Here is a 144,179-nt window from a genome sequence, read left to right on the forward strand (position 1 = left end):
TTGGCAGGCGTCCATCTGATAACAACATCCCCAACTAAATAATCAAGAATGTTTCTAACTTACACCTTAGCTGCTGCACTATTGACCACACTTCCTCATCACTGCAATTTAAGCCAACAACACTTGTTTTCCCAAAGTTAACCTTTAAGCTTAAGCCAACTTCACAGCATTTTAGCAAAGTAGCAATATTGGTAACCTGAGAAATCTGAGCTTCACAAAGCAGCAAAGTATCATCAGCATACTGCAAATGGGAGATACAAGGTCCCCCCCCCCCCCCCCATTAGGCATTTGGAAACCCGAGAAGTGCCCATTCCTTGCCATATTTGTCAATATCAAACTAAAACACTCTGCATAAAATGGTAAAGAGAAAATGAGAGAGGGGGTCCCCTTGACGAAGACCCCGTGTAGCCTTAAAAAACCCAATCGAACTCTCTTTGTACAAAATGGAAAAGTGGGCTGAAGATAAGCAACCAAAGATCCACTGTCTCCATTTATCATTGAAACCCATATTTTTCATAATTTCTAACAGAATTTTCCACTCCACCCTTTCATAAGCCTTCTCCATGCCAAGTTTGATAACCACACCAGGACTCCCATCAAGGATTTGAGAATGGATGAACTCTTGTGCAATCATAACACTATCAGAAATTAGCTTATCCTTAATGAAAGCAGATTGAGGATCAGAAATAATAAAAGGTAGCTAGAAGCTTAGCCACAATTTTGTAGAGACTCGTAAGAACGCTGATATGTCTAATATCCCCCAAGGTAGCAATCACAAACTTTTTACGAATCAAAGTAATGAACGTAGAGTTTACTCCTCTAAATAGATTTCCTCTCGTTAAAAAACCCCTGGTCATTTCCAATAGTTCACTACTAACCAAATTCCAGTACTTATGGAAAAAGATTAATGGGAAGCCATCTAGACCAAGTGCCTTATCACCCGGGAGAGCAAATACAACCTTTTTTAGTTCATCCATAGAGACATCCCTATCCAAGTTAGGAATGAGATTAGGCGGGAGAACTCTAGAACCCACACGACTGAGTCTAAGAGTGAATTTTACTTCAGAAGTAAAAGGCACACTGGAAGTGATTAATAATTGCTTGGACCATACCGTCACTATCTTCTAAGGGGGATTCTAGAAGAACATTCTTCTAGCCATCTCATAAAATTAAAATCCCCCAATACAGATTGAAAAATCAAACTGAGAAATAACTTCAGACATATCCAAAATAAAGCTCTCTTTCTGGGCAGCAGAATGGGGATTATAGACTTTTATAAGACCCCATTGAAAATCAGCTACGGGACCCACAAAACCCACTAGCAAAAAGAAGTCTTTTTTAAAGACACAAAAAGAGAGCAGGACAGAAGGGTCCCACAAAATCCAGATAGGGTGTATTAATTTTGACAAAAGATCTCGCACTCCCAATACACTATCCATCTATTCCCTAAAGCAAATCATACACTAGGAATATCTTTTAAATCTCGAAACTTGCAAATGTGATCTCTATTAGAACCTGACAACCAACTTCAAAGAAAAAAAAAAAGAAAAAACCTCTCACTCTCTATATACCTAAAAAAATTTAGCATCCTAAAAGTGTACATATAACCACCTAATTTTTAAGAGAATGATTTATATATTTAAGAACTTAAAATCAAAATTTCTTTCGTTGCATCTATTAATAATTAGTTGAATTCCAAAATCTCCAAAAAAAAAAAAAAAAATACAATGAAAAGGAAAAGGTGTTTTTTCCGAGTGACTAGATGTATATTATGCTTCCTAAGGGGCATACTATACGCGCTCTGAACTTTTGCGTTGTAATATGGGCATTTTTGCCGTTTTCTTCCCAAATTAATTCAAAGGGACCTGAGTAAAAATTGAGCGGATAAAGCCTCTTGGCCACTGCATCTCTTCTCTGCGACCATGGAAGCTTTTTCCATGGCTACACTTGGTTCCTGCCATTTCTCTGCATCATCGCTTTCTTCCTCTTTAAAACTACTTACCCCATTTTCTCTGTCTACAAACCCCAATGGAAGCTTTTGTTCTCCGAGAAACCCTGAAAGACCAATCGCCTCATCATTTCTCTCATCTCTCTCGCTTGGGTCTTCATCAAGGAACACATTCACAGTAAGTTACAGTCTTCTTAGACTCATTTTTGCAGAATTTATGGTTTATTTGTTTATTTTTGCAGTTTGATTGACACCCAATTTGAGGATTTTGGATTCATTGCTTCTTGTACATGATTATGCTTACTTTCTTCCAATTTACGTTTTTGGTTCCTCGGGGTCTTTTCTAGAGAGAGATATGGGGCTGGGTTTATAGCAAAATCTCAATTGTTAAGAAGGAAAGGCGTTTGATTGTGAGAGCAGAGATGTTTGGCCAGTTGACGAGCAGTCTAGAAGCTGCCTGGACAAAACTCAGAAAGGAAGGTTAGATATTCACGATTTAAACGTATTTATTCGTTTATTTATCAGTTTAAACGTGTAGGATTTAGATGGGTTCCAGTTTTTGTTTTCCAATTTAGTTATTCAAGACAATTATGAGAAAAGAAATATAGCCTTGAGATCATAATATAACTTACGATGAAAGCCACTCGGACCCAGCTAAATTACTCAGCCTCACCCAAGTAACCCCTGTGCGACAACTCTGGGTATTTAAAAAAGGGAAAATATCTCCATATCCTCTTTTTTTTATTTCTTGATCAGCCCAAGATTTCAAAAGATATCTCTCTCACTTTAAACCTATTTTAAACCTATTTTTTAGCCTAAACAAATGCAAAAAAAACATGCTCTTTCTAACTAATCCTTTCTCTTTTCACTTATATACCACAAACTTCTCTTTTTCTCTCTCTACCTGTATCTCTTACTCTCTCTCTCCTCCCGTGTTTCTCCAACTACCTCTCTCTCTTCCCGATAACCTCTTACCTCTATGAAATCCAACTCAATCCTTTCTCTCTCTTCACTTATGTACCCCAAACTTCTTTTTTTCTCTCTCTACATCTCTTACTCCCTCTGAAAACGTGAAGAGAGAGAGTGGGAGGAGACAGAGTGAGGGGAGAGACAAAAGGGGTGTGGGAGAGAGAAATTTGGGAGAATGGCTTTTTAGAAAAGGCATGTTTTTTTAAATTTGTTTGACCTAAATAAATATGTTTAAATTAGCTTAGGGGGTTGGAAGAAATAAAATCTACTACTTTTATGCCTTAATGCCTTAAGATATCTTTTAAAACCTTGGGTCTCTTGTTTAATGAAACCTAAAAATAAAGGGTATAGAGATATTTTTTCTTTAAAAATTTTTCAAAAACAAAAGGGAAAAATTGTAAAAAATCGAGTTCTTACATGATTTAGATCTATTTGGCAAATATTTGGTGAGTGTTTTTTTGCGTAATCACATTTTTATGTTTTTCGTTTTTTGGATTTTTAAAATTATGCCAAATCGTAAATTGGATTTTTTGAAATCCATGTTTTCTCTACTTTTTTAACCTTGTTTTGTGTTTTAGGTTTGAATTTACTTTTAATACATGATTTTTATTTTTCAGAATTTTCTTAATTTTTTTATGACCTTTTGCCCTGTGTTGGACTCTGCCGAGTCCTCAAGCCTCAGCCAAGTAACGGGCCTCGGCCAGGGGGCAAGTTCCCTTGCCAAGGCGAGTGCCTGTACAATGATGATGAATATCTTAAATTCATTTGGACAGCCTGCTACTATAAAGCACTTTATGCCTTTCATTAGTTTCATTTTTCTTTTTTTCTTTTTAATTTTATTTTCTAACCCACAAGAAATAGAAAATTATGTTTTATTTCATCTCATTTTGGACTTCTTTCTTCATATAATTGTCTATGAAACAGACTTTTGCATTTTTGATTCAGCCAGTTTCATGGCAATTAGATGTTCAGCTTTGATTACTAAATTGATCTTTCAGAGAATTTTTTGTTTCCTTCTCTAAACTTCCTCAAGAACATTCAATCCCGCAAGTTACTGGCCTTGTGCCATTTGATTGCCAAGGTGGCTAGAGTGAAAATTTCATGTGATTGATTATGAGATGGATAAACCAAAAAAGTTTTTGTGGTTAGAGTTAAATAAAATCACCATCCCAACATTCAAGGCTCGGAGCACTTTAGATGCTCAACTGTAGGGTTTTGATCCTTATAATGGCTAATCTCAGTCCTCACATTTTCCTACCTATGTACATGAGGTTACGTGTAAATTCCAAGAAAATGGTTTCGTTTTGAACATGATTTTTTCCCTTTAATGGTTGGACTTGTAATTTGTGTATCATTCAAGGAATAGCTTTTAGAAATTGTTTTTTAGAAATTGTAAGTTACAAAGTACTTATTTTTTATGACTTTCATGGATAGATTTGGCTATTCTGTTTCTTTTAATATCTTGGTATATATCCATGTCTAGAGTATTATGTGGTTTTTTGCATCTTTTCTTTTTGACATTCAGATCAACATTTCATTATATGTAACATTTCATGTTGTAATCCAGATGTTTTGACCAAGGACAACTTTGTTGAGCCTATGCGAGAGATTAGGAGAGCTCTTTTGGAGGCGGATGTAAGCTTTTGTTCTCTTTATTAATAATATCTAAAGCAAAAAAAAAAAAAGAAGGAAAAGTTTACATAAGGTTGTAACCTTAAACTGTAGAATTAAGGTGCACCTCAAAAATCCAATGGACAAGGCTATTTTGATGTTGAAAAACCCTATAATTGATCATCTTGACATTGAGATGTAAGGATATTAAAAAAAGAAGAAGAAGAAGAAGATTTCAGTCCCAAAATAGTGCATCTTGGAACACATTATTTGGACCGTCCATATTCAAGATTTTTGCATGTTTATAAATCTAATTGATCTGAACTAATTTTAGAATTTAAAATTTTATAGTTAGAGATGAATATATATTTTCATGCCATCCTAAGAATTTCCAATGAAGAACTTACATCTTAAGACAAAATATAGAGGTGCGCCTTACTTTGATTGTTTAAGGTCACAACTTTATACAAACCACACCCCCCCCAAAAAAAAAGGAAAAAACTTATAACTACACGAAAAGATTTGGTTTTTCTATTCGTTTCGTTTATAATGGGTTCAGGTAAGCCTTCCAGTTGTGAGGAGATTTGTTCAGTCTGTCAGTGATCAGGCAGTTGGTGTTGGTTTGATTCGAGGAGTGAGACCTGATCAACAATTAGTGAAGGTAATTGTGGTAACATTGTAATTTTTCTCATAAAATTGTGACCCTCCTTGTTCATATCCTATGCAAATGGTGTATGGCACATGGTACCCTGGGACCTTCCACCATCTATTCCTGTTGATGGATAGTGGAGATTAACTCACGTGAGCTTCACTGAGAACCACAGTTGATTTCCATCTTTGCTGGAAATACAATATACTAGTTTTATGTATACTTTGCTAAAATATTATAAAATCACATGGCTAAAAGTGCCTTCTTGGTTGTTGCTTCATTGTAGATTGTGCATGATGAATTAGTAAAACTAATGGGTGGAGAAGTATCTGAGCTCGTTTTTGCAAAGTCGGGTCCTACAGTTATACTGTTGGCAGGTTTACAAGGTGTTGGGAAGACTACTGTTTGTGCTAAGTTGGCCTTGTATCTCAAGAAACAGGTGAGATTTTCTTCAATTGTTCTCTCTAGATGAGCGTGGTATTAATCATGTGGTTTGAAGTATAGGGAAGGAGTTGCATGATGGTTGCTGCTGATGTGTATAGACCTGCAGCCATTGATCAACTTTCTATTTTAGGTGAACAGGTATGATGAAGTTCTCAGCAATACTCTTTAGCCATAGTTATAGTTTCATTTCACAACATTGAATATTTTGCACATTTCAACTGATTATCATATAAAAAAAAATAAAGATCGAGTTGTGTGTGTGAGTGTGTGTGTTTGTGTGTGAGTGTGTGTGTGTGTGTGTGTGTGTGTGAGAGAGAGAGAGAGAGAGAGAGAGAGAGAGAGAGAGAGAGAGAGGTCATATGGACAAGTTGAATTTGATTGCATACCTCACGTCTTGTGGAAAACTCCGAGATCACGTATGATACTATGACACCTTATGATGAGTTTGGTGTGGGCCTGTTGTGTGTGCGAGAGAGAGAGAGAGAGAGAGAGAGAGAGAGAGAGAGAGAGAGAGAGATCATATGGATAAGTTGAACTTGATTCATTCCTCGCATCTTTTGGAAAACTTTGACTTCACATTTGTCATCTTATCAGTGGAGGTGGTTTATTTTATTTTATTTTGAGAGAGAGATCACTTGGACAAGTTGAATCTGACTTGATGTCTCGCATCTTTTAGAAATTGATGCCACACCACACAGCTTATAAGAACTGTAGTTTTACTTGAAAATGCTTGATTTAATTTGATTTTCTCCATATTTAGTGAAGATACCTTCATTGATTATAAACATTGTACGCCATGGTTCTTATGATGCTAGCTTGGCCCTCATGGCCAATAGAGGTCACTATTTGTATTAATGACTTCACCATAGACGAAGTAGGCTGTTTGATCTCTTGGGTGTTGGTATTACTCAATTGTACGACAATATTGTAACTTGTACTGAGTAAATTTATTTTGTAGGCAAAGTTGAATTCCTTAAAAAATCTTTTGTTCCTCTGCACTTCTTCCATTTAGTAAAGACAAACAAATCATACATCCTAGAAAACTGCAACGTAAGAGACATTTAGTTTTTCTTTGGTCTTTATTTGGACAGTAAAGACCAAATGCTATGTTTCCTCCATTCTCAATCAGATTACACTGTAATTCCCATGTTTGATTGGAAAAACTGTAATTCCCATGTTTGATTGAAAGTGGTGCCCACCAAAACAAGACAGGTCCAGAATGGATTCCAACTCGCTCTCCATCATTGTTTATTGTTTCTACGGTGATGACCTCAATGAAATATGGTCTTTCCATGCTCTATTGGATTATATTATACTTTCTCATCAAATATTCATGCAGCTCTACTTCAGTTTGGTCCTTTTGTTTTTCTTCATTCACTAGGCTTGAAATATTCTGGCATAAGAGGAGATCCCTTTCAGCTCATATTCATTTATGAGCTTGTGACAGGTGGATGTGCCTGTTTATACAGCAGGAACAGCAATAAAGCCATCAGAAATAGCTCGACAAGGTCTCAAGGAGGCCAAGCAGAAGAATATTGATGTTGTGATTGTGGATACAGCTGGAAGACTGCAAGTGAGATTTTTTTTTCTTTGATTTTGATTATACTGATTTCAATGGCTTTATTTTGTTTATTGCAATATTACATAAAACTTAGCCCAGTATTAGGGGACTTGCTCCCCTCCCTCGTCCTAAATGTACTTATGTTGTCCTCCACAACATCACTAATCTGTTTATATGCCATCGGATGCATATTTCTTTATTACTTTCAAAAAAAAAAAAACAACAAGAAGATAATAAGTAGGCGGCTATACTATAATAGAGTAGAGCTTAAGATATAAGTAGGCCGGTCGAGAGCTTGGTAAGCAAGCTACCTTCTCTTCCATCTCTGCCCAAGCTACCTTCTCTTCCATCTCTGCCCCGCTTCCATGTGGGCAGAGACCCCTGTAGAGAATGAAGAGGGGCCAACGATCTTCCTCTCAATAGTGCTTTTTGGGGCTCCACTCTCTCCCCAAATTGATTTCTTAACAAAAAAATGATTCTTTTATCTTATCTCCTACCATGTGAAGTTTGAAGCGACCTCTAGTTTGTTTTGACGTTCTATGGTATACTTTTATTTATTTATTATTATTTTATTTTTAAGTTCTATGGCTAGTTTCTCTTTAATTTTTTGAGATGATCTATGTTGATTACTTCCGTTATTTATGATTAGATAGACAAGGCCATGATGGATGAGTTGAAGGAGGTGAAACAGACATTGGATCCCACTGAAGTTTTGCTTGTGGTAGATGCAATGACTGGTCAAGAAGCTGCAGGTAGCTTGAAATACAAACTTTCTGTTGTGAGACCATGTGCACTTTTTAATGTATACATCACATATATATGCTATGTTTCTTTTTTATATGTATTTGTTCATACTTTAGTTCTCATTCACAAAGTCTCTTATTTTCTTTTCTTTTGGTTAAGGGCTAATATTGTTTTGTCATTCTATAGCTTTTTGTAAACCTAAATGTATTTTTTGTAATTTATTTCTATTCTAGTTTATTTCCTATCTAATCATCATCATCATCATAATCATTTTAGCCTTTTGCCAATTAATTGGGGTCAGCTGTCTTTCCTATCTAGTGATGATCATTATTCTTGAGCATCAATTTGGAGGGAAATATTTGTTCGCCTCATAGTTAAGGGAACCTTGTGGGTATGCTGACGATCCCGCTCCAGAAACTCGATCCCACGGTTCCTGCAAGGGAACTTATAGGGACCCCATTTTTTCGATTTTGAAATCTCGCTCCCAAAAAAAGGGGACCACATTCCATCCATCAGTGGTATCCGGTTCGATTTCGAAATAGGTCCCCGCTCCTATCAACCATGGTCCAAGGTTTTGGTACATAATCTTGGGTTCCATGTTTGTGGATTCTACTTTCATCAACGGATGATACCAAGTTAGAGATTGACATTGTCCGACGTTCCCATTATTTAGGAGTCAGAAGTTCCATGTTGTTAAAATCCAGTCCCTTTTTCGCATAGTACGAAGTTTAATTATTTTAGATTCTTAATTTGAAATAGGCATAATCTAGAGTGACCCATTTTTTTATTAAGTCCTATTGTGTAAGCCATCCCTCCTAGTTGTGAGAATATATATTATTTAAAATCTTATATTTATGGTCCTATTGTTTTAGAGTCGTAAATCTGATAATAGTTGTGAATGAGAATATATGCTTTCATTTCAAACTTTAAAAAGCTTCGTTTACGTCAGTCAAAGAGAGAGAGAGAGAGAGAGAGAGAGAGAGAGAGAGAGAGAGTTCATTTTGTCCTCTTGTCCTTTCGGAGAGCTAGACTTTGAGAAACAGTGGAAGCAGAGGAGACAACATTCGAAGAAGATGACTCTTGAGTGGTAGGATTCTGGATTGCCAGGGACTTATAGGGAATGGTGCATGCCAAACTTGTGCCATGACCTGAAGATATAGTGGTCATAAGAAAGACTGACTTATAAAGCTACATAATTAATCCATTGTTATTCACGCAAACATAAATAAATCCATTTTCAAGGGCAGGGACACTTGATAAGGGATTCCTGATAAATGGCAATTGCGGACCTCGGGGCCAATCAGTTGAGGACCTTGATTCCTATACTTTAAGAATCTCGATATTAGAACAGGATGAATCCCATTATATGACATACTTAAACCTCTATTTCTTAACCAAAGGAACTCATACTAGCTACTTACAACCTCATTTTTGTGTATAGTGGAGCTTAGATTCCTGCTAGTCAAAACATCGAACCCCATTGACATTGGATCTCGCTCCCATAAACCTAATGATCTCGCTCCTTGTCTTGTTCCTTGTACGAACGCTGATCCTAACCCCAGGGAGCTTCCACTATAAGGTGGTTCGGCGAATCCCGAACTGATCCTGCTCCCGCCTCCAACAACTATGGTCTGCCTTGTATTGATTTTAGTTTTGTTTAAAAATTGAGAAATCATATAAGAGGACCATTGCAGTAATAATGCTATGTTGAAGATGGGGCAACCCAAGCATGCAAGCTTAATCTGAAAATCTGATTTATTCCTCCTTATTATCAATTTCATTAGCTAGTCCACACACAAAAGAAGATTCTCAGGAACTAGTGATATCAAGAATTTCCATTGTAACATCCATGTCCTCTGTGGAGCATGGGAAGCCCTGCTAGCCCATCTTATCTCATTCAGTTCCTTTTTCTATTAACTCTTAGAGAATGATGCTACACAGATTCTATGCCCACTATTCAACTTTTATTCGTTTGAATTGCTTCTTCTATGTGTCTTCATTTATCTGTTATTTCTTTTAGCAATTCAGCTTTCATGAGTTTGAACTCTGAATCTGGTTCTCAATTATTCATATTGAGAATAAAAGAAGAAAGACTTTCTATAGTGGTTGAACTTTCTCCTTATGCAAAGCTTATTTAATTTTTTTTTGAATATCTTAACTCTATTAACTATAAAGATAAGTACAAAGGGATAAACATAAGGAAGGGGCTGGCCACCCACAAACGGGTTCTGACTTGAAAAATAGACTACCCACAGATGGGTGCCATATATAAAATTCGCAGTTAGCCAAAAAAATGCTTTATAGTGACATTTTAACAACAAAAAAGGGTAAGAACCAATATTGAAGGAGGGAGCGCGTGCTCAAAAAGGTGCTCAAACGGTTCCCTGCGTGATAAGCAGATTGGCTTGAGAAAGTGAGGCGGCTGCATTAGCGAGGGTGTTGGCTTCACCATTAGCTTCTCTTCAAACGTCTCTAAGAGATATGAGAGATCCTATTGAGCTGTGTAATTTCTTCAAAAATATTATTGAGTCTCTAAGGCCAGGAAGCTGAGCCTGAGGCCCAGGAGATAACACAGAAAGAGTCACCTTCGATAATGAGGGATTGGCCCCAAGAAGGATTGAAAATTCCTTAGTCCTTCCCGAAGGGCTAATGTTTCCGTGATGATAGAATCTGAGTGCACAATCGGGAGAGAGAAGGAGAATAGAGTAGTGATGTCTTTGTTGTGAAATAAGCGTCTTATACCTACTGAGCTAGGGTTGCTGAGAGAGCATCCATCAAAATTTAATTTGATTTGGCCCTCTTTAAGTGGTCTCCAAAGGGATGAACGAGGTATTTTGTGGGTGTAAAGGTCAGAATGGTAGGCCAGCTGTGGAGAAAGTCAGAGTGTGAAAGTTTTTGAAAAGGTTGTTGTGGGTGGTGCAGAAGATGTTTGAGGATATAATCCTGTCTGTCAAAACTTCTATGGTAGAATGCCGTTGCATAAAATTCTGGTGTTTCTTTCATTCCAAATGACCCAAAAGTTGGCAGCCACTGAGGCCCTCCACAACAGTCTACTAGCCTTCGACCAAAGGGGGGAATAAGGCTATGCGAGAGAGTTGGGGAAGGTTAGGTGGAGTTACCCACTGCCAATGGAAGAGTTGGAGGTCGGCCCAAAGGGAAGAGGTCAACTTGCAATGGATAAAATGGTAGGCGTTGCTTTCCTCTTCTTCGAGACACATGATGCACTGTCGGAGATTTGGAGTCCCCTCCTTTGCAGTAGATCCACTGTGAGGGCTCTCTCAGAAGCAACAATCCAGCTGGAAAACTGGTTTTTGGGTTGAACCAGGGGAGCCCAGGCTTTGGTCACAATGGGAATGGCCAAGGGTTTGGGGGTGGGCTAATGCTGAGTAGAAGGAAGCCACCGAGAAGCTCTAAGAGTGGTTGGGGGTCCAAATGAGATTATCTCAGCCTTGAAAAGGGAGGAAGGTTGAGTTTAGGGTGGCAAAGAGGCTTAAGAAGAGCTGCACTTCAGAATCAGTTGATGGCCTTTTAACGTTGGGGCTCCACACCCTCCTGTTGCCCATAGTCTCAAACTGAGATTCCATCGTAGCATTGGGTTCTCAGGCCAGCAGGAAAAGGTTGTGCTGTTGTTCCTTCAGAGGAATATGGTCCAACCAAGGGTCGAGCCAAAACAGAGTTTTATCACCATGCCGAGGCCTGTATCTAATCTCGGACCGAAAGTGGTTGTAGGAGCGCAATAGGGATTTCCATATTCCAGGGGAGTTACTATGGCCTCTTTGGTAGGGCACCCAAGAAATGTCTGAATTACCATATTTAGAATAGATCATTTCCTGTCAGAGGTGGTTACTTTGGGTGGCAAGGCGCCATCACCATTTTCCAAGAAGAGCCTGGTTGTTGTCTTTGAGTTTGCGAATGCCCAGGTCCCCTAGAGACTTGGTTTGTAGACTTTTGGCCATGAAATAAGATAGATTTTCTTGCCCCATCGCTCGACCACGGGAAGTTCCTCATGACTTGCTCAAGGCGGAGGGCCACCGAGGACGGCATATGGAATAGGGACATCTGAAAACTTGGGATGCTAGAGAGGGTGGCTTTGATGAGGATAAGATGACCCGTCGATGATAGGAATCTACCTTTCCAACCCGCCACCTTTGTCGAATTTATCTATAATGTGGCTCCAAAGGTTTGAGTCTAGGTTTGCCTAGGCATAATGGTAGGCCCAAGTAAAAGGAGGGCAACCCATGGGAAGAGCAGCCCCATCGAGAGGCTAGAGTTGTAACTAGAGGAGGGTCCACTGCCACACCGAGCATCTTTGATTTGGCCATATTCACCCCAAGGCCCGTGGCCACCTCGAACAGTTTGAGGAAGAGGTGGAGGGACTCCAGCTGTTCGGAGGAGGCCTCACAAAACAACAAGGTGTCATTAGAATATTGGAGGTGGGAAATCTGTGGACTCGAAGGGCTAATTTTGAAACATTTGAGCAAGCCAGCTTAGTACATTCTCGAGATCAATCTGCTGAAGATTTCAGCGACAATTGTGAACAAGAATGGGGAGAGGGGGTCTCCTTGGCAGAAACCCCTAGAGGAGGGGAAGAAGCCTTCGGGAGAACCGTTGATTAGAATGGAAAAGAAAGGGCCTGAAACATAGCCTCTAATACAGGTCCTCCATAGGGCCCCAAAGCCCATACAAAGAAAAGTTTCGTCTAGGATGGACCAGTCTATGTGGTTGTAGGCTTTCTCCCAGTCGAACTTGATGATCAGTCCAGGGTATTTGGCGAGATACCTAGAATGGATGGCCTTATGAGCTATGAAGGCCCCATTGATGATTTGTCTATCTTTAACGAAAGCTCCATGGGTGGGAGAGATCACCTAGTCTAGAACCTCTCGCAGCATTGAAGCGAGAACTTTAGAGAGTATTTTGCATGAGCTGTTGGTGAGACTAATCGGCCTGAAGTCTTTGAGTTCTTCTGCCCCTTCGACCTTAGGGATTGGAGCGTTGAAACTGGAATTCATTGCTCGATGGATAATCCCTCTGGCATAGAATTCTTGGAAGAAGGCGAGGAAATACCCCCTAAAAGAGTCCCAAAAGGTTTTAAATATGACTATTAGGATTTCGTCAGGTTTCAGGGCTCTATCTTGGCCAAGGCCGGAGATGACCTTGAGGGTCTCGGCCTCCTCGAAGTTGCGTTCTAGCCAGGCCACCAAGTAGGGGGGCATGGTTTGAAAGGTCAGGTCTTCCATGGTGGGTCTCGGGCCCCCTAGAAACCTCAAAAGGTTATGGAAGTAGTCAATGACATTCTCAACCTCAGGTACTTGGTCGAGCACTACTTCCCCACCTTTAATATGGGTGATTGTGTTGTCCCTCCTCCTGCAGTTGGCTATTATGGGGAGAAAGGCGGTGTTGAGATCACCGTGTTTGAGCCATTTAGCTTTGGAATGCTGTGACCAATATATTTCCTCGTTCATAAGTAAGTGTTAGAACTCTAACTTTGCTTGAGATCGAGTCATTCTCTCTCATTAGCTGAGAGCAGGTGATACTCCTCAGTGGAATCCCATTGGTGAATATCGTGGAGGAGGGATTTTTTTTGGGTATGAAAATTGCTGAAAGCTGAGCACTCCAGGCTTTAAGGGATCCCTTGAGTCGTTGAAGATCTCTTTGGAGGCGGTATCTTCCTTGGATTTGGTTTGAGAAAGAGGTCCACCAGAAGTGAATGAGGTTGGGAAGATTATGTTCCTCTAACCAAACCAACTCACACTTGAAAGGCTTGGAGGTGCGAGGGGAAGGGGAGGTGTCCAAGAGGATTGGGCAGTGGTTGGATATGGGTTTGGGGAGGGCGAGTGAATGGGTTGTTGGGAAGGCAGCATCCCAGTCCAAGGAAATGAGGTACCTATCCAACTTAGAGAAAGTGGGGTTGGCAGAATGGTCCGACCAAGTAAAAGAGGCCCCTTGAAGTGGGAGGTCGAATAATTCTATCCGCAACATGAGATCAGAAAAGTCCGTCATCAATTGGGAGATGGAGGAATTGGAGTTCCACTTGAATGACCATCGGGTGATGTTCAAATCCCCGCTAATGCACCAACAGTGGGGGGAGGCCCGAGCCTCCCTATTCAATTTCTCCTTGAAACTGGGTCTGAGAGAGGAAGCATTGGTACCACATACAACTGTAAATTTCCAATTGAAGGCATCGACCAATCTCACAAGGGAGATGGAGACCGCGAAGGCATATATGGTTGAAGAAGTGATATTGTGGAGGGTTGTCCCAAATAACCCAGATACCCCCAGAGGCCCCTTAGTCATTCAATGACACCCATTGACAAGGTCTTGACCCCAGATTTGGTGAACAAGAGGGAGGGATGGGGCGGGGCGTTTAGTTTCTATTAGAGCCAGGATGGCAGGGGAGTGTAAGGAAATTGAGGATGTTTCTGCATTTTCTACAGTTCGCCCAAACCTCTAATGTTTCCATGTCAAAATCTTCATGATGGATGCCCGCGGGGGGGGGGGGGGAGGGGGGGGCATGTCTGGAGGATTGTCGGGTTGACTGAGGATGTCCCCTAATCTAGGTCTGTAGCATAGCCATAGTTAATCTAAATGCCAGGTTTACTAGCTCTCTTTTTCCTTTAGAAGAAATCTTGGGTTGACGGTCGACCTCTGGGAATATCAAATCTTCGAGTCCTTGGGGCCACTGTAGCGAAGTCTCATAATTTTCATAACTTAATTGAAATCCTCTTGGGCATTATCCAGTGCCTCGACGAAACTAGATCCCACAGAAGTGGGAGACGTCTGAGATGTATAACTGTCTGTAGAGGGGCTGGGGCGTGAGGATTAGGGTGCACTGACTGTGGCACGGGGTTCATCTTGGGGGGAGGAAAGCCCCAAGGTTTGGAGAGTGGGTTGAGGAGTGGGCGAGGGGAGGGCTGTTGGTGGTGGAAGAGGGGGACTGGGGTGGGACTGAAAGAGGGGTGCATAGCAAAGGGTTTAAAGAGGGCATACTCATAGCTGTGGGGGTAGGGTGAGGCTGAAATGGATAGTAAAGCCTACTATGGAGGGCTGAGGGGCTCTAAAGGGGATAGAGGGATAAACTAGGTGAAGGGAGGGGGGGGGGGGGGGGGGGGGGGGGGGGAGGCCACTGGAGGAGATGGAGCCAGGAAAACGGTGAGAAAAGGAGAGGTGCGTCATAAAAGAAGTCTGTGGTAGAGAGGGGGGTTTGGGTAAGCACTGGTCTCAATGGTGGGGGGCTAGGGAGTAGAAGGGGGGGTGGGGGGGACTCCATGTTTAGGGGTGGAGATGGAAATGGAAGGGGGAATGGAGGATAATGGAGGGCAAGGGGGGGGAGGAAGAGTTGAGGACCTTGAGATCAATGAGAGGTGGAAGGGTAGATGAAAGCTCTAGAGGAGGGGGTATCTCCTTTGGCTGGTTGTCAAGCAACGTTGGGGTAACCTGGGGAGCCTCGACGTATAGAGGAGATTTGTCAAGCCGTAAGGCCACTGCCACAAGAGGCACAAGGGTGAGCAACGATTGAAGGGAAGCGACTTCCAAAGGTGTGATAGCGGACGCAGGGGACGAGGGAGGGGGGGGGTGTGTGGAGCGGGGTGAGGCCGAGGCAATCTGCTTGCTGTTCGAGTCGTGGGTGGATGGGGGAGGCAAGAAAGGGGGGTGGAAGTGGAAACTGAGGGGAAGGAGAGGGAGTAGGTGAGAATGTATGTTGGAGGGAGGAGCGAAGTCTTTGGCTGGGAGTGTTACACTTGGAGGAAGAGAGGGGAAGGATAGGGGAGGAGAGAGAGAAGGGGGCGGTGGCACAAGGAGCGATGGGGTTCAGGATGGACGATCGAGATTAGAGTTGATGGGCACGTGGAGAGACTAGGATTGGCAGGGTGGGAGGAGACCGGTGCATTGTAGGATGATGAGATGATGGGGAGGGACGAATGGGAGAGGGTGACAGTAGGCTAAGGCCAGGGTTGTGAAGGGGGCACTTGAGAGGGTGACTTTTATTGGCCCACCAGAACGAGGGGAGAGGCTGGTGACATGTGGATGGAGGGGCTCGAGGAAGGGACGACTGAGCAGGCCAGAAGCAGAGCATGGTGGGCGGGAGGCAGAGAAGGCGTGTTAACCAAGGCTTCCACATACCTTCCAGGGTTGCGATGGGCTCTTTTCCTTCGCCTTCGGGGTACAGTAGTCCACCCCTCTGGATCAGCCAACTTACTATGGTCAGGTTTGCGGCTCTTGTGTGGCCCACGATGGTGGTCCTGGAAATTGCAAATTGCAGATGGTGAGGCTGGTTACTAGGTTAGGGTGATGCGAAAGAAGGGGCCTTCAATAACGAGCCAGAGGAAAGAGGGAATAAAGTTGAGGTCCACAGTATCGATGAGGATCTGGATGGATCTTAGGGGCAAGAATTCTAGGGATTTCCGCTGGATAAAAATGAAGTTCCCACAAATGTCACCAATAATCAAGTCGATTGATGCCAGCCTTGCAAAGGGATGTGAGCGACCCGAAGCCACATCCTTTGGGGACGAGTAGCTCCATGCTTAGTGGTCTACCGGGAGAGCAAAAGAGAAGCTCCTTTTAAAGAGGGGTTTTTCCATTGTGGGGCTCTGTCTGAGCTAGCTTTGGAAGGGAAGAAGAATAGAAGATCGCCGCTCGAGAGAAGGTGGAAGCCAAGGTTAGGCTCATCCCAGAGTTTATGTGTCCACCTTTCTATACTTCTGAAGTCATCTTTGTAAAGGGGGGGGGGGGGGGGGGGGGTGAATCTCCCTGTCATGCAAGATTGTGGGGACTGGGTTTGAGCTGAGATGTGTGGTCCACTGATGCGGAGGAGGTTGGGGGTGGTAGAACAGCCAGGGTAGGATTGGGGGGGATAGGGGAGCATCTAATGGAATCAGAGGTAGGTAGAGAGGGGATAGTAACAGGTTGAGAGGGCAGCAAGGTAGGAGGGGGAGGGATGGAGACTTGCCTGTGGTTAATGGGGAGAGAAAGGGGAGGGGCTTTGGAGTGGATGAGATGGGAATAATTGTGGTACAGCGGAGGGAGTCCCAGACAGGGATACGCCCTGGCTGGGTTCGGCATCAAAGCGTCTCTCTAAAGGAACTTCAACCCAGGAAAAGTTGCTAATCAAGGACTTCAATCCAACACAATGGAAAGTTCTTAACTCCTTAAAGTTGGGTCAGCATGAGATATCATAATCCCAACCTTTTATGAAATGGTAAGTGAAGATAAATTGAGAAATTCCATAGTGCTCTGCACAACTTACCTTTATGCAAACGGTAGAAGTCACCATTTTTGTTTGATTTCATTGATTATGTAGCAAACTTGACTTCCATCTCTATGCACTCTGATGTTTACAAGCTTTAGATGGTGGATCAGAGCAATGGAAATATTATTTTTATGTCATGTTATACAAATTTGCAGATCACATTTGTATTTGAGATTTTTTTCTTTTGCTTGTGTAGCATTAGTCACAACATTCAACATTGAAATTGGAATTACCGGGACCATTCTAACAAAACTGGATGGAGACTCTCGAGGTGGAGCAGCTTTGAGTGTCAAAGAGGTTTGGATTCTCATTATTATAAGTTTACTTTTGTGAATATTACAGCTTCCATAAAAATCCACTGTTGTTGTTGCTTTTTTTTTTGTGTTACCTTTTCCATTGCGTAAGGCATTCAAAGCCTTAAAACAAGGGCTGAGAAGAATAGCTCAGTGCTAGTATATATTGCCAAACCTGAAAAAAAAAAAAAAAAAAAATGGGACAAAAAAGAAGAGAGAATTAGTTATTTAGTAGCACTTGTCCTTTAGAGAAAGAAAAAATGGCAGCACTATAGGTATAGAGTGAAGATCCTCTGCCCAACTATAGGTATAGCTCTAAAGCCACTGGATTAATTTTTCACGCCATTTGAATCCCATGTGCATCTCAATAAGCAGCGAAGAAAGTATATCTTAGTTATAATTGATTTGTTATTCTTAGGTCGCTGCCCTTTTCTTATATGACCATGAAATTAAAATTGCAATTGGGTAAATTGAGCCAGACTTTTCCACCAAATGAAAATCTTGAAAAGGAGAACTGTCTTGATTACTTACCACAAGAAGAAGAAAGTACCATAAAAAGAAAGGAAGGTGGTGGGAACAAATTTCCAATATTATGAGAGAATCTAATTGGTTGAATTGTCTTTTTTAATAATTATTTTAACAAGGCATGGCTGGATTTTTGGAGTAACATGCAAACACTGGAAATTGGAAACCAGTATGTGATATGTAGAATATAAATTAACCGTGGCATCTCAAAGGGCATCCACTATAAATATGAATATTGTTGGAAATTTTGGCCTTTAAATGCCTTGAGATCGTGTGAATAAATATTCTACTATGGATATTCACTTTCTATTGGGATTGTTGGTTGATTGACCTTGATGTTGGGCAGTCTATGGGCCAAGGCCATTCCAAAACCCTCAACCATGGGCATAGGCACTACTGTTGAGGGTTTTAGTAGGTCATCTCTTGTTGAGGTAGGAGAGATGCCCAAGGATGATAAAGAGAGCTGGAAAGGGATTTTTGTGTGGTTGTGGGCATATGAGGCAAAGGGCCAAATCCTCAACAACCACCGCAGGACATGTATGCATGATAACCACATTCTGAGAAGTAGTCCTATAGAGAGGGGATTGTGGTACATGTTGATAAGAGAGTGTACCCCTTGCACTTTAGTAATATGTGTCCATTTGCATTCTTATTGATATGACTTACTCTTGGTGGGGGAACCTGTAATCCAGGCACTAGGTTGTTGGTGTTGCTATTTATTGTCTAGCATGAGCCCCTGCGATTGACTGTGGGTCATGGGTTCTGTTGCTTGGTTTGAGAAGGTTGTTGTGGATCATGAATTCTAGCATAGGTGGAGTGCCTCTGAAATGTCACTTATTCTTGACCCAATGGTACCAATCCACTTCTAGTTTTGTATTAATTGTATTTCAAATTTTTGAAATGTCAAAAATATAAATTTGTAACCTTATTTATGAATCTGTGATTTTTAAGAATTTTCAGAATTTTAAGAAATTTATTTTATGCACAAAACCCCTAAAAGGGTCATTCTAAGATTATAAAATTGTGTGGGCCGTTTTGGGACCCACGTGGGGGCCAAGGGCCCAACCCCACACTTTGGGGCCTCACATGGGGAGGATGTGGGCCTCACTTGGTCCACATGTCCAACCTTAGTGTAGAGATGCCCCATGGTATTATGTCTTTGTTAAGGACTATAAACTTAAAGAAAATCTTAATATGAGATTTATAGTTATGAGAATATTTGATTTTGAAAATTAGTTGGAATTTTACCTTTTACTTTGACTTTGAATTTGTAATGAAATTAGTTTATGATAGAAACAGTTCTAATTATGTGGGACTATTGAAGACCTAATTCTAGTCTAAGAAGAAGTAGATATGGGTCAAGGATCTGAGGGACAATGGTTCTAGGATTCCTCTTTGACCATGATGAGCGTTTTAAGGAATGGATGGTTCAGATTTAATTCTTTCATCCTAGAACTCCTCAGTCAAATTTGAGTCCCATTAGAAGTTGGCATACCCTAGGCCATAAGGCCTATTATAAAGGAGGGACCCCCCTCTGTTCTCATCATTTATTCTTGCAGAGACCTCTCTCTCTCTCTCTCTCTCTCTCTCTCTCTCTCTCTCTCTCCTCTTTCTCTTCTCCACGCCATACTGTCTCTGTCTCTCTCTCTTACTCTAGCCACTTCTATCTTAGGATAGGTGACACCCCACCTAGTAAGGCAGGGCCACAAGAGGGTGGCATGCCTCCCTGGCTAGCCTGAGAGGAGGCATGCCCAGCCCAGTTTTTTGTGGTGGTTCAGTTCTAAGGGTTGAAAAGAAACCCTAGTTTGTTCATGCGCTCAGCTACGTTGTTGTGAGAGTGTATTGACATAGGTGCTCAGATATGGAGGACTTCAAGCAAGGCCAAGGATTGCACCATCAGTCTGGTATTCGGGTGTGAGTTGTGCTACATTCTGCGGGGTGACTAGGGAAAGTTTAGATAAGTCTTCCCAGCTTTTTCTTATTCATTTTCATTTAATTCTCACTTTATTGTTCTTGATATCTATTGGTATTCAGATTTCTATTTGAATTAGACTTGTACTTGTAATTAAATTTAATTTGAGTATTTTGTTTTTCTTTGTTAAGGCAGTAAGAGTCAAGATCCATATTTAGATTTTATTTTCAGCTTCCGCTGTATATTTTGGCATTGTAAGTAGAATTACCCTAATGTTAATAAAAGAAAAAGAATAATTTTGAATTTACACCCTGGATTACCCTAAAACAAAATTGCACCCCGGAAATCCTACATAGCAACTACTTTCAAATGCCTCATCAATTTACATTTATTATTCACTGTTCATCAATTTTGGATGCCACTAACCATGCTCCATGGGTTTCTTATGAAGAAAATGTGCAACTTCTCTTTTGGTAATCATCGTTCAGAAGTTTTCTTTGATCGATCAAGGGAATCATGAAAATTCTTTGATCTTCTTATGCGGTGATTATCGCTTGTAGGTTTCAGGAAAGCCAATAAAGCTTGTAGGGCGTGGTGAGCGTATGGAAGACCTCGAGCCTTTCTACCCTGATCGGATGGCTGGGCGTATATTAGGAATGGGAGATGTTCTGTCATTCGTAGAAAAAGCACAAGAAGTTGTCAGTTACTCTTTCATTTTCGTTTTTTTTTCCTTGTCTTTTTGGGTAGTTAGCAGTAGCATTTGAACTTGGGATCAGTGTTGCAATCACCAATCTCTTAACTTATAAGCCAAAACTAAATCCTTATTTTAAATTTTTGTCTTTTCAAAAGGAGTAATGATTTTGAATTATGTTTGTAGATGAGACAAGAAGATGCTGAGGAATTGCAGAAGAAGATAATGAGTGCAAAATTTGATTTTAATGACTTCTTAAAGCAAACTCGTGCTGTTGCCCAAATGGGTTCGATGACCCGTGTCATTGGAATGATTCCAGGCATGGCAAAGGTATCATAATATGAAGATTTTGAGGTTCAATTTAATACCTAATGTGAGATTATTTGTTCTATTGAATTGTTTAGTATGTCCCTTTCTTGACCAAGATATTAGCTCTCTCTTTCTCTCTCATATCTTCTGTTAGATAAGTAATTCTTGACATTCTTGTAATGGGAACAGGTAACCCCTGCACAAATTCGTGAGGCAGAGAAAAGCTTAAAAATAATGGAGGCCATGATTAATGCCATGACACCTGGTTTGTTTCACATCAGTATCATACTACAGTATCTTGTGTTTACTTAGTATTGCTCAATGCCTGCTCTGGTTTTGACATAATTTTCTAGAAGACTAATTTTCTAAAAGACTTTGTAAGATTGCATTGCATTGCATGACACTCATACTGTCCAATCATTCGTAAACATGCCAGTCCAATCATTCGTAAAAATGCAATATAATGCATGCGTGCTGCCATTTAGGCGTTACCTGTTGAAGTTTCCAACCAAATGCAAGGTTTCAAGGTTTCTTTTTTTTGAGTATGGTAGCCATTGCCAGTTTGGGATCTTAGTGAATTGGCCCACGATGCCCCCCCGCCCCCCCCCCCCCCCCCCCCGCACCCCTCCCCTGCCCTGCAAGTCAGTTTGTCAATTTTTTCAATTGTTAAACTTCAGGGCATTCAATTTGATCTGTTTTTTGTGCATGTGATTGCATTTGTTCCATTTGACCATTTAATTGTTTCCTTTTCATACCAAACTTGCAGAGGAAAGAGAGAAACCTGAATTGCTGGCAGAATCCCCTGCTAGGAGAAAGAGAGTTGCGATGGATTCTGGGAAGACTGAACAGCAGGCATGTGCCCTGTCAATTGCTTCTGTTTTTTTATTTTTTGTTTCTACAAGCGAAGTGAGAAAGAGCTAAGCTTGAGGTTTAACCAAGACAAGGTAATTAAATGTTTGATTTGTGTGATGGTAACAGGTAAGCCAACTTGTTGCTCAACTCTTCCAAATGCGTGTACGCATGAAAAACTTGCTTGGAGCCGTGGAGGGGGGGTCTATTCCTGCACTAAGCAATCTTGAGGAATCACTCAAAGCAGAACGAAAGGTTCCTCTCTCTCTCTCCCTAGTAACAGCTGTATGCATACATATGTACATGCATGTAATCATGGCCACATGTGTACATGTTTGTGTATGCATATAGACAAAAAAAACATACATCCGACAATTTCATGCACGTGGTATATGCATGCACAAGCTTGCAATAATACATACATACATGTATGTGTACATACACGTTTGTAGGTGTGTATGCATGTCTGTAAATCACACAAATGCATAGGAACATGCACATAAATTCGTGAATATTAGGAAATGTGCCTACACAGATATGTCATATGTGCGCCTTGAAGCACGCACATGCATGTAATACATGATAACACATTCATGCATTCATGTATACACCCATGTGCAAATATGCTTGATTTCCATAGTACAAATAGAGTACAATATGAATGTAAAGATGCTTGCTGTTCTTATTGTCAAATGTTGGTTTGATGAACTTATAATTCTTTTATTTTATTACTTATTAAATTGGTTAGGTGCCTCCTGGCACTGCACGAAGGAGAAGGAACAAATCAGAAACAAGGAGACAATTTGCCGATTCAGCTTCAGTGAGACCTGGCCCTAGGGGATTTGGTTCAAAAACTTGATGTTTTCTTTTCCCTTTTCTTTTTTTCCTGCTTAAACGTGAGCTTTTATTTGAGTAATTTCTTGATTTTATAACTTTTTAAGTTTCAATGACTTTCTCAAAGTCTTGTTTTGATTCAAAATTTAGACTCTTGTAGTTGTAAATTATCATACCTAACTCTCTGTCTCAACATGTAACTAGGACACATCCAATGGTTCTTGTTGCATTGACATGCGGAAGATAAGACATGCTTATCTGAGATTTAGAAAAACATGTTCTTGATGTTTTCTTCGTGGAATGCAACCACTAAAAAAGGTATTTGAAAGTTGCTTAATTTCTTCTCGCCCTCTTACATGTTCCCTTTGGGGGATTTTACTAAGACATCGACTATATTGCGTAGAACCCCAATTCTGTTGATTTTATGCTGATATGCGTCTTGGGATTATTAAAAAATGGGTGGGGTTTGTTTAAGGCTGAGGCTCTAAACAATCAAAGTAAAGCACACCTTTAAATAGTATCGAAAGATGTTATTTCAGTGCTGGAAATTTTTGTGATGGTTTGAAAATTTATTTATGTAAAGCTTAAAAAATAGTGTAGATTGAGCAAATTTATAAACACTTGATAATATTGAAAATTGATGGCTCCACAAAATACATTAGAAGCTGTACTATCTTCAATACTTGAAATTCATATTATTTATATAGAAAAAGATTTCTTAAGCTACTAGCTCTCAGCCTTCATATCTTCATCGAGTGGTTCAAAATTCAGATTAAGATGAAATTTTGGGTGTATATACTTAACACTATTGCACACCATATGAAAATATAGAACAATTATTTTCAATTATTGAAAGTGATCAAATTACCTTGTTATTTTTCACGGGTATTTTGGTTATTTTATATTTTAAAAAATATTTGTGTTATATTTTTTATTGCGCATTCTATTTTTTGAGTATACACGTCCAAAAGTTCATTACGATTTGATTTCTAAAAAAAAGATTAAAAGTAAGATGGTAATATGAATTTTAAACCTCTCAATGAAGATTTGACGGTTGGGAGTTAGTAGTATATATATACTTAAATATATTGGTATATAGTTCACAGTTGTCTATCTTTATTGGGTCGTTCAAAATTCATATTACTATCTAAATTTTAATTTTAATTTTTTTAAAAATCAGATTGTAATGAAATTTTGGATGTATATTAAAAAATAAAGCACAATAAAAAATATAAAAAATATTTTTTAAAATATAAAATGATCGAAATACTTTTAAAATGATAGGGGTAATTTGGTCATTTCAAATTATTGAAAGTAATTGTTTTACATTTTTATGTGGTGTGCAATTGTGTTAGGTATAAATACTCAAAATTTTATCTTAATCTGATTTACAAAAAAAAGATTAAAATAAAAATAGTGAAATAAATTTTGAATCATGCAATGAAGATTTGACAGTAGGGAGTTAGTAGTTTATATTATTCATTATAACTAGTAATTTAGAAAATCAATTTTCATATATATATAAAAAAGATTGGAAACGCCTTGTCGCATATGGGTAAGGGGGACGCCATATGTATCAATTTTGAATCCCATAACCACGGCTGGTATGCTGAGGAAGGGGAGAGAGATGTACGCAGGGTGGGAGAGGAAGCAAGGACGAGTTTGGAGAAACCCATTTTAAAATGGGAAAGAGAGAGATGAGGGAGAGATGCACGGAGTGTTCTGGCTCCTCTGCAAAGTGTCGGAGTAAATTAATTTGCAAACCGGAGAGAGAGCCAAGAGAAAAGTAACACAGGCCGTGGGATATGGGATTGAAAATCGAGGCCGTTGGCATTCCTCTTAGCTCATACGCAAGAGGGCGTTTTCAATTTTTTTCCATATATATATATATATATATATATATATATATAAATAAATAAAAGGTATGCGTTTGGTGCCGTAAAGCCTTGCATTAATATGAAAATCTATAAGTTTTCTCAATTATGAAATTTAAAGTTCAAAAAATGATGACGATCGAGCAGAGCTATAAGCACTTGAAATTCTTGAAAACAGACGGTTTAGATCAAAATAATAACCCTGCTTGAAATAATCAAAATAAAAGAAAGGACTTGATCTACGTAGTTTTAGAATCAATAGTTGCCGATCATGACCTAAGAAATTGGTGGGTCGACTCAGCCTCCATTCGACATGTCTCGAGGGCCAAGAACGGATTTACAAAGTTGAAGAAGATTGCAGCCGGTAACCAACGGATTTATATGGGAAATGACACCTACTGTGATGTACAAGGTGTTGGTACTTTCAAGCTATCTTTACCAGGAGGAACAAATCTCTTATTAACTGATACATTGAATGCGTCCAAGGTGATGCGCAATTTGATTTCTGTCCTTAAGCTAGACGACAAGGATCATGTAAGGTTCAGGTCTGGTTGGGTCACCATTGGGAAGCATTCTAGAGCATTAGTGTGCGGTATTAAAGTTGACAATTTATACCGATTGAATATTAATGAAAGTTCATCTCTTTCTGGTTATTCTGATTCCTCTTTTGATTCTTTTGGGTGTGTGGATGATTCATATTTATGATACTTAAAATTAGGATATATAAAAAAAAGATAAAATGAATCACATGGTTAAAAGAGGCTTGTTCCCCAATTTAAGAGAAACTATGTTCAAAACATACGAGCCATATATTTCTGACAACTTAACTAAGAAGTCTTTCCCTAAATGGAAAAGGTCTAGTGAACTATTTAGTATTGTTCACTCTGATATATGTGGCCCATTAAATGTAAAAACACATAGAGGTATGCAATATTTCATAACATTTATAGATGATTATTCACGTTATGGATATGTATACCTAATTAGTAAAAAATCATGTGCCTTAGAAACATTTAAAGAATATAAAGCTAAGGTAGAAAATGAGTTAGTTGGACATATTAAAATTCTTCAAACAGATAGAGGAGGTGAATATTGCTCCACCTTATTTATCGAATTTTATAAGGAGCATGGTATAATTCACCAAACAACAATATCATATACCCCACAACAAAATGGTGTAGCCGAAAGAAGAAATAGAACTCTAATGGACATGATTAGGTCTATGATGAGCCATTCAAACCTACCACCTATTTTTTGGAGTGAGGCTCTCAACACTGCAATGTATATTATTAATCGTGTTCCAATAAAATCTATAGACTTGAACCCATATGAATTATGGACAAGTAAGAAACCTGACCTTACTATCTTGAAAGTTTAGGGTTCTTGGGCAAATGTACTTATACCACTACAAAATAAGGATAAATTACAAAGTAAAACTATAAAATGTTCATTCATAGGTTATTCAGAAAATTCTAAGGGTTATAGATTCTATAACCATGAGACTAAATCCTTAGTAAAGAGCCATGATGCCCATTTCTTAAAAAATATAGATAATGGAAATATATTAAGTAAGCCTATTGACTTATACGAAATTGATAAAGATAAGGGTCTCCAAGAACCTATTTATCAGTCTCCTCTACATTTTATGAGAATAATTCAATTGAATCAAATAGGCCTAAAAGAACTAGAGCATCACCTATGACTTTAGAATAATTTTATGTATTTATGAATGAACATAATTATTCTTCAATGAGTGGGGATTCAATAGATGAACCTCAAAACTACAGTGAAGCTACTAGCTCGCATGACTCAGCTAAGTTGACTCAAACCATACATGATATACTTGATTATACTAAAAGAAATCAAGTTTGGGAGTTGGTTGACCTCCCTAAAGATAGAAAATCCATTGGTTGCAAATGGGTCCTAAAGAAAAAGCTTAATGCAAGTGAATCCATTGATAAATATAAAGCTAGGTTGGTAGCAAAAGGATTTACCCAAAGGGAGGGTATAGATTATATAGAGACTTATTCTCCAACAGAAAAATTTTCATCTATTAGGATCATCCTAGCATTAGTCGCATACTATGATTTAGAATTATTTCAGATGGATGTCAAAACAACTTTCTTAAATAGAGAATTAAAATAAGATATATAGATGAAACAACCAGAAGGATATGTAATTAAAGATCAAGAAGACAAAGTATACAAGCCTAAGAAATCTTTATATGATCTAAAACATTCTTCTAGGCAGTGGTACATTACTTTTCATAATGCAATCACTAAAATTGGTTATGTAGCCAATAGGTTAGACCATTGTGTATGTCTGGAATAGTGGGAGCAATTTTGTTATAATGTCACTATATGTAGATGATATTTTGATACCTGTGAATGATATTGGCATGATTAACCATACCAAATCATGGCTAAATTCCTATTTTGATATGAAAGATATGGGAGAAGCCTCATATATATTGGCCATTAAAATAACAAAAGATTGAAGTTCGAGACTTCTATGTTTATCTCAAAAAAATTATTTAAAAAGTATTTTAAAGAGATTTAAGATAGAAAATTGCATGCTCACAGATACACCCATTTGTAAAGGCTAGAAATTATCAAAGAAAATATGTCCATTAAATGATAATGACAAAGCTGAAATGTAAAGAATTCCATATGCTCAAGCGGTAAGATACATAAATTATGCTATGTTGTATACAAGACCTGATTTGAGTCACGCATAAAGTCTTGTAAGTCGATTTTAGAGTAATCCTAGGGTACCTCATTGGCAAGCCATAAAAAAGATACTCAGATATATTCAGAAAACTAAAAATTACAAGTTGTGCTTCCAAGCTGACAACTTAGAGGTTACTGGGTACTCTGATGCAGACTTTGCAGGAGACATAGATGATAGAAAATCAACCTCACGATTTGTATTCCTCTTTGGAGGTGGATGTATTTCTTGGTCTAGCAAGAAACAAAGTTGTATAGCTTGGTATAATATGGAAGACGAGTATATTGCTTGTAGTATTGCTACAACTTATGTCGTCTAGATTAAACGCTTCATAAATTATTTGAAGCAGGATATTGCCGACGAACCTATTAAAATTTTTGTGATAATCAAGCTGTTATCTCATCAATTAGAAATGGATCTCATAGTTTCAAGGGTAAGCATATTGAAATTGATTATCATTATATTTATGATATTATTGAAAAGAATGAAATAACTGTAAGTTATTTGCCATCTTCAAATATGATTGCAGACCCTTTAAAAAAGTGATTAAGTTCAGAAATATTATCAAAGTATGTAGCTTAGATGGGACATGCTTTAATGGGACTTAGAAATATCTAAGTCAGGAACTCTCAAATGGAATATTTTTTACTTGAATTCTTGGTCATGGGAGGAAAAGTCGCATTAGCGTGAAAAACCCTATGAAATGATATTGGATATTTTTGTTATGAGATGTATAACAGCACTAGCATGAGAATCCTCATGACAAAGATATGCTCATAAATGTTAAACCCATTAAGTGGTAAAGACTTTATGATATATTAATATATCTAGCCCTCATGACCAAATGGGAGATGGTATGTGTGGGTGGCCATAGGGCCTTTAAACATGTCATTTTTCTCTCTTATGATTTAATATTTATCACTAAAAATAAGGGCTTCTTAGAGAGAGAAGATGTCGTCATCTAACGGGTAGATGATAACTACTCACCTCCCAGGAATTGTGGGTCACGTTTTCTCAAAGATTCCAGGAGGAAGCCGAATGTTGGAGAACGACATCCTCTATCCCCCTCTATAACTAGGTATTTCATGGCCATGGAGAGGCATGCACAAAGAAGTTATCTTTTGAGTTTTCATTATTCAGAAAAATCCTAACATCTGCGATCCACAGTCTCACGACATTGACCTCAACTCTTGGGAACTTGGTGGGTCCATCTCTTCCTTCAAGATTTCAATAGGCCAGATGGTTTCCGTTGTTTTTTCTTTTCGTAAGTTTTGAAACTTGCTTAATGATGAATTGTTGCAAATGGTTAATGAGTTTCTTGATAGTGGTATTCTTAATAAGGATACTAGCTTCACCTTTGTTGCTTTAATTCCAAAAAAAACCACCATTGCTGGAATTAATGATATTCGGGCTATTAGCTTGCTAACAAGGTTATGTAAGGTTAAGGTGCAGAAATACCCCCTAAAAGTCACTTTTAACCTTAAGGACCCAAAAGTGATATTGATGTTCTGGAGTTAAGTGTGCTTGGATAAGACTATTGATTTTGAAAGTATAGAATGAGATCATTTATCTTTGGTACAAGGTGGTCACATTAATCTTGACTTTGGATTTGAAATTGGGTTGTTACAATTATTCCATTGATCAAGCTCAAACTTCAAAAGAAATTTTCTCAAACTTTGTGATACATCCAATATATCAAATTTCACATCGGATGGTAGTAAGTAATTGTGACCATTTTGTATCAAAGGTAAATAATCTTATGCAATTCCACTGCTACCGAAGTTATTGAGCTCGATGTGTACCAGGTGGGGAAGTCATTTTATAGTAACCTTGCTTATCCCTATCCTTCAGCTTTTATAGTAAAGGGAAACAGATACGTTAATCATCCTTGCTTTAGCTGTAATACTAAAGGAAAAAGTTCTACTACGGTGGTTGCCCTTTGAAGTTTTTTTATTTTTGGTAAGAATACTGAGTATTCTTCATAAAACATAGGAGCTAATACAAATTTAAAACTAAAATAAAGAGGAAGAAATACACAATGAATATAGATACACTCCTTTTTTAGCCGAGTCATTTGCAATTGGATTTGCTTATCTGTAAACATGGTTGAAAGTCATATTACCCCTCAAGACAAATCCAACACTTTAAGCTAGAAAGATCGAAGATGCCATGGCGATTTTATGATATCGTTACACTCAGTGTTTCAAAAAACGCTAGGTGGGTCTTAGGTGGATTGGGGGGTCCAAGTCGCCCAGCGCCTAAGTCGGCGCCTAGAACCTGGGCGGTCTAGTTGAATCCAAATAAGGATTCTGCAGTTATTTGAGTATCAGACTATCAGTTATATTCAAATTATGCTACATATTAGCATTTAGCACACATTCCATAAGTTGGTTCATACACCATAATCCATATCCAATTAAAACTTAAAATATTCCAACCAACCAAATTATAAAACTATGAAAGTAAAACTTGAAGACTCAAAAGAATATTCAATAGTTCAAATATTCAATACATTATACTTCAATCAAAGTTCAAACTTCAAAGTAACAAGGTTTAATAATTATTCAACAATCAACATTCATTCATCATCAGAAAATCTTGGGTCAGTTGCATGAGCATCATATTCATTGGAGTCGATGGAGTCATCACCCTCATCGACATATTGCGACTCGTCTTCCTCCGTCTTTGTGAATCTGCCTCTTCTTCCTCCTCTTTCTCCACCTTTGTTCTTTGTGCAGAAGCTCTAGTGGCCCTAGGAGGGTCAGCTGAAGCCCTTGAAGCATCCATGACCATGTCCCATGTCAATCTTTCACGCCCCTCGACCTCATCATCATCAACTAACCACTCCATAGCATTATCTATATTTTTTTTTTCTGATGGGGTCTCTATTATCTCTCGTAGAAAAATTGTCTTTCAAGAATCGATTGTACTTGACATAGACAAGGTTATTGAGCTTCTTTGATTCAAGCATGTTCATTTCTTTTGTATGAACCTAACAAAATAAAATGAAAGTGAACTAGTTAAAATCTAATATATAGTTCATGTATATATATATAGTTAAAATCTAATATATAGTTCATGTATTATTTATAAAATTATACAAATTACCCTTATGGTCTTACCCCTTCAAAAGTACTCTAATTGTGCTCACAACCGGATGAAGTAGTTAGGTTTAAGATCCGAATGGCCAACTTTTGTAATTTGGAGAACTACGCCCAAGTTGGCTCCACCAATGGCCTGCAAAAAAACAAAAAAAAAATAAAAAATAAATAATAGAAATACTTGATTACTTGAACAGTTGAACTTGATGAAGATTAACTTAAGAATATTATTAATATAATAGTATTTAATACCTAGATTAATTTTGGTCCTTTACCTTATCGCTATTGGACTCCCAAAAGACTTTAATGAGCACTTGTAATTTATCAACTCATCAGCGCGTATAGTATCTTGCATTTCAAGTTCAAGGACTAGCACCTCTACACGCTCATTAAATCCATCCATAATTGTGTCATTTGTTTGTATATCCTTGTTAAAATAAAACAAAGCTGGGTTAAAAAAATAACCAGTTGCATGCAATGGCCGATGTAACTGCTTATCCTACTTCTCATCAATAATCTTCCAAACAGGCTTGTAGCAGGTTTCTCCATCATTGAAATTTTGGGCTATCTCTCTTTTGTAATTTTCCATAGCATCATATATGTAGCCCATAGAAGGCTTGTCACTATCAACCATGCGAAGAACTTTGATAATAGGAAAAAATACCTTAAGAGCACCCTTCACTCCTCGCCTAAAAGCCTTAGAAAGTATAATATCTCTCATATTCTTCCCAACCTGAGCCTTAGACCACTTATATGCTATCTACTCATCCGAGGTAAACATTTACCTCAACTGCACTCTCCTCGAATGTATGCTATCTAGGAACAAGTATCAGGTCACAAATCTCGTGACCTCAGGCCTCACAATCTCTTTCTTCATTGTAAAGGTACGCATCTTGCTGAGGGTGATATGGTGGTTATAAATGAAATTCGTAATATACTTGGCCTTCTTCACTGTAAATATTTAATAGGCATCATGGATACGATCAGAGGCATCAATAGACTTCAAAAAAACAGTCCCTACTGGACAATTCACAAGAAAATTTATTTGACTTCTTCTATTCCTATCACTCCAAGCATCTTTCTTAAGTTCTACAACTTCCTTCGTGGCACTTACTGCCTTTTTTTAAAAAGGCTCTGAAAGCTCATATGAGGTTCAAGGTTTCATCCCATGGCCAAATTGGCCAATTTCCTCTATTGCAGCATAAAAGCTGCTCAAGCGAGCAGTATCGAAAGGAATGTCTGCCTCATAAAACCATGTTGCCAAATAATACATAGCTCTATCTCTCTCTTCCTTCTTGATTCTACTTTCAATGGTTGTTTACGTTTTTGTTTTCTCTCTTGCAATCTCAGGGTCAAGCCGAGGTAATAAATTATTCATAGGGCCTCTAACCTGAGGCTTCTTAGTCCCAGAACCAGAAGCAATTACAACTCCCTTCCCTTTTCCCCTAATAATGGATTGCTCAACCTCTTGACATCCCTCCCCAATCCTTTCTTCATCACTGACATCATCATCATCAAAATTGACTCGAACCCTAGAACTAATCTCTGCTATAGAGGCAAATCTCTCATCGTTTTTTATTTTCACCAAGTTCATAAAATTCTTGTTTCATTTTCACCATCTTCATTTTGTTTTGTCAGGTTGAATGACATGTTCTAAGATGAAATTTTATATCATATGGGTTTTGGGAGTAATTGGAAGAAATGAATTTCTGGACATCTCTCATTTACTCACTTTTTTATTCTCGTTAATGGATGTCTCAAACGTTTTTTAAAGTAACTAGGAGGTTTAGACAAGGAGACCTTTTGTCCTTTTTTTATTCACCGTAGTGAGGGAAGTGGTTAGTCTAATAATTAACGATGTGTTTCAGAGACGATGCTTTACAAGTTTCCAAGTAAGCAGGTCAGGACCTATTATTTTTTATCTTCAATATGCAGATGACAGATTACTTTTTTGTGGGGCAGATGTTGATAAATTCTCAATATTAGAAGATTTCTTAAATGTTATCAATTTTCTTTAAGACTCAAAGTCAGTTTCAAGAAAACCTCTGCTATTAGGGTATGTTGTCAAGATGTAGTGGTTGATTATTTTGGTGAGATTTTGCATAGCAAAGTTGAATCTTTTCCAATTAATATCTTGGACTTCTTTTATCAGATGTTAGATCGCCTAAGGCTGTTTGGGATCCAGTCGTGAAATATACAAATCTGAAGCTCAATATTTGGAGGGTAAAACATCTTTCTTTAGGGGGGAGAGTTATGCTGATTAAATCATAGTTATCAAATCTTATGACTTACCAATTGTCTTTAATATTTATGTGAGCAGATATTGTTAAGCATTTGGAGAAATTGATGTTGAATTTTTTATAGAAATTAGATAAAGGGGTGAAGAAATTTCATTCGGTCAATTGGGAGAAAGTATATACGTCAAAGGCCGAAGGAGGTTTGCGGATTAGACAATTGAAATTTATTAACCAAGCTTTAATTGTTAAATGATGGTGAAGGGCTATGGATAAGGAAAATGGGCTTTGGAAGGAAGCATTGGAGTCAAAGTATGGTTTTGATCCATTCTTTAATATTATTGCGAGGGGGTAAACTAATCGTCAGTCATTTGTTTGGAAAGCTATTGCTTCTATGAGATCTTTTGTTCTTGGTAGCTCCCAATGGTCCATTGGAATGCCGTTAAAATTAAGCTTTCCGGATCGTTTTTTGCGAAGTGCTCAATCCTTGGCAAAAGTTAATGAAACGGGATTTTTAGATGGGGTGTTTATGGTTTGGAATATTAACTGCATTTACAATTGATTACCTAACATTGCCATGGATCAGTATGTGAATCTTTTAAAATTGTTGGGTGGAGTTCATATTTCAAATAATTCTAAAGACATAACAGTTTGGGAGCTTGAGACAGATGGGGTGTTTCCGGTCAAATCTGCTTATTAGCTGTTCAATGATCGCGTTTGTTAGAATCGACCATTAATTAGAGAGATATGGAATTGGAAAGTCACCCATAAGGTGTAGGTTTTTATTTAGATGTTGACCCAAAACAAAATTTTAACAATTGATGATCTGCGAAAAAGAGGAAAGCTCATTGTTAATTTTTTATGTTTGTCTATTTTGTAAAGTGATGAAGAAAATTTTAATCAATTGTTTTTGCATTGTCCCTTTACTCAGTTAATATGGTCTTGGGCGAGGCAAAAGGTTGGAGTGTACTACCCTTTAGCTGCTTCGATATTTCTTATGGTACCACAGTTGAAGCTATGTGGGGTTCAAAGATTGAAGGAATGTTGTGGGATATCTTCAGAGGTGCAATTTTGTGGGAGTTATGGATAGAAAAAAAACCGTAGGACGTTTGATGGGGTATCAGGGACTTGGTAAAATTAAAAAATAAAATCATGGGCACTGGTTTCGTAATACTAAGGAGGGCTAGGGTGTATCTAGGAGTGATGTTGAGTGTAAGATGGCATATCTGGTGGCGTTGAAATATATTAAAGTTAGAACTCAAAAGTGTTTGGATTCCACCTCCTTTGATTAATTTTGATGGGTCATCTTCGGGTAATCTAGGGAAGGCACGGTCGGTGGTATATCCAAGGATAGTGAAGGTAATGTCATATTTTGCTATGTTGCACTGTGTGGGGAGGCCACAACAAATAAGGCAGAAATGCTTGCATTGTCACAAGGTTTATTGATTTGGATGGAGATAAAGTTGGAGAGATTTTTTACTATTGAAGGAGATTCTATTAATGTTATTAACTTGTGTAACCAATGATTCAAAAAGCGGACTGCCCAGCACCTCAGCGGCCAATCTAGGTGGTCAATCCCTGGGCGGCCGCCTAGGCAGTATGGAACCCGCCTAGGTGGCCGACTAGCGCCGAGCCCCGGGCGGCCGCCCATGGCCTGTGCCCCGCATGGGGGCGGAAAACAATTCGTGAAGGAATTTTATGTCATTTTTTTTTTTTTTTTAAGGCCCAAAAACTAGGGTTATAGTTCATTTGAAACTTAAACTTTGTTTGAGCTAAATTTAGAGAGAGAAAACCACCAAAATACTAGATTGTGGTGCATTTTTTTAAATCGAAGGGTTACTCAAAGTTACATAAATTGATAAAAAAATCACCCATTGGTATTATATTTACTTTTTGATGTTTTGTAAAATTACTAGGGGGTGTTTTAAAATATTTTGAGTATTTAGAAACATCTTTGAGGTGAAAGTTTGAAGATTGAACAATCAAACTCAAAGTAAGTGATTTTTTTTATTAATTTAGTAATTTACATTATTTTTTAGATGTCTTCTCCAGGATCTAATAGAAGTGGCGATCCCAGTTGAAAATATGGCTATAACCCAGATCCTAATGATAAAAATCTTTGAAAAAGATACAAAAGGGAGCATCAACAGGTTGAAAAAATATCTTGACAGCATCAAAGGGAATGTTGCCTCATGTAAAAAGACTCTTGATGCTGTTAAAGAAGAAATAAAGAATTTTATGAACTTGGTGAAAATGAAAAAAGATGAGATATTTGCCTCTATAGAAGAGATTAGGTCTAGGGTTCGAGTCAATTTTGATGATGATGATGCCAGTGATGAAGAAACGATTGGGGAGGGATGTCAAGAGCTTGAGCAATCCATTATTAGGGAAAAAGAGAAGGGAGTTGTAATTGCTTCTGGTTCTGGGACTAAGAAGCCACGGGTTAGAGGCCTTATGGATAATTTATTACTTCGGCTTGATCCTGAGATTGCAGGAGAGAAAACAAAAAAGCAAACCACCATTGAAAATAGAATCAAGAAGAAAGAGAGAGATAGAGTTGTGTATTATTTGGCTACATGGTTTTATGAAGCGGGCATTCCTTTCAATACTGCTCGCTTGAGCAGCTTTTATGCTGCAGTAGAAGAAATTGGCCAATTTGGCCATGGGGTGAAACCTCCAACCTCATATGAGCTTTCAGAGCTTTTTTAAAAAAGGCAGTAAGTGCCACGAAGGAAGCTGTAGAACTTAAGAAAGATGCATGGGCTCAGTATGGGCTTTCTCTTATGACTAATGCTTGGAGTGATAGGAAGAGAAGAAGTCAAATGAATTTTCTTGTGAATTGTCCAGTAAGGACTATTTTTTTGAAGTTTATTGATGCCTTTGATCCTATCCATGATGCCTATTACATATTTCAAGTGATAGAGAAGGAAATCAAGAACGTCGGAGAGCATCTTGTTGTACAGGTTATCACAGACAATGTTGCTCATAATATTGCGCATATAGCTTATCCTAGAATCGTTTAAACACCATGTGCAGCACATTGTATAGACTTCATACTTGATGCTCTTGGCGGTTTAACCGAGATACTAAGTGCAGTGAAGAAGGCCAAGTATGTTACGAATTTCATTTATAACCACCATATCACCCTCAGCATGATGCGTACCCTTACAAAAAAGAAAGAGATTGTGAGGCCCGGGGTCACAAGATTTGTGACCTGATACTTGTTCCTAGATAGCATACATTCGAGGAGAGTGCAGTTGAGGCAAATGTTTACCTCGGATGAGTAGATAGCATGCAAGTGGTCTAAGGCTCAGGTTGGGAAGAATATGAGAGATATTATACTTTCTAAGGCTTTTTGGCGAGGGGTGAGGTTGCTCTTAAGGTATTTTTTCCTATTATCAAAGTTCTTCGCATGGTTAATAGTGACAAGCCTTCTATGGGCTACATATATGATGTTATGGAAAACTACAAAAGAGAGATAGTCCAAAATTTCAATGATGAAGAAACCTGCTACAAGAAGTAGGATAAGCAACTACATCGGCCATTGCATGCAGCAGGTTATTTTTTTATCCCAGCTTTGATTTATTTTGACAATGATATACAAACAAATGACATAATTATGGATGGATTTAATGAGTGTGTAGAGGTGCTAGTCCTTGAACTTGAAATGCAAGATACTATATACGCTGATGAGGTGATAAATTACGAGTGCTCATTAAAGTCTTTTGGGAGTCCAATAACGATAAGGCAAAGGACCAAAATTAATCTAGGTATTAAATATTATTATATTACTAATAGTCTTAAGTTAATCTTCATCAAGTTCAACTGTTCAAGTAATCAAGTATTACTATTATTTATTTATGATTTTTTTTTTGTAGGCCATTGGTGGAGCCAACATGGGCGTAGTTCTTCAAATTTACAAACGTTGGCCCTTCGGATCTTAAACCCAACCACTTCTTCATCCGATTGTGAGTACAATTAGAGTACTTTTGAAGGGGTAAGGCCATAAGGGTAATTTGTATAATTTTATAAATGATACATGAACTATAGATATTACATTTTAATTAGTTCACTTTCATTTTATTTTGTTATGTTCATACAAAAGAAATGAACATGCTTGAATTAAAGAAGCTCAATAACCTTGTCTATGTCAAGTACAATCGATTCTTGAAGGACAAATTTGCTAAGAGAGATAATAGATACCCCATCAGATCAAAAAATATAGACAATGCTATGGAGTGGTTAGTTGATGATGATGAGGTCAAGGGACGTGAAGGATTGACATGGGACATGGTCATGGATGCTTCAAGGGCATCAGCTGACCCTCCTAGGGCCACTAGGGCTTCTGCACAGAGAACAAGGGTAGAGGAAGAGGAGGAAGAAGAGGCAGATTCACAAGAGACAGAGGAAGACGAGTCGCAATATATCGATGAGGGTGATGACTCCATCGACTCCAATGAATATGATGCCGTTGCAACTGACCCAAGATTTTCTGATGATGAATGAATGTTGATTGTTTAAAAATTATTAAACCTTGTTACTTTGAAGTTTGAACTTTGATTGAAATATAGTGTATTGAATATTTGAACTATTGAATATTCTTTTGAGTCTTCAAGTTTTACTTTCGTAGTTTTATAATTTGGTTGGTTGGAATATTTTAAGTCTTAATTGGATATGGATTATGGAGTATGAACCAACTTATGGATTATGGTTATGCTTATGGAATGTGTGCTAAATGGTAATATGTAGCATAATTTGATCATAACTGATAGTCTGATACATAAATAACTGTAGAATCTTTATTTGGATTCAACCAAACCGCCCAGGTTCTAGGCGTTGGGCGGCCTGGACCCCTCAATCGACCTAGGACCCACCTAGCGCTTTTTGGAACACTGGGTGTAACGATATTATAAAATCACCATGGCATCTTCGATCTTTCTGGCTGAAAGTGTTGGATCTGCCTTGAGGGGTAATATGACTTTCAACCATGTTTACAGATAAGCAAATCTAATTGCAAATGACTCGGCTAAAAAAGGAGTGTATCTATATTCATTGTGTATTTCTTCCTCTTTATTTTAGTTTTAAATTTATATTAGCTCCTATGTTTTATGAAGAATACTCAGTATTCTTACCAAAAATTAAAAAACTTCCAAGGGCAACCACCGTAGTAGAACTTTTTCCTTTAGTATTACAGCTAAAGCAAGGATGATTAACGTATATGTTTCCCTTTACTATAAAGCTGAAGGATAGGGATAAACAAGGTTACTATACAATGACTTCCCCACCTGGTACACATCGAGCTCAATAACTTCGGTAGCAGTGGAATTGCATAAGATTATTTACCTTTGATACAAAATGGTTACAATTACTTACTACCATCCGATGTGAAATTTGATATATTGGATGTATCACAAAGTTTGAGAAAATTTCTTTTGAAGTTTGAGCTTGATCAATGGAATAATTGCAACAACCCAATTTCAAATCCAAAGTCAAGATTAATGTGACCACCTTGTACCAAAGATAAATGACCTCATTTTATACTTTCAAAGTCAATAGTCTTACCCAAGCACACTTAACTCCATAACATCAATATCACTTTTGGGTCTTTAAGGTTAAAAGTGACTTCTAAAGGGTATTTCTGCACCTTAACCAGAACAATAATCACAAAAATAACCAAGCACAAGTAAACACTAATTCTTTATAAGAAAATAACTTGGTTGATGGTTTTCCATGTAATTTTGACAAATTTCATTTGGTGTTTTTAATTGATAATTGAACAATTTGACTACAAAAGATTGGATGCTTATTATTCAATTATGGAAAACTTTGGTCTCTCTACTCAGCAAGCTTGTGTGGTTATGATTGTGTGGTTATGATTGTTTGACCTTTTCAACGGTCCACCGGATATGCGAAGAATTTGGGGCCGAGATATTTGTCAAACGAATCATCATCCATCCCAAGGAAGATGGCTCTCTCCCTCCTTGTGAAACCCTGGAATATTAGCTTCTCATGCCTCTCTTATTCTAAAGTGACAAAAAGCAATAAACCTACACAATGATGATCCTGGTGAAACCCTGGAATATTAGCTTCTCATGCCTCTCTGATTCTAAAATGACAAAAAGCAATAAACCTACACAATGATAAGTTGATAACCGACTAAACATTCAGTGTTTGTCCATTGAAAAGATTTCCCTATCATGCTCCCATGACCAATACATAATTCAGCTCGAGTCTCTATTGACACCAGGAGGAACGTTATACATTTAATATTTAGAAACACCACGACCATTTTATTCGTTAGTATCAACCTGCCAAACATACAACAAAATAAACCACATTACAAGGCTTATACAAGGAATGAGCACAACCACAAACTCAATAAAATAATCCAATTTGGACTAGGACCCATCCAAATAAAGCAGCACTATGTTACATGTCGAAACAGCATCCCTTCGTTCACCAATATCTGACTCAATCTGGGGGCGCCCGGGGCGCGGGGTTGCCAAATGAACTGCCCATTCTTCTTGCTACCAGATTCGGAGTACACATTAGGATCCTCTTCCTCTCTGCCTCTTCTCCTCTAGTGCGGCAGCTTCTTTTAACATGTCGGCAGCATCGTTGTGCATATCGAGCTTAGTGAGGGCAGCAGCCTGCATGTAGAAAGCCGTCGGCCATTCGGGATGGACACATTGTGCTTGCATCGCGTCCCTAAGGGCAGCATCAGGCTGGTCACAAAGGAGATGAGAGAGACTACGCCTTGCATAAACAGTGGGGGAGACCATAGTCCCCACATCTATGAACTGCACCGCAAGTATAAGGCATGCTCACAAATCTCATTCTTGGATGTTTTCCGCTAAGTTAATTTCTTGAGTATTTGAAAAATAAAAATAAAAATAATCAACAGATCAATTAAAAAATGATAATAAAAATGATTTTGAGTTCTTGAAGACCTGATCGACTGTCCATGAAATGCAAAATCTTTCACTGCTAGAGGCAGAACTAATTTGGATCATTTTTTAGGTGATTTTCTTTTTCTTTTAATTTGATAGCTAGGATGTGGCCAATTAAATAATCGCCAAAAAAATAGTGAGAAGAATGATAAAGAAAACATAGATAGAAATAAGAAACTACAACAATTGTAAAAACTGACAAAAAAAAACGTCATTATTTTTATACTACTAGCACATAAAGTTTGTAGATTTAAATTTATGGACAAACCTACTTGCAAAACATTCAGGTCCAATATCAAGAAAGATATGTAAGAGATTCTCACAATAATTTTTAAAGATCTTCAAAGAAAGATATGATCATGATGGTATAAACAACAGGTATCTTGCCACAGAGAGCCAAGAATTCCCAACTAAAATACGTCTGTCACAATCATAAGGTGTCTTACCTGCGAATAGCAGTCAATGGCCATTTTAAAATCTTTATCACGGAATGCAATGTCACCACGCTTTCTAGCTTCAAGCATGTCTCTCATTTGCTGGGTCCATTCTTGAAAGGATAGCTGTTAGGGGAAAAATAGTTCACACTTGTCAACATACTAAATCTCATGATCAGAATAAAATCTTACTCATTCTTCGTTTCTTTCTTTTTTGATAGTTGAACGTGAATTCAAACTAAATCAAGAGGCCGAGACAATGACAAAAGTGCATGGACTTAAATTGATTTCACGCAAAATGACGACAACAAAAGATTTGTAGTAATGGCCCTAAACAATTACCTCGTTGGTTCCCTCATCATCCTTATAATGGGTCATCACCAATATCTGATGCATGGCTGTAAGGTCCATTCTTGAACAAGCATCACCTAAGGGTGAAAGAGGACGTTGGGGAGAGGGAGGAGCCTCTTCCTGTTTCTTAATGCCAAGTAGCAAATAAGATGGCACCTGTTCAAAAAAGTAAACCAGAGAAGCCTGAGTTGCCTGTTATCCTCGGTGGCAAAATAACGTTTCAAACAAAGATATATCAATGGAGAGTTCAAGAAATCCAGATTCTGGCAGAATTCACATCTAAGTTAGCAGAACACAGAGATAGATCTAACCTGTAGAATATATTCCCTCTAATATTCATAAAGGAAATGTAGGATGAAGTATACAATAAGACCATAGCTCGAGGCATACAATACCCCATAGCCATTGCACTTTTAACTGCTACGGATTTACCATTTACAGTGTACTTTCAATCCGAAAATTTTCCTTGTTATGTGTGGACAAATGCAGCCCAACCATCCAATTTTACAACTAATGTTTGTGACCTTTGTGCATGAAAGATAACAATCTTATTGTACAGAATCCCTAAAATAAAAATCCAGCTAAAACATTTATCATAATAGGCTGACACAAGTAAATGTCTAACTTACAATGCTATAGAACACAAGCAAAGAACATCAAAATTTTTCCCTAGAGACAAAGATGATAAGAAATAAAAAGGAAAAGTCAACGTTTTAGATGACCCAAGCCCACCTCAGATAGATCAGATCCTAATCACATGATGAAGGCACAGATTGGCCTAACCAATAAATAGTAGAATAAGAGAGATCACATATTAAAATTCGAAACTGTTAACATATGTTTTTTATTTTTTTCGGGGTTTCAGAGGGTACCCCACCCATTGTATTAATATGTAAATAATGTACAAAGGATATGTCCAAGGCAGAGATGCAAGGGACTCTCACGAGCTCACAATATAGAGTGTTCACCCAAATTTATAATCAATGCTCTTAGGTGTGAGGGGTGGCATTCCAATCTCATGTAGACAAGAGACTCACAATCATTCCTTTGGGGAGGTATGTAAGTCTTTAGAATGCAAATTTTTACGGGCCTTCCCCTTGCCCTTTTAGGGCTGTGTAGACCTAATACAACACTAGTTAGGAAGTGCAATTTTCAAGTGGAAGGCTTTAAAAGGGCAAGAAGAAGGCCCAAAAAGACATGCATCGAAGAACTCAGAAAATATATGGTAACTTTTGGTCTTAGTGAGGGCAATCTTTAGTAGGCCTCACCGTCCCGCCCTGGGGCTATATGGCATTGGGTGTGGCAGTAGGCCAAGGCAGGTGACTACTCCCGCACCCAGCCGCCTGGGTAGGCGCCCAGCTCCAACCATCAGGGAACCCGCCCTGGGCTGTTTCAGCGAGACGAAAATAAGCCACACCTCAAGGGCTTTTTTAGTAATTTTCCCCCTTGAAAAGAGGGAAAATAGGTTATAGGGGGTATTTTGCCCCCCCCCCCGCCTCCCTCCCTCCCCCCCTCCCCCCCTCCCCTCCAAAACCCTAGTGCGAGAGATTTTCCTCCCAAAAACACCTTTTTCTCCAAAACCCTAGTGAGAGAGATTTTCCTCCCAAAAACACCATTTTTATCTTGAATCAAAAACAGATTTAAAATCAATTTCGAACTCGAAGTTTTCATTTTCTTGTGAAATCAAAAAGGATTTGACACGGGGCTTTTTGGATGGCAAAAATCTTATCAAAGAGAGGTTTTGGAATCCTAAAGTGAGCAATTGAAGCCTACTTTGATTGGGTTTTGAAAGGTTAGTAGATTTAAATGTTTATGTTTAGGGTTTCATTTTTTTATGAGTATTGTATTATGTTATTTTCTTTAGGTAATTTTCTTGGGTTTATATTTAAACACATGTGATTATAACATGTGTTTAGGTATGTTTGGCTATGTTTCTACTTCATAGTGCAAAATCAAAAAAATTTAATATATTCTAAATGGATATGTTTGGCTTTGTTTCTAGCTTCTAATGCAAGATTAAAAATTTATAAGATACATTTGTCTATATGATGCATATTTATTTACAATATATGTTTTGGTTATGTTTATAATTTCTAAAGAAAAATCGATTATTTGTAATATGTTTGTGTTTTTTGCTTTTGTTTATATAGTATTATATGTTTGCATATTGTTTTGTAATACAAAATTTGACAATATTACTCATATTGAGTAATATGTTTGCCTTTGTTTTTAGTTTACAATTGATCATATTGAGTAATATGTTTGTCTTTGTTTTCAATTTGTAAACTGAAAATTCATATTTCATAGTAAATTATGTTGGCTAAGTTTGACTAAATTGAGCTTTTCTATACTTTCAGGTTATCTTGAGTGTTGACTCTTGAGTTGTCTGTTGTCACATACTCATATTCCAAGAATCTCAATGTCTTCTTCTGGGTAATAAATTGATCTGGGGTGGAATCATGGCACATGCCCAATTCCATCGGACAAACAAAAGATCCAATGCAATTACTTTAAGAGAATCTATTCATGCGGAATTAATAGATTCAAGAAGCATTTGGCGGGGATAAAAGAGTATGTTGTTCCTTGCACTCGTCTCAATAGACGTAAGGAATGAGATGTTGGGCCTTCTAGAAGGGTTCAAGAAGAAGAAAGATATTAGGAACCAAAGAGAAGAGAAAGAGGTGTATGAAAGTAGGGCTAGGCCAATGATAGATGTGACGATTAGGCATAGTAGGCCACATAGTGTTGGGCCTACAGATTCTTACTTTGCCCCCCACCCCCCCAATCCTGTTGTTGCGGCTCGAGGAAAGGGACAAACTAAAATTGATAGCCATCTAAAAAGGATAAAAAAGAAAACGCAGATCAGTATCTAGCTCAGTGGATTTACCAAGCAAGCATCTCTTTCAATGCCACTACTTTGAAGAGCTCAAAAAGCCAAGGTGGAAGCGGTGGGACAATTTGGCTCTACATATATAATTCCTACCCCTATACGAGCTCAAAGGGCCTCTACTTAAAAAAGAGGTAGAACTGACCAATGATTATGTTAAGACTCATAGGGATGTATGGGCTCGGTTTAGGGTAATCATAATGACTAATGATGGTCTGACCAATGGTGTAGGAGTGTAATGAATTTGATGGTAAATTGTCCACTTGGGACAATTGTTTTGCAATCAATTGATGCATCTGATAAAGAACATGATTGTGTATCCAATAATTTGGGAGCGAGGGTTCACATACAATGGATTGTGGACCACCAAGTTTTAGGACCTACAAACTTTCTAAATTCCATGATTCCTACATAGTTTACAATTCACAACTTTACACGCTTTGTGAATCGTGATTTACATCTAGTATCAAAGAAAGGCAACAAAAGAGAGGACAAGGGGAGAAGCAAGAAGATGGAAGGAGATACAAAAGTTAGTCGTATTATGGTTCAATTGAAGAATGTCAATACGCTTAACTTCCTTGAAACCTAAAACCCATTAGAGGGGCAAAATTGTGGGTTCTAGGTTCATTTGAAACCTAAAACCCATTAGAGCCTATTTAAGAGAGAGAAAAATCCCAAAAAACTAGTTTTCGAGTTTCATAGGATCGAAGGGTTTTTCAAAGTTCTGAGAAATTGATAAAAAACATCATTATTGATATTAGATATAATTTTGGATTTTTATAAATCTATTAGAGGGTTTTTTAGAAGATTTTGAGTCTTTAAAAACATCTTAGAGGTGGAAGTTTGAAGTCGAGCAATCAAAGTTAGTGATTTTTTTTTATTGCTTGTTTAAGTTCTATTATTTTGAGTTGTCTTCTTCAGGATCTAATCTAAGTAGTGATCCGGGTTGCAAATATGGCTACAACCCAAATCGTTTGGATAAAAATTGCATAAGATGCAAGTTTTGCGAAAAGGATACAAAAGGGGGCATAAACCGATTCAAGAAACATCTTGTTGGTATTATGGGGGATATTGCCCCATGTAAAAAATCTCCTAATGCTGTTAAAGAAGAAATAAAAAATTTTATGAGTCTTGTAAAAATGAAAAAAGATGAGAGACGTGCCTTTATAGCAGAGATTAGGTCTAGGGTTCAAGTCAGTTATGATGATGATGACAGTGATGAGGACAGGAAGGGATGTCATGAGGTAGAACAATCCATTATTAGGTTGATTTGTGGTTCCACTGGTTTGGTATTTGGTAACTTTGGTAGGTAAATTTTAATTTTTTTTAGGTTTTAACCATATATGGAAGGTGAATTTTGGAGTGTGGACTATCAATCAGACTACGGAATATGGATAATTCATAATTGGATATGGACTTATGGTTCTGGTCTTATGGAGTGTGTGCTCCTACGTGTTGTGCAGTATACTTTTGAATTTTGATGTGCCCTAAATCCATAATTCTTATGTTTTATACAATTATACTTATAATGTTAGAGACTATAGAGAAATTCCTCTTTCTACTGGGCCGCACAGGTTCTGAGCGCCCGCCTAGCCGCTAGGCAGCCTAGACCCCCCGGGCCGCCTAGGACCCACCTAGCGCTTGTTGAAACACTGAGTGGGAGTTGCCCAATCAATTGATTGGTGCCAAAAATGAGGATGTGTGCGTTGTAGCCTTGTAGGGATACCAATGTAGGAAGGTGTGAAATTTTTTTCATGGACCACATGATTAATTTTTTATAGTGCTTCTTGCTTAAGTAATTGTTTTTATCACCCTCCATTCCCGTTGTTAACATGGAATCGAGGACTTAGGTATTACATTACCATGTTGGATTGCCATTATCGCTATGTGTGAGATCATACTCCAATGACAACAAAATGTTACAGAGAACTTCACAAACATGAATTTCGTTTACATTTGATACGGGGTTTGATAATTTGGAAAAAGTTAAACGTATTGTTCAATGGAATTCGCTCCCAAATTACAATATAGACAATAAGTGAATGTCGGTAACCTCGATCCTTATCGTCGGGGAAATCGATCCCATTTAGTAAAGAATTCTCTCCTATGCAAATATGGAACGTGCTCCCTAAAAGTCACAGATCTCGATCCTTTTACCTGACCATGTACAGACCTCATTCCCCCAAACACAGATCTTCAAGCTACCTCGCTCCGCACTCTCGATCCCGATCCATGAGCTCTTTTTACTCCCGTTCCCAGTAACTATGGACAAGATCTGAGCCAGACTGATATGTTAATTTTGTTATGAGGAAGCATATAGGAACTCTGTAGAAGAGCATTTGGAAACAAGAATAGCAACATGATGTTGGACTTGAATGAGTACATGAGTCCAAACAATCATCTAGAGTAGGTGAGTGCTTGCAATAACAAAATTTTGGATATGATAATAAACCCAGGATATCCACCTCAGATCACTTCGTAGAAAATTTTATTCTCTTCGAGACTCAAAATTATTTTTCTTCACCATTCTGCTCCCATTAAGGAGACTCAGAGGAGACTGAAATTGTACACCGAGCAAATGAGACTAACTCATGTTATCCTCAGGCTTTTGTTCTTAACCATTCTGCCTCCCCAGCCACCACTTTAAAGTAATGCACCTAATTTTAAAGAAAACTGCAGGTCCACAATCCACAAAAACGAAACTGGCAAGGGGCAAAATGCAAAAAACATTAAAGAATGTACTTTAACTTTTAACCATTCCCAGACCAGCATTTAGAAGGCATTTTCTCAATGAATAACAGCATCGGCCATTTAGTTCAACTACCCGACAAAGACGGAAAATGGCCACCATGAAAAAGTTGATCACTAAAAGAGATAATTACTGGCTTTTGGGCACCTACAAATCACATACAGGTGACGCACGTACTGTCCAATAGTTTTCCCAGATTATTTTAATTGTTCACAGCAGATAATAGTGAATCATACTTGGATAATTCGATGTGGGGCGCAGAGAGAAATAACTATCTGAACTTTTTGCTTGGTTTCAATCTGATGTGCTTTTCCTACTGAAAATAGCTCAGGCATATAAAAAATATATATTACAATGAATTTCAATGATATGAAAAGGAAACTCACTAACAAAGTCAAGGAAAACATTCACAGTGAATCCAAATAATCAACAACAAATATGAGAAATATAGCTTACATCTCTTTTTGTCTGTAATGGTGTCAATGCTGCAACAAGCTCAGCTGCATTCGGCCTCTCCTTAGGTTCATATTGCAGACAACGAGAAGCAAGGTGGACAACTTCAGTCCCTTCTTCTGGTGAAAATTTCCCCTCCAAGTGTGAGTCCATTAGAAGTAAAGTATTCTTTCCCCTAATAACATCAAGAGCCTGCGTGTAGACTACCATTGTCAAATATAAACAGAAAATAAACACATATGATTATTACTTCAGTATAGAACTCTCACGACAAAAAAAATAGTTCACAAGCATTGGTGTTTTCGGAAGCAGTTGTCAACCTTTTTCATCTGGGTAATTACAAAAGGATCCTATGCAAAACTATGAATCCCACGAAATTTGAATTTCTCTTCAGTAAATGAAACATTAGGGCACTATTCTGACTCCATAAATGATGTCCCTGAAAGAGACTTCACACAGAGGGATAAGGATGCCAAAAACGAGAAGTTACGGGATAAAAATGAATTGGCCACTGATATAAATCGCTATTGTCAATAGAGGAGCTACTCTGGTTAGGCATTTCCTGAAAATTAGAGAGATTCGTTCTCTCAAACTTTGACTCAAACACTTGAGTTATCAGAATTTGAGCCACCAGGTCAATGTGGTGGCTACAAAAGGATCCTATGCAAAACTATGAAGCCCAAAAAATTTGAATTTCTCTTCAGTAAATGAAACATTAGGGCACTATTCTGACTCCAAAAATGATGTCCCTGAAAGAGACTTCACACAGAGGGATAAGGATGCCAAAAACGAGAAGTTACGGGATAAAAATGAATTGGCCACTGATATAAATCGCTATTGTCAATAGAGGAGCTACTCTGGTTAGGCATTTCCTGGAAATTAGAGAGATTCGTTCTCTCAAACTTTGACTCAAACACTTGAGTTATCAGAATTTGAGCCACCAAGTCAATGTGGTGGCTACAAAAGGATCCTATGCAAAACTATGAATCCCACAAAATTTGAATTTCTCTTCAGTAAATGAAACATTAGGGCACTATTCTGACTCCAAATATGATGTCCCTGAAAGAGACTTCACACAGAGGGATAAGGATGCCAAAAACGAGAAGTTACGGGATAAAAATGAATTGGCCACTGATATAAATCGCTATTGTCAATAGAGGAGCTACTCTGGTTAGGCATTTCCTGGAAATTAGAGAGATTCGTTCTCTCAAACTTTGACTCAAACACTTGAGTTATCAGAATTTGAGCCACCAAGTCAATGTGGTGGCTACACTTCGCACACACTGGCACCAGATAGGTATGCTACTGTCTGCAACAATAATCTATGGAAAGCCAATCTCTTATGGCAGAACAGGAGTGGGTAACCTAAATAAAAGGTATACAACTTACCACAAATCCACACCCAAGCAAAACCACATTTAATCAAACCCCAAATTACTTGTGAGGATAAGAGATGAATTTAACAGTACAGTTGTTTCAGGATCTTGTTTTGTTCTTTCTTTTTTTAGCATAGAGTGCAATGACCGGCACTCCAAAACTCAAGACAAACTCTGAACCACAGAAGAAACTCAGACATCCAGAGAACTACTAAAAATATCAAATAAATTTGTCCCACAAAAAGAAAACTATCATAAATGGAAGTTTATCTTCCTAATCTCCGATCAATTGATTCAAATGCTGGTGTACCCGAGTAACAATTTCTCCCTTTCCCTCTTATAAGTGAAGTACGACACGCCAATAACATGCATGACTGCCTTGCTCCCTTCAGTAAGTTTGCATCAGAATGATATAGAATTTTACATTTCTAAAGCATAGTTGCAAATGGAGGCAGGAGGAGCGGAAGCGAAAGCGGGAAGGGGAATCATCGTGGCTAGAAGCTCCCTAGTATGGGAGCACCATGGGAACAGGTACAATCACGTATATGAAATAGACTAAAATTAGAACATTATTTACAATCTACTTATAAATATATTAAATTATATGTGAATGCATATCATAAAAACCTTTGGAAAACATCATATACCGTATCTTCACATTATTAAAAATATATATGGATATTAATATACTCATTAATGCATTTATCTACATAAAAATTTATATTTAAGAAGAAAAACAAAAACGGATTTTATCTTAACTCAGTTTGAATGGTTCAATTTGCAAATTAGGGAGAACGATTGTCCAAATGTAATACCAAAATTTATTACATTCTAGAGCACAAACACCTTTTGGTAGTTTACCTTGAATGAAATCCTTTTCTTAGTGTAACCTACCAACCCATTATGACCCACTTTGCTTACCTTGAGCTTTATTAACTTCTGAAGCCAATGATTTATTTGTAGCCAATGCTTTATTAACTTCTTAAGCTTTATTAACTTCTGAAGCCAATGCTTACCTATCCATTATGACCCACTTTGCTTACCTTAAGCTTACCTTACCTTAAGTTTTATTTCCAAGATTCAAATTTACATTTAATGCCTTCTTAAGGTAACTTACATGTACATGAATCGGGTAACAGACCACTAGCTATAATTAGATATTATTGCTACTTTTTGGGAAGCTTGTCTCCAAAAAATTGAAATTATTGAGGTGTAATCTTTTTAACCAACAAATTAACTATTACCTTGTCGTTTTTCACACAGATCCCCATTAGTGAGAGAAAGGACTAAGGATCATGATCCCATGTCAAACGGGATCGAGATCTTGTGAAAAACGGTTGAGATCTCCCAAGAAGGATTAGCTCTGGGAATGTGGAACTGTGTTCCCACGAGCTTCATTCATAATACTAAAGTCATCATTCATGAAACTGCCCAAATAAAGCCCATTCTCCAAATTCAGTACAGAAGAATTCAATGGGAAAGGGAATCACTTACATGGCTTGGAGGGATATGTTTCCCACTAAGAAGATCCAAGAGAACTGTACCATAACTGTAAATTACACTCTCTTTGGTGACTCTTCCTGCAAGAACTTCACCCTGATTACTGACAAAACAAAATAGGACGTAAAGGTAAAAACTTATCTCAAACCATATAAATAACAACATAACAAGTATTGATGCAAGAGAATTCAAACGAAAGAAAAAAGAAGTGAGAAAAGTATTCATTCAAAGGTGGACTAAAAAGTGAAAACAAGGCAATTCAGATATGATTCTGAAAACTCTGCTCTCCATGGGGGAAAAAGAGACGAAGGCTGAAAGGAAATCGGGAATGTTGATTGGAGCTGTTTCTTCCAGATAATTTGGTGTCAGTTGGCCACCGTAGAATCTTTGGACAAAGGAAGAGAGCCTGACTCCACAATTTGAGAAGCTAAAAATGGTGTAAATGTATATGATATTTTTAGAGGGAATCTTTCATGGGCTTTGAGGAGAAGTCCATGGGATTTCGAGTGGCAGTGGTCATGTGATCGGAGCAGAAATTGGTGGCTGGTACAAAAGCCTGTGAGAAGGTTCTAAATAGATGCCTAATGAATTGAATTGTGTAGCAAATTCTGAAGAGCAAATTAAAAGAATGGTTCCTTTCAGAAGCAATATTATAATAAGAACTTAACCTTACAATAATAAAAAGCATTTTGTTTTGGTACTAAAATGTTAAGATTTCAGCAAGAATTTAGGGAAGCAAAATATATTATAGCACACATGCACATATGTTTTGCATTTTTCTGCTAAATAAGCAAACAATAGAATGAAGTAAATCTCATACACAAAACATGGAAGCATGAATGCAAAAAATGACTACTAGGCCATAATTCCATAAATAAAGAAACAGCCATGTCAAAACAAGACACATGCAGATTTTTTTTTCATTTTTTGTTTTTTTGTTTTTTTGTTTGTTTGTTGGTTTTTTTTTTTTTTAATGGGGTGGGGGGGGGGGGTAACTCTGTACAGAGTCAATAATTCTTTTACCCAAAATGCTCACAAAGAAAGAGTCAAATGATAACCACAAATGGACTCATGCAAATATGCACATTCGAGCCACAAATAATCTAAACCAGCATCCATGTTGAAATAAACACACTGCTTTCAAGAAATGCCTGGAAAATGTCTGTGGAGAGGCCGGAGTAAGCATTCAATGCAAACTAATGCACACCACATCATTTATCTTTATGTTTCTTAATTTATTTCACTACACTACATCATCAGTGGGACTCATTTGTTAGAAAGATTATCTGGCCCCATATTATCAACTCCTTTAAGACAGCCATCTCCCACAACGTTCCAAGTCATAAATCCAATAGATTTCAAACAATGCATTAAGCAATCAGGGTTACTAGCTATTCAGTACACAAGTAGCTTTCAATTCACTCCAATCAAGCAAATATTTTATCAAATATCCATGTTAAAAAGAAGCACTCAAGATTCAGAAACACAATGCAATTTGATAGCATAATAGAATAGCAAAGACCACCAACATAAATCCTACCATGTCTTTGTAAAACCTTGATATCTTTCCCTTGAATCTTAAACCCACCCCCCTTAGCATCACACTCAAATTGCTCCAAGTACGATTTTGTTCCAATAAAGCAACTACCAATTTATTCTATCTAACATCAACTGATCCTAGACAGAAAGCTAACATGAACAAAGGTATATGCTTTCATGGCCTGTCAATCACAAAGTGATGAAATTTCCCAAAGGGGCAGTATTTCTCTTACCTCTAACCTTCCTTGCTTTCAATATCCACCAAAGAAGTTCAACCAACTAAAGTAAAACCAAGTATTTTAAAGGACGTACTGTTAGTCCATGCAGTGATAAGTATCCCCATCCCCAAACTTCCATTCAATCAGTAGTGGACCACTTCCTGTCACCAATTTTGCCCCAAATCCCCAAAGAATATCTGTAACAGAAAAGGAAACTTTGAATAGAGGAGTAGAAGGGGTAGTGAGATGTGAGGTGCACTACCAATCTTTTCCCTGTACTTTAATGAATACTCTCAATGCAACTGTTGGGGTTTGTGGCCTTTAAAGGCTGTGAGAACGTGTAAAAATAATAAATATAGTTAGTTCCGCAATTCAATGGGAGTTTATGTTGGTTGACTAACCTAAGGGGCATTCTTTGGCCCATGTCTAGTACGAAAGCCTTTTCCCTGGGCATGGGCACTACCATTGAGGGTTTCCTAGAGGGACATCCCTTGTTGAAATCAGAGAGATGTCTAGGGACGACGGACGTAGACCACAAGAGCGTCGTGGTCTCCTGTTTGAGATTGTAGACATGTGAAAGCAAATGATAATTTTTTAACAAACTTCTACACGATATGTACATATGATAGCTGCATCCCAGGAAGCAACCGTATAGAGGGCTATATGTACATGCGCATAGAGAAAGTCGCCCTTGCACTATAATGACATGTGATGTGACTTAACACTTAATGGAACCAATAATCCACATACCAGGACTGCGTTTCCACTATTAGCTAGTTTTGATGGGCCAATAATGAGGCCCTGCATATGAATGTGGGTCATGGGTCCTATTGTGTTGGACTGAGAAGATATTTGTGGATCACGATTTCTAACACAAGTGGAGTGCCCTAATAATCACTTTCCCCGACTCATTGATACCAATCCACTTCTAGAGGTATTTCTTATAGTTTTCAACATTATTTATGCTTCTTTGATGTCAAATATTTTTCAGAATTTTAAGAAATAATTTTATGATTTAAAACCTTGTAAAGGGCAATGATGACATCATAAAGATTACTAGGGGCAAGGTGGGACCCACGTAGGGGGGGCTAGGACCCAACTCCCACACATGGGGGGCCCACATGGACCATACGCCCCACATAAGTGGGACACCCAACTAAATCTAAATTATTATAAAGACATTATTATTATTTTGTCAAAGAAAATCTTGAGGGAGTCTTGTGAAAAGATATTGTTGGTTGGAAAATATGCTTTTGACTTTGAATTGGATCTTCATGTTGACTTGGATTTCTAAAATTATTAGAAGTTATTTCTGTATGAGTACGAGTCTAGATTTTATCAGATTTTTGGAAGATCTCGTTCTAGTTCAACTAGAAGAAGATATGGGTAAAAGATTCACGGGAATAATATTTCTAGATTTCTTCCTAAATAATGATGGTTAATTTCAGAAATAGATGACTCTGATTGGATTCTCTCTCACCTCACGGATTACCTAAGAATCCTAAGGTCAAATTGAATCCTAATTCAAGATGGAATACCCTAGGGTCATTAAAACTTCTATAAAGAGGGGTCCTCCCCTCATTCTCTTCACCTTGAATTCAAACTTCTCTCTTTTTTTCTCCCTCATCCACACCACTTCTCACTCTCTCCAGCTCTCTCTCCTCTTTCTAGGGCGGCAGCCCCAACCACAGAGACCAGGGTGGCATGAACCACCTAGGGCATAGAGAGGGGTCACTTCCAGCCCATCTGGGTTAAAGGGGAGGTGCGACATCGTGGCATGCTCCAAAAGTTTAAAGGGTCTAAAACAACCCTAGGTCCAGTTGCCCACGCTCAAATAATGCCATATAGATCAAATAGAGGGTATCCCAAAGTTGCTTCCCAGTTGAGTTGGGGTGTGCTAGGTCCGAAGGGGGTAACCCAAGGCAAAGGTTCAGTAAGTCTTTCCAGTTTTATTTGCCATTTTATTTTTAGTTCTTGATTCATATTTGCTTAAGAGGTCCTAATTGTAATAGAAATCATACTGTAAGTTTGAATTCAATTTGTAAGTTTTCTTTGGCAGTAAGAATTAAAGATCTTAGATTGTAGTAGGTTTATTTTCTATTTCTGTAATGTCTAGTGACAATTGTAAGTAGAATCTCCAGTTATTAGTTAAAAATAAAAAAAGAATCGAATCTATACTTTTGAATCACTCAAGCCCCTAGCAACAAGGCCAAATTTGGGAACCTTTTGTTTTTTAGAATGTGAATTATATTTAGGTACAGGATATACAAAATTTTCACGAGACGTGACTTTCAGGCAACCCATACACGGATTCCTTGTACAAAACAAATGAAAGCAAAAAAAACAAAATGGTCAAAAAAGGTTCGGCAAGCCACACACTGACTGCTAAAAAACCAACAGAGGATCAAAAAACAATGCGTGGCAACCCACTAGCCAGGTGCTCAGCACATCTAGAATAACAGCCTACAAGCCAGGGGCTCACCCAAAGCTAAAAAACTGGTCAGTACCCAGTAGGTGATAGAGAGAAGAAGGGGGATACAAAGAGAACGACGGAATGAGGTGGGAGAAAGACATGACGAGAGATGAAGATAGAGAAAGCAGATGTATAAAGAGAGAAATAGAAAGGGAGTGATAGAAGGAGAGCAGGTTAGAAATAGTTTAGGAGAGACTGCGAAAGGGAGAAGGGGCTGGCGGGGCGGAAAAAGAAAGGTAGTAGGGGAGAAAAAACAAGACAAAACATCCACAAAAAGAAAAGAAAAACAGACGTCCGCATCATAAACACTAAACCAGCACAGCCTCAGATTCACTAAGCTTAGCAATTCTGGCCAAAGGAGAGATGGGACAAATGTTAAGTGCAAACACAACCAAATGCTAATTAGAAATAATACTGAAGACCCACAGAAATGTTGCTATCGCAGTATGGCAAAAATAACAACTCACAGCAATCAGCAAACTCTTTAACCATCATTCTTTCCTAATGTTACATAAATCCACAGAGCAACGTTACCATGGTACTTCATTGCTTCCATGTCACATTTTGACAACAAGCATCAACATGAAGTTTTTAAGAGGCATTTGTACATGTATCCAATTTTATGCATTTGTATGCAGGAAGGAACGTTTTTCTGTAATTGCTTCAATGGACGCTCTAGTCTAGCCTCGTGAGGTTTTTGTGGTCCAAATCAAGCATACTCATTTTACAAAATGCATCTCAAAATAACATTGCATCAGAGTCACATGGGAGATTGAAATCAGCACCCTAAAAAAATATTCAACAAATTTTAGGGAACTCAAAAACCAATTAACATCCTGGTGTAAATCTCAAACCTGACACCCCATGCCTCAAAACAATCCTTGGATCCTATCCATTGCCTTAAAAAGAAAACCTTATTATATATCTAAATCTTGAATTTCGTTTTGACAAGCACTTTTTCAGTGAGCTTTGGCAAACATCTACAACATTTAACTTTCGATTTTTAGAATTGCAAGAAAATACTCCCATTTATAAAGTTCTTGGGCAAGCTTTCTATGCCAATGTTGTTAGACTCGCTTTGGAGCCTGCTTTGGTTTGATCCTAAAAATGAAGCAATTCGGTGCTTCAACTGATTCGGGGGAAGACTTCGGGTTTTTTTTTTAATTTAAAATAAATAAAAATACAATTTATTTTTTAAAAATTAATAATATAGATTTATTCAATAATAGATAAAATAGTTAAAATATTACTTCAACACTACTAATTTTAATTTATTTTTTAATACCTTGGGGTTTGGAGCATAATAGTGAGAAATACTTGAATGGTTCTTTTAAATTTAAAACATATAAAAAATACTTGAATAATTTTTTTAAATTTAAAAAATATTAATCTCGTTTTTTTTACTTTTTGACCCTGTCAAAGTGGGTAGGGTTTGTGTTTCCTTTGTACTTCTCTTTATACATATGATAATAAGTGAGGTGGTAGTTTGGTTTTGTACTTTATCTATACGTCGCAGTCATTGTGAAACACATCTTTCTTATGTAAACTTTAAGATATAAGAGAGTAATTCGCAATTTAGTTCGCTTCGATAGAGAGGCAACACCCGAACACTTCGAGTGCTTCACCCGAAGACTTCGGGTGCTTCGACAGAAGCGAAGCGAAGATAACAACATTGTTCTATGCTTTCCCTAATGCACAAAACTTATATACATCCCCTATCCAGCCATCCATTCCGAATGGACGACTGAGATGGCCCCAATCACGATGTCACGTCTCTACACTATTTTATTTTAAATTTTTTCTACGAAATATTTCGACACCAAATTTTGGGTGTCCACTCCTCTCTTAAACTCACACTTGTAGAAAATATGAAAAAATTATTCGAATAAAATAAAATGAGTAAAATACCTCTGAAAGTTTCAAGGGTTATTTTGGTCATTATATTTTATTGAATAATTCGCTTTAATATTTTTTCAAGGTACGCCCCACTAAGAAGATAACACATACCAAATTTCATATTCATACAATTTGTAGATAAAACTAAAAATAAAATACTCTGAGACGTTGGATTCAACTTCATCTTCCTTTATTTTCAAATGAAACGAGTGTAATTTGCTATAAATTTTAGGGAAAATTACAAACCTATCCGTTATACTTTGTGTTATTACGGATGTACCATATAGTTTCCGTTATTACATGTATGTCCGTTTTTTACCTTTTATAACTCAATTTTTTAAAAAAGACAACTTTACCCATTTTCGGATGTTGAATAACCGAATTGGAGGGTTTTTCGGATGTTCAACATCCGAAAATATTACATTTTCGGATAATCAACATCCGAAAATGTGACTGCATAAGGTTTCAAGAATTTCGAAGTCACATTTTGGGATGTTGAACATCTGAAAATATTTGAAAATGGTTTCGGATGTTGGACCTCAAAAAATGGCATATTTTAGGATGTTCATCATCCGAAAAATGATTGCGAAATTCCAAAGACCTCCAATATTTCGGCCTATTTTCGGATGTTGAACATCCAAAAAACCCTCCAATTCGGTTGTTCAACATCCGAAAAAAGGTAAAGTCGTCTTTTTAAAAAACTTGCGTTTTAAAAGGTAAAAAACAGACATACATGTAATAACGGAAACTATTCGGTACATTCGTAATAACGCAAAGTATAACGGATATTTATGAAATTTTCTCTAAATTTTAAGTAAACAGTTTTTCAAAATTTTCAACTTTCATAAATGCCTATAGATTTCATATAACCTAAGTTCCTCCCATTCTAATTTAAAGAAATGCCTGATTTGACATAAGTATTTTAGATTTAAATTCCTCAACAAACTAAACAAAATAAAAGAAAACTTATATAAGCATTAACCTTGGTACGAAGTTTCAAGGAATGAAAATTTAGGGCTATAATTGGCGCATAAAACCTCCTATATGACATTAACCCCAAGCCAATAACAACAAACAATTGAATTAATCTCCAATATATACATTGGAACTCCTAGAAGAAATAAAATGTGAATTTATCAAACCCTAGAGAGAATTATACCTCAGGACAAAAATTACAACCACCTCAACTGCTCAGAAACTCATATCACCTCTATGAGTCTCATCAGAGACAAAGGTCCCCTTGACTCTATTGAGGCCAACTTGGGAAAACAAATTCTGTTATATACCTCAGCTCAAGAATTAAGCAGCTTGTCATAACCTCAAACACCTGAGAAAAGAAACAAGAGTTACTTTTACTCTCAATTAACCATTGCACCGCGAAAGTATACCTCTAGAAACTCGCCTCATGGAAAGACATCCATTGAGATTCTCCTACATCTGGTAACTCTCTGAAGTGAAGTTTCCACCCTATCCCATCCCTCCCAAGCATTCAATAGGCAATTAAGGAAACATTAATGGGATAACTAGTACGAAAGATATTTTGAGAGTTTTAAAGCTACCTGTTAAAACCACCACTAATAAGTTCCTTGGTCCAGATATATTAAAACACATATCCATAACACATTATTAAAATACATATCCACAATGAAAAACATTGCTGGTAATTGTATTTGTACAAAATGTTAAGATTGGGCACAAAGAGAGGCAATATGCAAAACAACTGATAATTACTTAATATAAAGAAATAGGACTTCACAGTTTACCTACTAAATGTGAAGTCAAGAGTACAGAACACCAGTACCGCAGTTTGAGCATTCATAATTGCAAAGTATTCCAGCAATGGAACACAATCTAAAAGAGAAATGGTTACCAGTTCTCATAAACTCTGGAGGTGTATATGCCAGATTTGTACTGTAACTTTTTCCATCCCTACTATTTTTCATTAGGCCAAAACATGATAGGCGGGGATCACCATCCTACAAATCAAAGAAGCGCAGATCAGGTTCCAAAAATCAATCTTTCCTTTATTTGCTTTGTTCGTAATAGTGCTTATCCAGATCTCCAATGCCAACCAGAAAACATTCATTTATCAAACCATATCAAGCAAAAAAATAATAATAATATTCAACAATGCATATGCTGAAGTTAGTCAACAACAATTATGCATCAAATGACTTTCCAACAATGGAATAACATGTACAATTTTCTGTACATATGAAAATAAATCAAATGTTGTTCATGGAGGCTTAGCCCTTGCCATTTAGTCATATGACTCATCTCCAAATAAAAAAGAGATTGTAGCCTAGGAGGTAGACATGGATGTGACATACTACAGGCCCAGATTTAGCTTTTTGCGAATTCAGGGGTCCATTCATACTACAAGGAGCATCATGCGTACTACATGTTACACCTCCATTTGCGAGTTTTCATCAGTCATCTCCAGTGCTTGAAAATTCAGCTGCATAGCCGTCAAGGTGGTGCAGGCATGCCACCAACAAAAGGCATCTAGGCGCATGCTCTAGGTGGCCACATTCCTAGGCAGCCCATTTTTCCGGGGGAAGGCTCATTGTGGGCACCTTGGCCCGCCTTAGACACTCCACTGGTATACCAAACTTCAGCATGAGAGACCTTTATTTTGCAACGTCCTATCATAAACTTTTGTTTTGGCTAAATGTCAAAAGTTATTATTGTTTCAAAAGCCAATCGATAGGAGAAGAGGATTATGGTAATGCCGGAGAGAGCGAATACAAGAGCACATAGAAATCCAGCACATTCATTGGGTATAAGCATGCATAAAACCTCCTACTGTGGACATGCAAACGTGCACATGCACTACAGATACACATGATTACATTACATGGTATTACACTCAAGGGCTTCACAATTTGTAAAATCCCTTGGTTTGTTTATTTGTTTCTTATAATAAATTTTTTTACTTGTTTTTATAATTTTTATATTTTTTCCATTTTTCTGTAATTTTACCTTGTTTAATATTTCCTAATTCTTCATAATTTATTTTGCAAACTACCACACAAATACGAGCAACGAACCAGTCAAAACCGTCTAGTCCGACCGGACTAGTACCCTTACCAGTTCACATCAGTGTCCTGAAAACACTAGAGAAAATTTCCTCTCTTCAAAGACTAGCATATGAAGGCACGTCAAGGGGATCATTATACCACTACCAATGTGAATCACCCATCCCTCATATAAACAGCTGCACAAAAAATAAGTCCTACTTCTTAGAACTTACAAATTCTAGTTGATGAACTCAACTCATGAGGACTTCAGGAGCCTGGATTGATGGTTTGCATCTTGAAAACTGCAAACATAATATCCAAGGATCCACTCCCACCACTGACCTAACCAAACAAACAAGATTTGTTTCATGCAAATTATTCTATGTTTGAAAATTTGCTTCATACAAATCATTCTCTGTTTGACAAAGTTGTTTAGAGAAACATTCAAATCAGCCGTCTACTGCTAATAATGCACACCATATTGATTGAGGTAACTAAAGCAACACAAAAAAAAAAAAAAATGTTGAGAAGCCGAGAGAGCAACCAAACTTTCTTATTATTTACTCATCTTTCATAAGAACTTTTAGGATTTCTTTTGGGCATTTTAAGTACTAGTTTCAAGGGAGAAAGAGGATTTTCTGGAATCATAACCTCTAGCTAGTATGAGAAATCTGGACGTGGGAACCTTGACACTTGAAGTGTTGGATCACTCCAATCACCTTGTCATGGTAAAACAGCACAGGAGGATTTATCATTTCCTTTGATCCAACTGCTGTACTCCGTTTCCAGCAAAGACTTACAAAGTATTTATGCAATTTAAAACTTAATATTTGTTAAAGGAAGGGGAGGAACGAGAGAGAGAGAGAGAGAGAGAGAGATGGAAAAGGGAGAGGAAGGCAGAGTGACGTGAGAGTCCAAAATTGGTCTCATGCACCTCTCAAATCAATAAAACTAGAGAAGTAAAACTACACATACAAACTAGATATAGGAAATATAGGTCCTATTACCTTAAAATAAAACAGAAATAAGGACCTTTAACACTTCCCCTCAAGCTAGAGCATACATGTCACCCATGCACAACTTGGAGCAAATTGTTTGAAACATAATACAGCTAAGAGCTTTATTGAAGATGTCTGCTAAGTAATCCCTAGATTTCACAGACACTTGCTTACTAGTGGCCTTCTCTTGAACAAAATGACATTCAATATGTTTAGTTCTCTCATGAAGCATTGGACTCCCAGCTATATAAGCAGCTTTATTATCACAACGCATCTTTATAGGCTCAGCAATACTAAACCCAATCTCCTGCATCAGTGTCTGCAACCACATCAATTAACATGTTAGTATGTATCATTGCTCTGTATTTGACCTCTGCACTAGATCTAGCCAGAACATTTTGTTTCTTACTTCCCCATGTAACTAGATTTCCACCAATAAATGTTCAATAACCTGTGGTAGATCATCTGTCAGATGGAGAACCAGTGCAATCAACATTTGAGGAACTCTCAATGACCAAATGATTGTTTGACCTATTAATCAGACATCTACCTAGACCTCTCTTTAGATTCCTCAAAATTCTATGAACAGCATCCCAGTGAGGGATACTTGGGGAGTGAATAAACCAACTCACTACACTTAGGCGTAGTAATGGCCAGATAAACCAGCCTGCTACAAGTCTTCTATACCTTCCTCGATCCTGAAACAATGCCCCTTTATCAACTAATAATTTAATATTTGAATCCATAGGAGCAGGGTTTTAAAAAACGCCGAGTCGAACCAGACTTGCCCGGTTCGACTCGGGAATCGCCACAAAACGAGCCAACTCCTCACATAAAACGGGAACCGCTCGTGTCTAGAGAGAACCGGGCGGTTTTAAACAATAAACCACCCGACGACATCATCAACCGACGGTTTTGAAGTCATCACTCCGACACGGACACGTGTGCACGTGGGCACAGACACATCCGTACGTGCGCACACGCACGCGCACGTGTGAGGCACAGACACATGCGCAGGTGCGGACGCGCATGTGTGAGGTTGCCCCAATATTTCCACGCGTATGACGTAGTTCATATTGCATAGGTATTTATATACCAAAGTGGAATACCCATCTTTCGAAGTGGGATAATTCTCAAACATCATTAAATGAAAAGGAAATGTAAATATATTCTCTTAATCAGCAAGTTATAACCACATGTGGTGAGGTGGCGTGGCGGTTATGTCATGTGCTTCTTCACTTGATGACCCAAGGTCGAATCCCCCCTTGGGTGTTGCATTTGCATTTTTGTGTTGTATAGTAAGTTTTATTGTATATATTGTATAAATATTTTTGTAAATAACATAAAAGGCATAAAAAAATAAAAAATAAAAAAGTTAATTTTTTGTGTAGCAGTTAATTTTTGTTGTATATAGTGGTATAATTATTTTTGTAAATAACATGAAAGGCATAAAAAAATAAAAAATAAAAAGTTTATTCTATTTGAAATCTCCATCTTTCTACTAACAATCTCTTTCACTAAATTTATTGTAGAAACCTAAAAAAATATATTTTTGAAAACTTGAAAAGTTATTTCCAAAATTTGTACGCATTTTATTAATTTTTACATTGTTAACCAAATTTTTTATTTTATTTATTAATTTTTACATTATAAATCATGTAATGTACTATTTGTCTTACAGTTGTCAATAATACATTTTAAATTAGATAATATTATAAAATATTTTAAATTTGTTATTATTTATCTAATAAAATAATTATAAAATGTAAACTAATAATTATAATTTCAGTATATAATATTATAATTAGTTAGGTTGTAATAATTTTGGATTATAGTTAGTTAGGCTATAATAATTTGGGGTTTTTTAGCGGATTAGGGTTTTTCTCCAAAACGTGATTTTAATGACCATTCTTTCATTGATTAGTCTACTCTTTATAATAGTCCATGTATAATTATATATTTTATCCATGATAATTCTATGATTTTTCTTTTATGTGATGCAAATTTAATGGTTAACATAAGTTTATACAGGGAAAGAGCATCTCAATATTCACAAATTGATGAAAAAAATGAAAGTTAATAATGTAGTACCCTCATTTCTCATTGGATTCCTAAAAAATAACATTTATAATGAATTTTAATAATTTTTTCGGATTTTTTTGAAGCTTTAATCATACTGATTCAGCCGATTCCCGATTTGGATCGCCGATTCGCCGATCCGGATCGGTTTTTGAGGTGCCCGATCCGGGTCACCAATCCGCTTTTTAAAACCATTGCATAGGAGTATCAACTGGTTTAGCCCCTAACATTCCAGTATTTATCAACAAATCAATCACGTATTTTCTTTATGGCAAGCTAATGACATGCTTTGATCTAGCTCAATGTTTTAAAATGCGGGATACGGCCCTGATGCAATGGGGGGCCGATGCAGCTCGATGCGGCCCGGATGTGGGTGCATCGCGATGATGCAGTCGATAAATGTAAAAAAATTCTAAAAAAATTTAAAAAATAAGTTAATGCATAAAAAAAAGTATGAAGGTGATATATGTGATAGTAGGTATTTTAGTTTAATGATTAACTTGAACACTATTAGCTGTCGGAGATTCTGTATCCAGTTATCCACCCATATAAGTATTTCCACAGAGCAAGCATATTACACAATTTCTATCTTTAGGATATTTTAATTTAGCATATTTTCAAGCCAGATCCTTATTACTAGAAGATTGGGAAGAAGACATTGCCCCAAAAATATGTATAATAGTAATATTGTACAAGAAGGAAAAATAATTTACCGACTCTGTGAAGTACTACTCGATTTCTTTACGACCTCTGAAACCCCCGATTTCTTATCACAAATTCACCCTAACACCTCCAAATCAACAATCAAAGGCATCCAATGAACATCCAAGTATCAAACAACCGCCAAATCGAAGATTTCGATGAAAAAAAAATTTCCACGAAATTTTTTTTTACCTCGATTTGATGCAAAAAAAGCCACAAAAGTGGCTGAAAATCTTCGTTTAAGGCCCCTAATACCCCCCCAAACAGTTTCCCTAACATTTGGATGGTCAAAAAGAGCAATTTTCCCCTCCCCGAGGGGCAAAACAGAAAAAAAATTCGGTAGACACTGTAGCAGTGGGATGCGGCCTATGCAGGATGCGGCTACGATGCGGCCTGATGCGGCACATATGCGGCCGCATCTGTCAAAAGCGCATATGCGCTTGTTTCTGATGCGGATGCGAGTGCATCCCGCATGATGCGGCCGCATTTTAAAACGCTGATCTAGCTACTCCAGTTCCAAGAAAAATACCTTAGCTGGCCCAAATCCTTTATCCGAACAAATTGTTTTAGGTGGCTCTTCGAATGACTGATTCCTTCATGATCATTGCCTATAATGACAAAATCATCAACATATACAACTAAGAAAATTATCCTGGAGTCCTATGTTCCAATAAACATTGAATGACTGTGTAGAAAAGCATATGCCGCAAGAATTTCACTAAGTTAAGTTTCTCAAACCATGCACATGGGGATTGCTTCAGACCATAAATGGGTTTCTCCAACTTACATACCTTATCCAACCCCCCTGAGCAACAAACCCAAGTGGTTGCTCCATATACACCTCCTCTTCTAAATCACCATGGTGGTAGGCATTCTTCACATCAAAATACCACAGTGGCCAGCCCTTATTTGCTGCTACAGATAGTTAATATTTGAACTGAATTAAGTTTGGCAACAAAGTGCAAAAGTTTCAAAGTAATCAATGACAAAGGCATGGGTGCATCCTTTGGCAACCAACCTGGCTTTTAATCACTATATGGTGCCATCAATCGCATATTTTACTACATAAACCCAACACCCAACAGTTCTTTTTCCAGCTGGTAACTTCATGAGATTTCATGTATCATCCAAGTTGAGTGCATCCGTTTCTTCTTCCATTGCTTTCTCCACCCAGATCAGAAAATGCTTCCCGACTAGATTTAGGGATAGGAATAGATGAAAGAGCTAAAGCAGAACTTTGATAGGATAGGGACGGATTTGCGAAGGTCACAAAATGAGCAATGGGATGCTCATTACAAGACCTTATACCTTTACGGATGGCAGTAGATGCATTATCATCACTATCCAAAGAATACGAGTCAAAAGCAGATAGTGCATCTGTTTGTGAAGATGATAATTGACTGGTTGGCTAAGGCAGTAGAGGGCATCCATCATGCACTTTCCTTCTCAAGTAAACCTCTCCACAGGGTTGCTATTGAGGGCCACTATCATGCGTAGAAGTAATAGATTCGGCTGGTTCAGGCAAATGAGGTGAAGAAGTCTGTGACTATTCTTCTGGAGCAGGGCAAAAGAAATTTGTGTCAAGCATAAGACCCCCTTCTGAAAAATAAGAAGTGTTTTCAAAAAAGGCAACATTTAGAATAAACAAAGTTCTATTGTAAACCAGAATGATAATATCGATAACCTTTCTGAAAGTGAGAATTCTCCAGAAAAACACACTTGACCGCTTGTGGATCTAACTTACCATTAACAACACCCAAACATGAACAAAGCAAACAAACCAAAACACTTGCGGAAGAACAGAAAATAATGATGTATCAGGGAAATGAACAGAGTATGGTGTTTTTCCATTCAAAACCCAGGACGTACCATTAATACAACAGCATGAGGTCAGCAAGGCATCTACCCAGTTAACTTTGGAACATGCATATTAAACAGCACAGTGCAGGTTATTTCAAGTAAATGTCAATGTTTTTTTTTTCTTTCAAACAATGCTAAAGCCTAGAGGCCAAAATGCCTAGGCACCTCTTAGCAGGGCTTCCTAAGCATTTTGCATCTAGGAGCCCGCCTAGGCACCCAAGCTGTTTAAGGCAAGCGCCAAGGAGGAGACTCACTACACCTGTCCAAGAGAAGAAATAGGCCCCCGACCCCAGGAATTTTTGACATTTGAATCAAGGTTTACAATATTTGAATTAGGGTTCAGTATTTTTTTTCTAAATTGTGTTATGATTTGATGTTCCTTTTTTTTGTGATATTTTTACATGCCTGTAGTTGAAATATTTTGTGAATACTAGTTGGGGTTATATTGAATTCATTTTGAAAAGCTTGGCGCATTACAATATTTGAATTACATTTGTTTGCTTTTTTTTTTAATGTAGTGGACTCCAAATAGTTGGGATAAGGCTCAAATGATGATGATGACATTTTTTTGTATAACATGTTATGATTTGATGTTCTTTTATTTTCTGTTTTTCTTTTGTAATACTTTTACGTGTTTGTGGTTAGAACATTTTGTAAATATTACTCGTCTGGGCCTATATAATGTGAATAGTTTGAACTAAATTGATATTTTAAGAATATTTAGATTTTTTTCTGAATATGTTAATATTTAGATTGGAAAACCAAATATCATGTGATTGTTTATATTTCATTTGGTTTCACATGTTATGAAGTTCATTTTTTTATTAGTTTCCAGTTTCCACATATTCTTAACGGTCTTTTCTAGTTTGTTTTGTTTACTTCATAGTTTTCATTTAAACTTCAATTTTATTCTTTGTTTTTTTTCTTAATGTTTTCATTTTGTATACGTTTCATGTTTGTTGATTAGGTGATACTTTGTGTGTTAGTGTAACTCTTTGAACTGTGCTGTAAGCCATGAGTCGCGACAATGTCTTCAACTGAATCAAGTAAGCAAAGCGATCAAGGCTTGGAAGCACAGTTCTTGTCCTTATCCCATTGACAATAATAGGGTGGAGTTCAAGCTTTACAAAAAATCATATAATGCTGGCATTAATAGACTAAAGAAAGTTTTAATCGGCAATAAAGAGGATGTGGACCCATGCAATCAATTACAAATTGAGGTTAGGAGAGATGTTAGGTTACTTAGAGGTTAAAAACAAGAAAGAGGAGATCAGGAGAAGGCATGAAGAAATTGTCAGCAATGTAGATATATTTAGAGTTCGGGAAGAAGAGGATATATATGCCAAGGTTGGATCTTCTAGTAGACAAATGAGGGCCATAAGTAAGAGGCCTCAAAGAAGAGCGTCTATGGATTCTTACTCCATTCCACACACCCCCCACAGTTGGATATATGGCCTTTCAAGGCCTTATATGCAATGACCAACACAGTTAAGAGTCACAATGAGAGTGACCAGTATCATGGTTGCTGCCGGTATCCTTGCGTACTGGGATCCGAACAAGCTAAAATAACTTTGTTTGACTGTGGTGAGGTTCTTGGACCACATTGTGAACCAATACGTTTTAAGGTATTCCTCTAGTCAGGGTCGGAATGATTGAGTTTGCCTTATGTCATGTGAGACACAGCTTGGGGATCAATGGATCCCCGTTTGTTTGAGATGTATTGAGTAATACATTTGTTAGCATAGCTGGGTTGTAAGAGGACATAAGCCCAAATCCCTAACATATGTAGCTTACTCACAATTGGGAAGCTGTTCAGAAAAGGTGAGATCCACCTATCAAAACTGTGCACGGGTGCTAAGAGAGGACCCTCGCACCGCGAGAGTGCATGTCCTTTGGGAGGCACCTGTAATCCACTGTACACCCTGGAATCTGTTCAACCATTGGTTAGCTTTGATACGTCCACTCATGTTCGGACTGAAGTCTGTGATGCATAGGGACCTGTTGAGCTGGTATGAGAAATTGGATTGGGTCTACCCCAGTGGAGTATCATACAGCCCGACCTCTTGTGGATCCGGGTTTTTCCACCCTGGATTTATTAAAAGTGCCAAACCATAATGTTTTGATAAGAAATGATAAAAATTATTTATCATGATTTTAGACGATTTTTGGAAGTTTTATTTCATGGGAAAAATACACTGACAAATTTGTTGGGTAAATTTCAATTAAGGACACCCGCATATGTGGCGTGCGCACACAAATGGTCAATGTGCGCCACACATGCATCCAATGGGATGGCCACATCATTGCGCAATGGGCAGACGTGGAAACCCTAACCCTAGGCATGGAGGCACTTGTTTGGATATATCACATAACCTTGTTCTATAGATATTGTGTTTTATGGCACAATGTGACACACGTGTGGAGACATGTGTGAGTTCACATGTGAGAATGTAGAGATTCCATACTTTCTTAAATTAATTTATCTCCTAATTATTTGATTGAATTAACCTTTAAGTATTTAAAATGAAGAGTTCTTATTGGTGTGAAGGGGATAAGGAGACAAAGCATGATACAAGGTGATGTCATGTCTCCCCCTCTGAAAGTGACCTTTCATTAGGATTAAGAGAGAAGGAAGGTTCACATTTAATGAACCCAATGGGTGGCACGCCACCCTCATTTGAACTTGATAAGCAGATATTTTATTAAGGGTGGAGATTTAATGGTTATAAAATCAATGGTTAAGATGGAATGGTTTGTGAAAATTAGGGTTTAAGGGCACATAAGAAATTATTGAAAAAGTGTGGAGGTGGTATATGGGTATGATGATAAAGGTATGCTCATTAATCACCACCCATGTGATAGCCATCAATGGTGATTAACTAGGCTAGGTCTTTAGCCTCTCTCAACCCTTGGATCATTTTATGGGTGGATGAGATCTAATTTAATCTTTACATCTCACATGAAATGTCTATAAATAGGACCCCCTCTCATTCAATTCACACCTGAATGCTTTTGAATTGAACCACCTACCTCTTCCTCTCCAAACCCTCATGTCCCACTCAATAGGCTTCTCTTCTTTGCTTTCATGTTAGTAGTTCTTCTTACTTGATGCTCCCCTTTCACTCATGTTGAAAGTGTGCCCCTCAAAACTCTTCCACGCCATTTTCATTGATTAGGGGCTCCTTTTATGACTCTTTTAAGCTGCTGGAAACTTTGATGATAACGTGAGGTAAATGCTCCCATGTTCTCTTGAATTGTTTCGGTTAAATGTCGTCTTTAATTCTCCTTCAACCTTGAGCATTTAGTTGGTGCCTCTTCTAAAGTATTTAACGCAAACTGCCATGCCTTTCATGCTGCTGGAAATGCAATGAAATGGTGTACAACAGTGAGCATCAAGTTTGTTTCATACACCTAACTAACTCCCTTTGACCCTACAGTTGTGTGGAACCTTGCACCTAAGTTTTGAACCAAGACTACACCTTTCGGAGCTTGTTTGGAGTCCATTCTTGTACCCTTTTTGGCTTGGTGGTCCCAAGTTCATGTTAACCTTATTTTGATCTCCATTTATGTGAAAGACATTTAATCGTGTGGTGATTTATTTTCTTCCCAAGATTAGATCAAAAGTCCGACCCTTCTTGCACTATCACGAGTGAGTGATAGTCAAGGGTTGTAACTATACCATTGCAGTATTTGCATGGTGATCTCTTGGAAATCGGCTTCACATCGGATACTTTTGGCTCATGCACTTTGTTTCTTTTATCTTTATGTTGTACTTTATTTCATTCAAGTTGTAATAAACAATGCTCAATTTATAAGGGCATTGTTGTTGTTGAAGAATGTTGTAGTTTTTGTTCACATAGTTTGTAGTGAGCAAGGGTTTTCCCAAGGTGATATGAATGTTTGTGTAAGAAGTTTTTAAAGTTTTTAATTTTCATACCTTGTGTGATTCCCTTGATACTACTTCACCCTCTGCCCAACCCCACACCCCCCACCCCCCCCCTGCCCCACAAAAAACCCACCCTGCCCTTCTCCCGGGGGCTATCTTGAGATTTTACCGTGCGAAAGGGCTCAAACAAGCTTAAAAAGCCACTTAAAAAAGAGGATAGAGGTAAGGTATCACAATATATGGCCAGAGGGTTCTACCAGTAGGCATTTCTCTTAATCATGCTAACATAAAAAGTTTTCAGACCATGTATAGGGCCCGAACTTCTTAGGAGCTTAAGGAGCCATTGCATAGAATAGAAGTTGAGCTTAATCATAACTTTTTGAAGACCAACGGGGTCAAACGGGGCATATACAGTTGCACTATTATGATTGATGACTTGAGCGATAAGAGATAGAAGAATTATGAATTTGATGGTGAATTGTCTACTAGGAACAATGTTCTTGAGGTTTATTGATACTTCTGACAAGTACCCTATTGCAACCTTCATTTGTGATTTGGTAGACCAGTGCATAGAGGAGGTGGAGGAGGATAAAGTGGTCAAGGTAGTGACCGACACATACTCAGCCAATATGGTGGCAACAAAGTTATTGATCCCAAAGAGGCTGCATTTTTTTTGGTCACTTTGCGCGGCACACTGAATAGACCTCGTGCTTGAGGTGATTCTTAACAGGTAGTCGATCAGGACAACCATCAAAAAAGCGAAGATCATCACAATCTATATATACAATCACACTAAGGTAAGAACATGAGTTTTATATTATGCTTTGTTGTCACCTGTTTTGATTCTTTTGAATACATACAGGCATGTGACGTCATTGTAAGTTTGTAACTTGGGGAAATTTATGTTGACCAGCTCTTAGCCATGATGAGGAAGTTCACAGAAGGTAAAGACTTGGGGAGAGCTGGGGTAACTAGATATGGCACCTCCTACTTTGTCCTTGCAATCTTTGTATGAGCAAAAGCAAAAGCTTTAGCTAATGTCTGTACTGAGAATTGGACCAAGTCCAAGTGGGCAATCAGAGCAAATGGGAGAGAAGTGATAGAGATTGCCATGGACTCACGATATTGGAATAGGTTCCCTATGCCCTACATGTTTTTGGCCATTAGTTGCACTCCAAATGGTTGACAATAAGAAGGAACCGACAATGGGTCACATTTATAAAGCTATGGAAGATGCTAAGGAAGAAATCAGGATATTTTTTAGGAATAATCAAGCTAGGTATGGAGAATATTTGAAGATTATTGAAGATAAACAGAACTACCAGCCTAAACTTAGTAAGGTGCTACCTTAAACCTACTCACTTTTACACTAATCATGAGATACATAACAAGAAAGTTCATGGATGCAATGAACCAATGCAAATATGCAAAATCAAACTCAACACTGATCATGAAGTCCAAGACAAGCTCTCAATGGATTTAAAAAGGTGTAGGTTCTCAACTTGGTGTCATGGAAAAGAGTTGGCAATAAGAGAGAGGACCGAGATCTCTCCTAGTATGTTCAGAACTTCACTTTGATTTCATGATTTCATATTAAATTTCAACCATACAGTTATCTTATGTACTACATTTACATTTATGTGAAATAGATACACCGTGGACAAAACCATGGGGGACGCGCCCCACATTTGCAGCAGATGGCCATGCGTATATCAAAACTGGCTTGTAGCTCGTCTGAATGTGAACACAACTTAAGCATGTTTGAAACAGTAATATCACTTACTTTACTTGGCAGTTAGTTATTTAGTTTATTAGGTTAACCTATATTATATTTTCCAAAGTTTAATTGTTTATTTGACATTTATCTAATAAGTCCATACAAAGAAGAGGAACGGACTTTAACAGAAGCGATTGAACGACCTTGTTGTTGTTCAACATAATAAAAAACTGCAAGAGTGCCATTAGGAGCTGGAGAGCAATGAAGGGGAGGCTCTTGAAGTTGTTGATATGGATGATACTAGCGACTGGCTAGTTGATGCTAGGGACGATGAGGTATTCCCTAGAGAGGACTTGACAGAGGCCAGGTTCGTGAGGCTGTTGGGACACCATTTAGCCCTATGCGGACCACTCGATCCCAATATCAAAGCCAAAGGACAAGGAAGGGGAAAGCGAAGGAGAATGGGAAGAGGTTGATGAGATTCAGAGAAGAGGATGAAACAGATTCAAATGAGACAAGGGATGAACCTGAATATGTTGAGTAGGGGGATGACTCTAATGATGATCGCATGGCATCATCACCAAATTCTACTCAGAGTGGTCATGAAACCGAATTGCCCATTTGAGTTGTTGAGTAATAGTACATCACATGTGGGCAGTGGACATCATGCTTAGAGTCTTGGACTTTTGATGGTTACTTTATCAATTTATGTCATATGTACTTTAAGGTTTTTTGCCACTTACCAAATGCCAATTCGATTTTTTTTTTTAATGTGAATGTGATGACCGATGATGTCTGTGATTATTTATTTTTTATTTTCAGGGCTTTTGGGTCCATAAAACTGCCCTAATAACTCCATAAGGGGCCTAAACTCCGTAGAGGCCTAAACCCATTAGCGATGGCCAAGCTCGCCCTGATTCCTAGCCGGCCAGGCCCCTAAAACGGCTAGGCAGGCACGTCCGACTTTTTAAATATTGCTTTCAGCAACCCCATTCTGTTTAAGAGTATGCACACAAGAAGTTTGGTGTAAAATACCGTTTTGAGAAAAATAACTTTGAAACGCTCTGGAAAGATATTCTTTAGTGTTATCATAAACACGCATATACTTATCGAATTGAGTTTGGATCTCGTGAAAAAATTTAAAAATGGAGAAAATCTCAAGTCTTTCTTTTATTAAACATAACCATGTCATTCATGAATAATCATCCACAAAAATTACAAAATACATATGATCAGACAAAATTTTTTACTGTAGCAGGTCCCCAGGTATCAGAATGAACAATTACAAACGAAATAGGCCTCCGTTTATCAGTTCTAAGACGAAATGACACCCTATGATGATTGACTAACTAACGAGCTTCACACTCTAAAGCAGACAGAGTATCTAAAGAAGCAACTAACAACTTCAAGTTATTGAGAGAAGGATGGCCTAGCCAACAACGCCATAAGAAGGGAGAAGCAGAAGAGTGAAGTGCAACAACCCCAATCATATTATCATCCAAATAGGATAAGCCACCAAACTCATACCCGCCACCAATCGTCCTCCTCGTGTCCTTAGATCCTGACATACATAAGAGGGGTAAAAAGTTACAGAGCAATGAAAGATCTAGTTAATTTGCTCACAGACACCAAACTAAAAGGGCACTTTGGGACATATAGCACAGAGGACAGAGAAAGGAACGAAGTGGGCATAATTGTACCTTGTCCAGACACACCAGACAGTGATCTATCAGCCAAAGTAATAGAAGAATTAGAAATACACTTACCTAGAGATACAAAACAAATAACTCATTGGTCATGTCCTAGAAGCTCTTGAGTCAATAACCTATGGAGTATGTTTCTAAGATGCAAGAAGCACAGAACTACCCAAGTTAGCAAGGGTGGAAGTAGAATTAGAAGGATGGACAATAGGCTGATGTACTTGTCTAATAAGTTAATTAAATTCTTCTCTTATAATCACAATAGAGTCAGCAGCAGAATTTGACAAACAATGATTGATCACTAGGCCCATTCAGATAAACTCATAAACATCATTGCCCTCAGATGTGAAAGTATCTTGATTTGCCCTACCAGGCAAACCAATCTTATCCTAACACTTTTCAATTGTATGATTTGTATCGCCACAATGTGTATGCTTTCGAGTTCCACAAACCTGCCTCCATCACCTCTACCACGGCCCCTTCCTGAGTCATGACCACATCCCCTACCACGACCTCCATTACCTGTCAGTTCATCACTTAACACTCGAATCAAAAGAAAATGTAGGAGAGGCACATATACATATCACTAAGGGATGGAAGCTCATTGCTTGCCAAACCTGTCCACAAACAGGATCAGACTCAGGATTAAGAACCGATAAAAATTTGTCAACTCTGAAGTATTGATGCTACATACTCTATAATTCTGCTTCACCAAATATTGATTGATATAGATTCAGCTCTTCCTACATACCTTCTCTTCCCACATACCTTTTAAGGGCAGGGCACTATAATACTCAATCGCACTCCTTATTATCTTATTATGATAAACATTTTTTCAAATAGTTCATAGACCCGTGAGATGTTCTTATCTAATGAGTATGTTTCTTTCAAAGTGTCTCAAATTTCTTTAGTGCGTCAAGAAATGTCACATTTGCACTTATTAGAGGTTCCATACCACAACACAACCAAGTCATGATTATGTAATTATCTCTCATCCTCTCTACATATCAACTATCAGACTCACTAGGCTTGTCCTCAGTCAGCTACTTCAATTACCCCCTAGCACCAAGGGATACTTTAACAGATTGAGCATATACAACAATATTGGGCTCATTTAATTTTACTGAAGTAATTTGTATTCTCACATGTCCATGAAAACTGAAGGTTCCATGTTCAACTTCATTACCCATGAGCACATGAAATAAGCGATAAAAGGGGCCAACTAAGGTCAACCTAATACAATCACTCACACCAAGCCTAGTAGAATGCCCGGAACATTTTTTTCTATGAAGCAGAAAAGATAAATAAAAAAATAAAAATAAAAAAAATAAAGAGTGGGAAATACTTATCATTCGAATCTAAGCATAGACAATTCATCACACTTGAACAAACTAGGGCAACACCGCCTTGTCCAAATCTGACCATCTCCACACTACCACTCTTTGAGTAGACTGGGGCAGCACCTATCCATACAACAAAACTAAGGGTTTTTTGAGAGAGAACTGTAGTAAATCATCCACGGTTTCCCACAAACCTCAATCTTTAAAGAGAAATGATGAAACAGCAATATCATCACATCAAATGCAGAACCACATGGGTTTCTGCGAAAAACAAATTTAAACAAAATTAAATAAATAAACTAGGAAACAACCCTAGGAAGTAACACTTTTTTTGTTAAAGTAGAAAAGAAAATCAAGAGGGGAGAAGATTAAAAGGGAAGAAATAGTTAGAACAAAAAAGAAAACCAAGAGGGAAGAAAAGATCGAAGCTTTGATACCATGTTAGAGAAGGGGGTACCATGTTAGAGAAGGGGGGAGGGGGGAGGGGGGAGAGAGGAGCAAGAGAGAGAGAGATGAAAAGAAAAGAAGGGAAAGGAAGGGAGGGTGATATGAGAGACCAAAATTGGCCTTACACACCTCTCAAATTAGTGTTAAATTAATAAAAATAGAGAAAGGGTAAAACTGCCCATACAAATTGAAAATAGGACATATAGGTCCTAATAACATAAAATAAAGAGAAATAGTGTCTTTTAAAAGAAACAAAAGGATCCTTTTATTTTGAGGAGTTGCTAAGTACACATACAACCAGTTCTTGCATGCTATCTCGTTTGCATTCATCCTGTCGTTGATTTACTTCATTGAGCAACTAGAAGTATCAAGGTATCATAGGTACAACAGAAGCAAGCGTATCTCGATGGAGTGCCTCATGGCTATTGCGAAGAGTAGCAAATTTACATTGACTGAAACCATTTATCACTAGCACATGAACATCCGCGAGTAAAGTGTTTCTCTGTTGAGAAGCATGTCGAAAGACAACTATCAGGACTTAATTTATCAAATTTCAAGACCAGTTTCTAACCAAAGCCTTAGGTGATGATCAAATTCAACTATTCATATGCAATAACAAAATGATTGATATTCATTCCTTAGCTTGAGGAGTATTAAAGAAGCATGAATTCATCATCATCATCTAAACCATAACCTAATTTTTTGGGGTCGGCTACATGAATCATGTCCATTTGTTCTTCTTTATCAAGGGCCATACCCTCAATAAGACGTGGTGCAACGTGTTGCTTAAGGGGAACGCCCTAGCATGAATATATAACATAGGTTTAGGAAGATGTGGCAAAGTTTTACATTAGTTGCCAACCTAACGCAATCCACCTCCTTTACCCAGGCTTAAGATAGGCTATGGGAAAGTTTAAAATCCTCACCCTTACTAGACCAAATTAAATGCAAAGATAAATCCTCATAGGTTTGTCATGCAAGCGAATTAAATAAAAGGCCATACATTTAAGCAAGTAGTTCTTGTAAGAACCCACAAAAATAAGAACGAAAGATCACATGGCTCATCACCATGAGCTTCGAAAGGCTTTCTATCCCTTTCAAGCTATTTGGTATTGGTATGTGAAATTAAGTACTTGTACACCATTTTTCTGTATCCATAAGGCCAATTATGTTTGCACCCTTCCACATATAAATTGTAACATAGCTATTTTGTTGGGTAGGTCCGCAGTGCGTTCCAAAACTGGCACGTGGTGCTGGAATTGTCAACACCATAACCAAACATGCAAGGTGTTGAATCCCAATTAACCAAATCCCAATATTTGTCATGGACTTCTTGAATTCATCTCACTATTAATGCAGACAATAACATCTACCATTAACCAAATCCCAATATTTTACATATTCCATATAGAGGTTTGTGGCATTCCTATGAGAGTCATGTGAACCATGCTCAAATAACATGGAAGATCTCATTGCAAGAAAATTGACTGGAAGATCTCCATTTTCTTGATTGGTTTCTCTATCGAATCTAATAAGCAGTCAAGTCAAGGAGTACACCATTATGTGGACCTCTGTTCTATGAATTTAACAAAATGAGAATTTTTTTATTTTATCAAATAAATTTTACAAAAGTCATCCACCTCAAAGATTATTCAATCCGTCATAATTAAACAAACTCCACCTCCTAATCAGTAAAGTTTGTTTATAGCATGGACACACCTGCACCATGCCCCAAACATTATCGAAGCAACTATAACCTGGGTATCAGATTCCACAACTAATCTAAAGAGGCTCAGGATTGCCTCTTTAAAACCCTGCATCCACGCCATGAAATGTCAAGAACAGTGTTTCAAAAAGCGCTAGCCGGGTCCTAGGTGGCCTGAGGTGTCTAGGCCGCCTAGCGCCTAGGCGGGTGCCTAGAACCTGAACGGCCCAGTTGAATCAAAAAAGGATTCTATAGTCTCTAACAATACATATATTATATAAAATATAAGAACTAGGTATTTAGGGCACATCAGAATTCAAAAGTATATTACACATTAGCACACATTCCATAAGCATAACCATAAGACGGTCCAAATCCAATTAAAACTTAAAATTTACCAACCAAATTGCCAAATCAAAGTTACTAAATACCAAACCAGTGGAACTACAAATCCATTATCCACAATGCACAACCAAGAGGAAGAAAACAAACATGAGAGTAATACTTCAAAACTCAAAAGAATCTTCAATCAATGTCCAAAGTTTAATCATTATTCATCATTCATCATTCATCATCAGAAAAAGTAGGGTCAGCTGTATTTGCATCATATGCATCGGAGTCGTCACCCTCCTCGACATATTGGTCGTCCTCTTTCGCCTATTCAGAATCTACCTCTTCTTCCTCCTCTTCCTCCACCCTCGTCCTCTGTACAGAAGATCTAATGGCCCTAGGAGGATCGGCTAATGTCCTTGAAACATCCATGACCATGTCCCATGTCAATCTTTCATGCCCCTCAACCTCATCATCATCAACTAACCACTCCATAGCATTGTCTATATTTTTTTATCTAAAGGGGTCTCTCGTATCTCTCTTAGCAAACAAGTCCTTCAAGAATCGATTATACTTGATATAAACTAGGTCATTGGGCCTCTTTGATTCAAGCATGTTCCTTTTCTTTGTATGAATCTAACAAAATCAAATGAAACTAATTAATATAAATATTAAATAATTAAAATATATGGTTCATGCATTACTAATACAATTATACAAATTACCCTTACCCCTTCAAAAGTACTCCAATTGCGCTCACAACCGAATGAGGAAGTAGTTAGGTTTAACATCTGAATGGCTAACTTTTGTAAATTTGGAGAACTACACCCATGTTGGCTCCACCAATTAGCTACAAAGATATAGAATAAAATCATAAATATATAATAAAATTCTAAAAATGAAACTTGATTACTTGAACTTGATGAACTTAAGAATATTATTACTACTTGGATCAATTTTGGTCCTTTGCCTCATCACCATTGGACTCCCAAACGACTTTAATAAGCATTTGTAATTTATCAGCTCATCAGCACATATAATATCCTGGATATCAGGATCAAAGACTAGCACATCTACACACTTATTAAATCCAGGCATACTTGCGTCATTTGTGTGTATATCCTTGTCAACATAAAAAAGGTGGGTTCAAATAATAACCAGCTACATGAAATGGCCGATGTAGCTGCCTATCCCACTTCTCATCAATAATCTCCCAAACAAGCTTACAGCGGTTCCAATCATCATCAAAATTTTGGGCTATCTCTCTTTTGCAATTCTCCATAGCCTCATATGTAGCCCATAGAAGCCTTGTCATTATCAACCATGTGAAGGACTTTGACAAGAGGAAAAAATACCTTAAGAGCGTCATTCACCCTTCGCCGAAAAAGCCTTAGAAAGGATAATGTCTTTTACCTTCTTCCCAACCTGATCCTTGGACCACTTGCATGCTCTCCAGTCCTCCGAGGTAAACATCTACCTCAACTACACTCACCTCAAATGTATGTTATCTAGGCATAAGTACAAGGTCGTAGATCTCGTGACCCCAGGCCTCACAATCTCTTTCTTCTTCTTATATCTACCCATCATGTTGAGGGTGAGATAGTGGCTATAAATGAAATTTGTAACTGACTTTGCTTTCTTCACTGCAACTAATATCTCGGTTAAACCGCTAAGAGCCTCAAGCATGAGGTCTATACAATATGCTGCACATGGTGTCCAAAAGATTCTAGAATAAGTTATGCGCAACAAATTAGCAACAGCAACATTACGAGCAGCATTGTCTGTGACAACCTATACAACAAGATGCTCCCCAACCTCTTTGATTTCCTTGTCTACAACTTGGAATGTGTGATAGGCATCATGGGTATAATCAAATGCATCAATAGACCTAAAAAAAAAAAACCCCTAAAGGACAATTCACAAGCAAATTCATTTGACTTCTTCTCTTCCTATCACTCTAAGCATTAGTCATAATAGAAACTCCATACTAAGCCCATGCATCCATCATAACTTCTACAGCATCCTTCGTGACACTCACTGCTTTTTTCAAAAGAGGCTCTGAAAGCTCATATGGGGTGGGGGGTTTCATCCCAGACCAAAATTGGCCAATTGCCTCTATCAAGGCATAGAAGCTGCTTAGGCGAGCGATATTGAAAGGAATGCTCACCTCATAAAACCATGTAGCAATAAAAAAAGCAGCTCTATCTCTCTCTTCCTTCTTCATTTCATTTTCAATAGTGGTTTGTTTCTTTGTTTCTCTCCTGCAACCTCAGGGTCAGACTGCAACCTCAACCAGAAGCAGTTACAACTCCCTTTCCCTTTCCCCTAATAACGGATTGTTCTTCCTCTTGACATCCTTTCCCATCCTCATCTTTATCATCATCATCATAACTGACCCGAACCCCAGACCTAATCTCTGCTATGGAGACAAATTTCTCATCTTTTTCATTTTTACCAAACTCAAAAATTGGTTATTTCCTCTTTAACAGCATTAAGAGTCTTTTTACATGGAGCAACATCCCCCTTGATACCGGCAAGATGTTTCTTGAACAGATTTATGCCCCCTTTTGTATCCTTCTTACAAAACTTGCACCTAATGCAATTTTTATCATTAGGATCTGGGTTGTAGCCATATTTCCAACCGGAATCACCACTCCTATTAGATCCAGAAGAAGACATCTCAAAATAATACAACTCATAGTTTCAAAAAGCGCTAGGAGGCACCCAGGCGGCCATGGGGGTCTAGGCCGCCCAACGCCTAGGCGGGCGCCCAGAACCTGGGCGGCCCAGTTGAAAAGAAAAAAAAAAGATAATTTGATTCCAATAATTCATAAGAATCTTGATAATCCATAAGACCATATCCCAGTTGAAAAAAAAAAGATAGAAGTCGAGAAGAGAATTTTGATCATCCATAATACCATAATCCATATTTTCATACAATGCCAAAAGCCTAAAACAGTAAAACCATACAAGCATACACTGATAGTCTGATACACTATAGACTGTACACACAAAAGTTAGTAAAACTAGAAACTAGAAAGTAGAAACTAAAAATATGAAAAAGAAAATATACAGAAATTCAGAAAGTATACAAACTAAAGTCTAGAACACAATAGTCAACAATCAACACTCAACACTCAACACCAAGTGTCTTCAGTCATCATCATCATCACAAGGAATAGGGTAAGCCTTATCATATGAATCAGATTTGAGGCCATCATCATCAGAGTCATCTCCCTCTTCAATATAACGCTCGTCCTCCTCTGTTTCTTCTAATCTGCATCTTCCTCCTCTTCTTCTACCCTCCCTCTTACTAGTATGTGCCGATGAAGCCCTAGGAGTCTTGGATTTTCTACCCTTTTCTATCTTTTTTGTGTTTTCTTGAATTCAAATATTGTATAATCTCCTCCCTGATAGCCTCAGGAACATTTTTACACAGGGCAACATCCTCCTTAATACCGACAAGGTGTTTTTTAAGTAGGTAAATGCCCCTATTAGTATCCTTTCCACAATAATTATATTTAAGATGATTTTTGTCATTTGGATTCGGGTTATAACCATACTTCCAACCTGGATTACCCACCTCTGGGTTGTTTTCAGGTGCTAAAATAATCAAAAACACCTTGTAATAGGATTATAAAACTCCAAAACTAAATCTAATCTACCTGAGTGATGTTTGGATCCGTTTTTTGTAACTTTGAGAAACACTTCGATCCAATGAAAATCACAAAATTTAGTTTCTTTGAAGTTTTTTTCTCTCTAAAATGGCTTCTTGTGGGTTTAGGTTTCAAATGAACCTAAAACTCATCCTTAAAAGCCTTTATGTTTCAAAAAAACACAATAGAATGAAAAAAAACAAAAACAAATTCCGCCCCTAGCGGGCGGAGGCCCTAGGCGGCCTCTGGGCGCCCACCTATGCAGATTTCGTACTGCCTAGGCAGCAGCCGCCCAGGGACTGCCGCCCAGTTTGACTGCCTAGGCCTAAGCAATGTGCCCAGGCCCTCTGGACCACCTAGGCGCTGGGCGATCCGCTTTTTTTAACATTGATACAACTTATACAAGCAATAAAAAAAAATAACTTACTTTGAGTTTGATTGCTCAATGCCTCAATCTCCAAACTTTCACCCAAAAGATGCTTCGAAGGACTCGAAATCTTCTAAAAAACCCCCCAATATATTTATAAAACATCAAAAATTAAATCTAATATCAATGGGTGATGTTCTGATCAATTTCTCATAATTTTAAGAAACCCTTCCATCCTGAAAAAATCACCAAAACTAGTATTTTGGGGCTTTCTCTCTCTAAAATAGGCTCTAATGAGTTTTAGGTTTCAATGAACCTAAAACCCACATATTTTGCCCCTTAGTATAAAAAAAAAATGACAAAAAATGCCCATACCGCCTATTTTTGGCACCTAGGCCTGGGCGATGTGCCCAGGCTCCCTGGACTGCCTAGGTGGCCACCCAAGCTCAGGGCGGTCCGCTTTTTGAAACACTAGTCAGAAAGCATACTAGAGTCGCCACCCACTCCAACATGATATGGTTACTCACACCATCTCCACCATTCTACACACCCTCCATGAAAAAAACAGGTATAAAGGCCAAGGTTTGCCCTAATGAGGGCAATACTGCCTCCAAACAAAAAGAGATTACCTTTCCATGAGGCTAGCTTACTCTCCATACTCTCAATTCATGGACTTCTCTTCAACTGGCCCAAGCAAAGTGGTAGCATAAGATAAGATGCATGAAGAACAACAGTCTGAAATCACAAACGTTTTTTTTTCTTTGTTTATTTTTTTCAAATAGTTTGGAATCACAAACTTGTTACCTACTTCTCTAACAAGATTTATCATCACCAAGGCCAATCAAGGAACCTTTTCCAAGATTTATCAAAACAAGATTCATATTCTAAATTGCTAGGTATTATGATAAATGGATACAAGTTTATTCAAAGAGCAGACTATGTACTACTTGCTAGATGAGGCATACCATAAATTGCTTCACATTATATGATTAGGTATAAGATTTCTCCTATACATACAAGTATCTCCAACAACTTTCCAGTATCTAATTTCTATAAGTTCATAATTCGCACAGATGTACCTCCAAAGCAAAGTGAGATTTGGGAAATGAAAAATAGAGTGAAAAAGAGAATTAGAAGACCTAAAACACTACGAAAAAGTGAACACTCCAGAACCTATTACTGAAATGCCATGCCTGAAAATAATGGAAATCTAATATCCACAAAAGAACTACTAATGGGAAAACATACCAAGTCTGCTTGTGTATTAAAAACATGAGAATCTTGGTTCGGCAAAAGCCATACACCCATATCATCAACAAACTGATGAATTCCTAGCATTCAAACTAACTTAACAATAAACCCAACAGAGCACCTCATATTATAAAGAGAAAGTCCATGTAGACACGTATTTCTAGTCAGAACTCACAACTAATAAATGAACTCACTCAATCCCATTTCAGAAACAGCAAGACAAAAATTAAATACATCATCCACAAAAAAAAAACTTGAAAAAATATTCAGATAAAGATCATCTGTACTTTTAATCATGAATAAACAAAAAGAATAGTGCTACTCTCTAAAATTAGTGATCCATGACATAGGTATTGGAAGATACAGAATAAGAAAAAAGTTGGTTCCTATGAATGTAAACAAAAACCTAAAAAACTTGACTTAAATTTCTCAAACCCAAAGAGATTATGTTGATTTCTTACATTGTCAACAAAAAAGTAAATAAAATGAACAATTAAAACAGGTATAGAAAACAAAACCACATAAAGAATAGTCTGATGCAACTCGGTAGAGCCTTACCTGGTCAAAGAGAACCCTATAAGCATTCAAGTCATGATACAGGGGCCTTCCTTCATTACTACAGTACTCTAAAGCTTCAGATATATAAAGGGCAACTCTTAGCCGCATAGCCCACTCAATTGTTTGCTTTTCCCCTATAGAGAAAAACAGTAAGGAAATAGAACTCATGCGCCTCTCATGCATATAACCAGTCAATATCTATGGAAACTGGCAAGCCATTTCTCAATCATAGAGGCAAGCTATACAAAAATGAAAAGCAGCAGAGGAAAGAAAGAAAGAGCTATACTCTAATTATAATGTGAATGCCAAATATTTACTCTTATAAAACAAAAACCTTGCATGTTTTCTTTTGTATGAATGTTAAAACAGAGAAGAAGAAAACACGTGGGACAGAATAGCATCACCCAGCTGTATTACCTTAAAGAACCTATTTGAAGTTGAACAGAAAAAGTAAATTCAAATTTTTCATCCATTAACAACTTTTTGGACGTATGATACAGCCTGTTTAGATATGAGCTTTTATCACTATTTAAATACAAATACCCTCACAAATTCCACTTTTGTCTTTGTATTCTCTTAATGAACAAAGAGACGGGGTTAGAAACATGTTTGTCTCTTTAAGTCAGAAAAAGCAAGTGATCTAAGGATGGAAAGGGGAAAAAGGTGTGTGACATTATTTTGACACCCCGGTTTTGGAATGGGGTTAAGTATTGCATCAACCTTTTTGAGCCCGTTGTAAAAGTATTGCGCCTTGTGGATAGCAAAAAAGAGCCAACAATGAGGCATATTTACAAGGCATTGGGTTGAAAAAGAAAAAAATCAAGAACTTGAAGAATGATGAGAGTCGATATGCCCTTATTTTAGAAATTGTAGATGAAAAATGGGATTCACAGCTATAAATGCCCTTACTCTTAGCAAGGTACTATCTCAACCCTGCTCATTACCATACCGATTCTGAGATTGAGTCTAAAGGTTGTTTCATGCAAGCAATTAACAAGTGCAATATACAGCTCAACCCTGACTCAAATGTCCAAGACAAAGTGTCTGGAACTTGACTTGCATCTGTACTCCATGGACCATGAGGACACTCGGGACGGACATCACAAGAAGGCAAAGAACAAAAATATATCCATTTAAATTGAAGATGTATTTGCTATTTAAGTTTGTATTTCTTACTCAAAGTTTTAACTTGATTTCTGAATTACTCATATATATGCACCCTACTTACTTTTAAAGTACACTCGCATCATGGTGAGCCAGCCATGGACAAAGTGCCCTTCACTTGCAGAGGATGGCTCAACGGATTTTAAACTTGACTTGTACATCGTTAGCAGGCGACCCCAATTTCAGCACATTCGAGATGGTAAATTCACCATTTGTCCTCATCTCCTACCAACCCAACTTGTACGACATTTTTTGAAGTACTATAAAATCTAAAAGTACCCTGATGCATTAGGAAAGAAACACATAAAAAGAAGAGAATAAGGTTGAGCCAAAGTGATGGACCAATCTTGCCAATAACATAATATCTATATCCTGTTATATAAAATCTAAAAGAATGTCGTTCAGAGTGGAATCAAATAATGGACCCCATCATCATGAAAGATATGGATGAATTGGGAAAGTGGTTGGTCGAGGAGGATGCTGGCAATGAACCTGTATTCGCAGGAGAGATCATGACATGGACCCAAGTATATGAGGTGGCTTGGCATCAAGCCCTATGAGGACTACTAGTTCTTGAACTCAGGGAAAGGGGAATGGGAAGAGGAAGGGGCAGGAGAAGGCAAAGGGCAAGGGGAAGATGTCAATAGGAGTAAGAGTGAGGTGGTGGACTTAGAAAAGACAAGGGAAGAAGATGCATATGAGGAGGATGATTCTGACGATGATGGCTTGCTATCATCATCAGATTCTGATGCATTTGATGCTGGTCCTGGATGTGCACGCAACATTGCTAGTGATGCTGAAGCTCAACCTCATATTTGAGTTCGTTCAACCTCATATTTGAGTTCGTTCATCATAATTTGTTGTCTACTTTTCAGTTTTGCTAGTTTATGCCCTTTGAGTTGTGAATTTTCTTGTGAGCTATGTAAGATGTGATCGGTAATGGGAGATTAACATTTGCTAGTTATTGAGATGTTCTATTGTGGGCTTACATGGCTCTCGCTACATAGTGGATGAGTGTTAGGTGATCTTCATTCTTTTAATGTTACTTCTGACTGAACATTTAATTCCTAGTACAAAGTCATGTATGTTTAAGTTTGACTAGCCCACTAAAATTGCACACAAAAAAATTGTAAGACAATGTTCATTAAACTAAAAATATTAGATGTTCTATGCACAAAAATGTTGTCACAATCAATCAAAACTGGCATCAAAAGGTAGAAGATGGGTAAAAAACATATGCACATGAGGATTGCCTCCTTCAAGGGTCAAAACAAAATGCTGATCTCTCACAAAGATCTAGAATGGGCAATAGTTCAATAGGGTTGTACAAGCCAAGCTCAAGATGAGACAAGGTTGGCTTAATTATGTTTCATATATTATTTATACAATATATCCTAGATTACCTTGACCTTCCGCCAAATAGAAAACTCAATTTAAGATATTATATAACATAATATAGATATTATGTTATTGGCATGAGTTTAGCTTGTTTATGGATTGACTCTACCTGTTTATCGGCTTTGTTATGTAAACAAGTCAAGATGAGGCCAAGCATAGCTTCCCTTAATCAAGCCAAGCTCATGCTAGGTGGTTCAACCCAAGCTCAAGCTGGACCTCCACCCATACAAGCCAAGCTTAAACATGCCCAAGCTCAGTTTGCCTCGGCTTGTTGAAAACTGTGTAATTCAAAGACCTAAATCCAATACCAAAAGTAGTGAACACTGGGTTGGATCGACCTACGTAATGGTGGGTAACCAGGCAGGTAAAAAAGGGAATTTCTAAAATTATAAAATAATTTTAGATTATAAAATTTACAGAAATTTTTATCCAAATACCTATAAGAGATGAACTATTTAACATTCTATCCATATCTTTTTATCTAATTGCAAATAACCATCAAAAGGCTCTGATCATGAGTTGGAATAATTGCGAATGGGCATAATGTTAAATAGTTCATCTCTTATGGAAAATTGATAAATTTCCCTAAATTTGATTCACATACGTTATAATAAAAATAAACAAAACAAAGATTAAAAAAAAAAAAACTGAAATGAACATGACATCTATTTAATGTTTTAAACAATTTGTTAAATTAACTGATGTTCTAAAGGAGCTTGTAAAGTGGCCAAACCATTCCACCAGCTTTGGGTTTTATTGAAAGTTGACATGGCCAGGTCAACAGGACAAAACATGGGTGGACCCGCCAGGCACCAGGATTAAGAACTATGGTACCAACCTAGCTCAAAAAATGCAGTTGTTAACAGCAGGTGCTGTGCCGGTAAGAGGTATCTTGGTTTATTCAAATTGCACAGAAAGACACGAAAGCTTGAGAACGGGGTTGGTGAATCACGGACATTTCATGGAACTGCAGAACACATTAAAGTGTGTAGCAAGATATCTAATCTGGAATAGACCAATGGACGACGGCCATGAACTAAGCAGTTGAATGCTATTATTACTGCAATCAGATGGACTCATTTATCAACAATGAAAAACCAAAACAAATGCAGTAAAAATTGAAGTTTAAACTGTTTCATAGCGGGGTTTGCTTAGGCTTCCAAAAGGCCTAGCTCACCATGGATATCAAAAAGTAATTCAGAGCCTTCCTTGCATCACGGATTGGATAACTGGCACAGAAGTCATCAGAAGCATGATTATATAAATCCTAGACCCAAAAGATTTACAGGTCCGGCACATGGCAGTGTTCATGGGGTATCAAGTTAAGGTGAACTACAAATAAAATGGACCTATGGAAGATAAAAGCATGTCGGAATACAATAATAACAGAGGATTTCTAGGGCCTGTGATAAGGACATCCAACTTATAGGAAATATGCCCCATCAAACTGTATAATATCAACTCTCTTGTCAGAATCAACATATAATACTTAATTATTGATTGCTGTTATGGTTGCCATTGAAAAACTTAAATATATACTTGGGAATATAAATAGTATTGAAGAAAGACCAACAAGTCTTAAGATAGGGAGATGCAAATCTGCGGGCTTGTGAGTATGAATCGTTTGTTAATGATATATCCATGTCTCATCTTTGGGCACTAGAATTTGTCCTTCTCTTTGAATTTCCGTTGTTGTTCAAGAATGGCATATGAATCTTGCAAGAAATCATTCCAAGGAAGTGCTTTTGAGATAAACAATCAAGAGCTGCCAAACTTGTGACAACGTAAAATGAAATCGTCATAGAAGAGTAAAATTTTGTGCTGTGGAGGAGCACTTGATCAACAGAAGCCACATTCATGTTGCATGCAAGATCAACGAAGTAAGATTACGTTTTGCCAGTTACGAGAATCTAACGAGATATGTAGGGCTCATCAACCAAGACTACAATCAGGCAAAGCAAATAATTAATTCACATCATATAAAAAAAAATACTCATCTCAATAGAGACTTGGAGGGACCAATTTATTTAGAGGGAGAGACTTTTGAGCAAATCTTCATGGAGGACACAACGCTGATGTTGGGAAATGTAGAGGCAAGATGACTCCAATTACCTAAATTGGAAATCATGTATGGAGCCAGTCCTACCTTCCAGTTCAAAACGCAATGTCTCTGCTCACAGTGCAAGATCCTCTTCATAGGACAATTTTGAACAATAATCCACCTTAAAAAGTTAAGACTAGCTGGTTAGTGCAACTAATGTCATGACTTTGAAGCAGTAAATCCATGAGTGTAGTGGAGGCCCCAATACAAAAGAAATTCCTAAAACACATCTAGGACATGCAGTTTCCCAAGAAGGTATGGTAAACTTTGATTCTTATAAAGACGTATTGAATGAGTTCTTAGAGAACAAGTGCCAAATGCTATAGAAAGGCAGCATGATCAACAAAGAATTCCCTTGTATGTGAAGCAAACATGCGATGAAATGCCAGAGCTTGACCCAGAGACAGCCATTGATGAGGCAGGAATATAGGCATGATTGTGATGGCTGCAAGCCTAGATGCAATGGATTGTCATGCACCACATAATTTTATACAGGTGGAGAATTTATTGTCAAAACCACAAATAGTGGTCAGGCAGATAGCCAAAGCCTCCACCTCAGGAAGTGATGGATTTCATTCTCTTTATATCTCATATTTGTGATTTAGGAATTTCTCATTTCATTAATTTGAAAACCGGTGTGCTATCCTTTTATAGTAGTGATGTAATTTGAAGGTTGAGAACCAATAGGTAACAGAACCAATGACAGGGCCTTCAAGCTTTATAAATAGAATGTGCATCATTTCAAACGTTTAATACTGGCTTTTAAAAATACAAGAGTCATTAGACAAGTCATGATTCCATTGGGGTACCAGCCAATAGGGCCGATAGTTTTTAATACAGAAAGGACCATTGAACATTTACAAATTACACTTCACACGAAAGGGAACTTTGGTGAAAAGTGTAGCTAAACTAGGAGAAGAAAACAATATCTTAATTCAGCATGACTCACCTAATCCCACAACCTCTATATGCTCTAAGCTTGAAGTCATATCTTACAAAAAGAGATTGAAAAAGGTAAAACATGTTAAAGTTCAAACCATCTAAAGACTAAAGCAGTGATCAAATGGAAATCTTGTTCTTAGATATATGGCACCTGGAATTAGAATTCAATTCAAAAAGGCTAAGGGCTCCAGACTACCGCAGCTCTTCGTTGGCTACAGAGATAGATGGGTGAAACACCTCTTTTTACGAATGCAATGATAGAATCTTCATATTGCAAAAACCACTATGTAGATTTCTGATGATAACTCCTTTCACAAAGGCAATGTGACCCGTCTACATCCGTAACAAATTGGGAAAATAAACTGAGTTGAATCAAACCAAACTGGGGAAACAAGCCACACATCTGATCACGTTTGATAACCAACATAAGCAGTACAGGGTCCCAAACAACTGATTGAAGAATTTCTCTAAACAACCGAACTAGAGCACAATCTATATCCAAATTAGGCAGCTCGAAACTATAAGGTTTAGATAATTCTAACAATCATACGCTGATACTAGCCTCCATTAACTTCAAAACGCAAAAGTTGACCCTCAACTAAGCCACTACTATCCTGCGCACCTCCTCTATTCTATTTTCAGTGCAACGAGATTGGCACATACTTCGAATAGGAAGCTCAGCTTAAATAATGGCCATGCTAATTTGAATAAACATATACAGAAATATAAGAAAGAGGAAGGGGGTTCAAAATTCAGGGCAGGAGGGATCAACTCAAAGAAATGAGGGGGGGGCATACATAACTCATGCAAAATCAGCGGTGGAGAGATCAACTCACAGTGAAAGAGATGCCTGGCTAGTGTCTCATTGGGCATGTACTCAGCAACCAGAAGCCTCTCATCCCCATCACAACAATACCCAATAAGATTTGCAAGCCTCGGATGCCGCAATTTTCCCACTCCCCAAGCTTCATCCTACAATTTTTAGAGATATTAATCCCCACAAAACTTAAGAAGGAAAACAAAGGGAGGAGAGAGAGAGAGAGAGAGAGTTGTTGAAATGTTAGAGGAAGTGTCTGTAACTGCAAACTGTTTGGCATCAGGCCAAGCCATTCTGGTGAACTTCTTGATTGCAATCCATCGCTTGTCGGGGAGGCGGCCCTTGTACACCAGGTTCGGGGCCTTCTCGCCACCTTCGGACACAATGAATTCCGGAGAGAAATTGCTGGCTGCAGCCCTCAAATCAGAGAGAGAAAACTCAGCAAAAGCTGGGATACCCCCGACCTCCGAATATCGAAGGGGGGCATCCTCAATCTCCTGGCGCTCCACCTCCTTCTCCTTTTCCTTTTCTCTATCATCCTCGTCCGAAGGGTGGGTTATAGTGAAGCAGCTCGACGACTGGCAGCCTCCCATGGTCTCTCTCTCAAAATCAACTGAGACTGATTGAAGAGGATTGGAAAAATTGAAGAATCTCTCTCTCACTATAAATGAAATAAAATGAAATGAAATGGCGGCAGGTGGGTGATTTTAGGTTTTTATTGGCACAGGAGCGCGTGGGACGGGGCGGCCGGCTGGCTTCGTGGTGCTCGTCCATCATGCCATGCCATGGCCGCAAGTTGGACAGAGAGAGAGGAAGAGACCTCTCTCTACGTACTGCCTCGCCTCTTCTTCTTCTTCCTATTATGTATGCCTAGCTGCCTGCCCCATTTTCTCTCTCTAATCACAACTCCATTTTATATAAATCACAGCCGCAGCCGCCACCTCCGCGCCTAGACACCAACAGGACCGAACCTCCTTTCGTATTTCATACACACATGTGCATTGTCCCCGCCCCATATCACATATTCCCCACTCTATTCTTTCTTCGCGCATCGGGCCTCCTGTCCACCTATTTACTTTTGGTGTGAGATATGCGGAGTAATTTGAAAAACACATTGATGACCGCGATCCGGCATCGCAAAAATCGATCCGGCTGCCCGGATCTCCCTTTCATTGTACGAAAAAAATAGTGAAAATAGCAAAATACAATTTTATAGTACCAAATTGTCGGTTCTCTTCTAGATCAAGATGACTTCTTGCATATTGAGGGTGACCGATTTTTAGATCGGACTGAGAAAATCCGTACTGACCCGGTGTTTTTAAAATCCATAGTATCATGTATGTGCACGCGTTGGTAGGACGTCATCTCTTATAAATTTTAGAAAATTTCACAAAAAAAGGTCCATCAGAACTAAGTATTTATATGTCATTATTGAACCATCCTAAACAAGCAAATGAATCTCATTTCTTATATTGAGGATGTTTGTTCATCTTTAGCTTGTAAAATGTATCTTATGCTGCATTATTTTGGACGAAGGCGACAAGATAGTAATAGAATTTGAAGAACATCGAATAACGGCATATTTTTTACACAACATGGACTTCCACTTCCAAGTTTTAACGAGCAATCAAAAAATTTATATTAACGTATTGGACTATTCATTTATAGATGGCCGATTTATATCTTGTCTACTAACGCTATCTCAGTAATAGAAAACTAGGACAATACGGAAAGAAAAACTTTTATATAAGGTTGCAACCTTGAAATGTAGAATTAAGGTGCATCTAAAAAATCCGTTGTAAGAATCTGTTTTGAAGTTGGAGAACCCTCTAATTAACCATCTCGACATCGATATGTATGAATATTAAAGAAAAAAATATTTTAAGTCTCAAAAATAGTACATCTTGCAACACATTATCTAACCCATCCATTTTCAATATTTTCATTTTGGTATATTGTTTTTTGTCCGTCCAACATTCCGCCCCATAGAGCAAAGCTGGTCTCATAATTGTCCTATAGAATTTGCCTTTCAACTTCATTAGTATGCAGCGATCACATAAAATTTCAGTTGCATATCTCTACTTCGCCCATCCAGTTGTAATTTTGTGTGCGACATATTCCTCAATCTCTCCATTTTTATTGGATTATCGACCTAGGATATCGAAAGTGCGGTCTTTTTTGTACTTTCTGGCCGTCAATCTTAATTACTTCCTCGTCTCTACTCCTATTATTACTAAACTTGTATTTTATGTACTTTGTCTTAGTCCGGCTAAGTTTAAAACCTTTGAATTCTAGAATATCCCTCCAAAGTTCTAACTTTATGTTGACATGGTTTCAGGTGTCATCGATCAAAACTATGTCATCTGTAAACAACATGCACCACATACCTCATATTGTAGGTGCCTAGTTAGTCATTCATAACTAAGTCAAAGAGGTATGGGTTCAATGCTGACCCTTGATGGAGACCTATTATTATTGAAAACTTACTCGTCTCTCCACTAATTGTTTGTAAACTAGTTAGCACTCCATCATACATATCTCACTAAGTCGATGAACTATCTGGAGACTTCTTTTTTTCTAACACTTGCCAAATCAAATCTCGAGATCTTTTCCCTTCGTCTTAAATTTCTCAATCAATTTTCTAAGTAGGAAAATAGCCACAGTTGTTGACCTTCCTGACATAAAACTAAATTAGTTTTTAGATACACTCGTTTCATGCTTTGTCGTTGCTCAATCACTCTCTCAAAGCTTCATAGTATGACACATAAGCTTGATCCCTTGATAGTGCGCACAATTATGTATGTCTCATTTGTTCTTATAAATAGGTACCACAACATTTTTTCTCCTTTCATCTGATATTTTTTTGTTCTCAACAACTTATTAAACAACTTCATCAGCCAGTCAATGTCAATCTCCTCCATGCACTTCCAAACATCTATAGGGTTATCATCTGGCCCTAAAGCCATTTATATCTTCATCATTTTCAAAGCTTCTTTCACTTCTGGCATTTTAATCCTACAAATGTATTTATTAGCTCCGCCCTCATTTGTACCAATAGTTCCGTCTACCGCTATATTCCCATTATATTCGTCATTTAATAAATTTTTTAAAAATAAACTCTCCACCTTTTGTTGACCTCATCATCCTTCACCAAGACTCTTTGATCCTCACTCTTACTGTATTTAATATGATTCAAAATCTTTAAAAATTATTTTGTTCAAAATATAAAAAAAAATTAAACTAATTTTATATTTTAAATATATAATAAGAAAGTATAAAATATTGAAAAATAAAATAAAATAGACAAATTTTCAAAATCTTAATTTTTAAATTATAAAACCAGACTCATGAACTATTTCTGAAACATAAAAGTTTGCACTCAAAATTCTAAAGTATAGATTTTGAATGTAAATAGAAAAAAAAATCTATCGGCCTTCTAATAATGTTAAATAAATAGAAAAAGTAGAACATACTCCATTGTTTAAAAATTAGCTTTAGAGAGCATGTGAGGAATGGAATATAAAGATTTGAAAAAAGGTTGGAGAAAGGGATATGATGAGGAGAGAGAGAAAATTGCTGGGGGTTAGAGGAGATGAGATAATCAATGGAGAGAAAAAGTTGAAAATGTAGATAAATTTGAGTTAGAAGCTTAAGAAAATAGATAATGCTTAATTACATAAAGGAATATATGTCCCATACAAACTAACTCAATGAAATATTATCTCATAGAAATTTTATGGGAAAGTGATTGCATACGAAGTGAGATACATTAGATAAAAAAATCTTAAGTGAGAGTGTGAATGGGAGGTCCAAATGATGACAGATGTATGTTGTATCGTTTAAAATCTCACCTAAATCACTTAAGTATCTATAAAATGGGAGAAAATGGATAAAATGTTTAGAAAAATGGGAAAATCGATAGAGTCCCTCTATACTTTAGGTATTATTGATCTTAAAAAATTTCACTATTTATCATTATGGTATACCCCATAATATAGTTTCGAAATAAGTGAGAATATCTAGGCCCTGGATCTCACCCAAAGTTCCTTAAGGGTCTGTTTGATAACTGGAAGCAAGTTCATGAACTATAAATTGGAAGTTCCTCCTTGCTGGAAAGATAGAAGTTACTGTAAGAAGTTTCTAGTTTCTGTGTTTGATAACCTTATGAGAAGTTAAAGAAGTTCATGGTTTCTGTATTTGATATCCTCTTAGAAGTCAAAGAAGTTACTGGTTTTTGTGTTTGATACCTTCCTAGGAAGTTAAATAAGTTATAGGTTTTTGTGTTTGACAACCTCCTGGGAAATTAAAGAAGTTCCTGGTTTCTTTAATAACCTCTTGGGAAGTTAAAGAAGTTATGGGTATCTATATTGGATTAGCTTTAGAAGTAATAGGCAACATGTGTTAAAATTGAGACCTAGATATCGTTTATTTTTTATTAATTTCTAAAATTTTATTTTTTGGGATAAAATATCAATTGAAAGTAAAGTACGTTGGATTGAGAGAGAGAGAAAGAGAAAGAGTTTTATTGATGAGAGAGACTTTTATTGATGAGTGAGAGAAGCGTCCTAGAGAGATATATTTGTACAACAATTGAAGCAGATGTTGCATGATAAACTTCATTGCACCTCAAAAGTGAAGCAGATGTTGCATGATAAACTTTCAAAATTGAAGCATTCTGTATACAATGTCCAGCACAACCTCAATTCAATATTGTGTACCAATTCACTAGTTTCCTAATTTTTAGAATTTTATTTTTTGAGATAAAATATCAATTGAAAGTAAAGTACGTTGGATTGAGTGAGAGAGAGTTTTATTGCTGAGTGAGAGAAGCATCCTAGAGAGAGATACATTTGAACAATTGATGCAAATGTTGCTTGATAAACTTCATTGCACCTCAAAATTGAAGCAGTATGTAGACAATGTCAAGCACAACCTTAATTCAATATTGTGTACCAAATCACTAGTTTCCTAATTTTTAGAATTTTATTTTTTGGGATAAAATGTCAATTGAAAGTAAAGTACTTTGCATTGAGAGAGAGAGAGATTTTTATTGATGAGTGAGAGAAGCATCCTAGAGAGATATATATTTGTACAACAATTGAAGCAGATATTGCATGATAAACTTCATTGCACCTCAAAATTGAAGCAGTATATAGATAATGTCAAGCATAACCTCAATTCAATATTGTATACCACTAGTTTCCTAATCGATTGATATATTTTCTTGAGTATTGTGTGTATACAATTTATTAAGTCTTTTTACAATTATGAAGTGGAATATGTGTTTAAATCTCATAAGTAGGTTTTCAATGACTTTCTTCTTAAACCGAATGCAAACTCTCTCTCATTCTCTAGCAATTTCTCACATGCACACACACACACACACACACATGCACACTCATATCTATCGGTGGTCATGACAATTATGGATTTGGTTTCCTGTATACTATTGGACTGTGCTATAATAGCTTCAACACAACATACAAACACACATGCACAATTAATGCATCCATATGCAAGCAGTAAGAAACCAGTACATTCAACAATAACTTGTAATAGCTTGAACACTACTTAGACATACATTCACCACTGATGCATTCATTTCCCAACCTCAAAAATATATCTCATTCAACAATAAAACAACATTGTTGTTTGTCCCTTAAAACATTTGTGATGCACACACATTTGTGTGTTATCTCTCTCTCTCTCTCTCTCTCTCTCTCTCTCTCTCTCTCTATAATGGCACACAACATTTGCGTGTTATCTCTTAAAACATTTGTGATGCATGTCAAGCAACATTCACAATTCATGCATCCATATATAACCATGTACAAAACCAGCTCATTCAACAATAACCTGTAATAGCTTAAACATACATTCTTCTTTTACAGGTTCACTAGATGTTGCATAAAAATGACAAAGATAAATGCAAGAAGAATAACATTAGTTATACATAGGAAATACAAAATATGTCGTAATTGGGTCAAGTCAACAATGTTGGCTTGTTGTACTACCATTGGTTTATTATTTATTTGGTCTTGTTCCTATGATTCCTGTGGATAACTCCATTGTGGTGCATGTCGACATCTCAAATTTGCCATGTTGTTGACATCTGTTGCATACTTATCATACCATTCAAAGAAATTACAATTATCATTCTGACATCGATGAAATTTACTTCACTTATATTGATAGAACAGTCTATCTGGCTTGTCACTAGTATTAGATATATATACAGTAATGTTTGAATGTATTTTTCAACACCTTGGTCCCTGGTAGAAAGCAGGTCAATAAAGCCTACAAAACAGTGAAAATTCTTGACAGTCTCAGAATCCCCCCAAAATTGGTCAAGATTATCATAAGCACTCCAAAAGACCACCTGCCAAGTTTTGTCTCATTCGGACATGTCTAAGGCAGTGAACACAAAAGAAGGGTTTTTGAAAAAACGGCCTCTAGCACCCTAAAACGGACTCTACAACTGGAACTATATTTTCGGTGTCTCAAATCACTATAGGACCACTGTCATTAGATCCGACACGGTCAACAACCCTTATGGGCCAAGTTTCAGCTTAATCAGCCACTTCAAGACAAAGATATGAGCAAAACATTGAAACAAGAGGGGCCGCACACTATTCCCGTGTGGCCTCACTGCACCAAAACACCATTAAAGGTGGTTGTTTTTACAATCACGGGCAGCTACTTTCGGGGCTTGTAACTCACTCGTTCTAAGTCGGATCGCACCCAAATTTGGTGAGCGTTTTTGTCTCATTAAGACGAACAATTCAACATGTGGCACGCCCCGAGACGATGTCCAAGCAGGGAGAAAAGCTAGAAAGAAGTTGTCAATCTGTGAAGAAATTGCAGAAAATTCAGTAGCAACACGCTTCACTCGATGGACCAAATCATGATGCTTATGCAACAGATCAACACGAAATCAATTCCATAAGGTCTAGAGCTATCATTGGTCCGAACCCTGTACATGATGGACCGTGAGATTTCATGCACGAAGCCGACAAAGTAACCGAAATTCTGGCTGTCGGATTCTAGATTCCGGCCAAAACTCAAAAGTTGTGAAATCTTCGTCCGGGCTCCAAATCGCATCCTATTTATTGCCACGCGATCGTGATGACATACTTAGTACACTATGATGAAAAAATTATAGAAAAACATCAAAAAACGAGTGCATTATTGATATAAAATTTCATAGATTTAAACAAATTTCAAGTCTCGTGATCATGGCTCAAAAACATAATTCATGGCTCCAAGTTGATATCAAAACGATCACCATGTCGAGACCTATAAGAAAACAATAATCTTTCGATCAAATGGACATCAGAGCAACCCCGGGTCAGCCACGAAGATCATACAAGTTCTCGGGCAGCAGCAGGTACTGATTAGGCAGGGGAAAAACAGTCATTTTGCACCTATTTTTAGAAGTTCTTTTAATTCAATTAAATCTTAATTTTCAGCAATTAGGTCTAATTTTTATCAATCCACCCATGTTTGGGCACAATTCTATAAACATGCATTGCTTCATTGTAAAAAGACAGCTCTGCCTTCAATTGATGATTTGAAGATTGAATAAATATTTCGATTCCTTGCTTAAGCCTGTGAGTATGTCTTGGAGAGAGAGAGGAGAAAGAAGAAAATGGCTGGTATCCTTTAAGCATGCAACTTTCTCTCTCCTCCCTCTTTCTCCTTCTTTTCTCACTCTTCTCTCTTCCCCCTCTCTCTCATTCTTTTCTCTCTCTTCTATCTCTCTCTCTCTCTCTCTCTCTCTCTCTCTCTCTCTCTCTCTCTTTTCTCTGTCTCTTTCTCTTCTTTCTCTCCTCATCTCTATCTCCATTTGTCCCCTTCTGATGCATCCGGCGAGGCTTAGCGTTAGTTGGTCTTCTCTCTCTCTTTGTCAGTCGGTGAGACCTAGCGCCGATTGAGACTTCTCTCTTTTCATCTATCAGTCAATGAGACCTACCATCGGTTGGTATTCTCTCTCTTCTTATATCAGTCAGTGAGACCTAGCACTGACTGTTTTCTCTCTTCTTTTGTCAGTCGACGAGACCTAACGCCAACTGGGTTTCTCTCTCTTCCTCTCTCAGTTGGCGAGACCTAATGTCGATTGGTTTTCTCTCTTCCTCTATCAGTCGATGAGACCTCGTGCCGATTGATTTTCTCTCTCTTCTTCTATTAGTCGATGAGATCTAACGTCGACTAGTTTTCTCTCTCTTCCTCTGTCAGTTGATGAGACCTAGCATCGACTGGTTTTCTCTCTCTTCCTCTATCAATCGACGAGACCTAACGCCAACTGGTTTTCTCTCTCTTCCTCTATCAGTCGGTGAGACTTGGCATCCACTGGTTTTCTCTCTCTTCCTCTATCAGTCGGCGAGACCTAACACCGACTGGATTTCCCTCTTCCTCTTTCAGTCGACGATACCTAACGCTGTCTAGCTTTCTCTCTCTTCCTCTATCAGTCGATGAACCTCACACCGCTTGATTTTCTCTCTCTTCCTCTGTCAGTCGGTGAGACCTAATGTTGATTGAGTTTCTCTCTCTTCCTCTTTCAGTCGGTGAGACCTAACACTAACTAGTTTTCTCTCTCTTCCTCTGTCAGTAGGAGAGACCTCGCATCGATTGGTTTTCTCTCTCTTCCTCTGTTAGTTGGCGAGACCTAGCGTCGACTGGTTTTCTCTCTCTTTTCTTCTGTCAGTTGACTAAACTTCGCATCGACAACTTCCTTTCTACCTCATCTCCTGAAACAATCAGTAATGTCCAATGCCGACTGGATCTTCTCTCCCTTCTTCTCCCTCCTCTCTTCCTTCTTCTCTCTCCTTTTGTCTATTCCCTTTTCCTCTTTAACCATTTCTGTGCTATTCTTGTGTTCGACCAAAAGGGATTGAGGTCAGCATCTCATGGCAGGCCTGTCGTCTAGCCATAGTGTTGTTGCGCCAAGATCACTTGGCCCGCTTTACTGCACGACAGACCGACCATCATGCTTAGCTGGGCTTCATTACCAAGCCCTTTTTGTTACCACGTTAGGCCAATTATTAACCAGCCTAGTCATTACTCTGATCTTCTTGCTTGGTCAAATTCTTCTCTCCCCCCGTCTTTTTTTCTTCTTCTTGAATGTGCATGCTTGGGTATATTCATCAAAGAGGAAAAGGGTGAGGTCTGACCCACATGTCCCATAACCTTTACCATATACATGTGTGATTGCAAAAAAGTAGAAATTAAGAAGAATACGAGCCAAGGGAGGCAATTCCGAACCAATTTTATTACTGGGGGGCTTTCTTCGTTATCTTAGAGGGGTGCCCACATGAGTCAGCCTGAGTAGGTCCCGAACTCACCTTCAAAATTCCTCTCTCACCGGTTGGTAACACCTGCCCCCGTTTTTTAATGAGGTTCCCGAGAGAGCGATCTCCTAAACGTCCCGGGTCTCCCTCGAAACTCGAGATGCTCACCGCTTGATCCTCCAGAATCCAGAGGGAGAGATCAAGGCACTTAACCATCTTGGCGACACCACTGGGGACTTACTACCCCTTAGTCGAATCGTTCTTTTTTGGCTAGTCTCTTCTTTCATTATCTGCCTTCATTCTCTTTTCATATTCACTTATGGCTGCTGAGTTTTGTAACCCATTTATCCGAATCGGAGATTTTCTTATCCCCTTATTCGAGAGTGTCCCCAGGGAACAAGGTCCTTCAACTTCATTCCCAACCATCCTCTTGAGTAAAGACCCCTTGTTTAGCTCCCAGGTCATAACCTGGACTAGTGTGAGGAGGGACTTGTCCAGTTCCTGACCCCCATCCATTGTCGAATCTGACAAAGACAGCTCTCTTATGTGCGAGAAGAGTTGACCTTCCGCGATTTAGATTACAGTTTTGGAGTGAGGTCCATCAAAACCTCAAGGCTAAACACAATGGAAGTCTGTGAATTTCTACTAGGGAGGTGACCAAGGTAGTCAAAGCAGCAAATTTGGATGACCCTCTTCACATGATTCCCTTCTATTCCCTTCGAACAATGAAGTCTAAAGAAGAGCTCCCTGAGCCCTGTGCTATGGTTATTGTCACAGAAGAAGACCTGGCCACTCAGCAACCACGGTCCCAAGACCATCGAGAACAGGTCCAAACGTGATCCGCGTATAGGAGTTGAGTTCAGTCAGGGCACGCTGACCCTTTACTGGCGGACTTACCACGTATGACCCTTCAAGCTCATAAGACTTCAGCTGCCACTAGCATTGATCTCCATAGAGAAACGATCAGCGTAATGGTCGTAAGCGAGCCTGGTGATGCGCATGAGGATCGTATGAACAAATTTGAGAACATGGTGCACGCGATGATGGAGAAGATCGATCGTATTGACGTGGCACGCCAGGTAGCTAACCATGAGGTCAATTCTCATCACTCTGGTGGTGCACCTCCATGGCAGCCCCCTCCGTCTACCTCACAGGACAATTCTATCCCTCATCCGATCTCTCAGTTAGATATTGATTCTATTGTCACCCATAGCCTAAAGAACAGATAAATTCTGGGGATACATCTTATCAAAGACCTTACACCTCCTATATTGATCAAGTCTCGTTCCCCTCAGACTATAAGAAAGGGAAGTTTCCCTTCTTTAGTGGAACCACCTCCCTGAACCAGCATATTGCCCACTTTCAGGCGGCATGTCGGGAAAAAGTAGCTGATGGGAGTCTTCTTCTCCGACAGTTCATGAGACTCTCGATGGCCCGGCATTCCAATGGTAGGCTTGACTTCCTCCAAACTCGGTGCATACAGGGGAGGAGATGGAGAAACTGTTCTATCAATGGTTCTATGAGGTCGAGAGAGAGGCTCAAACTATCAAACTTCTTACCCTGACTCAAGAACCAAATGAACCCGTGAATCAGTTCATATCAAGATGGAGAAACTTGGCTTCTCGCCATCCTAATCCTATGCTTGACAAGGAAGCAGTCCAGACTTACGTGCAGAACATGGGACCTGAAATTGCTCTACATATCGAGGCCTCCAATCCGACCTCCATGTCAGAGTTGATCTCTAAATCAGTTCATATAGAAAGTTTGTCACGTCATCATGGTGGGACACGACAACCATCTACAAGTTCAGCAAACAACCGGGGCAATGGTAGCTCTCGGAATAACACACGGGGCAGCCAACAAAAGGGGATAATCAAAGAAGGCTCCCTCCCAAACGTTGGACCTCTCTAAAGGGGTAACCGCGATAACAGTAACACCCCAAGCTGGCAAGCAACAACCGTCATACAATCAGGTACCTCCACCAGCCAACCTTGATCGGGGTGATTATTTTGCCAGACATAGGAACAAGGTCTATCCCTTCGAGAAGGAATGGGTCCTCGCACTGTTCCAGTTACTATTGGAGGATAATATGATCTAGCTTCAAGAAACCAAGTTCCCTGAGCAGTTTGGCCTTGACAATGGCGAATTATTGTTCCTACCATGGGAGGATCAATCATCCCATAGATGACTGCTACACGCTAAAGGATATCATTGGTCAGATAAAGCTTGAAGATTTGAAGAAGGCCTTTGGGGCAGTTGAGACGTCCCAGGCCGTAACCATTCAAGAGGAAGACGAAATGTCTGATATCCTCCACGCTTTCTTCATTATATTGCTTCAAAAAGGCATAATCACACCGAAGCAGGCAAGGGAACCTCTCCGCCTTGCTAAGGGGACTGAAGATTGTTGGTGCCCATTCCATCAAATAAGAGGTCATTATTTGTCAGAATGCACAACTTTCCTTGATATATTCGTAGGGAAGATGCGAGAGTGTTAAGAATTTTACAATCTTCTCGTAACTGATCCCCAAATCACTTCTTCATCGGGGCAAGAAGATATCACAAACCAGGACCTTCCTATCAATGACTCAGACTCTACGGAACCCTCGGATTCCCAGCCATGGATAACCTACCATGGCTGAAGCAGACTCAAGTCCTTAAGACGAGAAGCAGTTCGCCAAGCTAGAGCAGTTTGCCACCACAATGAGATGAATCAGACATCACGTTAGAAAACCAGAAAAAGACGGGCTTCAAGGGCCGCTCGCCAAAGAAACGAGACCGCTCAACCCATAGTTGGACAGGAATTTCTCATGCCCCTTCCCTCGTTGTCAACCTTGCTGGACTTCATCCCTAGCACAATCCTTTTTCCTTCTTCATCTTGTCAAGAGGATGCTCTCGTCTCATCTCCCACTCAACACACGTCCAATGAGGGCGATGACGTTAAAAGCACTCCCCAACGGTCTAAGCAAGGGAAAGACTTAAAAGATCTCTTGCACCCGTCCAACTCTGACGATGAAGTAAAAAGCTGCCCGGATCGGTCTGATGAGGGGAACGACCTTAAAAGTCCCCCACCTTCTATCTCTACTTCTCCTTCTTCTCCTGCTTCTCATTCTTCCTTGTCTATGTCTCCTGCAGGTACAACCTTGATATGTCTGGACTTCGATTCTCTCGATAGAGAATTTGAGGGATCAAACATAACAAAGACGCAACAGAAACGATTGAGAAAGACCCCGGTGCAGGCAGCAGGAATCTTAACAATTGCTGATGCCTTGGCAACTAAAGCCAAGGCAGAGCTGCCTTCTTCTAAGAAGCGCAAAAAGTCGAAGCCAAAGAAACCCCAGTGGCCCCCTGAGCCTGACTCCCTGAGCCTGACTTCAAGCAGAGATTGAGAGAGTCGAGAGGGCAAAGCTTATATTCTTAGGGAGCTTGCCACATGGTGTAAATTTCAGGAGCAATACCCACCACGGGGCAGATAAATCTCAGATCAGGGAGGATGCTGCAGCCTCCACCGCAGAAGTCGGGCGCCTTGAACTTCCTCAGTCCGCCTTTGCCCCTTAATCCAAATTCTAGTCTGCCTATCCTATAGCTGGGCTTCTTCCTAATCCCAATACCTTAAACAATACTCCTATTCTCCAATTTCCTAGGATCCCTTTTTATCTCATGCACTCAGCCCCCTCCAAAACCTCAAACTTCTATCACTCGAGCCAAGCCCGCCATGCAATCAAGTCAGCCAGCCGGCCAAAATAAACCCGCTTTACCCAAACCTGCTTCTCAACCCAATATACCCACCAAATCAGTGGTAGGATTAGGAGCACAAAGCCTTGATGAAGAAAAGGTGAAATATGATGTGATAGGACATCTACAGAAGCTTCCAGCCCTTCTCAATGTTGACGATGCCCTCATGCTCTTAAAGAATTACTAAATGGCTTTGATTCAAGCTCTCTCTGACCCAGAAGTGTACGAGACCGAAGTAGAACCTATCGAGGTAGACCAGCAATTAGGATGTATGCAAATCACCTTTTCAGAAGACAATCTGCTGCTAGGGGAAAAGTTTCATAATTGCACTCCCTTTGTTACTGGTGAATTACATGCATGCCCCATCAATCGAATTATGTTAGATGGAGGGTCGGCAGTGAACCCGATCCCTAGGAGGATCCTTACTCGATTAGGATTGGGGTCGGAAGAACTTACCCCGACCCACGTCACAGTTCAAGGGTTCAACCAATCAGGGGTGAAGCCAGCTGGCATGGTACGCCTTCATTTTAATATCGGTGAGCTGAATGATTACGCCCAATTTCATGTAATTAGCATCAACACTTCTTACAATAACATCCTCGGTCGGCCATGGCTCCATGATGGGAAACAGTATACGGTCTATGTTGATAAAAGACCGTTCCATATGGCCGAAATTCACTACGTCGATGCTAAATATTACTTCATAGATCTTGTGTCGCCTCAGAATCCAAGTGAAGGTCACGAGTCTACAAGCAAGACTGTGTCCTTGTCTCATGAAGATGTTAAGGATGTTGGAAGGACGTTAGTGAACATATTCAAGGAAGAAGAAAGGCTGAGCATAATTTTACCCTTAACTACTCTTCATTCAAACATCCCAACCATCATCCCTCAAGAAACTCCCTCTTCATTTGAAAAAGAGTCTTAACCTTCTGCCCCTAGTTCTGAGCCACCTTGGCCGGAAAATGAACCAAAAGTCATTTCTGAAATCGAGCAAGCCATGGGTGTAGAATTCCCGACTCCAAGGATCACTTATACGTCGGACCATCAAAAAGTCCTACATATCCCAATTGCACTCTTGAAAGCCGAAGCAATGCGACAACCGCCACGAAAAGTTTTTCAAAGTCCGGTTGCTATAAGTATAGAGGATGTTCCTCAGACCCTTGTCCAGCCAAAAGTTTTACTTTTCCCCGACCTCTCGAGAGAGAAGTTCGGTAAAGGGCAACTTCCTCCCCCTCAAGGGTAGGATCCTCTAGCAGACTTGAGGACCGAAGTCTGCAGTCTTTAGAGTCAATTGAAGGTCATGTGTATCGCTTCAAAGCATCTCAAAGAGTTTGTGCCGGAGACTAAAAGCATGATGAGCTTGAAGTACACACGCCATCAACAAAGGTCGAGGCCCCTCCTGATTGGACTGTCTACAGCAACCAGGCTCACCAAATCATGAGGAAAATGAACTATGCCAATCAGACATTGAAAAAACAAAAGGTAACGACTCCCTATTTTGAAGCTATCCAAGTCGTGGCAGCCCACCATGGGGCTAGACAAGGGTATTAGTCTCTCCGGATAATGAAAGTATTGAGAGGCATTCAGAAGAATCACATGAAGCGCAGCAAAAGTAAAGAGAGAATGAAATAGTAAAGTCAATAAAAAAGAGAAGCGCTTTATTCATTAGTCAAAACTTTTATAAGTACTGAAAAAAGGGGGAATGGTATACTCAGAAACGATCAATCTTCTTATTGATCCCTACGTTGCGTGCTTAAAGAGAAGTCTCGATGCCTTGAACACGTGCCTTCAGTTTCGCCACTGTTTGAGTCGCCTCTGTCATCGCTACAGTTTTCGACTCAATTGTGCCATTGAGCTTGGACAAATCTGCAACCAAAGAGGCCTCCATGGCCTTCCTTTGAGCCATCTTTGTCTCAAGGCCCACGAATTCCTATTTCAGTATTCGCATCACCTCTTTGACTTCGACCATTCTGTTGAAGCTCCCTTGTGCTTCTCTCTTGAGGTCCTGCTGGCGACCAGTTATCAAGGCTTTCGTCTCAATATAAGCATCTATCTTCTCGCGACTACGCAAGATCGACTCTTCCAAGGAGGCTACCCTTCTAGTTTCTTCCTCACAATGCAGCACTCCCAACCACTAGTTCTCCAACTCGTTTAGAGTTGCATCAAAATGGGAAAGCACCTCTGACACTGTCCCGACCGCAAAAGTCGCAATGAACTCCCTCAGCTTGGACAAACCTTCGCCCAGCTCGTTGAAAGGCAGCTCCCTCAAGCCCTGAAGGTCTGCTCTAAACATGCCTTCAATCATGCTAGAAACACCACAAAAAACAAGCTTGGATAGTGCTACTGAGGCCACCATTGCGGAAGACACCTCGACCTCAAGGATCGGGCTTGTTGAAGTGCTAGCCATCTGAGCCACTAGCTCCTTTGAAACAAGGGCAAAGCCTAGAGCTTCTTGTCCTTCAGGCTAATAGGCGGCCTCGACCTCAATCTGCACGAGCTCTTCGATGCCAACCTCGCCATCTTGACCCTCTCTTATGGGGACCTCTACTGCTGTCCCAACAGGCTGTAGAGGAACCTGTTCCCCTTGCTCTTCACCTTCCTGAACTGTCACCTCAGCATCACCAAGTTCAGGAATTGCCTCTTCTCTTTGGCCTTCCTTAGCCGACTCATCTATGGCAATGGTTTCCTCCATTTCACCCTCGCCTTCAACAGCTAGAACCTCGATCACAAAGAGCTCAGTCCCCCCATCTTCCTGACTCGGGATCATGGGAGCAGCAACCTCTTGGTGCTCGGGCACGTCATCAACTTTAGATTCTTCTCATCGAGCCATAGCCCCTGCCTTGGTCGGGGCACTAAACTCCTCACGCATGGAGGCCACATCGACAGCAAAGCCCATATCTGGAGTAGTTGCTTCAAGGCTTTCATCCTCTTTAGTCTCCACCGGAGCGGCCTCAGACTCAGGAACTACCCCTGAACTTAAGGGTGTCTCTCTAAGATCCGGAGTCCCCTCCCGATCAGAAGCAACGTCAATAGGCTCACAGCTATCAGAGTCTGCCTCAGTTTCTGAAGATAAAGAAAACATTTTAGCAGAAATAGAAGATGGTTCAGAAAGTACAAATGGTGATAGTAGAGGAATTCTTAAAAGATCAGAAGAGGAAGGCCTACCTCCTATTTCTGACACCATAGGAAGCTTGTCGCTCTTTGGCCCCCAAATACGCCCACTTGCTGAAGACACTGCAAGGGTGTCTGCAGCAGTCGGGCGCTTTCTTTTCTTTCCCCCTCCAAGAGTAGGAGCTGCTACCTCAGATCCGCCTCTAAGAGTAGGAGCTGCCGCCTCAGATCCGCCTCCCTGAGAAGGCCCACCAGCCATTTTGCTATGAGGACCGCTCCCGATTAGGACGTTCAAGTCCTGTGGTGGACGCTTCTCATAACCAGGGACTTGTCGCCCCTCATCCCATTCGAAGATCGAGCTAAGATTGTCGAAGACACTCTCAGTCATCGTCTTCATTGCAAGGAACTCTGGCGAGGCCTTATTAGCAGCTATCTCACGTGGAAGCCCCAAAGCCCGCTAGTTAGAGGGATAATCCAAGGAAAACACTGTGTTGAGAGTAGGAGCATCTGCCAACCTCCTTTATCGGGAGTCTTGGCGCCAGTTACCGTTCACCCCTTTCCAAGGGTGATCCTTATCCCAATAGGCCTTACTAGTGTCCCTCCACCAGTTCATGTATGCACTGGTTGTTCGAACTCTCCTACCAAAGTGAGGTAGTACATATTTGCTGGTCTCTGTCATTTCAAGACACATTGACCAAGCAGTCCGTATATGCTCCGACAGCCAACACTCTTGAAAAGTTCCAAACTCTTCTTCCCTCCCCTTATACACCTTACTCCAGTGCTTCTCAAAGAATACCGAGAAGGGGCAGTCTTGGTCAAGCCCGTGCTGACAGGCGAAGCAGTGGGGCAAATACCCCTTCAGCCAGGCACTGTATGGAATCCGATAAGATAAGACTCCCCCTTTGATGCTTTGCATGAACATGAGTTCCTTAATCGTTGTTGGGGCACCATCCAGTTCGTTCCCTAATTCATCAATGAAAGCACGGTCGGTGAAGCTCCCGATTGGAAAAGGGACTCTCCTCATGTTCAAAGAATCATTCCCGAACAAACCCCAAGCCTCCCCTGGGGTAATAAAGATAACCCTCTGGTTCGCAATCTTCATCAGGAAGGGCCACAATTTATTTCCTAAGCACTGATGCTTGATGTAGGTGTCCGGGAAATAAGCCCCTAGCCACCCGTACATATAATGCACAGGGAACAGAGTTTTAAAATCTCCAGGAAAAGCTTCTCTCCTACGATGTCGTTTCCTCCCTCTTTACCCTTATAGGATTTTCCACAAGAGATAGCCCCCAAGCCATGGTATATGTTGCACAGGATTGGCTGAGCAAGGGCATACTCATGCCCTCTAGCCATGTCGCATGCCATGTATAGTACCCCTGGACGAATGTCGTCCCCCCAGCCAGGGAACATGAATTTGCACAAGAATAAGGCCAGGTAGGTGGGCAGGCTGACACGGTCATCGCCAGTCTCGAGTTGATATATGGGAGGCGTCTCTTTTACAATTGCCTTCCCTTTCCCCTTCGGAGTACCCTGACCGCCCTCAGGATAATCCCCGTAAAAGAATTTCACCCATTTTGTAAAGGTGACCCTGTTATTAGTAGATCAGCCTACAATCCACTGATAGGCCTCAAAAATCTTTGGAAGACTGGCCGACGGCTCGCCACCCCCAAGTTAGCACCACCAAAGATGACTGAGTTTTGGGGTGTAAACTGGTCATACATATCCTCGATCATCGAGAGACCTCCAATGAAGTGAAGGTCTAGTAAAGAGATTCCCACTTCATCATGACCAAGAAGCCAAGTATTGGTTACACCCGTAAAATCAGGAGCACCGATCTCTCCTTCCCTTAGGAGCATCTTCACATAAGGTATTTGATAAGAAGAACCAGCCATTGCAAATAGACTTAGTGGTTCACTCCCAAAAGCTACTAGGGCACTGGAATAACGACGGTTGAGCCTCTCAAACACTTATCGCTGAGTGAATTTGACAAACACTCAGCGCTGATCGAGCTTCTCAAGTACCCAGAGCCGGTTGAGCGCCAACAACTAGCGCCGGTTAAGTCTTTCAACACTCAGCGCCAGTTGAGTGCTAAGAACTAGCACCGGTTAAGTCTTTCAACACTCAGTGCCGGTTGAGTGCCAGAAACTAGCGTCGGTTGAGTCTTTCAGTGCTCAGCACCGGTTGAGGTTTCCAACACCCCAGCGACGGTTGAGCTTGTCCAAGGCCAGCGCCGGTTGCTATCGAATCTCTCACATGTGCCACAAATCATAGTCGTGACATCTTGAATTTAGCTACGCTGACTGACAACCGTCTCCATGTCTTTCGGTGCCTCCTCACACACGAGCAGTTGATAACTACACGATTTCCAAGGACGAAGGCCAAACCGTCACCAACCGTATGCCTTCCCCACGACGGTTCACCTCCTACAATCGTACGACCCACCTCCTGTGACTGTTCGTCTCTCGTTGGAACTTTTCCTATACGGCCAGAAACCCACTGAAGAACTTTTCAGCCTGTGTTTTTTGCTTGAGTGTCACTAGAACCTCACCGAAAAACTCCTGCAAACTTGCCCTAAGTTCCCGAAAACTTCTGCAACACCACGAGTAGTGCCAAAAAACTTCCACAATCTTTGGGAAACCCCTAAAAATCCCTACTAGAAAGGAAAACTGCATAGGGAATTTCCTCTCTTTCACGAAAAACTTCCTGGAGGATTCTCCTCTCCCTGCTACTCTCTCTGCATCTTCGCCAATTCTAGGCAAAGTTCACACCCCAAAGGTTTCTTTGCAAGACCCTTGCCGGAATCCTACTATTTTTCGAAGAATCTTCCCTGCAAAACTCTTGCTAAAGTCTTACTGCTTGCCGGAACTTCAACCGGGCACACCCTCTCCTCATTGTTGCTTAAGTTTTTACCCTTGCTGAAAAATAAGGGAAAACGAGATTTTAACCCCTTATATAGACTAAGCTGCCCTCAAATGCATCTCACAAACTTGGAATTCCTGTTGCTTCCAAGGGAAGCCAAGCAACGACGAGCCGGGTCTGGCCAAGACCGAAGGCCTGAGGTAACTCTCTTCCCCAGCGTTGATTGACTTAGCGCCGAGTGTAAATTTCAAAATGACCCTAGCGCGAGTTGACTTAGCGTCTGGTGAGTTTCCAAATACAACCCTAGCGCGGGTTGACTTAGCGCCGGGTGAGTTTCCAAATACAACCCTACCCCGGTTGACTTAGCGCCGGGTGAGTTTCCAAATACAACCCTAGCGTCGGTTGACTTAACGTCGAGTACGTTTTCAGAAACAACCTTAGCACCGGTTAGCTCAGTGCCAATTGACTACAGATACCATCACGGGTCGTTCACAACGCCAGCGAAATCTGTAACAACCTAGTGCCGGTTATGTTGTGAGAACTCAGTGTCTGTTGAATATTCGCAATAGACCATTAGCGCTACACATGGCATCGGCCGTATTTCAAGCAGTGTACGCCCTTTCACTATCCCTAGTGAAGTTGCACCCAAGCCATGATGTGTCATCCCCAGTGGAGTTACACACGGGCCGTTGCACCCAAACCGTGACTTCCCAAATGAAGTCAAGAGCTGTCCCTCATCCCCCAATAGGAGTCAAACCCCTATTGTAGTCCATTATCCTCAATGGGGTTAGGGTCATTCTTACCTCTTCATTTCCCGCTGGGTCTGTTTCACACCAAGCTATCTTATCCTTAGGGAGTTGGGTTATCTTCATAAGCCAATTCTCCAAAGTGTATGCTTACCTCCTTTAAACCCGAGTGAAGTCCACCTCTGTTGACTAGCCTTCATCAGGTCACCAATTCCATCTAAGCCTTCAGTTAGTGAATGGCCTTAACCATTTTATCCCCTGGGAGTCGGATCACCATCAACCGACCTATTCCCCATGGAGCTCCACCTACATAGCGACCTAGTCACGGTCTGTACTACACGACCCTAAACAGCACAGCCTCGGTCCGTGCCGCACGACCCTAAACTGCAAAGCCTCGGTTTGTGCTGCACAACCCCCAACTGCAAAGCTTAGGTTCGTGCTGCACGACCCTAAACTCCACAACCTTGGTCTGTGCAGCATGACCAAAAACAACACAGCCTCAGTCAGTGCAACACGACCCTAAAGTGCACAGCCTCGGTTCGTGCTGCACGACCCTAAACTGCACAGCCTCGGTCTGTGCTGCATGACCCTAAACTGCACAGCCTCAGTCCGCGCAGCACGACCCTAAATTGCACAGCCTCAGTCCGTGCTGCACGACCCTAAACTGCACAGCCTCAGTCTGAGCTACACGACCCTAAACTGCACAGCCTCGGTCTGTGCTGCATGACCTTAAACTTCACAGCCTTGGTCCGTGTGGCACGACCCTAAATTGCACCGCCTCGGTCCGCACTGCACGACCTTAAACTGTACGGCCTTGGTCAGTGGTGCACGACCCTAAACTGCAGAGCCTCAGTCCGTGCTACACGACCCTAAATTGCACAGCCTCGGTCCGTGCCGCACTACCCTAAACTGCACAGCCTCGATCCATGCTGCACGACCCTAAACTACACAGCCTCGGCCCCGTGCTGCACGACCCTAAATTGCATAGCCTCTGATCGCGCTACATGACCCTAAACTACACAACCTCAGTCCATGCTGTACGACCCTAAACTGCAACTCCTCGATTTGTGCTGCATGACTCTAAACTGCACAGCCTCGATCCATGCTGTACGACCCTAACTGCAGAGAAACGGTCCATGCTGCTCGACCCTAAACTGCATGCCTCGGTCCATGCTGTACGACACTAAACTGCACAGCCTCGGTCCGTGTTGCACAACCCTAAACTGGACAGCTTGGTCCGTGCTGCACGACCCTAAATTGCACAGCCTTGGTCCGTGCTTCAAGACCCTAAACTGCATAACCTCGGTCCGTGCTGCACGACCCTAAATTGCACAGCTTCGGTCCCTTCTGTACGACCCTAAACTGCACAGTATCGGACCATGCTGCACTACCCTAAACTGCACAACCCCGGTCCATGCTGTATGACCCTAAACCGTATAGCCTTGGTCCGACCTGCACGACCCTAAACTGCACAGTCTCGATCTGTGCAGCACAACCTTAAAGTGCACAGCCTCGGTCCGTGCTGTACAACCCTAAACTGTACAGCCTCAGTTCGTGCTGCCCGACCCTAAACTGCACAAGCTCGGTCCCTTCTACACGACCTTAAACATAACACGGCCATAAACTGTAGAGCCTCGGTCCGTTCGGCATGACCCTAAACTACACAGCCTCAGTCCGTGCTGCGCGACCCTAAACAACACAGCCTCGGTCCATGTTGCATGACCCTGAACTGCAGAGCCTTGGTTCCTACAGCATGACCCCAAACTGCAAAGCTTAGTTTCGTGCTGCACGACCCTAAACTGCACAACCTTGGTCTGTGCAGCATGACCCTAAACAGCACAACCTTAGTCCATGCTGCACGACCCTAAACTGCACAGCCTCGGTCCGTACAGCACGACCCTAAACTGCACAGCCTCAGTCCGTGCTGCACGACCCTAAACTGTACAGCCTCGGTTGACGCTACACGACCCTAAACTGTACAGCCTCGGTTCGTGCTGCACGACCCTAAACTGCACAGCCTCGGTTTGTGCTGCATGACTCTAAACTGCACAGCCTCGGTCCGTGCTGCACGACCTTAAAGTGCACAGCCTCTGTCCATGCTGCACGACCCTAAACCGCACAGCCTCGGTCCGTGCTGCACGACCCTTAACTACACAGCCTCGATCTGTGCTGCACGACCCTAAACTGCACAGCCTCGGTCCGCCCTGCATGACCTTAAACTGTACAGCCTTGGTCCGTGGTGCACGACCCTAAACTGTAAAGCCTGGGTCCGTGCTGGACGACCCTAAACTGCACAGCGTCAGTCCGTGCCGCATGACCCTAAACTGCACAGCCTCGGTCCATGCTGCACGACCCTAAACTACACAGCCTCGGTCCCGTGCTGTACGACCCTAAACTGCACAGCCTCGTACCGTGGTGCATGACCCTAAACTACACAGCCTCGGTCCTTGCTGTACGACCCTAAACTACTACTCCTCGATTTGTGCTGCATGACCCTAAACTGCACAGCCTCGGTCCGTGCTGCATGATCTTAATATGTGGAGCAATGGTCCATGCTGCACGACCCTAAACTCCACAGCTTCGGTCCGTGCTACAACCCCCTAAACTGCACAGCTTGGTCCGTGCTGCACGACCCTAAACTGGACAACCTCGGTCCGTGCTTCACGACCCTAAACTGCATAGCCTAGTTCCGTGCTGCACGACCCTAAACAGCACAGCCTCGGTCCGTGTCGCACGACTCCAAACTGCGCAGCCTCGATCCTTGCTACACGAGCTTGAACTACACAGCCTCGGTCCCGTGCTGCACGACCCTAAACTGCACAGCCTCGGACCATGCTGCGTGACCCTACACAGCCTCGGTTCGTGCTGTACGACCCTAAGCTGCAACTCCTCATATTGTGCTGCATGACCCTAAACTGCACAGCCTCGGTCCGTGCCACACGACCTTAAACTGTGGAGCAATGGTCCATGTTGCATGACTCTAAACTACCCAGCCTCGGTCCATGCTGCACGACCCTAAACTGCACAGCCTCGGTCCATGCTGCACAATTCTAAACTACACAGCTTGGTCCGTGCTGCACGACCCTAAACTGCACAGCCTCGGTCTGTGCTTCACGACCCTAAACTGCATAGCCTCTGTCCGTGCTGCACGACCCTAAACTGCATAGCCTCGCTCCCTTCTGCACGACCCTAAACTGCACAGTCTCCGTCCATGCTGCACGACCCTAAACTGCACAACCAGTCCATGCTGCATGACCCTAAACCGTACAGCCTCGGTCCGATCTGCACGACCCTAAACTGCACAGTCTCGATCCGTGCAGCACGACCTTAAACTGCACAGCCTCAGTCCGTACTGCACAACCTTAAATTGCACAGCCTCAGTCCGTTCTGCATGACCCTAAACTGCACAACCTCCCTCTCTGCTGCACGACCCTAAACATAACAGCCGCAGTCCATGCTGCACGACCATCAACTGTAGAGCCTCGGTCCGTGCGGCATGAACCTACACTACGCAGCCTCAGTCCGTGCTGCGTGACACGAAACTACACAGCCTCGATCCATGTTGCATGACCTTAAATTGCACGGCCTCGGTCCATGCTGCACGACCTTAAACTGTAGAGCTTCGGTTCGTGCAGTATGGCCCTAAACAGCATAGCCTTGATCCATAGTGCATGACCCTAAACTGCACAGCCTCGGTCTGTGCCGCACGACCCTAAACTGCACAACCTCGGTCCGTGTTGCACGACCCTAAACTATACAGCCTCGGTTCGTGTTGAAGAACTCTATACTGCACAGCCTCGTTTCGTGCTGCACGACCCTAAATTGCATAGCCTCGGTCTGTGTTGCACGACCCTAAACTGCACAGCCTCGTTTCGTACTGCACGACCCTAAACTGCACAGCCTCGGTCCGTGCTCCACGACCTTATATTGCACAGCCTCGGTCTGTGCTGCACAACCATAAACTGTACAGCCTCGGTACGTGCTGCGTGACCCAAAACTGATAGCCTCGGTCCTTGCTGCTCGACCCTAAATTGCACAACCTCGGTCCATGCTGCACGACCCTAAACTGCACAGTTTCGGTCCATGATGCACGACCTTAAACCGCACAGCCTCAGTCCGTGCCGCACGACCCTATACTGCACAGCCTCAGTCCGTGCCGCACAACCCGAAACTGCACAGCCTTGGATCGTGCTGCACGACCGTAAACTACACATCCTCGTTTCGTGCTGTATGACCCTAGCTTGCATAGCCTCGGTCTGTGCTGCACGACCCTAAACTGCACAGCCTCATTCCGTGCTGTATGACCCTAAACAGCACAGCCTCTGTCCATGCTACACGACCTTAAACTGCACAGTCCGTATTGCCCAACCAAAAACTCCACAGCCTCGGTCCATGCTGCATGACCCTGTACTTCACAGCCTCGGTCCGTGCTGCACGACCGTAAACTGCACAGCCTCGGTCCGTGCTGTACAACCCTAAACTACATAGCGTCGGTCCGTGCTTCATGACCCTAAACTGCATAGCCTCGGTCCGTGTTGCACGACCCTAAATTGCACAGCCTCGATCCTTGCTGTATGACCCTAAACTGCATAGGCTCGGTCCGTGCTTCATGACTCTAAACCACACAGCCTCAGTCTGTACACGACCCTAAATTGCCCAGCCTCTGTCCGTGCTGCACCACCCTAAACTGCACAGCCTCGGTCCATGTTGCACAACCCTAAACTGCATAGCCTCGGTCCATGCTGCACGACCCTAAACTGCATAGCCTCGGTCAGTGCTGCACAACCCTAAACTGCACAGCCTCGGTTCATGCTGCACGACCCTAAACTCCACAGCCTCAGTCCGTGCTGCACCGCCCTAAACTGCACAGCGTCGGTCTGTGCTGGACGACCCTAAACTTCACAACCTTGGTCCGTGCTTCAAGACCCTATACTGCACTGCCTCGGTTCGTGCTACATGACCTTAAACTGCACAGCCTTGGTCGATGATGCACGACCTTAAGCTTTTCAGCCTCGGTCCATGCTTGACAACCCTAAATTGCACAGCCTCGATCCATGTTGCACGACCCTAAACTACACTGCCTCGGTCCGTGTTTCACGACATTAAACTGCACAGCCTTGGTTCGTGTTGCACGACTCTAAATTTCACAGCCTCAGTCCGTGCTGCATGAGCCTAAACTGCACAGCCTCGATCCATGCTGCATGACCCTAAACTGCACAGCCTTGGTCCGTGCTGCATGACCTTAAACTACGCAGCCTCGGTCCGTGCTGCATGACCCTAAACTGCACAGCCTCGGTTTGTGCTGCACGACCCTAAACTGCACAGCGTCGGTCCATGCTGTGCGACCCTAAATTGCCCAACCTCGATCCATGCTGCATGGCCCTAAACTGCACAGCCTCAGTCCGTGCTGCACAACCTTAAACTGCACAGCTTGGTTCGTGCTGCATGACCCTATATTGCATAGCTTCGGTTCGTGCTTCACAACCCTAACTTGCATAGCCTCGGTTCGTGCTGCACGACCTTAAACTGCATAGCCTCGGTCCATGCTGCACTACCCTAAACTGCATTGCCTCAGTCCATGCTGCATGACCCTAAACTGCACAGCCTCGGTCCATGCTACACGACCCTAAACTGCACAGCCTGAGTTAGTGCTGCACGACCTTAAACTTCACAGCCTCTGTCCGTGCTAGACAACCCTAAACTACACGGCCTCGGTCCGTGTTGCATGATCCTAAACTGCATAGCCTCGATCTGTGCTGCACGATCCTAAACTGCACAACCTCGATCATGCTGCACAACCCTAAACTGCACAGCCTCGGTCCATGCTGCATGACCCTAAACTGTGCAGCCTAAGTCAGTGCTGCACGACCTTAAATAGCACAACCTCGGTCCGTGCTAGACGACCCTATACTGCACAACCTCGGTCTGTCCTGCACGACCCTAAATTGCATAGCCTTGGTACATGCTGCATGACCGTAGACTGCACAGCACTAGTCTGTGCTGTACAGTCCTAAACTACATAGCCTTGGTCCGTGCTACACGACCTTAAACTGCACAGCCTCTGACCTTGAACCATAGCACCCGCCCTAGCTGCATGACGTTAAATGGCTCAGCAACCACGGTCCAGCTGTATGACCTTAAACCATAGTGCACGCCCTGCTGGCATGACAATAAACTGCTTTGCCCAGGTCACTGAGGCATGACCATAACCTCGCCCCCACATACACGCACACGCCTTTATGTACACTTTCACACACACCTTTCCTAACCTACCTGATAGTGTGCATGCACCATCTTCATTACCTCCTTGGTGAGTCCATTCATTTCATCACCATACCACATTCTCTAGTGAGTCTCACTTATGCTCACAAAACGACGAACCATCCTGCCATCCATACTCGTTGTAAGTTAGTGGGTCACCATCATCCATTCACATTTCATACATCATCTATCTCTCTTAGGTACCCTCGAGCCATCTCCCCAAGTGAGCCAAACGACCACCATACTCATTTCATGGCCTTCATAGACTACCCTCCATCACCATCATGGTCCAGCTATATGACCTTAAACCACAATGCACGTCCAAGCCGCATCATGTTAAACTGTTTCGCACAGGTCTCGGAGGTGTGACCTTAAACACTTCTTCATAAAGAAAAAGAGAAAAGAATAACATGCATAGTGTATACCTGAACAAGGGAACACTATGAGTAAAAATGACGGACGGGCATGGTCACGAAACCATGAGTAAAAGAGTTCCGTGAATAAAAAAACCAGGCACGGTGAAAACCTGAAAGGGCATCGTGAGTAAGAAAAAAAAAAAAAAGGTGGACATGACCAGAAAGTTATGTGTAAAAGAACTGCATAAAAAGAAGGTTGTGAAAACTGTCTCTACGGGCCGCTTCCCAAGACCAAGCGAAAATCTGCAAAGGATGCTTGGATCAATAAACAGGTTGATGCAGCACTCGCCTCAACAGGCGGCTTCGATCCTCACTCGAAAGAAGAAAATCCCTGGTGACAAAAAAACCATGAACTCAAAAACATGAACTTCAAGGAAAAGATTCCAACAGTCTGAGTCTAGTTGCAAAAGGACTTGAAAGACAGAAGACTCGTCAAGATGGCAAGACAAGTCTCATGAGGAAGAACATTATTCTCATGGGTTCACAATTACACTCTAAGAAACAAACATTACAAAAGCAAGAAACTGACAAACAAAGGGGAGAACCTGCTAGAGACTTCATCTCACCTAGCTGACAGGCCCAGACCTTCGGGATCGGCTAACACTGCCTTTAACTGGACTCGTTAGTTGAGACCCAAAGTGGTACTCTGAACGTCAAAAGAAAATATGATGTAGCAGCAACAACACCTACCAAAGCAAACCTATGAACCCAGACCAATTGGGAACAATGCCCTTCGCCATGACACTCAATTGCCAGATGAGCTTGATTCTGACTGACGAGGTCCGTACAAAATCCTCATATTCAGAATCACAAATAGTCCGCACGAGGGTGAGGACTTCGATAAGATCCCTCAAAAAAGTCTCTTCTCCCCCTAAAGTCTTCACGGATGGACCTACAAATAATGTATCCCTACGTCTGAGCAGCCTAGTTACATCATTACATGAATCTCCTCGGCGTTTACGTGGTCCCACGGATAGGAAGGAAAAAAGTAAAAGCCGAAGGAAATTTTTCGAATGATTGTCCTTCTCGCTTCTCTTGAAGCACAACATTTGATGGGTCAAGCTGTTTGAACGTATTTTTCAGCACCTTGGTCCTTGGTAGGAAGCAGGTCAATAAAGCCTTCACAACAGTGAAAATTGTCGACATTCTCAGAATGACACCATAATTGGTCAAGATTGCCATCAGCACTCCAAAAGACCACCTGTCAAGTTTTGTCGCATTCCAACATGTCTAAAGCAGCTAACATGAAGGAGCAATTTTTGAAAAAATGGCCTCTAGCACCCTGAAACGGACCCTACAAATGGAACTACATTTTTGGTGGATCATATCACTGTGGGACCACTGCCATTAGATCCGACACAGTAGAAAACCCCCATGGGCTAAGTTTTTTCTTAATCAGACACCCTAAGACAAAAATATGGGTAAAACATTAAAACAGGAGGGGCTGCACACTATTCTTGTGTGGCCTCACTACACCAAAACACCATTACAGGTGGTTATTTTTACATTCACGGGTAGTCACTTTCGGGGCCCATAACTCACTCGTTCTAAATCGGATCGCTCCCAAATTTTGTGAGCTTATTCATCTCATCAAGATGAATAATTCGACATGTTTCATGCCCCTAGACGATGTTCGAGCAGGGAGAAAAACTAGAGAGAAGTTGTCGATCTGTGAAGAAATTGTAAAAATTCAGCAGCAACACGCCTCACTCAATGGATGAAATCACGACGCTCACGACACGAATCCCATACATGATGGACGGTCAAATTTCATTTACGAAGTCATTGAAGTAACTGAAATTCTGGCCGTCGGATTCTAGTTTCCAGCTAAAACTCAAAAGTTGCCAAATCTTGGTCCGAGCTCCAAATCGCATCCCGTTTGTTGCCACGTGATGGTGATGGCATGCTTAGTATACTAAGATGAAAGAATTATAGTAAAACATCAAGGAATGAGTGCACTATTGATCTAAAATTTCCAAGATTCAAATAAATTTCAAGTCTTGTGATCATGGCTCAAAAACATGATTCATGGCTCGAAGTTGGTATCAAAATGATCGCCATGTCGAGCCCTACAAGAAAATAATAATCTTTCGATCAAACGGGCATCAGAGCAACCACGGGTCAGCCACGAAAGATCACACAAGTTCTTGGGCAGCAGCAGGGATTGTTTTGAAATTCTACACATTGTTAGGCAGGGGCAAAACAACCCTTTTGCACCCATTTTTAGAATTTCTTTTAATTTAATTAAGTCTTAATTTTTAGCAATTAGTTCTAATTTTGATCAATCCTCTCATGTTTGTGCACAATTCTATATAAACAGGCACTACCTCATTGTAAATAAACCGCTCGTCCTTCAGTTCATGATTTGAAGATTGAATAAAAATTTTGATTCCTTGCTTGAGCTTATGAGTACGTCTTGAAGAGAGAGAGAGGAGAGAGATGACAAGTGTCGATACCCTTTGAGCAACATTCTCTCTCCTCCCTCTCCTTTTATCTTTTCTCTCTTTCTCTCTCTTTCCCCTCTCTCTCCTTTTCTCTCTCTTCTCTCTCTCTCTCTTTTTCTCCCTCTCTCTCTCTCTCTTTTTCTCTCTCTCTCTCTCTTTCTCTCTCTCTTTCTTTTCTCTATCTATTTTCCTTTCTTCTCTCCTCATCTCTATCTTCATTTGTGCCCTTCTGATGCAACTGGAGAGGCTTAGCGCCGGTTGGTCTCCTCTCTCTTGCTGTTACTCGACGAGACCAAGCGTCGACTGGGCCTTCTCTCTCTTCCTCTGTCCGTCGGTGAGACCTAGTGCTGGTTGGTCTTCTCTCTCTTCCTCTATTAGTCGACGAGACCTAGCACTGACTGGTTTTCTCTCTCTTCCTCTATCAATCGATGAGACCTAGCACCGATTGAGTTTCTCTCTCTTTCTCTCTCAATTAGTAAGACTTAGCATCGACTGATTTTCTCTCTCTTTCTCTGACAGTCAATGAGACCTCGCACCGATTGGTTTTCTCTCTCTTCCTCTGTCAGTGGATAAGACCTAGCATCGACTGATTTTCTCTCGCTTCCTTTGTCAGTCAATAAGACCTAATGCTGACTGATTTTCTCTCTCTTCCTCTATCAGTCAGTGAGAACTAGTGCCGACTGATTTTCTCTCTCATCCTCTGTCGGTCAGCAAGACCTATCACCGATTGAGTTTCTCTCTCTTCGTCTTTAAGTCGGTGAGACCTAACGTCGACTAATTTTCTCTCTCTTCCTCTATCAATCGATGATACATTGCGCCGATTGGTTTTATGTATCTTCATCTGTCAGTCGGTGAGACCTAACGCCAACTGGGTTTCTCTCTCTTCATCTGTCAGTCGGTGAGACCCAGCACCGACTGGTTTTCTCTCTTCCTCTGTTAGTCGATGAGACCTCACACAGATTAGTTTTCTCTCTCTTCCTCTGTCAATCGGTGAGACCTAGCGCCGACTGGTTTTCTCTCTCTTCTTTTGTCAGTTGGTGAGACTTAGCGCTGATAGCTTCCTCTCTCCCTCATCTCCTGAAACAATTAGCAATGTCTAGCACCGACTGCATCTTCTCTTCCTTCTTCTCCCTCCTCTCTTCCTCATTCTCTATCCTTCTGTTTATTCCCTTCTCTTAAACCATTTCTGTGCTACTCTTGCATTCGACTAAGAGGGATTGAGGTCGGCCTCTCATGGCAGGCCTATCGTCTAGCCGTAATGTTGTTGTGTCAGGATCACTTGGCCTGCTTTACTGCACAATAGACCGACCATCATGCTTAGCTGGTCGTCATTAGTAATAACGTCTAGTGGTGATTCCGTGTGTTGGTCTTCGTTACTAAACCCATTTTGCTATCATGTTAAGCCAATTATCAACCAGCCTAGTCACTGCTCTAATCTTCTAGCTTGGTCGAATTCTTTTCTCCCCCCATCTTCCTTTCTTCTTCTTGAATGCGCATGTTTGTGTACATTCATCAGAGAGGAAAAGCGTGAGGTCTTACCCACCTCTCCCATAACCTTTACCATATACGTGTGAGATTGCAGAAAAGCAGAAAATAAGAAGACTAAGAGCCAAGGGAGGCGATTCCGAACCAATTTTATTACTAGGGGGCTTTCTTTGTGGTCTAAGTGGGCACCCATGTGAGTCAGCCCGAGTAAGTCCTGAACCCATCTTCAAAATTCCTCTCTCACCGTTTGGTAACGCCTGCCCCCGTTTTCGAACTAAGTTCCAAAGAGAGCGATCTCATTAACGTCCCGGGTCTCCCCCGAAACCCAAGTCGCATGCCGCCCGATCCTCCAGGATCCAGAGGGCGAGATCAAGGTACCTAACCAAGCACAAGGAACATTATAGTGAGGATATAAAGGGGGTGGGAAGCCCGCAGTATTTGTAGACGCTGTCGACATACCTGTTGCATTCACAAATAAATTACAATACAAACAAATACATAATAAAACTTGAACCACCAACATCTAGAGCTCAAGAATTTTTGAACTGGGCACTAATACACCACAAAAGATGTGAAAATACTAAGAGAAGTATTTTTCAGCAGCCGCATCAGAAAGCGATACATAGCCATTAGAGAGAAAATAAGTACCACCTTAATATGAGCTACATCCACAAATACTCTCCATGACACCTGACCTGACTGAGCACACATACTAAACTTTTTCAGACTTATAGTAGTATTCAGCCAAGTTTACATTGTTAGAACCAGTCCTCACTTTTATTGACTTTGTGTGTGAAATTAGGAGAACAATATTGCCTAAGCCACAAACATGCAATAAATTAATTCAGACAAATCCCGGATCAAATTCAACAATGATCTCACCCTTCTGAGAAACTACCTAAAGGTCTGTAACATTGACCCAATAAAATTTAAAAAAATCATTAAAAGTTGATACAAATTATCTCTGCAACTATATCCAAATACAATTGTAGATATTAAAAAATTACCAAATATAAAGCAATGGCAAACATGGAAACTTATAGTTATATTCCTTTTTTAAAAAAGAAAAAAACAGAGAATTCCAAAGTACATTTAAGTGTTTTGCAGTTTCAAATATCATTCACAATGTATATGTAATGGAGGTGAAATGTGATGACGTATCTTCTAACACAAACCTGTTGCAAAGAGACAATGACGAGCAAATTAAGTCTTTTCATATAATAGGAGAACATAAATAAATTTCCAAATTTCAAATACCAAAAAGCCTTTCTATCAAGCTTGGCAAATAATCAAATGGCCAAGAAAATAGCTAGACATCCCGACTAGCTCAAGGAAGCCCTCCCAATGGTTGACCACTATATGCTTGTGACTTGATATGTATACGAATAACTATACATAAACTATGATGCAATCACAAGCAATAAAATCAATCACAAATTGCAATCACAATCAATAAAATCAATCATCCTATTCGGTTCTTTCAACATAAGAACAGATTAACATCTATAAAATTTGCAAGAAAAAGATATTGTTCTAACGAGAGATTTAAATGTCATATGCTGCATGTACAAGAGAAACAAGCTATTGAAGCACCAACATCATCCAGTGTGATACAGAGTAGCCAATAATGGAAGTAACACTCCATGGCATTTCATACACTACATTTCTTATAAAAAACCGCTATCTTTAAAGAAAGATTTGACACCAATAGATACAGCGAACAAGTTTCTTGTTTCATATAATTGCATTGTATAATTATGTCCATGGCTATGATGATCTAGACAATATGATACAAAACAACATTTAAACTGGCTACGGCTATGTATTATACATTGAATTCATATTCTTAACAAATACAACAGACACATACTTAATTGTTGTTTTAGTTTTATATATAACTGAAAATAGTAATAAACTATTTCAACATAATAAATGCGCCAAATAACTTCTAGCGACTTAGGTAGGCCTCCCACAATTGCGTTGCCATGGCATCTCGCAGACTGGTGCCATCATCATGATCAGCTTGCCCCTAAGTCAATTGTGAGAAACCATCATCTCCGTCAATTACCAATTGACTCTCAACCCTCCTTCGGAAACACAACTCTCATCTGTTATCGGCTCCTCATGTAATCATGATGTAGTTGTGCAATATTGCACATGTAACAACTACATCAACCTGTGTTTGTAAAGGATACTGCATTTGACTCTTGAGTACAGGAAATCTGGCCATCAAAAGCCCAAATGTCCTCTCCACCGCACTTTTAAGCATCGAATGTCGCTTGTTGAATAACTCCTTGTGATTATGAGGAGCTCGTAGGCATGAAGTAAATTCGTTTAGATGGTAACAGACTCTTTGATATGGTCCTATGAAACCACGAATAGTAGGATAGCCACCATCTACAAGATAGTATTTTCATGTTCCATGTTTATGAAATGAGTATATTATATGGTCAAATATTACACTGCCAAATATTGTACAAACCGAAGCAACAAAAAATAATGTCATGGAGTTACCCTCAGGTACTGCAAGCCTATTGTGTTCATTACCAATTGAGTCATGTAAGACTTTAGAATCTGATGCAGATCCTTCCCAACCTGCAAGTATGTAATGGAAGCGCATGTCGAAACCAACCGCAACCATAACATTTTGAATTAGAAAACCTTTATTGTTTCAAAAACGATTTTGCAGTCGACTATGAACTCGAGCAGGGACATGAGCCCCGTCAATAGCTTCGACACAATCCTATTAAGACAAAAAAATCATTCGATTATATATTAGTTCTCACTGGATGTGAGAACGACAATGTGGATTACTTGACACTTGCATACCTTGAAATATGGGTAAAAGCGTAGTGTATCACCAGCAATGTGGGGAGGTGTTTCATTGCTTGGTGGTTGCAGGAACAAGGGTTCCAATTATAAGATCGCTTTTAAAACTCTATGGAAGACGTAGCTTATGGTTTGCCTTGAATATTGGAACCATTCCTAGACTAGGCTATTCTGTTGATCGTGTGTGACGGTGCTTAAAAATATGGCTACTTGTTCATCAACTGCCAAATATCTTGTATTTGTAATGTTTGCCATCTCCTTTAACAAATTACATAGACTGATAAAAGCACTTTTCTCCATTCGTAACTTGTCGAAGCACTTACGAGCGTGCCCTGACAACAAGTATTGGACATAATTGGCCTCAGTAAAAAATTGAAGTATGAACACGCTCCCTCCTCATTTGGGTAATGATATACCAATATGCAATGCAACACGTTGTATATGCACAACTACAAAAGAAAGAAGCCATCCACATACATAAAGCAAAATATAAATCAATCTTTGACATTAAAATGAAAGAATCCATCCACATACAAATGAAAAAAGCCATCCAAATACATATTTATAACATGCAAACCATAAAGCAATCTTTAATCAAACCATTATATGAAAGAAGCCATCCACATACATATTTATAACATGCAAGCCATAAAGCAATATTTAATCAAACCATTATATGAAAGAAGCCATCCACATCCATAAAGCAAACCATAAAGCAATCATTCACAATTAAAATGAAAGAAGCCATCCACACACAAATGAAAGAAGCCATTTGCATACATATTTATAACATGCAAATCACAAAGTAAGCTTTGACTTTAAAATGAAACATAGTGAATCAAATATCTATTGGAGGCGTTTCATCTCCCGATCCAAGTACGCCATTTGCATCCTTCGATCCTCCAAGTTTAGTAACATCTGCACCTTTGTAAAATCTTTGAAGATCGTTGTTGTCATTAAAAGGACGTCATCACCAATTTCACCTGCTTTTCACATGTGTTCCACAATCTTAAAGGCATCTCTCCTGGCCTTGGACAGACCATCCACCACAGGGGTACTGTTGTTACTTGTAGTGTCACACGCCAGCATCTTAATGCTCTGGGCCATCTCTGTCATGGCTTTAGTCAAGGAATTGGCCAAGGTAGCTTGCTTTGATCGGCGATGTCTTCCTAACGGAGCATGGGAGTGTCGTCTTTTTTATCCAGATAATACTGGGTCATCAGACGAGGATGAGATAGATTCATCCTGGACTTCTAAGGGGGGGTCATCAGAGAATTCAGTGTTGTGTCTTTTTGGCTCAATTCTAATGCCACCCCCAATCGATTTGTAAGTCCCATACGTCGTGCCACCCTTATAGATTTTACTTAATTGTGAATAGTTGGGTAAGGTCTTGTTGTTATATTTATTTGCCCATTCTCCAGCATATAGAAGACCATAAATTATTTTGAGCGATATTCGTATGTAAACATAGTCAACATATTAAAAGTCTATGCAAATGAGTAATTACATACCGCTAAGAAATCATTCCAAGTAGCAACCTCGGTGGTTACAATCCTCCTTGTATCTTCCCATCCGAAACCATATACAGCCCTAAGTTTTTTTATGTTACCGTACATGTTTCTAAAGAACTTATGCTTGCTCTTTAGCATGGTTTCGGTGTTTATTGGCCCATATTTGCTTCTCATGGCCTCTACCATCCGTCCCCATGCACCTTTTCTAAAGCCCCTCTGTTCCCCGCAGTCTTGGTCTCCTTCTTCAGAAGTTCAATCAAGTAGTCCTCTTCTGGCTGCACCCATTGCAAGTTTCTCTTGCCTCCCATAATATCTTTCGTTGTACTTGATGATGTGTATGGGTCCATCCTATTATAGGAAAATAATGGATATATTATATTCTATATAATCATCCAATATCACACATCCATTGCATACATCATTGGTTAGGTGCATCGATCTTGCTTCCCCAGATCTAGGTGATCGGGTGACACTGTCTCGGATTCGAAAGACCCAGGACCTGAGATCGCTCTCTCGGGAACTTTGTTCAAGAACAAGGGAAGGTATCCAACTAGTGAGAGAGGAATTTTTGGTGTGAGGTGGGGACCAACCTCACTTGGGTTCGTGACTTACTCGGGCTGACTCTCGTGGGTGCCCTCTTAGATCACGATGGAAAGCCCCCCAGCTGTTTAGCAGGTTCAGAATCACCTCCCTTGACCTGCAATATCCTTGTTTTATGCACAACACTACTATGGTTAATTTGCACGACATGTGGGCCAAAGGGACGCATCCTTTTCTTAGGGACATGTACTTTCATATGAGAGAGTGATGAAATGAAAGGTTCAAATAAAGATAGAAAAGAGAAAAGAACTTGATGAAGAGCCGAGACTAGCATGATGACTGAAAAGTTATCGACTCAGAGTGGTAGCAAGATGGGTATGGTGCTCAGGACCAGCACGACGGCAATACTATTCGAAACCGAGGCCGCTAGGACTGCCTCAATCTGATGTGGCAGTAAGACAGACATGGTACTCATGACCAACATGACTAAAATATTGCTTGACAGTCAAACCACTATGGCAGTGCTAGGCTAAGTCTACCCTCAGTCAAGTGAGAAGAGACAAGAATGAAGAGAATAAAAGGGAACGTAGAGAAAGAGGATGATACAATGGAGGGAGGAGGAACCTAGACGGCAATGGGCATCACCGTTGGCATCATTAGAAGACACCGTGTCCCTTGCGGGCGATGATGACTTCTGGTGAGGCTCACGGTGATAGCCCCCGTGAGACACACGACACTAAACGGCAATAAGCATCACTGTTGGCAACATGAGAAAGCAACACGTCTCTTGCAAACAATGATAGCTTATGGCAAGGTGCACGACAATAACTTCTCATAAGTCGCATGGCGATTACCTCTTGTGAAGCGCACGACAATAGGCATGGAAGGAGCCTGCGCGTGGTGACGAGTATTGCCGTGACCCTTCGTGGACGGCGATGGACATCGTTGCCTGCAATAGTCACGCGACAGGGTGAAACCCTCGTGGATGGTAATAACCTTTGCTACCCACCTTCCTCACTGAGACGTCGAGGATATGTCTGTGGATGGCGATGAGCAGCGCCATCTGCAAGCCTCGCTAGGAGATAGAGATGAAAATAGAAGGAGAAAGAAGATCGCGCATGGTGCTGCCATCGCCATGCGTGACCTGTGAGACTACAGGAGAGGCATGCACGACATTGCCACTGCCATGCATGGCCTCTGAGAGGAGCTCATATGGAGAAGAGGAAGAAGAAAGAGAGGAAGAGAGAGAAGAATAAAAGAAAAAGAAGAGAGAGAAGATTACTTTGAGACTAGGGGTACTGGTCCAAAAGTTTCTCTCACCTTACTCTCTCTCTCTCAAACGTGACCCAACAATGAGAAGAAAGAGAAATTTCATTAGTAAAACTCTCCCTTTGGCAAATGGTTGAGTCCACTCTTGCGTATAATGATGGTACGTGGTATATATATAATTTGCCTAAAACATGAGTCGATGATCAAAAGTAAACCTAATTGCTGGAAATTAAGATTAACTTGAATTAAAAGAAATTAAAAAATAGGGTACAAAATGACAAATTTGCCCCATGCTAGCAATTTGTGGAATTTCAGAACAGTCCCCATGTTTCCCTAGAACGTGCACATGGATGATCCGGGATTGTTTTGATACCCGGTTGATCGAAAGATGATTGTTTTGTTGTAGGGCACGACATGATGATCGATTTGATACCAACTTCGAGCCATGGATCGTGTTTTTAGGGCATGATCATGTGACTTGAAATTTGAATGAATCTTGAAACTTCGAATCGATAGTATGCTTGTTCCTTGATGTTTTTCAGTGATTTCTTTGCTGGATCACACTTAGCATGCCGTTACGATCACGGGGCAGCAAACACATCTCGATTCTGTGCCCGGATGAAGATTTTGCAACCTTGGAGTTTTGGCCGGAATCTAAAATTTTGATGATGGAATTTGTAGTCACTTCATCAGCTTTGTGTGCGGAATCCGACCATTCATCATGTATGGGGTTCGGGTCAGAGATAGCCCGAGAACTGATGCATGCAATGGAATTGGTCTTGCGTCGATTGGGCTCGTGAGAGGCGTGATTTGGCCACTTGAGTGAGGCACGATGCTGCTGAATTTCCTGCACTTTCTTCACGAATCAGTAACTTCTATCTAGCTTTTCTTCGCACTCGAGCATCGTCGCAGGGCGTGCCACATATTGAAACGCTCGTCTTGATGAGACATACATGCTCACCAAATTTGAGCACGATCAGACTTGGGATGGGCAAGATATGAGCTTCAAAAGTTACTATTCGTGACTATCCCTTTAATGGTGTGGAGTTGCAGGGTGGCCGCACGGGAATAGCGCGTGGCTCCTCTTGTTTCACTCTTTTGCCTATAACTTCTTCTTGAAGTGTCTGTTTAAGATGAAATTTGACCTCTAAGGGTTTTCAACCATGTCGGATCTAATGGCAATGGTCCCACAGCAATTTGAGGCATCAAAAATATAGCTCTAGTTATAAGGGTCCATTCAAGGTACTTGAGGCTGATTCTACTGGAACCGTTTCTCAGTCTCAACTACCTTAGACATGTAGGAATGTGACGAAATTTGGCAGGAGGTTTTTGAGAGTCCTCATGAAGATCTTGGCCAGTTCTAGGGCTATTATGAGACTGTTGAAATTTTCACTATATGTTAAGCTTTATTGATTGGGGACCCATGCTGAAAAATGTCTTCCAATAGCAAGCCTCGCCGAATGTTGTGCTTTGAGAGAAGCGAGAGGTACAATCATTCAAGAAAGTCTCCTGTGGCTAGCTACAGGACTACGTGAATGCTGAGGAGATCCATGCAATGCCGTAACTAGGATGCTCAGACGTTTGGATGAAATGTACGGTCCACCGGTGGTGACTTGTAGGGGGAGAAGAAACTTTTGAGGGATCCTGTCAGTCCTCACCCTCAAGGGACAATTAGTGATTCTGACAGCTTGAGGATTTTTTAGGGACCTCATTAGCCAGAATTAGGCCTATCTAGAGGCCAAGTGTTATAAACCTTTGGTCGACATTGTTTGCTGCTACACCAGGTTTGCTTTTGATGTTCAGGGTATCTCTATAGGTCCCGTTTAGTGGGGTACAATTGGGGGCTTTTGACCTATCTCGAAAGGCTGGGCCTATCGGCTAGGGGAATTTTGGCGAGGCGGCCTCGTGGGCCTCATGCTGTCGGGTCTAGAAAGTCTGGGTCTAACAGCTAAGGAAGGTTTTAGGCAAGGTGATATCATGGTGAGGAATAACCCTACAGTCTCTGGCAGGTTAGGCCCTGACTTTGTCAGTTTCTTGCCTTCATGATGGTCTTTAGCATTTCGGAGGGATCTTTCGGTCATCGTCCTCACCCTCAAGGACTTTTTTGTTTTTGATGTTGAAGTGTGGGAGACCTTATGCGGCTTTCACTCCTGGATGAGCCATTTTGTTTTGTGATTGGATATTGACAGCTGAGGATTTTAGGTAGACCTCATCAGCCATGATTATGACTGTTTGGAAATTGGATGTCGGCTGAGGGTGTGGTAGTGTGTCAACCTATTTTTTCGTCCAAGCGCCCTTTTGTGGGTTTTCACTTGAATGGGAGAAGTGGCACCGTAAAGATGGTTTTCACCAACTTCCTTTGTTTTTGGGCTCTTTTACCCATGACCTGCCAGCCATGTCCACCCTTTTCGACTATTTTTGCTCACTGTGCCCTTTTGGGGTTTCCACCGGGTCTGAGTTTTATTTTTACGGAACTCATTTACTCATGGTTTCGTGACCATGCTCATCCGTCATTTTTACTCATGGCATTCCCTTGTCTAGTTGTACACCATGCCCCTTTTTTTGTGAAGGCATATTTAAGGTCATACCTTCGAGACCTATGCGAAGCTTTTTAACGTAATGCAGGTAGGAGGTGCATTATAGTTTAGGGTCATACGGCTGTATCGTAGTGGTGATGAATGGCAGTCTGTGGAGGCCATGGGGTGAGTATGGTGATGGTTTCGACTAACTTTGGGAAGATGGCACGAGGTTGCCTGTGAAGGATGGTTGATATATGAATGGCGGGTGAAAAGTGGTGACCCACCAGCTGGCGACGAGTATGGATTGTGGAAAGGTTCGCCATTTTGTGAGCATGAGTAAGACCTACTGGGGAATGATCGGTGGTGATGATATGATTGGACTCATTAGGGAGGTAATGAAGGTGGTGCGCGCACGAACGGGTCGGTTTCGGAAGGCGTATGTGAAGATACACATAAAGGGCATGTGCGCATATGTGGGGGCATCTTTAAGGTCATGCCTCCTGAACCTAGGCAAAGAAGTTTAACGTCATGCGGTCAGGATATGTACTATGGTTTAAGGTCATATAGCTTGGATCGTGGTTATGCAGTTTAAACTCATGCCACTAGAACCATGCAGTTTAGGGTCATGCAACTAGACCTCCGCTACAGTTTAGGGTCATATAGTTTGGACCATGGCTGTGTAATTTAAGTCATGCAGCACAGACCATGGCTGTGCAGTTGAAGGTCATGCAGTGAGGACCATGGCTGTGCAGTTTAAGGTCATGCAGCGCGGACCATTGTGTGGTCGTCATGAAGCTCCATAGGGATAGGTTTGTGGATGGCAATCTGACTTCTTGGGGATAAGGATAGTTAAGGCTATACACAAGCAGAGAAATTTTAGATGAAGATGGTGGCCTTACGAGGAGTGGGAAACGGAAGCAAACTTCACTGGGGATTAAGAGGGCAAATGTGATTCCCTGGGGTGAAGGATGAGGCTTCATGTAACGCCACTGGGGATAATGGGCCGGAGCAAACCCTACTGGGGGTTGAGAAGATAGGAATGGCCCTAACTCACTGACGATAGGGTCGCATTAGGATGTGACTCTCACTGAGATGTTGGTGGGAAATAGACCCATTGGGGATTAAAGGGGTAGGTACAACCCTTGCATACATCAAACTCTAAGCCTTTTAACGTCACGTGGCCAGGACGTGCACTATGTTTTTAAGGTCACACAGTTAGATCGTGGTTGTACAGTTTAGAGTCATGCAACGAGGACTATGCAGTTTAAGGTCGTGCAACTAGACCTCTGCTATAGTTTAGGGTCATATAGTTTGGACCATGCAGTTTAGGGTCATGCACATGGACCATGGCTGTGCCGTTTAAGGTCACGCAGCACGGACCAAGGTGTTGTGAGGGAGTGCGACTCCATGGGGAATGAAGATGTCACTGAAGACTGGACTTACTGAGGAGTGAGACTATGGTGCAGGGAATGAACTTCTTGAAAATGCAGGACGATGGTCCAGAGGGGAGTGCTATGGCATGCACGTGGCACTAAGTGTTGGATGGCGCACACGGCATTAAGCCTAGATGATGCGCGCGGTGTTTCCTTCTGATGAGGCGCGTGACGATATTCCTCTATTGAGGCACGCGACGCTGACATCTCGGTAAGGCATGCGGCGATAGATCCTGGCGAGGCACGCGGCGATAGCCTCTGGGGTGAAGCGCGCGGTGATAGCCTTTTCGGGTCTTGGGCTTGACCCGCCCCGGTCCGGTCTTATTGTCATCAGAAGTTGGGGACAAGAGCTTCATTTCAAACTTGTGAGGGGCAGTTTGCGGCACTGCTGAGTATAAAAGGGGGGAAAACCCCATGTTACTTTTTTTACTGAAGGGTAAAATATTTGAAGACTTTTTAGAGAGAGAGAGGGCCTGAGCTTCTGGCAAGAGACTTCTGGCGAGAGCTTCCCGACCAAAATTTGTAGTAGACAGGCCTTCAGCAGGTTGTGGTCCTTCGCACCGTGCTTGCGGATGCTTTAGGAGAGTGATGAAGCTTTCCTTAGGGGGAAACAAGGCTTCTCAGAGCCTTAGCGACATTTGCAGTGGTGCCCTGCCGGAGTTTCGGTGCCTTTTTTGATAGTCCCATGGCTGAAGGAGAGGTTGCAGAGAAGTAAGGGGAATCTGACTGTCTTCTGGTTATCAAGGGAAAAGAAGGAGCAATGGTGGGCTCACCAGGAACTCAGTGGAATTCTGGTGAGTTATGTGGCGAACTGTTGAAGTGCGAAAACAAGGAGGAGGGAGACCTGCAGGGCCACCGGGGAACGTTTTGTGGATTTTTGATGGTTTTCACGATATTCCCGGCTATCGAAAAGGGAAAAGAACAGCAGACGGAGATTCCCAACTGACAAAAGATTGTTTTTAGTGAGGAGGGGAAGCGTCGATGAGAACCCGAAGGTCGTGGTGTTGTAACGGTCGAAGAGGCGAAGGGTCGTGGGATGGCGAACGGTCGCCCTCCGCACGCACTGTGACAGGCCATGCCGTGAGTGTCAGGCGGCATGCCCAGACTTCGAGGGACGCATGTGTGGCACGTGTGAACAGCTGGAGCGCAAGCATTAATCCATGTTGGTCGTGGGACGGCGATAGCCCTCCATTGGTTGCGAGATGGCGATAGCCCTGCCCTTTGCGTGTGGCGATGCCATTCTAGTGGGCAGATGGCAATAGTCTTGCCCTTGGCTACGAGACGGCAATAGTTAGTGCTTTTGAATAAAGCCCTCCGACAGATGTCTTCTCGACAATCAAGCAAGGCCTCTAGAGCTTCCAGGGTGCAGGTTTCTTCAAACAGGGACCTTATTGTTATTGAGGACAAGGAGCCTCTCATTACTGAGAACGAACCACATCCCTCTCCTCAACGTCCTACTTCTGGAGGTGAGAGTGAGTACGACCTGATAGTAATGGGCAATAGGGCGATTTATCTTGCCACCTTGAGAGGGAGCGGTGCACCTTTTGCTCGAAGGGAACTTATCATAGGCTCAGTGGTTAGGTGCCTCGATCTCGCCCTTCGGATCTTTTAAGGATCGGGCGGCATGCATCTCATGTTTCAAGGGAAGACCCAGGACATTTTTAAGATCGCTCTCTCAGGAACCTCGTTCGAGAATGGGGGTAGGTGTTACCAACCGGTGAGAGAGCAATTTAAGGTGGGTACGAGACTTACTCAGGCTGGCTCACGTGGGAGCCCTCTTAGATCACGAAGAAAGTCCACCAGTAACAAAACTGGTTCGGAATCGCCTCCCTTAGCTTATATTCTTCTCTTTTCTGCAATCACACACATATGGCAAATGTTATAAGATAGGTGGGCATACCTCACCCTTTTCCTCTTTGATTAATGTATACAAACATGCTCATTCAAAACGACGGAGAGAAAAATAAGAGAAGAAAAATGGGGAGAGAAGGATTCGACTGAGCGGGGGGGTCAGAGTGGTGAATAAGCTTGTGGATAATTGGCTTGACGTGGTAGCAAAATGGGCTCGGTAACTAAGACCAGCTCACAGAATTACTACTAGACGTCATTACCGGTACCAACTAGCTAGGCATGACGGTTAGTCTGTTGTGGCGATAAAGCGGGCAAAGTAATCCTGGCATAACAACATTACGGCTAGACAACAAGATTACCATGAGAGGCTAACCTCAATCCCTCTTAGTCGAATGAAAGAATAACATAATGGTGGCTTTGAGGAAAGAATAAGAAATGAAATAAGAGAAGAAGGGAACATAAGGAAGGAGGGAGGAGAAAGGAAGAGAAGAGTATGAAAGGTGAGAGAATAAAATAAAGAAAAGGAAGGAAGATGCAGTCAGCATTAGGCATTGTCGTCTGTGTTAGAAGGAAGAGAGAGAAAATGTAGTTGACACTAGGCTTCACTAACTTTGTTATATAGAGGAGAAGAGAGAGAAGATGCAGTACATGCTAGGCTTCATCGACTATGGCAGAAGAAGAGAGAGAAAATGTAGTCGGTGTTAGGCTTCGCTTACTGTATCAAAAGAAAAAAGAGAAGGTGCAGTCGGTGCTAGGCTTCGCCGATTTTGACAAGAAAGAGAGCAACTCGGACGACGTTAGGCTTGTGCCGGTTGTAATGGAAGAGAAGCAAGAGAGAGAGATCGAGCTGACGTTAGGCTTCGTTGATTGTGACAGAAGAGAGAGAGAGAAAAATCGAGCCTACGTTAAGCTTTATCGACTGTGACAGAAAAGGAGAGAGAGAAATCCAGTCGACGCTAGGCTTCACCGACTGCAACAGAAGAGAAGGATAGAAAGAAATCCAGTCAGCGCTAGGCTTCACTGACTGCAACAAAAGAGAAGGAGAGAGAGAAATCTAGTCGATGCTAGGCTTCACTGACTACAACAGAAGAGAAGGACAGAAAGAAATCCAGCCGGCACTAGGCATCACCGACTGTAACAAAAGAGAAAGAGAGAGAGAAATCAAGCCGGTGCTAGGCTTTGTCGACTACAATAGAAGAGAAGGAGAGAGAGATAGAGATAGAGACGAGAAGAGAGAGAAAGAGATAAAAAGAAGAAAGAGGGGAGAAGAGAGAAAGAGATAGAGATGAGAACAAGAGAGAGAAAGAGGGGTGGAGAGAGAAAGAGATAGAGATGAGAAGAAGAGAGAGAAATAGATAGAGATGAGAAGAAGAGAGAGAAAGAGATAGAGTTGAGAAAGGGGGAGGAGTGAGAAAGAGGGGAGGAGAGAGAAAGAGGGGAGGAGAAAGAAAGTTACCTACTCGAAGGGTATCAGCCCCTTTCTTCTCTCTCTCTCTCTCCAAGATGTACCCACAAGCTTAAGCAAAATTCAAAATTTTATTGATTGATTCTAGAAGAATGAATCCGTCTTTTGTACAGTGAGGCATTGCCTGTTTATATAGAATTGGGCTAAAACATGGGTGTAAGCTAAAAAACTACCTAGAATTGAAGATAATTACAATTTAATTGAATTTAAAGAAATTCTAAAAATGGGTGCAAAAGGACTGTTTCGCCCCTGCCTAACAATGTGTAGAATTTCAGAACAGTCCCTGCTGCTGCTCGAGAACTTGTGTGATCTTCTGTGGCTGACCTGGAGTTGTTCTGATGCCCTTTTGATCGAAAGATTATTATTTTCTTGTAGGGCTCGAATGACGATCATTTTGATACCAATTTCGAGCCATGAATCATGTTTTTGAGCAATGATCATGAGACTTGAATTTTGGATGAATCTTGAAAACTTCGGATCGATTGTGTGCTCATTCTTTGATGTTTCTTCATGATTTCTTGATTGAATCACACTGAGTATGCTATCACGATCACGTTACAAGCTTGATTTTGTGTCCGGATGAAGATTTTATCGTCTTGAGTTTTTTGACCGGAATCTTGAAATCAGGCAACCAGAATTTACGACATCTTTGACGCCTTCATGTGTGAAATCCAACCATTCATCATACGTGAGGTTCGAACCAGAGATAGCTAGGATGTCACGCACATAATGCAATTGGTTTCGTGCCGATTGGGTAAGTGAGCTTTGTGATCTGGGTGCTCGAATGAGGCGTGCTGCTGTTGAATTTTCTGCAACTTCCTTCACGGATTAGTGAATTTCATTTAGTTTTTCTCTCTGCTCGGGCGTTGTCACGGGGCGTACCACATATCTAATTGCTCTTCTTGATGAGACGAACACGCTCACCAAATTTGGGAGCGATCCGACTTGGAATGAGTGAGATATAGGCCCCAAAAGTGACTGCCCATGACTGTAAAAACAACCACTTTTAATGGTGTTTTGATGCAGTGAGGCCACACAGGAATCGTGTGCAGCCTACCCCTTTTCAGTATTTCACCCATAACTTTGTCTTGAAGTGCTCGATTAAGCCGAAACTTGACCCATAGGGGTTTTCAACCTTGTCGAATCTAATGGCGGTGATCTCACAACTATTTGATGCACTAAAAGTATGGCTTTAGTTACATGGTCCATTTCAGAGTGCTAGAGACCGATTTCGCTGAAATTGTTTCTTTGTGTTCTCTGCCTTAGACATGTCTGGTGGTCTTTCGAAGTGTTGATGAAGATCTTGACCAATTCTGGGGCCATTCTGAGATTGTTGGGAATTTCCACTATTTTGTAGGCTTTATTGGCCTGCTTTCTATCACGGACCAAGGTGCTGAAAAATACGTTCAAACACTCAGCGTTTGTACTCACCTCCTTTTCGGGACAAGTAGTTCATCCTATTGTCTGGTGCATTCGTGGGGCTTTGTCGTACTGCACGTCGTGATGCCTTTCCCTGCACAAGTTACCAGGCTCAATCGTCGTAATGTCTCTGCAAATAATGGAATGATCTTCTTAGAGTTGCTAATCAACTTTTCAGCCAGGCTTCCTTCTTCGAGCTAGTCATGTTCCCTTTTTTGGAGAAGAGGTTAACAAACAACCTCTTAGACTTCGATGTTTTGTGTGCAGACTTGTTCGAAACGAAAGTGATTGAAATGACTCAATTGGCTAGGGTAGTTCTGGATTTAGAGGAATCATCTTCTATTGAGAAATATCCCTCTATCAGGCCTTTGCTTAAGTTTTTCCCCGGCCTTTGACTGTCACAGATTCTACGATGGCACACTTGAGTAATCTTAGAACTAACTTGCTCATGCGTCAGTTTATTCTCCCAGATTTTGAGATTTTGCCCTCAGAGATTCCTTCGATATCTAAAGAAATCGCATGTTTTGAAAATGAGGATGACATGGCGATTCTTGAATGTAACATCAATGCTCTGTAAGGCTTACTTATTGCTGTCTGTGAGGTAGGGACAGACCCATTTTTACCTCAGTTGGTAGGTGGGGAATATCCTCCTTTGGTTAGAAAGTTCGCCCTTCCCCTGACGGTAGTTATGAAGGATGGAATCAAGTGGACACAACAAAACCATTATAGGCTTAGTCTTGAGAATTGAGCAAACATCTTCATTTATAATTCCTTGTATGCAAATTGCTGGCAATAGTAATAAAATGCACTTATTCGCCTTTTTGTAACAATCTTCAATTGATTAATGAAACAGCTATTTTCTCTTTCTATGCAATGCATGTCTCTTATTTTCCTTATTTTTCTATTTCATTACTTTTGCCCTTTCATAGTTTGAGACGAAAACAAATAGCCCACTCCTTGCTTCGTCTTATGGCAGCTTGCTGTGGCTTCAATGACCTCGAATGGGGGAGCAGCTGCTTCCTCACACCTTAGTGTTTGATTGGATAGGGGCTCATAATTCATGGTTCTCATGCTTTGGTGAGCCTGTTCGCTGTAAATACTCCAGTCTGGCAGAGCCTTATCTTTGATTAGAGGTGCATTAGTTTTGAGCTCATCATAGGTCTTAGTCTCAGGGACAAAGTCCTTCAAGTGCTTTGAAGCGATGCGCATAACCTTCAATTGATTCTGGAGGCTATGAACCTCACTTCTCAGCTCTACAATGGGGTCTTATTCCAAAGAGCCGGAGGGCTGACTCTTGTCGGCCTATACTTCTTCAATAACCCCTAAGAAGTGTAAGACCTTCTTCTGGTTGCTGGTGATCCCCTTGTTCAAGAAGGATAAAATTTGGAGTACCTTCCTCGGTGGTTGGTATGCCAGTTCTACTTCTAGAAGAGAGATGGGGACATGAATGATCTTTTGCTGGTCCGGTATATAGGTGACCCTTGGCCCTGGAATGTTTACCTCTAGGGCTTCCTCGAGCTCAGGTGTTGGCTCTAACTCATCATTTTGTTCTGGTGATTTAGAAGTAGAGGGGGGATGCTTCGTTCCTGGTGGATGACATCATGACCTTGGAGAGGTGGCAAGGTATACTTGGGTAGATAAGAGTCAAAGGGAGGATCTTGTCTTGTCTTTCCTCTTCTTTAAATATATCCGTAATCATTCGCCGCAGATCTTCAATGTCCTAATGAGGCAAGGGTTCCTGTTTCTCTCATAGGCTTCCAATCATCATCCTTTGACCTTTCTGGTGCTGGAAGGTCAGTGAAATAGTATTTAGCATCCGCATAGTGCGTCTCGACTACCGAGAGCAGTCTCTTATCAGCATAGACTATGTGTTGTCTTCCATCTCGACTATACTTGAAGCATTGGTGGAGCGTGGAATGAACCACCCATTGATCGTGAAGCCAAGGGTGGACGAGGAGGACATTGTAAGACGTATCGGTGTCGATTACATGAAACTGGGCATAATCGTTGAGGTCACCAATCTTGAGGTGAAGGTGCACTATGCCAGCTGGCTTTTCTCTTGATGGTTGACTTACACAGTGATGTGGGTAGGAGTGATGTCATCGGATCCTAATCCCAATCGGGTGAGAATCCTTCTTAGGATCAGGTTGAATGTTGACCCTCTATCCAACATGATCCGGTTGATAGGGCAGGCATGGAGTTCACCATTCACAAAGAGGGGGCGATTGTGGAATTTACCTCCCAACTGAAGGTCATCTTCGAAAAAGGAGATTGCCAAGCACTCATTCAGGATGGCTGGGTCAACCTCAATAGGCTCTACTTCAGTCTTGTACACCTCTGGGTTAGAAAGAGCTTGAACCAGAGCCATACGATAGTCTCTAGATAGAAGGAGGGCATCATAGATACTTAGAAGAGTTGGAAGCTTTCTCAAGTGCCCAATTACATCGTATTTCACTTTATCCTCATTAGTTTTCTATGTTCCTGATCCAGTCACTGGTGTAGGTGGTAGGGTAGGCTTAAGAACAGGCTTTGGTTGAGTTTTCGGTTGTGTCACTGGCTGACTTTGTTGTTTAGCTGGTGCAGTCTATGTTGATGGAGAAGTAATAGGAATTTGTATCAGGGATGTAGAGATTTGAGGTTTAGGCCTAGGTAAAAGCGAAGGATCAGGAAACTTGAGGACCTTGAGCTTTTGAGGTATGGGCTGTAGCTTCTTCTCCGATCTTAAACTCATTTGCCTCGTGCTGAATGATGCTTTTAAGATCTGCACCATGTGGTAGGTCTCTTTGGAACAAGAGCTTGAAGATGGCTCGATTTTAGCTTGGGCAGCCAGGGTGTCAGTGGCTGTCGAGAATCCAGCCGCCCGGGCCAGCATCTCTCTGAGGCCCTTTTGCTACAACTTGCTGAGGTTGGTGCCTCCGAGCTCTCTGTTTAGAGTGTCGAAGTCTGGGCATTGTCGAGCTGCACCTGCGAAAGAAATAGACGAGGAGGGGGGAGAAGAAGAGTTAGAACGTTTTAGGCAGCTTTTTATGTCGTCATCGGATTTGGACATGTGCAGGGAATATTTTAGGTCTTGCCTTGGCTCTGACCGTTGTGGGGTGCTTTTAGCGTCATCACCCATATTGAAGGACTCCCGAGCTATTGATGACCCGAGGATGACCGTTTGAATGGACGAAAGGATAAGGCGGGCTGCACCTAGGATGAAGCAAGGTTGGAAATGCAGGAAGAGGCCTGAGAAATTCTTCCTCGACTTGTGGATGAGGGATGGGATTCCTTCAGTGGGCTGATCTAGGTGCTTGTCGTCTCCTTCTAAATCCCTGAGGGGGTGTTTGGACCGCCCTATCAGGCTGGTGAGTAGCCCTAGCTTGGTGGACTGCCTCTCGCTTCAAGGATTTGAGCCTACTTCGCCCATGGCAGACTTCCCAGGGCTGAGAGGTCATGGGTTCTGAAGGGTTCAGTGTATGCTCATGAGGGGCTTGTAGTGGGGCTTCCTCTTGAACGAGAGCAACGGCCTGGAAACGTTATGGAAGGATGACACAAACAACGTGGCCTTCTTGGACTTTTTTCATGACTATAACTTCGAATCCAGAGCATTCTCAGTTCATGGCCCCATACTTGGTGATATGGGAACCAGAGGTTTTCCGTTCCCTGGGCAAGACGCTTAGGCTGTCTAGCGGGCTTGGGAGTGACGAGACCCTGTTGGAGCATTACCTTGAAGAGGGTCAGCAGAGGGTCTTGTTCTATGTTTCCCTAGGCTTGCGTCAAGAGGTCTTCTTGCATAGGCAGAAGAGGGACTTGAGGGTGTCCTTCGGGGTTGCCTTGAACTTCCTGGCATTGCTACATCTTCTTTGCCAAGAGTTCGTGGAAGCCAGTGGATTAGCCAATGTCATGGCATAATATCTGGTGATATGCGTACCAGAGGTTCTCAGTTCCTGGAGGCAGGAACTTGGGCTGCCTTGTCGGCTTGGGAGTGACAAGTCCTTCTTCGAGCATTATGGAGATAAATGCTTTGAGGATAGAAGGTGCCTCATCACCCTCTTGGATTGTCACTATGTGAGAAGCCTCAATTGCCCCAAACACCTTCTTCAGCTCTTCGAGCTTTATCTGACCCTTGTTAATTAGGGCTTCAATAGTATCATTGAGCTTATGGTAGTCATGAGTAGGGTGGCCTACTTCTTGTGATAGGCGCAGGACCTCTCATTTGTCTCCTGCCCAGCTGGCTCTACGGTGTTGACCTACGACAGCAGGATCATGTTCTATTCTAGCAGTTGTTTGAGCAGTGCAGGAGTCCACTCCTTGTAGAAGGGGTAAATCTTATTCTGGTGCTGGATTTAGAAGTCACTTCCATTACTATTTTTAGGAGGCGGGACCTTGTTATAAGACTGCTGCTTGCCCCTGGTCTGAGGTGTCTGTGTCTTGGAGAGGTCCAAGGTTTGAGGGGTGGCTTTGTTTGAGTCAATCACGGTGACAGCTGCACTGATCACCGCTTTTTGCTGGTTGCCTCGATTGCAAAAGCGAGTATTTGAGCTGGAGGGTTGCTGACGAGAGCCGCCATGGTGCTTGGACCATCTCTCGATATGAACTGCCTTAGAGATGAGCTCTGACATGGACGGTGGATTGGAGGCCTCGACATGCAAGGCGATCTCGGGAAGCATATTTCGCATGAAAGTCTGGACCACTTCCTTCTCAGTCATGAGAGTGGCATGAAAGGTTGCCAACTATCTCTATCGAGTGATGAACTTGTCAACTGGTTGACTAGGGTCCTGAGTCAAGGTGAGGAGCTCGATGGTTTCCATGTTCCTTTTGACTTCGAAGAAGCGTTGGTATAACAATTGTTGCATTTCTTGCATCGTGTGCACCGAGTTTGGAGGCAGCCAAGCATACCACTGGAAGGCTGGCCCTTCGAGAGTCTCGATGAATTGGTGGAGGAGGAGTCGTTCGTCAGTCGCTGTCTCCAGACAAGCTGCTTGGAAGTGGGCAATATGCTGGTGAGAAGACGTAGCATTATTGAACAGGGGGAGTTTCCCTTTTTGGTAGTTTGGGGGAAATGACACCTAGTCAATGTACGAAGGGTACGACTTCTGGTAAAGTGGCTCCTCTTACATGTCTGAGACCTTGTTCTTGAGACTATGAGCCCCCATGGCATCTATGTCAGTTTGGGAAACCCTACGGGAGGCAAAACTGTCTTGGGAGGTCGGTGGGGGAGTTTGCTTAGGACCTGTGTCCTCACCGGTTGGGGAATCGGTCTCATGGTGAGAAGAAGGGGACCTGGAGGCTTTTAGGCGTTCCATCGTTTCAAGGATAAAACGCATCATTACCTCAAACCTGCTCATCCGCCCTTCCTAAGCGTCTTCCGGATCATTGGTTACCATGACACTAATGGTTTCTTTTGGATAGGTGGTGCAGTGGACTATTGAGGTTGGCTAGTCGTGCGTGGCAAGTTAGTCTGCAAGGGTTCAGCTTGCCCCGACTGGACTCGAGCCTTGTATGCTGACCTTGTGAGGACCGGTTCTCGGCGGTCTTGGGACCGTGGCTTCTGGGCGGTGATCACCGAGCAATATTTTTGGACCTACTCAGGTTTTGGAGTTTGGAGAGGGAAAAAGGGATTACGAGGCAGGAGGTCATCAAGAGTGGTGACCTCAACTACCTTAGAGGCTTCTTTGGTCAAGATTTGCAATCCTCTCTTTTGCTTAATCCTGAGGCGACTGTGGACTTCATTCCAGAACCGAGCTTGAGACTTGGACTGCCTCGCTTTTTGTGAGCATGCGAGGGCTGTGTCCATTAGTTGGAGTAGGGAGTGGGGTCCAAGGATAGAAGGCATCCTGGGTTTCTGTCTTGGAGGTTGGAGGCCTCTATCTGACATCAGGTCGTTGCCCCGAATTCCTTTGTGGGGCCTGGGTGCACGGCTGACCTGAGTTTGGCTCAAGATGGTACTCTTAGGGAAGACCTTTGAGTGCCAGGTCTCGAGATGCTTGCCTAGTGAATGAAGAGCGACAGAAGAAGTAGCTGGTTCATGACTCTGCCTGAGTCTAGATCGGGGAGGAACTTACAAAGTTGGTGCGTGTGCACCTTTCGGGTTAGCCATCCGGGTGACTTGGGGGTCAGCCTGGGCTCGGTCAATGTGTTCGACCTGAGGAGGCCAAGACCTGCGAGCTTGTATCTATGAGGGACCGGGTAAGAGCCCATCTCTCACAGGGTGAAGTTGTGTGTTGGAAGGGAGGACAGAGTGGTCAACCCTCATGTGCTCGAGGTGGCATAGAGCTAGCGCTGCCCCGAGCTGTGGGATGCAGGTGTATGACACGTGCAGGGTTCGGCCCGAGAAGGCATATCCTGGACATGAGCTTGAGGTAGCATGGAAGTTGCCACGAGGTATGGCTCGAGTGGTTAGACCAGGAGCATGTGAGAGGTGGAGGCCGTAGGGTCCCCACCTCGGTGTGTCGAGCCTCTAGGTATAAAGGTTCGGAGTGGTGAAGGAGTATAGGGAGTTTCCTTACGGCAAACCTCAGGAGTGACGACAACTTGCTTGCCTCTCGTGAAAGTGGTGGGGGCAGCCTTCCGGCGTGCCTCAGCAATATGACTAGCAAGGGACTTGTCATTAGCAAGTGGTTAGGTGCTTTGATCTCACCCTCCGGATCAGGATGTTTTGGTGGCATGTGTCTCGGGTTTCAAGGGAGACCCGAGACTTTGAGATCGCTCTCCAGGGAACCTTGTTCGAGAACAAGGGCAGGTATTACCAACCGATGAGAGAGGAATTTAAGGTGGGTTCGGGACTTACTCGGGTTGGCTCTTGTGGGCGCCCTCTTAGATCACGAAGAAAGCCCCCCAATCGTAAAACTAGTTCAAAATCACCTTCCTTGACCTGTATTCTCCTATTTTCTACAATCACACACATACGAAAAATGTTATAAAACAGGTCGGTCAACAGAGCTCACCTTGCCTCTTTGGTGAACGTACACAAGCATGCACATTCAAAAGAAGAAGATAAGAATGAGAGAAGAAAGATGGGGGAGAGAAGAATTTGACCAGGCGGGGAGATCAACACAGTGGCTAAGCTGGTGGGTAATTGGCCTGACGTGGCAGTAAAATGGGCTCGGTAACTCAGACCGGCTCAACATAATTACTACTAGACATCAATACCGATACTGACTAGCTTGACACGATGGTTAGTCTGTCGTGGCAATAAAGTGGGCACATTAATTATGGCACAACAACATTACGGCTAGACGATAAGACTACCATGAGAGGCTAATCTTGACCCCTCTTAGTCAAACGAAAGAATAACAGAAATAACGAAGATCATAAAGAAAGAATAAGAAGTAAGATAAGAGAAGAAGAGAATAGAAAGAAGGAGAGGAAGAGAAAGAAGGAGAAGAAGGGTGTAAGAGAAGAGAGAAGGAAGGGGCAAAGACAAACACAGATGGTAGTGAGAGGAGGGGAAAGAAGGAAAAGACACAGGCGAAGATGTGCTTCCGTTGACTGCGGTGGAAGGAAGGAGAGAGGAGACAAAGGCGGCGTTAGACGTTCGTCGGCGGTGACGTGACAAGGCTTCACCGACTAGGTGGGATAAAGAAGAGAGAGAGAGGACACAGGCGCCGCTGAGCATCGCCGACTGTGTTAGAAGAAGAGGAGGGATAAGACGTAGGCAGCGCTAAACATCGTTGACTGTATTAAGAAAAGAGGAGGGATAAGACATAGGCAACGCTAAACATCACTGAGTATGTTAGGAAAAGAGGAGAGAGAAAGACACAGGCGGTGCTAAGCATCGTCGACTGTATTAGAAAAGAGGAGAGAGAAGGACACATGCGGCATTAGACATCGCCAATTATGTCAAAAAAGAGGAGAGAGAAGGACGTAGGTGGCACTAGTCATCGTCAGTTGGGTTTAAAAGAAAAGAAGAGAGAGAAGGATGCAGGCTGCACTAGTCATCACCAGTTGAGTTTAGATGACGAGCAGTAAGAAGATACATGCGGCAGTGATCATCACCGATTGTGTTAGAAAAGAGGAGAGAGAAGGATGCAGGTAGCGCTAGTTATCGCCGACTGGGTTTACAAGAAGAGCAGAAAGAAGACATAAGCGGCGCTGTACATCGCCGACTTTGTTAGAAAAATAGAAGAGAGAGAGATAGGGATGAGAAGGAGAGAGAGACAGCGATAGAGATAGAGATGAGAAGAAGATAGAGATCAGAAGAAGAGAGAGATAGAGATGAGAAGAAGAGAGACAAAGAAAGATAGAGATGAGAAGAAGAGAGAGAAAGAGAGATAAAGATGAGAAGAAGAGAGATATAAATGAGAAAAGAGGCAGGAGAGAGAAAGAGGGGAGGAGAGAGAAAGAGAAAGAAGAGAAGATAAAGGCAAGAGGAGAGAGGAAGAGAAAGAAGAGGAGAGAGAAAGATGGGAGGAAATAAAAAGAGGAAGAAGAGGAGAGAAAGAGGGGAGGAGAGAGACAGAGGGGAGGAAAGAGAAAGTTACCCTATTGAATGATACTAACCCTCTTCTTCTCTCTCCTCTCTCTCTCCAAGACGTACCCACAAATTCAAGAAGAAATTGAAACTTTATTGATGGTTGTGTGAAATGATGAAGGTCATTTACAATTTGGTTTTGCATGTTTATATAGAATTGGGCCAAAACATGGGTGGATGCTCAAAAACTACCTAGAATTGAAGATAATTACAATTTAATTCATTTAAAAGAAATTCTAAAAATGGGTGCAAAAGGACTATTTTGCCCTGCCTAACAATGTGTGGATTTACAGAACAGTCCTTGTTGTTGCTCAAAAACTTGCGTGATCTTCGATGACTGATCCGGGGTTATTTTGATGCCCGTTGGATCGAAAGATGATTGCTTTCTTGTAGGGCTCAGCATGATGATTGATTTGATACTTTGAGCCATAAATCATGTTTTTAAGACATGATCTCATAAGACTTGAATTTCTGATGAATCTTGAAAACTTTGAATCGATTATGTGGTCATTTCTTGATGTTTTTCTTCAATTTCTTTGTTGAATCACACTGAGCATGCCGTACGATCATGTTGCAACAAACGTAAGTAGATTTCGTGTTCGGATGAAGATTTTGTCGTCTTGAGTTTTTGGTCGGAGTCTTGAAATCCAGCGGCTGAAAATTATAGCATCTTCGGCACCTCCATGTGTGAAATCCAACCGTTTATCATACACGGGGTTTAGATCAACAATAGCCTCGAACCTTACACACATAATGTAATTAGTTTCGTTTCGATCGGGTATGCAAGCGCCATGATGTGGTCACTCGAGTGAGACGTACTGCTGCTGAATTTTCTACAACTTTCTTCACGGATCAACAATTCTGTCTAGTTTTTCTCCCGACCTAGGAATTTTTACGGGCCGTACCACATATCGAAATGCTTTTCCTGATGAGACGAACATGCTCACAAAATTTTATCATGATCCGACTCGGACAGAGTGAGATATGACCCCCGAAAGTAATTACTTGTGACTGTAAAAACAACCACCTTTAATGGTGTTTTGCGGCCTACCCATTTTCAGTATTTTACTCCTAACTTTGTCCTGGAGTGCCCGATTAAACCGAAACTTAACCTATAGGGGTTTTTGACCATGCCGGGTCCAATGATGGTGGTATCACAGTTTGATGCACCAAAAATATAGTTCTAGTTATGGGGCCAATTTTTTCGAATATGTTTCTTTGTGTTCATGGCCTTAGACATGTCTGATCATGATGAGACTTAGCAAGTGGCCTTTTGGAGTGTTGATTAAGATCTTAAAAATTTTTGGGGCAATTTTGAGACTATCGAGATTTCCAATATTTTGTAGGCTTTATGACCTACTTCCTCTTTATTCCGCATCAGGGACTAAGGTGCTAAAAAATGCGTTCAAACAACTTACCCCGCTGAATGTTGTGCATTGAGAGAAGCAAGAAGGACAATATTCAAAAAATTCATTTTGGCTTTATTACTTTTTTTTTCTTCCTAACCACAGGACCATGTGAATGCCTAGGAGATTCAAGCAATGGTGAAACTAGGATGCTTAGATGTAGGGATGCATTGTTCGTGGGTCCATTCATGGAGACATTGGGGGGAGAAGAGACTTTTTAAGGGATCTTATCGAAGTTCTCACCCTTGTATGGACTGTCCTTGATTCTAAAGCTGAGGATTTTGTACGGACCTTGTCAGTTAGAATCAGGGCTGTCTGGCAATTGAGTGCCCTGTCGAAGGGCATTGTTCCCACTTGGTCTGGGTTTCTTTGTATTTGGATAGACAACAAAAGAGCGTTTGGTTGACGCTTATCTACATCGTGCACCAGTTGTTCCTTAGCGCATAGGGTATGACCAGCTATAGGTATAACCCCTACCCACTACTATGCATGTCGTTATATAGCAGGCCTAAAGTCATGGCTGCTTAGCCTTTTAGGGGCATTTTTTGGTTTGTCGAAATGATTTTCTTGATGGTTTGCTAAAGGGCCTTTGGTTGGCGTTGTTTGCTGCTACACCAAGTTTGCTTTTGACAGTCATGATACCTTTGTAGGCGCTATCTATCGAGTCCAGTTGGGGGCATTTTGTTAGCCAGTCCCTAAAGTCTGGGCCTGTCGGCTACAGGGAATTGGGCAAGGCAGACTGAAGTATCTGGTAGGTAAGCTGTCAATTTCTTTCATTCGTAGTGGTCTTTAGCATTTTTAGAGTGTGTTTGTCACCTAGTGGGAATAGTGTTCTTCCTTATGAGACTTGTCTTGCCGTCTTGGCGAATCTTCTATCCTTTGAGTCCTTTTTGTAACTGGACTCAGGCTGTTAGATTCTTTTACTTGAAGCTCATATTTTTGAGGCCCTGATGTTGTGACACCAAGGAAGTTTCTTTTGAGTGTGTGCTGAAGTCGCCTATTGAGGCGAGTGCTGCATTAACCTGTTTATTGATCCAAGCGCCCTTTGCGGGTTTTCACTTGAACTTGGGAAGCGACGCCGTAGAGACGGTTTTCAGCAACTTCCTTTTTATTTAGGGCTCTTTTACCCACGAAATTTGGTCATGTCCACCTGTATTCTTCCATTTTTACATACGATACCCTTTCAGGTTTTCATCGTGGCCGTTTTTTTATCCACGAAACTCTTTTACTCATGGTTTTTGACCATGCCCATCCGTCATTTTTACTCATGACGTTCCCTTGTTAAGGTATACACTATGCCCGTTATTTTTGTGGAGGAGTGGTTAAGGTCATGCCTCCGGGACCTGTGCAAAGCCTTTTAATGTCATGCGGCCAGAACGTACACTACAGTTTAAGGTCATACAGTCGGACTATAATGGGGATGGATAGCAGTCTGTTGGGGCCATGAAGTGAGTATGGTAGCGGTTTTAGCTCACTTTTGGGGAGATGGCACGAGGCTACCTATGAAAGATGGATGATGTATGAAAGGTGGGTAAAAAATGGTGACCCACTAGCTTGCAACGAGCACGGGTGGTTGCCGTTTCGTGAGCCCGGATGAGACTCACTAGGGAATGATTGAGGACGATGAAATGAATGGACTCACTGGGGAGGTAGTGAAGGTGGTGCGCGCACACGAACAGGTCGGTTAGGGAAGACGTGCTTGAAAATGTACGTAAAAGGTGCGTGCGCATATGGGGGGCAAGTTTTAAGGTCATG

At 40.6% G+C, this 144,179-nt stretch overlaps 2 protein-coding genes and 2 long non-coding RNA genes across 10 annotated transcripts; 1 reads left to right on the forward strand and 3 right to left on the reverse strand.

Moving 5' to 3' along the window:
• Window positions 1–1,852: 1,852 nt before the first annotated feature.
• On the forward strand, window positions 1,853–22,923 carry CPSRP54 (chloroplast signal recognition particle 54 kDa subunit). 2 transcript variants are annotated; one of them, XM_006855051.4, is made up of 15 exons: window positions 1,853–2,126; window positions 2,296–2,428; window positions 4,485–4,552; window positions 5,088–5,189; window positions 5,464–5,616; window positions 5,682–5,759; window positions 7,069–7,194; window positions 7,832–7,934; window positions 17,370–17,470; window positions 20,464–20,601; window positions 20,781–20,924; window positions 21,093–21,168; window positions 21,670–21,755; window positions 21,882–22,007; window positions 22,501–22,923. In XM_006855051.4, the coding sequence occupies exons 1-15, from the start codon at window positions 1,923–1,925 to the stop codon at window positions 22,609–22,611; spliced, it is 1,749 nt and encodes a 582-aa protein (XP_006855113.1). In that variant the 5' UTR covers window positions 1,853–1,922; the 3' UTR covers window positions 22,612–22,923. The 2 variants fall into 2 exon arrangements, with proteins under 2 accessions (XP_006855113.1, XP_088708246.1); XM_088852120.1 differs by lacking the exon at window positions 2,296–2,428.
• LOC148779786 (uncharacterized) lies at window positions 17,455–21,483 on the reverse strand. The gene is made up of 2 exons (XR_016044608.1): window positions 21,396–21,483; window positions 17,455–17,641 (listed from the first exon to the last, which is right to left on the reverse strand). It is a non-coding gene; the product is annotated as an uncharacterized LOC148779786 (long non-coding RNA).
• A 15,769-nt stretch (window positions 22,924–38,692) lies between the features above and the next one.
• On the reverse strand, window positions 38,693–88,206 carry LOC18444898 (serine/threonine-protein kinase BSK1). Of its 6 annotated transcripts, none has more exons than XR_016044609.1 (10): window positions 87,650–88,206; window positions 87,406–87,541; window positions 80,965–81,098; window positions 57,219–57,324; window positions 49,217–49,302; window positions 46,350–46,538; window positions 46,130–46,209; window positions 40,249–40,413; window positions 39,919–40,032; window positions 38,693–39,322 (listed from the first exon to the last, which is right to left on the reverse strand). XR_016044609.1 is itself a non-coding variant. In XM_011629000.3 (9 exons), exons 1-9 carry the CDS (start codon window positions 87,977–87,979, stop codon window positions 39,071–39,073), a joined length of 1,512 nt encoding a protein of 503 aa, XP_011627302.1. In that variant the 5' UTR covers window positions 87,980–88,206; the 3' UTR covers window positions 38,693–39,070. The 6 variants fall into 6 exon arrangements, 4 of the variants coding, with proteins under 4 accessions (XP_011627302.1, XP_088708247.1, XP_088708248.1 ...); XR_016044610.1 differs by lacking the exon at window positions 46,130–46,209 and adding an exon at window positions 51,074–51,176 and having other exon boundaries at window positions 49,217–49,325; XM_011629000.3 differs by lacking the exon at window positions 46,130–46,209.
• Window positions 59,577–63,701, reverse strand: LOC148779787 (uncharacterized). The gene is made up of 4 exons (XR_016044611.1): window positions 63,166–63,701; window positions 62,939–63,062; window positions 62,677–62,755; window positions 59,577–59,685 (listed from the first exon to the last, which is right to left on the reverse strand). It is a non-coding gene; the product is annotated as an uncharacterized LOC148779787 (long non-coding RNA).
• Window positions 88,207–144,179: the final 55,973 nt, after the last annotated feature.

The sequence above is a fragment of the Amborella trichopoda genome, chromosome 11, assembly GCF_054954075.1.
Source record: "Amborella trichopoda isolate Santa Cruz 75 chromosome 11, AtrichopodaSantaCruz75HAP2 v2.0, whole genome shotgun sequence".
NCBI lineage: Eukaryota > Viridiplantae > Streptophyta > Magnoliopsida > Amborellales > Amborellaceae > Amborella > Amborella trichopoda.

Bases quoted from the DNA above. Each gene is read 5' to 3' on its own strand.
- CPSRP54 (XM_006855051.4), top strand. From the start codon at position 1,923: ATGGAAGCTTTTTCCATGGCTACACTTGGTTCCTGCCATTTCTCTGCA. The intron at 5,617-5,681 runs GTGAGATTTTCT...TTTGAAGTATAG, and splicing joins CCTTGTATCTCAAGAAACAG to GGAAGGAGTTGCATGATGGT. The intron at 5,760-7,068 runs GTATGATGAAGT...AGCTTGTGACAG, and splicing joins TTTCTATTTTAGGTGAACAG to GTGGATGTGCCTGTTTATAC.
- LOC18444898 (XM_011629000.3), bottom strand. From the start codon at position 87,979: ATGGGAGGCTGCCAGTCGTCGAGCTGCTTCACTATAACCCACCCTTCG. The intron at 87,542-87,649 runs GTTACAGACACT...TAAAAATTGTAG, and splicing joins CTGATGCCAAACAGTTTGCA to GATGAAGCTTGGGGAGTGGG. The intron at 40,414-46,349 runs GTAAGCTATATT...TTTTTTGAACAG, and splicing joins CATTACAGACAAAAAGAGAT to GTGCCATCTTATTTGCTACT.